This window comes from Ovis aries, chromosome 6 (genome assembly GCF_016772045.2).
Source record: "Ovis aries strain OAR_USU_Benz2616 breed Rambouillet chromosome 6, ARS-UI_Ramb_v3.0, whole genome shotgun sequence".
NCBI lineage: Eukaryota > Metazoa > Chordata > Mammalia > Artiodactyla > Bovidae > Ovis > Ovis aries.
In genome coordinates, this window is record NC_056059.1 from 22,787,452 (window position 1) to 22,931,630 (window position 144,179).

Below are 144,179 nucleotides of genomic sequence, written 5' to 3' on the forward strand. Positions count from 1 at the left end.
CATTTCAGGAAGCTGGTTTCAACAAGGTAACAAAGAGATCACCAAGGTCAGAAAGGAGGCGAGAGAGATCGACCAGGAGGTGGCATTCAGGTAACTCCCCGAGGGTGAGGGTGGGGAGCCGGCGCCGCCGCGGGTAGGAGTGCGCCCCGCCCGCCAAGAGGCGAGGGCAGCGGCTGTGCGCCCCGGCGTGGACGCGCGCGGGAGTCCAGGCCGGAGAGCGTGTCACCACGTGCTGCGGGGAGGCGGGGACAGGGCCCTCCTCCTCCGGTTATTTGTAAAGAGCGCGGGGCCGGAGCTCAGAGTTTTTACATCGGACTCGCCAGGGATAGTCTTGAGAGAGGGGGAGGGAGGGTGTGGGGGAAAGAAAGAAGGTGAGAGACAGGGACTGACTTACGTGGACAAAAACAGACGCCGAAATACGCAGGCGAGGTGAGAGGTTAGCAGGTCAGCTCACCTACTTCTCTGCTTGCCAAAGAAGATCTGGGCGATCTGGGAGAAGGAGGGTCCCGTTTAGACGGTCAAACCCCGGGACTCCGAAGGGGCCATTTCCTGCAGCTGCCCGGGGACTGCACGCCTCACCCCTTCTAAGTTTGCAGATGGAATTAATCAGAAAGAAAGGAAGGGGAGGTGGGGTTCTGTAGCCACTGTAGTTTTCTTCCTAAAAAGTGACGGGCTTTAGATCCGGAAGGAGCATGTGGCATCACACTGCAAGCTAATCCTGGAATGTTTGCAAACTCCGCTCCGGAGCAGTTGGCCCCAAGCCCGGCGGGGCGTCCGAGGGCTCCGGCCTCGCAGTGCCCCCGAGGCCGACCGGCGGGTAGCCAGGTGGCCTTTATCTCTGTCCCCCTTTGTCCTTTTTATCTCAGGCTCTCCAGGAGGCCCGGGGGCCCGCTCTGTCTATCGCTCCCACCCCCCGGGCTGCACCGCCACTTCAATGCCCGGCAGGTCGCGGGCTGCTGCTATTTCGAAGGCGCCGGAGGACCAGGTGCGCCCCGCGCCACCGCTGACCCGGACCGGCGCCGACGCCTGACCGGCGTCCTTGGGCACCGACGCGGCTGCGCCCGGCACGTCCCTGTGCGCTCCAGTCCGTTTTGGGCCCGTGAGGGGCAACCGCGGCCAGGATGGCTCCGGGTCGAGCGGTGGCTGGGCTCCTGCTGTTGGCGGCCGCTGGCCTCGGAGGGGAGGCCGAGGTGCCCGGGCTCGCCTTCAGCGAGGATGTGCTGAGCGTGTTCGGCGCCAACCGGAGCCTGTCGGCGGCGCAGCTCGGGCGCCTGTTGGAGCGGCTGGGAACCGCCCCCGTCGAGGGCGCCCCCGAGCCGGGACAGCTGCACTTCAACCAGGTAGGGCCGGGCCGCCCTTCCCCAAACGCCGGGGTGTCCGGAGACGTCCATTTGTACTTGAACGTTGATTAAACGGGACGAGCGCAGGAGAAAGAACTTGGTTTTGTCTCTCAAGTGTGAGGCGGGTCCTGTTTTTTTTTTACTGGATCTGACTTTCTAGCCGAGGTTAAAGGGCTGGTGGTGACAAGGCAACCAGAAACTGCAGTTTTATGCCTGATGAGTTGAGCCGTCGGACGCTTGTGGTTATAAGATTTTATGCAAAAGTTTATGAAGTAGTTGAGTGCGGGAAGCACCTTGAGAGATGCGTTTGAGATAGGAATGGAGTACTGAAGTCTTCCTGGCAGAGATAGTGGCTTACAGGCACCCCCGTTAACAGCTGCTTGGTGGGTAACAGCTGCTAGCAAGGTATAATGTAGTTCTGTCTTTCCCCTGTAAGTTACATGAGGCACTTAGGGCTGAAGGGCTTATTGTATAGAGACCAGGAGGCCGAGGGGGCCCTGAGACCAAGATCACACATCAACTGGTGATGGAACTGGGTTTAAAGCCATAGTTTTTATTCATCTATCAGGTCAAAGGTTTGGTTCTAATATTCATTCATTCATTCAAATAAAAAGAAAAAAACCCAAAACCTATTTTAGTACAGATACACAGCATTATTTAGGCGTTTGGTAATTCCTAAGATTTAAGGATCACCCTAAGTTACCTAGGCACAGTTAAGACCATACCTGTCAGTTAACTTCAAAAAAGGTATTAGAGAGTCTTCCATATTTCCATTATACATAGCTTATGATTATTTCTTAAAATTGTGAAATAAGCAAAGTGTGCTTTTAGCATCCTTCCCAAAAATCCCCTCTCCTTTTTAAAACCCTGTTAACTCAGTGCTTTGATTGTTTTTTTTCCCCCTTCTGCTGTGGTTCCAGTGATAACTGATGATGAATGGCAGTATTCAGTACTTTCCGTATTGTTTATCACTTCTGGGTGATGTTAGTTTGTGTTACAAAAAGTTTTGTGGTCCAAAATGTTTGGGAATGTTAAAAAATGTTTGGGAATGTTATACTGTTACTCTACTCTTGATAATCTAGAGTTTCCCAATGTATCTGGCCTTCGATTACAATTAGGGAAATTTTAATCTGATAGTGAAATGAAAGTCGCTCAGTCGTGTCTTTGTGACCCCATGGACTATACAGTTCATGGAATTCTCCAGGCCAGAATACTGGAGTGGGGGGTGGTGGTGGTTTAGTTGCTAAGTCGTGTCCTACTCTTGTGACCCTATGGACCCGCCAGGCTTCTCTGTCCATGGGATTCTCCAGGCAAGAATAAATACAGGAGTGGGTATCCCTTCCCTTCTCCAGGGGATCGTCCCAGGCAGGGATCGAACCTAGGTCTCTCACACTGCAGGCAGATTCTTTACCACCAGGGAGGCCCCTTTAACCAGATAAATTTTTTGTTGATAACCTTATAGTTTGGCATTCATTTTGTTAGAAATATCTTACCTCAATTAAAACATGCAGTACATAAGAAGTGTAAGATTCTGATGCCATGAGGTATCAGAGTGCATGTCCTTTGATCTAGAAGGGTTTTATGGTCCTCTTATGCAAGTTCTTTAGTAAACTCTCTATCCGATTCTTGCATGGCATTACATGCCAGAATGTAATGGCTAAGAAATGATACATTGGAAGAGCTGAAATGACTTCATATTATATTGATGTTTTAGAAAATAAGGCAAACAACTAACTTCATAAGTATTTTCCATCTAGTTGCAGCCTCTTCAATCAAGGGAAACAGCTGAGCTGACTGAAGTATTTCTAGATAGGAGCAGGAGTGGTCAGTCATCTGCTTGGAAAGATGCCTGGGGACTTGACTTGCAGCTGCATATCTGTAGCCTACATATTGTTTTGACTTAAATTATCTCCTTATCTTGCAGTGTTTGGAGGTGCTGATGAATTATAAAGGGACAAAAGACCCCTGAGCCACACCTTGGCAAAGACAGTGGAAAATATACCTAAATAATTTAGGAAGTTGCTTAAGTTTGTTAGCAATATGATTCCCAGTTTATGAGTAAGTAGGTACCTCAATAGGTAAATTATAATATGGGTAAATTATACAACAACATGATGTATGTTGACACCTTGTTTTTCTTTCTTCTGTTTGCATATTTAACTACCCTCATTATGGCCTCTGTGGACATCAAAAAGAGATGAGAAAAAGCCCCTAATTACTTTGGAAACAAAGGGAAGCCAAGGAAAATTTATCACTTGATCAGACCTAGCAAACATCTGTTTGATGTTCTAAAAAAGTTCTACTGATAACAACCATCATCAGTTAATGGTCAGTTAAATGAAATGCCATTCCAGAAGAATCTGTTAATTTGCTGTCATTTACGTCTGCTCCAGCAGGAGACTATCCAGTTTGGAGCGAAATTTAGGGCTGTTAATATCTCCATACCGTAAAGAAGGTAACTTCAGTTTCCTCACCTGCAGCAAAGTAGAATAATAATATATGTGAAAAACAGGATTTTCTGACTTTGAAGACAGTTGAAAAGATAGAGTTTATTTCTTTGGACCAGGGATTTATTGAATCTTGTATGAGATCTATTTACAAATGACATTGTTCCTTTGGATGAGAGCTTAAGCCAGTTTTTCCGCAGACTGCTAAAAATTTAAACAGTTCCGGAAGGTTTTCTAATGTTTTTTCAGTATCCCTAAATACTATTAGGAGAAGAAAATGGCACCCCACTCCAGTACTCTTGCCTGGAAAATCCCATGGACGGAGGAGCGTGGTAGGCTACAGTCTACGGGGTCTCGAAGTCAGACACGACTGAGCGACTTCACTTTCATGTTTCACTTTCATGCATTGGAGAAGGAAATGGTAACCCTACTCCAGTGTTTTTGCCTGGAGAATCCCAGGGACATCGGAGCCTGGCGGGCTGCCGTCTATGGGGTTGCACAGAGTCGGACACAACTAAAGCGACTTAGCAGCAGCAGCAGCAAGTACTGTTAAATTAGCTTGTTGCTCTGGGAGATCAAAGTGACCTGAGTTCAAACTGGAGACAATAGAATGATTGAGTTTACTGTTTTGCTTCTCCTGGTTTTTGAGGGTACAAAGAGCAGGTAGAAGAAGTAGGCCAAACTATTGAGAGGAAGGAGCTCTTTTATCTAAATGGGTCTCTGGGGCCTAAGACAAAGTGTAGGTCTGCTCTATCTGAGGGAGTTTCTAGAATACAAAGGGATCGCTTCTTGGCCTTTTGGCTAAGAAGTGTAGAATACAAAGGGAAGCCCCAGCTGAGTGAATACCCTGGGTGATTAATTGAGGGGATTTAAGAATGGGCTCAGTGCCACCTTTTGTTTGTTCTGATAGTCCTTTCTCATTCTCCAAGTGGCCTTTCTCTTCATTTCTCCTTCAAAACCCCTCATTTCTAAATTATCACACTCAGCTGCAGGAAATGTTATATTGAAATCAGTCTCCTGGGGAGGGTTAGTGGGGGTGATGGGGTTGTGGCTGTGGCTGTGGCAGGTTGGCCTTTGAGGCAGCCTTTGTTTCCCACCATCTCTCTGCCTTTGACTTTTGCTTCTCTCTCCTAACCAGTTTTTCATTTGATACAAATCTTGCAGCATAGCTCCTGCATCTTTTTTTTTTTCATTCACAGGCTGTTTTAAAACATCTTTCAATTCATAGTCAATCTTCATAAAGCAATACTTGGAGTATGCCTCTCTTCTTTCAGTTCTCCTCCATGATTTCTCTTGGCTGGTGAAGTCTAAATCTGGAGTCTGGCATTTGAGGCTCTGCACAGCAAGGTTAACCCTGAGATACCAGCCTAACCTGCCCAGACCTAGCACTTCCTACATTAAACTAGTTACTCTTGTACAACTTCACCGTATATTTTTATTCAAGCACTTTTTACCTCGTTATCTTCCTTGCACCCTTTCCTGTTCCCAGCTGGGTTGTCCTTCATTTCGTTGAATTACCCTCTCAAAATCTTACACTTTTAAAAACCCAGCTACACTCTTCCATAAAATATTTCTAGGACTGCACAACCACTGCTGATTTGCCGATTTCTCTTTTTTTGAATTATTGAAATTTTTTCATGAAGCTGATGAGACAGCTATTCATGTGTTCTAGAAATACTTTGAATAACTACTATACTCTAATTAGAGCGGTCTTTAAAAGTACAAACCTAACCATACTGCCCAGTTAAATACCTTCAAGACAAACTTTGAACACTTAAAAGTGGCTTAAGTCTTTTTATGATCTGGTTCTTGTATATTTCCCAAGTCTTATCCTTTGCTACTACTCCAGTCTTCATAGACTGCTAGTAGTTCCTGGTTCTGCATACACATTTGCTTATGTTTTAGGTATCAGTTTAGATATTACTTCTTCCAAGAAGCCTTTCGTAGCCTGTTCGGGGGTTTAGTAGAAGCCCCTATATTAATTGGTACCTCTGCAATCATAACATATATTGAAATGGTAGTATAATATGTAAATAATTTATATATATTTTAATTTTCTGTTCACATGGTTGAATGTCCTCCCCTCCTCTGATATGATTTTGAATAAATTGAGGGAATGATCTGACTCATCTCTTCAGGGGCTAGTGTAATGCCTGGTACACAACACATATTCATTATATGTGTATGTATATATATATATTATATATATGTATATTATATATATATATATACATTCTTTTTTAGCTGAGCCAGGTGGGGTCTTAGTTCCCTGACCAGTTCAGTTCCCTGAACCTGGGCCCTCAGCAGTGAAAGCTCCATGTCCTAAACACTGGACCGCCATGGAATTTCCCGTTATATGTATTTTTGAATGAATGAGTGAAGATTGCTTAATATGAGTAAGGCAGTTTGAGCCCACCGGAGAAGGCAATGGCACCCCAGTCCAGCACTCTTGCCTGGAAAATCTCATGGATGAAGGAGCCTGGTGGGCTGCAGTGCATGGGGTCGCTAAGAGTCTGGCACGACTGAACGACTTCACTTTGACTTTTCACTTTCACGCATTGGAGAAGGAAATGGCAACCCACTCCAATGTTCTTGCCTGGAGAAGCCCAGGGATGGGGGAGCCTGGTGAGCTGCCGTCTATGGGGTCGCACAGAGTCAGACACGACTGAAGCGACTTAGCAGCAGCAGCAGCAGCAGCTGTTTGAGCCCGCACATGACTTTAGTTTCTAGGTAGATGTATGACATAGTGCACGTATGACTATAATGTATAATAGAATGATATATTTGATTAAAGAATTTTAGACAAAAGTGGAATGGGATCGGACTTGTGTTTTTAGAAAATTCTTCTGCATGAATGTGTGGAATGTGTCAGAGTGGGTCGAGACAGGAGCTAAGGAGGAAACTGCAGTGGTTTGTAGGAGCTGTAATGATTGCTTGAACCTGGAGAGGCTGTCAGGAGGTAGCATAAAGGCTCTGCCTTCTCTTAGGAGAGCAGCCATGACTGAGGAGTAGGAAAAAAGTCCCAAAGACAGGTATTTTCTACTGCAGCCTTTTGTCTGTACTGGTCATGCAACTATTATTAGACCTTTCCTTTCATTAATTTATGGCCCAAGGATGCCAGAGGAAGAGACAGGGAGGTAACTGTTGGCTTATTTCAGTGGGGTCAGGCTGGTGGTTTGTAGCAAACACAGGGGTGTGTGTGTGGTTATTACATGCATGCTGTATGCATAACTTGTTGTCATTTATTGTACTTTTTCCTGGTCTGTGAGCGGGTAACGGTGCATTAGATGAAGGACATGCTGGGAAGCACCGATTGTAGATGAATGAGAGAAAGCATCTGTTGTTGCCCTCTTTTTTTTTTTCCTTTCTTTTATGTTCTGAAAAATGATGGGTTCAATGTCCTAGGAATGACTTTCAGGTGAAAAACTGGAATGGCATGATGGAAGGGTGTGGTTGTACTTACGTCTTTGGTGTCTTTTCCTGTAAGACAATGGATTTACTCTGATTTATTATATCATTCTATTTAACTTGACTGTGTACAGTGTGATCATTGTTTCCAAAAGGTTTTGAGAAAGTGAGAGACATTCATAGCTCACTTGACCGTGATGTCAAGAGCTTTAGTTTGCTCCCTTGCCATATAAGGAAATATCCTTCATTCTTTCCATATCTAACTCCCAAATTTGCATGTTCACCCACTACCCTAGGAGTCACACAGACCCTTGTGTACATAACATAAATAATTATATCTAAGGATTTATTTTTTTTCTTTTTCTGTATGACATACTCCTAACCAATTTATTTGTATTAACACATTTCAAGATCACAACAATCCTATGATAACGATACCATTATTAACTTTACACAGGAGAAATATGTGGTTCCGAGAGTTATGTAACTCAACGAAAATCAAACAGGAAGTGATAGAACCGCAGACAATCCTAAATCCTGTCCACTAAAAAAGATGTACAACTTGAGAGCTGCGAGTTAAGTTTTATTTGGAGCAAAATGAGGACTGCAACCGAGGAGACAGCACCTCAGTTAGTTCTGGGAGACTGCTCCAAAGAGGCAGTGTGGGAAGGCAAATAGATAATATTTTGGTGAAGGAGGAGTTCAATGCAATTATGCGCTCGTTTTACAAAAGGTTTTCTGCTAGTTATTAGGAGCTGATGTCATCAGGAAGGGATTTAGTACTTTTTTAAATAGGAGGAAATGCAAAGATTGGCTTATGAAATCAGTTTCTGAAAATATTTGACTATATTCCAGCAGAGTGCCTGGAGCGCAGAGTGCCCCACTCCAGCCTGAGCTTCCTCAGGGGGTGCTGAAGGTCAGCAGCTGCAGCAGCCCAGGGCTCAACCTCTGCAGATGCAGGTGGCAAAAGTCCTTGTTGTTCAGCCGCTGGCAATGCCCTTGGCAAGTGTCAGTTTGTAGTTGACGACACATAAAATAGTGGATTTTTTGAATTTTACTTTAGAAAATCATACTGTCTCTAGCCAGGGCAACTGGTACCTCAGATTTTGGTCTAACCATCAATTACTTATCTAGCTACATTACTTAGTCACTTTAAGGGCAAAAAAATTATAATGATGATGATGGGTCCTTGTCCTCGGAGAGCTTTTAATCTAAGAAATAGGTGGGAAGTTGTGGGAAATATGTAAGGCAAAACTGCAGTAGTTAAATAATCACTGAAAGAAATATTACCAGACATATCACAAGACTGTGTGTGATTAATTGCCAAATGAACACTTTTGGTAGCATGCTCTAATTGCTGAAAAGAGTGAGGGAGCCTTTTGGGAAACACCTCATGAAGGAGTTACTACTCAGTCAGTTCTCTTTTTTTTTTTTTTGGGGAATTTTGCTTGTTTGGTTTGGCTTTTAAAATACTTATTTGATGAATATCCACTAGTACAAAATGTCTGTGCTATTAATCACAAGATGGATTTTCCAGTGGGTTCCTAATAGAAGGAAAATTCTCTAATAGAAGGAAAATTTATTTTATTTCTTTCTTATATGTTGAATTTTTCTTGGAGAAAATATTTTGGCAATAATAGTTCTCCTAATTCTGAGTTTCAAAGTTTTCCTGGGGAACAGCATATTAATCAACTTCTTTCTTCTGTGGATAGACTGTGGGTATGGGAGGAATACCCATGTCTAGTGTTAATTTTTTCAGTCTTGTTCTCACTTTTACTCCAGAAGAATTCTACCAATGAATTTACTCTCTCTTCTGGCAGTTTAGAGTATACGTTCTTCTTTTTTTAAAAAAATTGTGCCATATTCTCTCTGGCAGATAGTTCTTTTTTATGCTTATTAATTAATCATCTTTTTTTTTAAACTGATGTACAGTGCTATATGTTACTGGTGTACAATATAGTGATTCACAGCTTTTAAAAATTATGCTTCATTTATAGTTACAAAATATTGGTTATGTTCCATACATTGTACAATACATCCTTATAACATATTATACATTGTAGTTTGCTCCTCTTAATCCTGCAAGTCCCCCTTTTTCATGCCTGTGAAGCAGCTGCGTTGCTGACTGCATAATACTGGAGAAAGAGGATGGTGCGTCAGTGCTAGGGAATGAGTTGAAGCAATGAGGGAAGAGCAGAGTATTTTAACAGAATTCCTAACTCTTGGACTCTCGTGCCGCTAAGGTGAGAGTTTGAACTCTAACACAGTTATGAAGAGGGGGCTAGTAAACTTTCCCCCTTAATGAGGTAGATCTTCATCTCCCTTTAGAGATGTTCAAAGTGGAGTAGCTGAGTGGGAGATTTTGAGTTTTTGTGCTTTCCATGGTTCACACCATATTTCTGTTTCTTGAGGATGCCCACCTTGGGAAATGTTGAGGGGCAAAGTCTTCATTTTCCCATCATAAAAACCCATGGCTTTTCAACTATGACTGCAGCTTAAGAATTTTTTCTTTACATTCAGTATATATTTGAATCCTCGAGATTCTATTTCTTTTGCTGGTAGTAGGGGCTTGAGGAAGAAGACTCTTGAAAGAGTCCCTTGGACAGCAAGGATATCAAACCAGTCAATACGAAAGGAAATCAACCTTGAATATTCATTGGAAGGACTGATGCTGAAGCTGAAACTCCAATGCTTTGGCCACCTGATGCAAAAAGCAGACTCACTGGAAAAGACCCTGCTGCCGGAAAAGACTGAAGGCAGGAGAAGGGGACAACAGAGGATGAGATGGTTGGATGGCATCACTGACTCAATGGATATGAATTTGAGCAACCTCCAGGAGATTGTGAAGAACAGGAAAGGCTGGCATGCTGCAATCCATGGGGTCGCAAAGAGTCAGACACGAGTAAGCAACTGAACAACAACAACCAATGGGGTTGGGGGAGAAAATAGGAATATAAATAGGCATGGGAAATAGGCCTGAAGTTAAGAAGGATTGACGTTTCTTAGGGAAAAGCAAAGCAACTTGCAGTGAGGGTTAGTCTAATGCGGTTGGTAATAAGAGTTTGCCAGTTACTTGGATTCAGAGTGGCATTTCCTCAAGGGACTGTCCATATTATTAAGTGTGCACAGTTAATATTAGGATCATTTACAATGCAATTTGTTTAAAAAAAAAAGATTGCTACTAAACTCTATAAAACCTAAGAAACTTGTAGGTTTCAGAGAGTGTTCCCATTTCCAGTTCCAGGTGATGGTAGATTCTTGTTTGTAATTGAGTATTGAAACTAATTTATTCTCCAACTGTTCCCAGTGTCTGTCTCAGGAGCCAAATGGATTTGCCGAGTCTTGAGATTTATTTTATAAAGAAATGAAACTATCACTGAATTACCTTTGTGATGATGGAATTTCGGAACATAGAAAATCTTCAGAATGGAGCCTTGTTTAATTTGGTTTTCATATCCTTCCAAAGATCCTCTGTTGTTTTTCTTGGCCTGAGGTTTAAGGAGAACAAAAACAAAAATCTGTGAATTCTAGATCAAAGGTGTTAACCTGAAAAGTAGTATTATGCCTTCCAAGTCCAAATATTTAGTACCTTACTTTATTTATACTTAACTGAATAGAGAAAAAAACTCAGGCAAGCCTTGATAAGGCCTCTAAGGCTTTATTTCTGTGAACCTAGTTCAAAAATAATACACTTGTCATCGATACATTCAGTGGGTTTCTTAGGTCTCTAACTATAGAATAGAGTACCACAAAATGGTTAACAATTTAGTCATGGTAGTTAAACCAGGCCTGGGCTGAAATTCTAATTCTGTCACTTATTAGCTGGGGAATCACAGCCAAGTGACTTAACCTCGTTAATCTTCAGTTTTCACATCTTTGACCTGAAAGAATGAAAACTTATAATAGGGTGGTTGTGAACTAATATATACGAACAATAATAATAATTACTGAGCATTCATTCTATTTTAGGCACTTCTGTATTTAGTGTATTATGTGTAGCAAATCGAATAAAGAAGCTGTATTTTCCTGTATTACTTCAAATAGCAAGTAAAAAGACAATGCATGTAAAATACTTAGCCTGGCTCAAATTATGTGCTCAATGTATAGTTATTTTCATTATAATACTATGTTGGTTGATATACTATGTTACTATGTTAGGCTTTTTAATAGCTTAAAGATGATGCTGTGAAAGTGCTACACTCAATATGCCAGCAAATTTGGAAAACTCAGCCGTGGCCACAGGACTGGAAAAGGTCAGTTTTCATTCCAACCCCAAAGAAAGGCAACGCCAAAGAATGCTCAAACGAGCGCACAGTTGCACTCATCTCACACGCTAGTAAAGTAATGCTCAAACTTCTCCAAGCCAGGCTTCAGCAATACGTGAACCGTGAACTTCCAGATGTTCAAGCTGGTTTTAGAAAAGGCAGAGGAACCAGAGATCTAATTGCCAGCATCCGCTGGATCATGGAAAAGGCAAGACAGTTCGAGAAAAACGTCTATTTCTGCTTTATTGACTATGCCAAAGCCTTTGACTATGTGGATCACAATAAACTGTGGAAAATTCTGAAAGAGGTGGGAGTACCAGACCACCTGACGTGCCTCTTTCGAAACCTATATGCAGGTCAGGAAGCAACAGTTAGAACTGGACATGGAACAAGACTGGTTGCAAGTAGGAGAAAGAGTACGTCAAGGCTGTATATTGTCACCCTGCTTATTTAACATATATGCAGAGTACATCATGAGAAACACTGGGCTGGAAGAAGCACAAGCTGGAATCAAGATTGCCGGGAGAAATATCAATAACCTCAGATATGCAGATGACACCACTCTTATGGCAAAAAGTGAAGAGGAACTAAAAAGCCTCTTGATGAAAGTGAAAGAGGAGAGTGAAAAAGTTGGCTTAAAGCTCAACATTCAGAAAACGAAGATCATGGCATCTGGTCCCAACACTTCATTAGAAATAGATGGGGAAACAGTAGAAACAGTGTCAGACTTTATGTTTGGGGGCTTCAAAATCACTGCAGATGGTGATTACAGCCATGAAATTAAAAGATGCTTACTCCTTGGAAGGAAAGTTATGACCAACCTATTCAAACAGCATATTCAAAAGCAGAGACATTACTTTGCCAACAAAGATCCGTCTAGTCAAGGCTGTGGTTTTTCTAGTGATCATGTATGGATGTGAGAGTTGGACTGTGAAGAAAGCTGAGCACTGAAGAATTGATGCTTTTGAACTGTGGTGTTGGAGAAGACTCTTGGGAGTCCCTTGGACTGCAAGAAGATCCAACCAATCCATCCTAAAGGAGATCAGTCCTGGGTGTTCTTTGGAAGGAATGATGATAAAGCTGAAACTCCAGTACTTTGGCCACCTCATGCGAAGAGTTGACTCATTGGAAAAGACTCTTTTGCTGGGAGGGATTGGGGGCAGGAGAAGAAGAGGAGGACAGAGGATGAGATGGCTGGATGGCATCACCAACTCCTTGGACGTGAGTTTGAGTGAACTCCGGGAGTTGGTGATGGACAGGGAGGCCTGGCGTGCTGCAATTCATGGGGTTGCAAAGAGTTGGACATGAGTGAGCGACTGAACTGAACTGAACTATCTTTAACAAAATTGTCTTTCACTGGAGGCCGAGGCACCTTAAGGTCAGTCAACTTAGAAGAAAGCACTGCTATAAAAAGAGGGCAGGGATTAATGAAATAAAAAGTTCAGTGAGAACTACATCAGTCCAGTGAATTTGGTGTTCGTTTCCATGGTGATTCTCCTCTTGAGAAAGACTTTACTATTTGCCTCGTCTTCCTTGTCATCAAACAGTGGTAATAAACTCCTGAAAATGTAAACATTAGAGACTAATGACATAATTTGAGTATTTCAATAGACATTGAAACTGTAAACATTCCCTCTTTTCCAGGGGGCTTCAGAGGCTTTATAATTTATTTTTGTAATTTTTGTTTTATAATTTTTGTCCAAGGTTTACATCAATACTGAAATGTGAATGATTGGAAATCCACGTTATACTTGTAGAAATGGATCTAATTGTGTTTTTAAGTTCAAGACCTCCATATGGGTTTTGCAAGCCAGAAGTATCCGGGGTTCTCCAGACTCAGTTGACCTTTTCAGTTGGAAAGTAGGTGAGAGAACAGGAGTCACTGTGGTCTCGCAGTGATAAGTGAGGGACATTTCTCTTCAGGGACAGGGAAAGAGAAGTTAGGCCAAACTTCAAAGGAGAGGTAAAATTAGGAGTGTGATTCTGATTTGGGTCACACACCCCTCTGTAAATGACTATTGAACATATATGCTAGAAAGCACATGGACCCTTCTAGTAAGGGAGACATCCTATTGATGGTATCAGGTGCTTGAGTTTCAGTAGCAAATCATGATGCTCTGCAGTTTTCTTTAGGAAAAAGGATCTCAGAATTCAGGTATATGCTTTGGTTACTTTTCTTACACATATTAGTGAAAAAGTCTAGACACTGGACTAGAAAGTCTCTAATCTTGGGATGAATGCCATTTAAGTAAATGTTTAGCTAGGGCCTTCACTCTAGCAGAGGAAGCAAGTCCTGGTGGTAGAGGTAGTTAACACTTACGGAGTACTTGTCACGTGCCGGGCATTATACCTTCTTATGTACTGTCCCAATAAGCCTCTTAATCTCACCAGGTAAGTACTCTAGGTATTCCGTAAAGAAACCCAGTCTCGATGAGACACCTCCCTCAGCCTCACAGTTCAGAAATTGCAGAGTGAGGATTCCACTCCAGAGTGACTCAACTTCAAAACCCATGCTCTCTCCACTGTTGCTTCTCATATGGAAGAATATAATCCTGGTTTGTTTTCCAAAATCCTTAGTGCCTCATATATTATCCAAGTACCTAGGTGTCAAGGTAGAACTGATGCCAGTTTTTTGAAGCCACTGGAAACGGTGCGATTTTTTTTTTTTTTTCAGTAAAGCAAGAAAAATATTATTATTATTGTTTTCCCCTGCTGAACTGCTTGCAGTAGTCAGGTCTAGTGCTAAAACATCACAAGCTATTTTTCAACCTGACCTTTCAATATTATTTCGTGATCATTGACATTTGATATTGCAAGCAGTATTGTGAAAGAATTAGAACATAGCAGTTTCCCCAGAAATTGAGGCACAAATAAGTCATCTGGTAGACATTGCCACGTGCCCAGATTTGTCTGGGAGAACAGAGGCGCCAATTTTGAATCCTCAGTTCTTCTCCACTGTTCTGGTTTTAGGCTGGTGTTGCTTTCGTGTGGCTCTTGTGCTATAAATCCCCTGAATATCCCATGGTCCTCGTGCCTTAGTTTCTATATATAACTTGGGCAGTGGTAATATAGGGAGCCTACTCCATTTTCTTACCTTCCAGACACTCCTCAGCACATTGTAGGCTGCTTCCCCAACACTTGCTTAAAACTGCACAAAAGGATGTCACCCAGAATGTCTTATTACTAAATACAATGGGAGGGTCTCAGGCTTTACCTCTATTAATTTTGATGATGTTGAGCACTTCCTCCTTGAAACCCACACTCTCCTTGCCCGCAGCTGTGCCTTCCTTGGTTTGGATTTTTTACCTCTTTGGCTGTTTCTTTTCGGTTTATGTCCTCTGCTCACCCTTTAAATACTGACATTCCTCAGGGCTCTGTCTCAAGGCCTCTTCCGTTTGCTTTTGCACACTCCTCTGGGCAACCTCAGTCGCTTCTCTGGCTACAGTTATCACCTCTCTGTGGCTGCTTTTTGCATAGGTTGGCTTGGTCCACATTTCTCTCGATGTTCAGCTTGCACATCCTGTTGCCAATTAATGTCTAACTCTCTCCCCTCCGCAACTCAGCAGGTCTAAACCTGTCCCAAATGGAACTCATCAACTCCATCCTTTCTCCACCCACACCTTCTGGTAATCCGTCTCAGTGATGATCAGCATCACCGTCCACTCCACTGACTAAGATGAAAAAACTGGATGTTATTCTTGATGCCTCTCTCTGCCTACTTCCCATGTCAAATGCACATAAGTCCTGTCACAGTAACTTAAACCTTGCCTATTTAATATCTCTAAATTCCAGTGTTCTCTTTTGTGTAAAGAGAAGAGTTTTACCTGCTGTATGGGATTGTTGTGAGATTAAATTAGATACTGTATCTTGCATTGTGTTTGTGCCCGGCAGGCTGCTGCCCACTGCATTCCGTGCTGCGCCATGTCCTATCTTTCACATTGCTACCAGATTTATATCTCAAGTATGCATATCGGATCATTTCACCATCCTCAGATGGCTTATAATTACTGTAAGAATAAATCTAAGCTCCTTGCCTGATATTTAAGGCCCTGTAGTACCTACACTTACCTCTTGTATGTCTCCAACCTTATTTCTTTTTCCTTCACATCTCATCTTAGATGTTGTTTTATCCAGGAAGACTTGGACAGTCCTATTACTTTAGGGGAGGTTAGTTATTCTGTTTCCTTCTCACAAATAGATCTACCTTAACACTTATCAGGCCTTACTGTAATAACTTATTATTATTTTTTAAAATCTGAACCTGTACTAGTTTTTGAGATCTATTGTGAGGCTGGGGACTGGGTTTATCTCAGTCATTTTCTTTTTTTAAAAGATTTTTTTGTTGTTGTTGATGTGGACCAATTTTAAAGTCTTTATTGAATTCGTTGCAACACTGCTTCTTCTTTATGTCATTTTTTTTTTTTTTTTTTTGGCTGCAAGGATGTGGGGTCTTAGCTCCTCCCATCGACTGGCCCTGCACCCCCTGCATTGGAAGGTGAAGTCTTAACCATTTGACTGCCAGGGAAATCCTTCAGTTACTTTCTGTATTCCTGTAATTAGCATCAGTTCAGTTCAGTTCAGTCACTCATTCATGTCCAACTCTTTGCAACCCCCTGGACTATAACACGCCAGGCTTCCCTGTCCATCATCGACTCCCAGAGCTTGCTCAAACTCATGTCCATAGAGTCGGTGATGCCATCCAACCATCTCATCCTCTGTCGTCCCCTTCTGGGACCCTTCAATCTTTCCTAGCATAGGGGTCTTTTCCAGGGAGTCAGTTCTTTGCATCAGGTGGTCAAAGCATTGGAGCTTCAGCTTCAGCATCAGTCCTTCCAATGAATATTCAGGACTGATTTCTTTGAGGATGGACTGGTTTGATCTTCTTGCAGCCCAAGGGACTCTCAAGAGTCTTCCCCAACACCACAGTTCAAAAGCATCAGTTCTTCAGCACTCAGCTTTCTTGATAGTCTAGCTCTCACATCCATACATGACTACTGGAAAAACCATATCCTTGACTAGACAGACTTTTGTTGGCAAGTAATGTCTCTGCTTAATATGCTGTCTAGGTTGGCCATAACTTTTCTTCCAAGGAGCAAGCATCTTTTAATTTCATGGCTGCAGTCACCATGTGCAGTGATTTTGAAGCCCAGGAAAATACAGTCCATCACTGTTTCCATTGTTTCCCCATCTATTTGCCAAGAAGTGATGGGACCGGATGCCATGATTTCAGTTTTTGAAGGTTGAGTTTTAAGCTAGCTTTTTCACTGTCTTTCACTTTCATCAAGAGCCTCTTCAGTTCCTCTTCACTTTCTGCCATATGGGTAGTGTCATCTGTGTATATGAGGTTATTGATATCTATCCTAGTTACTAGCATAACCTAGTAACTACCATAATGTCTAGCATATAGTTGGTATTCAGGTAATCTTTATTAAATGAATGAAAAACTTCAGCTTTTTACAATAATTTTCTGCCAGTATAGTTTTTAAAATTATTTCAGTCAATCTGGATGTCTCATTTAGTTAAACATAAACCAGCAAACCGTTTATTTGATGCAGACAAATTGATAAAAAATAGTAGAAAAGAAACTAGGTTAAAATTCACTCATGTGCCGTATCAGTAGAAGGAAATAATAAAGTCTTTATTCCTTCCAATTTTCAAAATTTCTAGAGTTTTTGGGTCATAATTTAGACCCAGATTTTCTCCATAGCCCATAGCTGTAATTTTTAGGACAACCTGTAAACTCTGGTGTCAATATTAGTTGACTTGTGGTTATCAAGTCCCTACTGAGATGATTCTGGGAAAGTTTCAAAGAATGAGCAAAGCTAAACTTATGTCTAGAAAAATCTAAGTCTTCAGAATTCCTGGTAAATGTCTCAGGTTATCACTTTGTATTTCTCAGAATTAATATTCAGACACTATGTATTAGTCTCTGATCTTTCATTCACTTCACTTTCTTAATCTATCATGTCAGTGATTGTTACAAGCTGAGTGTCTTCTGTGTCTGAAGCTTTGCTAGAAGTTGAGGAAGATAAGAAATAACACATCCTTCCTCTCTAGATGTTCATGATCTTATTAAAGAGATACTCATTTTCATGAACAGATGGTAATACAAGGAAGCACGCAATAAGCACTGAATGTGTAAATTCTATGAGTGGAGGAGTCTGGAGAGCATAGAGATATTAAGCAGAGGCAGTGGGGGGGTCGAATGTAGAACAGATAGAAGCTGGATCCTTTGAGAGGAGGTATCTCAGAATTCTAAGTAGGGATCTTAGGGCAGGCAAAGTCACAGTGAAAGTAAGACACATGACATTAGAACTGCTTAGTTAAAATAGAGAGTTTGAGAGTTTAAGTATACTTTTGGAGGAGGGCAAAGGGAGCAAGGAAGGTTGGAGACAGATAATTCTTCAGTCTTAGCTCTTTAGACTCTTGGCAGAAGGAAAAGTGTTTGTTTGGTTGGTTTTGGTGTGTATGAAGGGGCTTAGTTTGAGCAGAAGAGTGATAATGCCAACATTTCAGTAGAGATAGTCTTGTGTGTGGGAAAGGGATAAAGATAAACAGGATAAGAGATTGATGGAATAAGATTGGTTTAAAATTCCCGACTTGTCAGTTAAGTGGCATGTAAAAGTCTGTCTGTTGTTCTTATGCCCAAGACCAAAACGTTTGGTCTCAGGATCCTTTATGGTCTTAAAAATTCATGAAGACACCAATATACTAAAGTATGTGTAGTTTATAGGTATTGATATTTGCCATCATAGAAGTTAATGTTAAGAAAAATTAAATATTTAATGTATCAAGATTGATGCGAGAAATATCAATAACCTCACATATGCAGATGACACCACCCTTATGGCAAAAAGTGAAGGAGAACTAAAGAGCCTCTTGATGAAAGTCAAAGAAGAGAGTGAAAAAGTTGACTTAAAGCTCAGCATTCAGAAAACTAAGATGATAGCATCTGGTCCCATCACTTCATGGCAAATAGATGGGGAAACAGTGGAAACAGTGGCTGACTTTATTTTGGGGGGCTCCAAAATCACTGCAAATGGTGACTGCAGCCATGAAATTAAAAGATGCTTGCTCTTTGGAAGAAAAGTTATGACCAACCTAGACAGCATATTAAAAAGCAGAGACATTAATTACTTTGCCAACAAAGCTCCGTCTAGTCAAAGCTATGGTTTTTCCAGCGGTCATGTATGGATATGAGAGTTGAGTGCTGAAGAACTGATCCTTTTGAACTGTGGTGTTGGAGAAGACTCTTGAGAGTCCCTTGGGCTGCAAGAAGATCAAACCAGTTCATCCTAAAGGAAATCAGTCCTGAATATTCATTGGAAGGACTGATGCTGAAGCTGAAACTCTAATACTTTGGCCACTTAATGCGAAGAATTGAGTCACTGGAAAAGACCCTGATGTGGGGAAAGATTGAAGGTGGGAGGAGAAGGGGACGACAGAGGATGAGATGGCTGGATGGCATCACTGACTCAGTGGACATGAGTTTGAGTAAACTCTGGGAGTTGGTGATGGACAGGGAGGCCTGGCATGCAATAGTCCAGGGGGTCGCAAAGAGTTGGACATGACTGAGCAACTGAACTGAACTGAAAAGACCTTTTGTTCCCAACAACAAACAGGAGGAGGCCTAGGGAACCACCTCCTTACCCCTGGAGGCAGGTCAGGATCAGGAGGTCAAGAATCCAGGTTATTTGTGCTCTGACACTACACTGGGCTTTTAGGTGAGAGAACCTTGAGAAACTCCATGGAGAGTGGGGCATGGCTGAGAACCTTGTAGGTAGCCGTGGTCAAGTCAAAAAATTTTGTAAGCCTCTTTTAAAGAGAGTATCAAAGCTTTTAAAATTTCTTTTGCTTTAGTAAAAATTAAAAGAAAAAAAGGAAAAAATATCAGCATGTCTTAACTGTATATAGGAGGAATCTGGAAAAAGATTAAAAAACCCCAATGATTTGACTTTATTTTCCTTATTGAAATTGGAATATGTGCATGTTGTCTAAAACGTTGGCAAACATAGAGAAGCAGAAAGGAAAAACAAAAAAATCGCCCATAATTTCAGCACTCAGAGATAAAAAATGTTAACATTTTGAGGCATGTATCTCTGGATTTTATTTAACTTGGTTTATAGCAGTGGTATTACTATTATTATTATTTTTTTGCAGTGGTATCATTTTATACACATTGTTTTGTAGTAATCTGTTTTTTCCCCTTAAAGTGAAAAGTGACAGTGTTTGTTAGTCACTCAATCGTGTCTGACTCTTTGCTAATCCATGGACTGTAGCCCACCAGGCTGCTCTGTCCATGGGGTTCTCCAGGCAAGAGTACTGGGATGGATTACCATTTCCTTCTTCAGGGCATCTTCCCCAGGGATTGAACCTGCATTGAACCTTCCCCAGGGTATCCTGCATTGAAGGTGGATTCTTTACTGCCTCTTTCTTCTTTAAATAATATATCCAGGAAAGGGTCTTTTTGTCTTCTCTTAAGGAAGAGCTTTGGGAGTGCCGCTGGGCATGCACACACACGTGGACATCATGGGAGGGGAGTGCTCCAGTACCATCATGGCTCAGTAGGAAAACCAGCAGGGAAAATAGAAGAACAAATCTTGGGGCAACAGAGCTGGGATCACTTGATTAGCCACTTCTTAACACCTTAGAAGATCATCCTTCCAGAACGTTCTCTTCTCACACTGTAGACAACTCTTTTATCATGGTGAAATAATCGTGACTCAACTTTAAAGAGGAAATTAAGAGGGGGAAAAAGTTCAAGAGAAGATTGGTAGTGGGTGACTGAGCACATACACACGTTGGGCAATATCACGGCGGCTTGGAAGTGATAGGAGCTCCTTGTAACTGCGGTTGGGCAGATCCACTGTTGCGTCATAAGCAAACCTGGAAGTGATGCCTGCAGTTGCCCCCACTTTAGAGCCCCCACTACCAGCATGGAGCATTTGAATCACCAGTTCCCGGCTCTTGTGCGGTCACCCCCGAAGGGGAAAGTCAATTGAACTGTTCACTGTTTTCAAGGTCAGAAATGGCCTCCCAACTGTTCAACTCAAATCACCTTTTTAAACTTTACATATTCACATTGTCCTCTTGGGATCTTTGGCCAGTTGCCATAATATTCGAAACATTCTTGTGTGTACTTCATCTTCTATACTTCTTTTGCTTTTTGTATAATTTTGTTTAAGTAACTATGAAAAACCAGTTTGGCAATTGTTTTTAAAACCTGCTGTGAAGACAGGCGAGGGGTTAATTCATTCATTTACTACATTTATTCAACAAGTGTTTGCTGATCCTTGCTGTGTGTCAGTCACACAGTATTAATATTGTTAGTAATAGCAGTAGTTAATACAGTACTAAGATAGATATGTGCTCAAGGATTCCAGAGATTTCTTTCCCATTAAATATTTATTTTAGATCTTCATCTTTTCTTCTTCCTGATGCATTCCTAACAATCTGAGACCAGTGTTCCTGGTCTTCCCGTCTTATGTTCATACAATGGTAGCTTAGGTGGGTGAATCAATAAGCTGACTTCTCTGCTTGAACTGTAAGAATACTGGGTTTAAAGCAGTGACAGGGAAGCAAAGCAAAGAATATCCACTTCTGGATATTCTAGGTTTGACAATCGTGCCGCAGGGGTGTGTCATGGCTGCGTTAGCAGCCGTGGGCAGGTGGTGGAGGGTGCTGTGCCCGGTCAGGGCTGGCTGCCTCTTCAGTGTGGCTGCTGCACCTGCCCAGCCACACTGGGTGTTTGGGGTGATGAACTTCTTGGAGGCTGATGGACAATAAGGAAGGCTTATTGGAAGGGCAAAAGTCATGACCCGCTCCCATTTCCCTCTTAATTCTCATCATGGTAAGAAAACTTGACTGATGTTTGAATTTGGCTGATGTTTATTTTTGAGGTCTCTCTTTCCGACTCTGTGACCCCATGGACTGCAGCCCACCAGGCTCCTCCGTCCATGGGATTTTCCAGGCAAGAGTACTGGAGTGGGTTGCCATTTCCTTCTCCAGGGGATCTTCCCGACCCAGGGATCAAACCTGGGTCTCCCGCATTGTAGGCAGACGCTTTTACCGTCTGAGCCACCAGGGAAGTCCTTCTCTTTGGATAGGATGCTAAATATGGTCTAAGAGTAATTTAGCTTGATGATTCAAGTCACTATAAGTCACATTTATACACTATTGATAAGTGTGTAAATACATTCCTTGATGGGTCTAAATAGTTCTTTCTTTCATTGTTTGTGTTCGTTCAGCCCACCTAAACATAGGAGACACAGGAAAACGTTGGCTTGAATTTTAAGTTGTTTAATCTTGGACAATTTACCTTTCTAAGACATGATTTCTATATCCCAGATTTCTCTTAAAATCTACTTTACTATGATAGTTGATGTGGGGATTAAAATAGATTATACATTTATCTTAAGCATATAGCTTTTATGTACTGGCCAGAATTCCTATAATAACTGTTCTTTATAAAATTCACTTGTCAAGTAATCATCACATAGTTACTTATATTACTGAGTTCTGCTTTAGGTAGTTTTTTTTGACCCAGGTCTTATCTTCCAGCCATCAGAAGCATTGAACTAACATTTCAGATACAGCGCCTGTATCTGCTCCTCCAAGAAGCCTTCTCTGACCTCTTCCCTCACAAGACTTTGCATGTGTCTTTATTATTATATCAGTTTAGAGCAATTAATCGTTACAGTTATCTGTGAAAGTGAAAGTGTTAGTCAGTCAGTCATCTCTGACTTTTTGCGATCCCATGGACTGTAGCCTGTCAGGCTCCTCTGTCTATGGAATTCTCCAGGCAAGAATACTGGAGTGGGTTGCCATTCCCTTCTCCAGGGGATCTTCCCGACCTAGGGATCGAACACAGCTCTCCTACACTGCAGGCATTTTCTTTACTCTCTGAGCCACCAGGGAAGCCCATCGTTTTGTTTACTGAATGGTGAGCTTATTGAAGATGGAACCATGTCTTATTCTCAGCACCTACCAGAATGCTTGGCCCAGAGGAATTTGATCAACCTGTGACTGATGAATGAATAAATGAAAGTGAGGGAGAAGTGGAAGTGGCTTTTATGAGAGCAGAATAGATTCAGAGTTTGCATGGATTCTTATTCAGCCTCTTACCTGTGGCATCTCTTCAAACAAGAGACCTGTCATTCATCTGGGGAATGGGGAGAGATTACACGACTTTCCTCTCAGCTGTATATGTGGCAAATTCCAGAAGGCTAGCTGTAGTTCTTACTGAAAAACGACAGCTGTCACAGAGCAGGGCAGGGTGGAAAAGTTGCTAAGAAAAGAAGGTGGATAGGGCTCTTTCAGACTTGAATTCTAACCCCAGTTCTACCTCTGGGTCCCTTTGGGACTTTGTAATGAAATTTAAAGTTTGTGTGGCTCAGTTACTTGACAGCCTGGAATAAGAATGTGAGCTGCTCAGCTTCCATAGAATCACAGTCTGTGCAAAAACAGAATCTGAAACCACCTTTGGGGTGACTCCTGAATGGGATAATGTTTCATTTTTGGTGTAACGTGAAAGCCTAGGCTTAATGTGTGCAGGATCAGATGGTCCTATTGCTTTGTATTATTTAGTGGATGCCGTTTGACTAAACAGCCAAGTAGAGAAGAGAACCCATGTGTTGGGAAAAGGAAGAAGAATGGAGAAGCTTATTTTTTTAATTTTTTTTTGCTTTCAGCCAGGTTCTGATGTACCAGGAGTTTTCCTTTGCTAGCTTTAAAAGTATCTTATGTTTTTGATGTCTTTTGTTCATCATAGATTTTTTTTTTTGCATTGATTTTTTATCTATTTTTTTGGCCACATCCTTAAGTACATGGGGTCTTAGTTCCCCAACCAGGGATCACACCTGTGCCCTGTGCAGTGGAAGTTGAGAGTCTTAACAGCTGGACCACCAGGGAAGTCCCCAAAGTGTCTTTTAAATAATTACTTTGAGTATCAATTAGGAGTCTTTCATTTGTAAGTGAAAGAAACTTAAGTGAAATTAGCTTAAGTCAAAAAAGAAATTCTTTGACTTAGGTAACCAAGGAGTCAAGGGGGGCAGAACCAGCTTTAGGCGCAGATGTATCCAGGAGACTAGTGCTCATATTGGATACCTACCTTTCTCTGCCTATTAGTTCACCTTCACTCATGTGATGGGAAAGTGGCCAAAGGGACCCATAGGCAGTCTGTGGGTCCCTTTGGCCACTTTACCACCATAGCAATCCTAGTGAAAGAAAATTTCTTCAGTGGCTCCACCAGAGAGTGGACAAGTCTGGGTCCTATGTTTCCTGGTCAGTCACAGCTACATCACGTAGAGGGAGGCTCCCATCCCAGGCAGGTGAGCTGTTCCTTGATAATGGAGAAGGGATCTCAGACAGGCAAAAGCAATTCACTGGCCTTAATTATTTCTTGTGTTTTGGGCTTATCTTGCTCTGTCTTCCACTTCCATTGTTTCCACTGTGGGAACAGTGGAAAAACAGTGACAGACTTTACTGTTTTGGGCTCCAAAATCACTATAGATGGTGACTGCAGCCGTGAAATTAAAAGATGCTTGCTCCTTGGAAGAAAAGTTATGACCAACCTAGACAGCATATTAAAAAGCAGAGACATTACTTTGCCAACAAAGGTCCAGCTAGTCAAAGCTATGGTTTTTCCAGTAGTCATGTATGGATGTGAGAATTGGACTATAAAGAAAGATGAGCACCGAAGAATTGATGCTTTTGAACTGTGATGTTGGAGAAGACTCTTGAGAGTCCCTTGGACTGCAAGGAGATCCAACCAGTCCATCCTAAAGAAATCAGTCCTGAATAATCATTAGAAGGACTGATGCTGAAGCTGAAACTCCAATACTTTGGCCACCTGATGCGAAGAACAGACTCATTTGAAAAGACCCTGATGCTGGGAAAGATTGAAGGCAGGAGGAGAAGGGGACTACAGAGAATGGATGGTTGGATGGCATCACCGATTCAGTGGACAAGAGTTTGAGTAAACTCCAGGAGTGGGTGATGGACAGGGAGGCCTGGTATGCTGCAGTCCATGGGGTTGCAAAGAGTTGGACACGACTGAGTGACTGAACTGAACTGAACTGCTCTATCTTATTCACGGACTTCCTTTCCTGCTTTTGCACAAATCATATATGTATTCTCAAAGCTTTTCTCTCTTTTCTGTACTCTCTCTGTGACGATCTCCTCTAGTCCCACTTAGCTGTTACCTCTTTACAGAAGACAGTCACATCTTGATCTCTGGCCTCTACCTTTCCCAGAGAAAGCTCATTCATCATTTCCCTGTGGTGTCCCACAAACAGGCATTGCAACTTTAAATGTCTAAAATCAAACTTGCCACCACCCTTCCGATACCTTTCTGTTCCTAGGTTCTCTAATCCCACAAGTAGCAACATTCTATTTCTACTTCCTGGAGTTTTGACCTCAGAGTTGTTTTTGACTATTTCCTCTGCATATTATTTCTGCTTTGTATGAACTCTCATAGTTCTTTATCATTAATCATTTCTCTCTGGTTTTAGAGATACTGGTGTATCTGAATTATTGCTGCTGAAAGTATTTGTTTCCTGATGGAAAGTATGATGACTTATTTTTCTTTGTACCATTTCTTTCTTGTCACCCTCCAGTGTCCCTCCACCTTCAGCTTCTCCCATCACTGTAATACCCAGAATTTATGAAGCAATAAATGCTTGTTGATTGAAGGAAAGAATTTCTGTGATGTGTAGTATAGTTATTATACATAGTTTGGTATTGTTAAAAAGAAGTCTGATAGTTAGGTAATAAAAACAGATTTTATTCAAGAACTATTGCAATAGGGGAAAAGTACCTTGGTATAGAACAGTGTTCTTCTCAGTTCTGAATACATCATAGACAAGTGGGGATTTATAGCCAAGAGCAGCATGGGGATCAATGGATGGGAAACTACTGAGAGGAAACATCAGAGGCAGAGAGGGATTTTGACTAAACAGACCCAACAGGGTTTCTGCTAAAGCCAGGTTAATCAGATATTAGGGTGAGGAAGGAGGAGTTTCACCAGATATTGAGGATATTCGGATAATGTCACATGGTAAGGACAGGGGATTCTCTGTAAACATATTTAGCAGCATTCTTGCTAAAACTGAGCAGCGCCAGCCATACAAGGATGGATGGAAAGCTGCAGCCTAGAGGACTTAGACTGGGCAGGCTCTGTGAGTTGCTCAGTCATGTCCGACTCTCTGCCACCCCACAGATTGTAGCCCACCAGGCTTCTCTGTCCATGGAATTTTCTAGGCAAAAATACTGGAGTAGATTGCCATTCCCTTCTCCAGAGGAACTTCCCAGTGCTGGTCTCCTGCCTCACAGGCAGATTCTTTACCGTTTGAGCTACAGGGAAGTCCAGAGGACTTAGAAGAACCTGACTGAAGTTTAGTCAAGGTGGAGTCTGTTTATTTATCTGAGCTGTGTAATCTCAAGTCTTGCCTAACTCCTTGGCACCTTAGTATAAGCAGATTTCCACTGTGTGAAATGTTGAGAGAGGAACTTGCCCTAATCATTCAACCTTCCCCTGTCCTCTCTTTGGACCGGTCCCCAGAATCCCTACAAAGATAGGTCTAGAAGAGAAACAAAACAACTTCTCACTAGTCAGCACTGGTGGAAGGTGGAGTGGAGGAAGCAGAAGAAGGCATGTATGGAACTATCTGCTAAAATGATTTTGAATATAATTTGGGGTCTCATTAAGGAGATGCATCTAAGTCCCTTGACCTCTACCATGTATGTGGTACTTTGTGTGTATAAGACCTCTTTGAGATCGTCTTAACGCAGGTAGGAGTTTAACTCAACATGTAGAAAACGCCTTTAGGAAAAAGTCAGCCCAGCCCACTGTGCCTTAGCACGGCTGCTGGTTGCAGTCTGCAGCTTTTTTTGCACAAAGCTCAAAGGGCCACAGCAGACCTCAGAGTGGCAGTCTTGAGAACAGTAGTGTTGTAAGAGCAAATGGGTGGAAAGAACAGCCAGTACGGAAATGTGAAGGAGCCCGTGAAAGCACACGGAAGCAGATACTCTTCAGGTTAATCACCCTGAGCTGTTTTCTGAGCAGCCCCTGTTGATCACACCAGTTTTATAGTTCATTCATTGTTCATTTCGGAGGAGAAGGGGTGTGTTTGAGAGGATGTTTGAACTTCCTCAGTGGTTCTGCCAGTTCTGTTGTCACTCTGTTCTGCCCAGGCCCTGGGCGCTCATCCTGTTTATCTCTCCTCTGGAAAGCACTGCCCTTTCTTAGACAACTGCTTTCTTTGTGTCAGGTTCAACTTTGTTATTTCAAAGCACCATAAAAATCCGTATTGTTTAAAACCAAATAAGGTGCAGTATAAAGCGGTTTGCATTCCACTTGCTGGTAGCTATTAGATTGGTGCAAACGTAATTGTGGTTTTGGACTGTGAATTCTAAATCGCTATAACTAGTCTCAAACACATCTTTATTAATCAAAATAAGAATCATTCAACCAACACATTTTTGCCAACGAGAAATAAGTTTGTTTATTCCTGTAGCATAAAAATCCATGCTCTGGGATTTGACCGACTCTGGGAAAACATATTCTGCCTCTTGCTGTTTGGGAAGCATTTTCTCTGCAAAAAGTTGTAGAGATGCTGGAAGAAGTGGTAGTCGGTTGGCCAGAGGTCAGGTGAATACGGTAGATGAGGCAAAACTTTGTAGCCCAATTCGTTCAACTTTTGAAGTGTTGGTTGCACAATGTACGGTCAGATGTTGTCATGGAGAAGAATTGGGCCCTTTCTGTTGATCAGTGCTGAATGCATGCGTTACAGTTTTTGGTGCATCTCATTTATTTGCTGAGCATACTTCTCAGATGTAATGGTTTTTCACCAGCGTTCAGAAAGCTGTGGTGGATCAGATGGGTAGCAGACCACCACAGTGAGCGTGACCTTCTTTTGGTGCAAGTTTGGCTTTGGGAAGTGCTTTGGAGCTGCTTCTTGTCCAACCACTGAGCTGATGGTCACTGGTTATCACATACAATCCACTTTTCATTGCATGTCACACTCTGATTGAGAAATGGTTTGCTGTTGTTGCATAGAATATGAGAAATGACACTTCAAAAATGATGATTTTTTTGATTTTCAGACAGCTCGTGAGGCATCCACTTATCGAGCTTATTCACCTTACCAGTTTGCTTCAAATGTCAAACGACTATAGAATGGTCAACACTGAGTTCTTTGGCAGCTTCTTGTATAGTTGTGAGAGGATCAGCTTTAATGATTGCTTTCAGTTGGTGGTTGTCAACTTCTGACGGCCAGCTGCTGTGGTCCTCATCTTCCAGGCTCTCATCTTGTTTGCAAAACTTCTTGAACCACCACTGCGCTGTCTATTCATTAGCAGTCCTTGGGCCAAATGCTTTGGTAATGTTGCCAGTTGTCTCTGCTGCTTTATTACCCATTTCTGAACTCGAATAAGAAAATGACCTGAATTTGTTTTTTGTCTAACATCATTTCCATAGTCTAAAATAAACACAAAATAAACAGCAAGCCATTAGTCACTGGCAAAAAAACATAAAGTGAGAAATGTGCATTAAAATGTTATATAACATAACCATATTTATTTAAGAATGTATTCCAGTATCAAACGTCAAATTTCAACAGTGCAAAAATTGCAATTACTTTTGCACCAACCTAATATTTAATTAAACTAAATCAATTAATTTTCACTCATAACACCTTTATTTTTATTTTTTAAAGTTAAAATATAGTTGACATACAATATTATGTTAGTTTTAGGTGATTATATTATGTTAGATTATATCAGATTATGTTAGTTTTGGTGATTAGAAATTTGCAGGCATTATGAGTAACCATCTATCCCCACATAAAATTATGACAATATTATTGACCATGTTCCTTATGCTGTATATTACAACTCTATGGCTTATTTATTTTATAACTGGAGGTTTGTATCTCTTAATCCCCTACACCTACTCCCCCCCCCCCCCACCCCCCACCTTTTCTGGCAGTCGCTGTTTTCTGAAATAGATAGCCGCTTTAAATGAAGCATGCCTGCCATTAATTCAGTTTTGTCACACTGTTAGTAGTCCTCATTCTAAAATCATAAAGCAAAGCTTGAGTTTTGTTGTCTCACTACCTTTTTGTTCTTTCAGCGCAGATCAAGACTCTCAGCTGTCTTACAATATTGATTTATATTCTTGACTGCATTTTTTAAAAAAACTGTATGTAGGAGAGTGTCTTTAGTGATTTACAATGGACAGTCTGGCATCCATAAGGATAGTGACTTTAAAACTCTTGACTGCCATTTATAGTAAGAAATGAACTCTATATTGTGGTCCAATATCCATGTGTCTGGTATGTAGACAGTGTAGCTGAAGGGAAAGTTTGACTAAGCAATACTTATTCTTGTTTTATGTGATACACTCCACAGTTTCTATGATATTGTGTTTTCTTACTTACAAAATGCTGACTCTGATGTTGTAAGTGGATTTCCTGATCCATGAATGCGTCACAGTTGAGTCTAAAAGGAACTGTTTAGCAGTCATCAAGTTTTAGGAAGTCTTAGATTGTGAATTCTGAGAAGACTTTGCACATTATCTATGCACAACTTCCCCTTTTCCTCCTATTTTGGAGGCATTTCCTTGCAGGGAAACAGTGCAGCTTTGTGTTTCTACTTCTACACCTATTTATTTCTGGAATCATGCAGTGGGGCAACTGAGTCACATGGACTCTGTATGTTTTTTTGGGCCACACCTTGTAGCTTGCCAAATCTTAGTTCCCTAAAGAGGGATTGAAACCAGGCCCTAGACAATTGAAAGTGTGGAATCCTAACCACAGGCCTGCCAGGGAGTTCCCTGGACTCTGTAATGTTTGAGCCTTGCAATTATACTGCTGGATGTCTTCATGGTAATGAATAAACTATACCCGCTTTCTGTCCCCCTGTTGGCCATCAAGCTGTTTTTCTCCCTCCATTAGTTCATTATCCCCTATTCTTGACCTTAGGAAAGACTATTAACAGAGCATTGAGTGTATTATCACCTCTTCTAGGGATGGCACACCGTTCTCACTGTTATGAACCAAAGGAGAGTTTGGCTTGAATGAAGAACAACTTTAGGTACATATTTCAGCATTAAAAGTTGTCTGAATGTGCATTTTCTTTAAGGCAATTGGAGTCTTAGCGTTTGGCAACTTCATATTTTTGTAGAGGGTTAGGACTTTAGCAGGACTTCCCCAGCGGCTCAGTGGTAATGAATTCACCTGCAGTGCAGGAGACCCTGAGAGACTGGTTCGATCCTTGGGTCGGGAAGATCCCCACTCCAGTAATTTTGCCTGGAAAATCCCATGGACAGAGGAGCCTGGTGGGTTGCAGTCCATAGGGTTGCAAAGAGTCGGACACGACTGAGCGACTAAACGACAACGAAGGGCTTCAATGTATATATCTGGGGAGGGCACAATCCAGTCCAGAGAACGAAGCTAAAGTCTTAGTGGGGCTGAAATACTGGCTGAAGGATGTGAAGAAATGTCCTTTGCACTTATTAGAGATATAATTATTTTGTTTGAGTGAATGGGTATTTTTAATGCTCTGTAATTCTTACAACATTTATTAGCAGTAGTAGCACATTTAATTTCTTTTATATTCATCTTAATAATGCAAGTATATAGAAGAAAGTTTAGAGTTAAAATATACCTGAGTAAACTGATACTTTAAAAAGTTATTTCTGAAGAGAATTTTTTTCTAATGCAGGTTCTATTCCTTATTAATAGTTAAATGAATTTATCAATAGCCTCGCACCATTTTCAAAACTTTCTATGATATAGCAAAGCTACCCACCATCACTGAGAATAATATTTTAGCCAACAATGACTTGTTCTAAAGACATGTTTTAAAACAACTTTTACGTATTAAGATTCTTATTATTTTAGTCTAGGATGCATGAATTTCTTAATCATGAAATTATAAGGGAACCAGGTGTGTTTGTCTATAAGAAATGCTATACTGAGCCACTTCAGTAGCCTCCATGAAATACCTATTTGAACTAAAGAAAAACAGAGATGGAAGACTGAGGATATAAAGTTGTTTTAGAGCTCTTTGTGTGAATTGGTTCGCTGTTAATATTTTTTAAATCCTGGAAATCCCCAAACTTCTTATATTTTGGCTGCTATAGATAGACTGTTGATCACGAAAAATTTTTTTGGCCATTTTTCTAGTTTCTAGCATTAAAGAGGTGTGATTTGCTTCACAATTATAGAAGTCTATACATTTTTACAGTAGGCTTGTTTTGAACTGTGGTGTTGGAGAAGACTCTTGAGAGTCCCTTGGACTGCAAGGAGATCCAACCAGTCCATTCTGAAGGAGATCAGCCCTGGGATTTCTTTGGAAGGAATGATGCTAAAGCTGAAACTCCAGTACTTTGGCCACCTCAAGCGAAGAGTTGACTCATTGGAAAAGACTCTGATGCTGGGAGGGATTGGGGGCAGGAGGAGAAGGGGACAACAGAGGATGAGATGGCTGGATGGCACCACCGACTCGATGGACGTGAGTCTGAGTGAACTCCGGGAGATGGTGATGGACAGGGAGGCCTGGCGTGCTGCGATTCATGGGGTCTCAAAGAGTCGACAGGACTGAGCCGCTGAATTGAACTGAACTGAATATAGAAAGTAATGTTGAGTGTCTGGAGAAGATACTTTGTGTCTCTTTATGGTGTTTTTGTTTGCAGACTTGGCTGTGTTGATGCGTATATGTGTACTTTGTTTCTTCTGTTTCAGTGTTTATCAGCTGAAGAGATCTTTTCCCTTCATGGGTTTTCAAATGCTACACAGATCACCAGCTCAAACTTCTCTGTCATCTGTCCAGCAGTCTTACAGCAACTGAACTTTCACCCTTGCAAGGAAAGGCTCAAACACAAAACAAAACCAAGTCTTTCAGAGGGTATGTTGGAAGTTTTTTTTTCTCATTTGTTGGAAAAATCTGTGGGCTAGTCTGAAATGAAATCAAGATACATCTGCTTTATTGCTCTGAATCAATCTGCACAGAATCCCTTGGTTAAAACAAACAAACAAACAAAAACCAATTTATGTTCTGGAAATCTTTCAGAGTAAGCATAGCTAGAACTCATTTATGCCTCAAAAGTTATGCTGTTCTATTTATGGAGTCAACGTTTTACTTGGTACCAGTTGAAAATTTTATAAAATTTGGTCTAGTTTTAAACAATGTACGTTTTATGCTGTGTGCATTGGATGGCACATTACACTATTTGCATTCACTATTTGGGTCGTAACTGATCCTTTTCTATTACCTTGTGCTTATCGTATTATTTTAAAACTTGTCAATTTATCTATCACTGTCAGTAAAGGGGAAAGGGAGCTAGTATGATTCCAAATTAAATCTTAAGGTACTGAGTTATTGCTGCTTTGATTTTCAAAAATGAAAGAATATGCCACTGACTATTTTAAGTGCCTATAGTAGTGTTGCCATAGATTATTGCATTAAAAAACAATTGTAAAGAAAATTTAAAATATAAGTGAGTATAGTCTTACTATATAGTTCACATACTTAATTAAATGTGTGGAAGAATTCTTTCATGAGTGAGATAAACCAACTGTTGGGGCTGTTTGCCAACTCTGCGGTTTCATGGTATTCTCCGATTGTTACCTGGCCCACGTGAGTATTTTAATTCTCTTTTGTTTTGTTCCTTTATTTTCTGTTTATTAAGGATTACTGAGGGGAGGGAGAGGGCCATGGCTAGATCTTCTCTGGGGGGCAGAATTCTTGGTCCAGGAAATACCAGCATAAGCTTGGGGACGATCTTGGCATGTGCTTATACATCAGTGAGAAAGCATGCATGTCTGGGCACAGTGAGCAGGAGGCAGAGTAGAAGGAGATGGTAGCCAGGGGCCAGATAGGGAGGGCTTGTAGGGTGTGGTAAACGGAATTTTGTTCTGAATGTAGTCTGAAGACACTGTAGGGTTCTAAACAAGAGGGTGATATGATTTTATTTGGATTTGTAAAAGATTATTCTACTTGCACTTTGAAGAATAAGTTGTTATGGGGCAAGAGTAGAAGCAAGGAAATGGGTCAGGGGTGGGGGGCTTAGCCTGATGAGGGCTTGGTCTAAGGTGGGAGAGGAGAAGTGAGGAGATATGGTCAGATTCAGGATGGATTTCAGTGAGGCTTCCCCAATGCCTCGATGGCTCAGCAGCAATGCAGGGATGCAGGAGACGTGGGTTCCATCCCTAGGTCGTCAAGCTCCCCTGGAGGAGGAAATGGCAGCCCACTCCAGTATTCTCACCAGGAAAACATCCCAGTCCATGAGGTCAGAAAGAGTCAGATGACTGATCGTCAAAGCATGTGGGCACTCAGGGTGGACTTTGGAGATGGTACTAATGTGGTTTGCCCTCTGCACTGGATGTGTGAGAGGGAAAGATGAATGAAATTTGAGCCAGAGAAACTGAATAAATGGTTGCAGCTGTATCCTGGGGTGGACAAGCCTGGGGAGGAGCATTTTGTTGTGGAGGAAGCGAGTGGTGAGTGTATTTTTGATGTGATTAGTGTGAGCTGTGGATGTAGACCCACAAGGCATGATGTCCAGTAGACAGTGGATTCACGCATCCAGAGACTAGGTTGAGGCTGGAGATGTCATCCTAGTTAGTGGTCTTTGGAGCCACTGGTCTGAGTGAGCACATCTAATGTGGACATAGATAGAGGACACAAAGAGATAGGGAACATAGAGTAAAAATGGAGAAGAAAAGGGAAGCCTCAACAAAGGAAGTGCCTATTTTTACCAACTTTTGGATTCCTTTGTGTATATATGAGTAACAGGGATAACAAGGCAAAAATAATGATCATAGCCAACTTTTATGAAGTGCTTACTGTAACAGCTACTTTTCCAAATTATTTTATGTGTTAACTCAATTCATCTTTGGACAACTAAATGATGGAGGAACAGCTATTCCCATTCTACAGCCTAGGAAACTGAGACACAGTTCAAAATCATTTGCTCAAGATTACACAGCCTGTCTCTGTGCTTCATCTGTAAAATGGAGATAGTAATAGTACTTTCCTTTTAGAATTGTTAGAAATAGTAAGTGAGTTAACATATGCAAGTACCTAGAACAGTGCCTGGCAGAAAGTAGGAGGAATGTGCCTTCGCTCTTCTTATACACGTGCTCAGAGGTTGACTCCATTCCTTGGCCTCCATGGAAGACTATTCTTTTCTAACAGAGATATGATTTTTTAAATAATCAAATGCCCTGGATTCTTTATATAACAGTTTACTTAATGTAGAGACAATTTTGAGCTCATTCAAAGGAATGAAAAACCAAAATAAAAGCAAGCCAAAGAGTCATGACTCATTTGTAAAGACTCTGATGCTGGGAAAGATTGAAGGTGGGAGGAGAAGGGGATGGAAGAGGATGAGATGGCTGGATGGCATCACTGACTCTATGGACATGAGTTTGAGTGAACTCCAGGAGTTGGTGATGGACAGGGAGGCCTGATGTGCTGCAGTCCACGGGTTCTCAGAGAGTTGGACACGACTGAGCTACTGAACTGAACTGAACTGAACTGAACTGAAAGAGTCATGATACCAGGATTTTATGAGTACATTTACTCTGATATTTCAGTGAACAGATAAAAGAGTTTCATGTAATCTGAGACCTCATATTTTGTGATTTTGCAATTGCCTTTCATGTGCTTTATAAACTCATATTGATGAGTGCCATAAACTGATGGTGAATTAAATTCTCTAGGAGATTAATTGCATTTTAGCAGTAAGTTAATGGTCCAAAGTTGCCTCACTTTTTTTTTTTTTTAGTTACAGAATGCCATTCAATTCAAATAACAGATAAGAATAATAGTATCTTACCCTTAATAGTATCCCTGAAAATCACATTGTCCAACTCTGTAATACAACTGGTGACATAAGTGTGTGCTCCAGTGGGGTTAAATGGCTTCCTTCAGGTACAATACCTAAGGCGGGATGAGAGCCCAGGGCTCCTGACTCCTGTTTTGCTGTATAACAGTGAGCCAGGTGAACTAAAATTTATATCATGTCTACTTACTAAATTAAAAAAAAAAAACAACTACATTTATTTAAGATGTTAAGGACTGGGTTAAATGGTTTAATTTTATCCTTTTAAAAACTCTATGAAATAAAAGAGTTAAATGAGTTTGAAAAGGTGACATTCTTAGAACAGTCTTAACACATTGTGGGCATTCGTAAATGTTAGCTGTTGTTACTAATATTCCTTGAAAATGTATTAATAATCCTTCAGAGTTCACTGAGAAGCAGAGAGAAAGGATTTTCTCTGAAACAGATCATTAGAGGGAGTCCCATGTGTAGATGGAGAAGTTCAAGGAATATTTTGATATTAATTCATTCTTTGGTGCTTAAGTTGAGTGGATGAACAGATCTTTTTCCGCTTGAGTAATGCCCTAACAACATGAAGGGAAAGCTATGCTGTGTGCCTGGAGTGTAATGAATGGTTCACACTCCCACCATTCCCCAGGTGGTTCAATAAATGTGCACAGTGATAGTAAGGAAGGTTAGAAACATTGGACCAGCAAATGAACTGGTATTTTTTGACAGAGTTCTAGGCTGTGCCTTGAAAATATGGCATTCATTAATTCATCAAGGTATGTGTGCTATTTGCTGGGCAACATTCTAGGCTCTGAGGATGAATAAAACATAGCCCCTGTCCTTGAAAATCTTATAATTGGTAGACAAATATGCATACATGTGTACTAAGTTGCTTCAGTCGTGTCTGACTCTTTGTGACCCCATGGACTGTAGTCCTCCACGCTCCTCTGTCCATGGGATTCTCCAGGCAACGATACTGGAGTGGGTTGCCATGTCCTCCTCCAGGGGATCTTCCTGACCCAGGGATCGATCCTGTGTCTCTTAGGTCTCCTGCATTGGCAGGTGAGTTCTTTACCACTGGCGCCACCTGGGAAGCAGACAAATATATAAGTGATAAAATGATAGTGGCACGCAAGAAATGGCAAATGACCCAGATATCTTCAGAGAGCTCTGGGAAACTTGATGAGCAAGAGATTGCTGCCTGGAGGAGCCAGAAAGGCTTCATGGAGGAGAGGAGGTCTTGTCATTGGTTTGGAGAGCCGTGTGTGAGTTTGTCAGGCAATGAAGACAGAAAGGTGTTTCTAGGTAAAGAACCACAGTGCAAAGATATTCTGTATATGGAAAACATTGTGTCTGCATGAAAGCCACGTTGATAAAGGGGAAATAAACAAGACTGTCGAGGTTGTGTGGCAGTTTATATGAAGGGAAGTTGCAAATAGGAACACAAGGTGATTGGAATCTGTTTTCAGATCATGAGTTTCGTGGCTGTGTCAAGTAGGGAGAGGAAGACAAGACGGAAGGCTCTCATAAGGCAGCCCATGAAGACTGGGAGATGACAAGAGCCGGAACTCAAGGCACAGGCAATGCGATGGAGAAATGAGTGAAATATCTCAAGCAGAACTGATTGAGTTTGGCTGCTGATTGTGTTTGGAATTGACTGTAGGGAGTGAGAAATTGAAATCGATCCTGATGCTTCTGCTGTTTATAGAAACAGTGGACAAGGGTAGTGGAATAGGATATCTCAGGGGGAAGCTGATGAGTTTAATACGTGTAGTGGCTTTGCCTCTATTTGATACTCCAAAAATTCTTTGCATTTTGATTTTTTGAGTTTAGTTTCAATGTGTATATATCTTGTCTACCTGATTAGATTATAAATATTTATTGAAAGAATGAACACATGTAGGCGAGTGATGGGATAGAAGGATGTTTGTGTTAAGGGCTACCCACACAGATTATACTCTGGAGGAAGAGGTGGGGTTGAGAACTTTCTCTAAGTGGAAGTGCTGAGGGGCGTGGGTAGTATTGCATTAGGCGATAAGGTAACAAATGGGAACAAGGTGGATCTTTGGAGTCTGGTGAGATAACTCTGCAGGGATGGTCAGGAGTCTGGGACTGATAGGAAAGTATCTGTAGAAGATAAAGGCATGGTGGGTGCTGTGATGATCTTTGTGGTAACATTGTAGCATTTATTATCTGTCCTTTTCATATGGTGCTCAGCACAAGCTACCTTGTTTTGCTTTGTGTATATGTGTTCCTGCTAGCCTCTCCAAGCCAATGGTTCAAGCCCCTTGTTGGCAGAAACCACCTTTTGGTCTACATTCTAGGCTCTGTTTGCTAGGACTGTTTATTTGTAGTTAGAGTCATTAGAATAATGGTGAGCAATCCTGTATGCAGGAAGCACAATATAAAACATTCACTTTTTTGTTGAGTCTCTTGAGCTTTTTAAAAATTAGATCACCTCCAAGGAGTAATAAAGCATATTGCTAAGGAATGTGGGTCCTGGGACTGGGCTGGGTTTGAAATCTCATTCTATTCACATGACTCAGGCAATTTAAATAAATTCAAATAAACTCCATGTGCCTTGGTTTTTCCAACTGCATGAAGGAGGTAATAGGACTAACCTCACAGGGATTTGTGAGGATAAAATGATTTAATATAGGCTAGTCAGTTAGCACGGTACATGGCGCATGACAAGCACTCGCCAACATGTACCCCAACGATAGTGTCAACAAAAAAACACCCCAACATTTAAAAATGTTTTCTGGACATTTTAAAGAAGTGACAATTCAGAGGCAGCGTTCTAATCGTTCACACTGTCCTTTGCACGCCGGGAGTGAGGCCATGGGCAAAGCCAGTGTCAGACACTTCCAGGGGCCAACTTCTGTCTCAGCTTGTCCTACCCTGGCACCTGCACGGTTCACACAGGCTATTCCTCACATTCCCATTTTGTCTTCCATCTCCTCTAAGATAACCGAGGAGATATTGAGGCCCAAAGGTCATGCATACCATTGGCTAAAGACCTTAGGATGCCATCCAAATCATGTCATTCTAAGTAATATTTATTAAGCATCACTAGGGTGTCTTGCCCTGGGGATGGAGATATGAAGAATGCACCACCATCTGTGTGTATAGCATATTTTCACCTTTGTCTGAGCCCAGTGGGGTGAGTTGTGCAAGGTATCCACTCTCCCCCGCTGCCATATGCTCCCTTCCTGAGTGCTCACTACCCTGGGGCTCCCTGGAGGCCTGGGCGGGGGGCTGAGGTGCCACCCCCCCCCAAGGAGGTGCTGTCCACAGGCACCTGCAGATGAGTGATTATGACCAGCTCAGTGTCAGCAACTATGGTCATCCTGAAGCTAACCACTCCCACCCATCTCCACCCCTATCTTGCACTCATTCCCCCATATCTTCTCCTTGAAAAGCCTTTAAAGAAGAAACACTTTTCAGGCTTAATGTACAGTACGATGTCGTTTGCTCCTTTGCGCTGATTATTTTCCACTCTTTCCCTCTCACCCACAGTTTGGGGGTACGGATTCCTGTCAGTGACAATTATTAATCTGGCTTCTCTCCTCGGATTGGTTTTGACCCCACTGATAAAGAAATCTTATTTCCCTAAGATTCTGACCTACTTTGTGGGGCTGGCCATCGGCACTCTATTTTCAAATGCGATTTTCCAGCTTATACCCGAGGTAAGGAGGCTGGGCTGTTTGTTTCTGTGAATAATCGTTGCTTTTAAATGTTTTAGCACTTTGTACATTTTAAGCCTCCATAATTCTTGCAGCAGTTTATGGTCTGGTTTATAGTGTTCTGGATAAGAAAAAGCTGAATCACAGCAAATGGAAAAGCTTGTCCCAAACTCTGGGGAAGTCAGTGTCAGGGAGAAAATTGATCTGAGTGGCTAGCCACCAGGGCGTGCTCAGACAGGCCTGGGACACCTTGGAGGGCCTTAACAACTCCATTCTGTCGCACATTCAGCAAATTTGATTTTCTGTGCTTATTATTTATTTGTTTCTGGAGAGCACACAGTATCTGATTTACTAAACATATACACCAAAATTCCTTCGTATGTTTACGACCGCTGTAGATCAGAGGACATATTAGAAAAAGGTTGACAAACCTTTTCATTTCTTTTTTTTTTTTTTTTGACTGTGGAAAAAAATCAATTGAGGGCCGACAAATAAATAGCAGCTTATTTTTTCCTTTAATGAAAATATGTTACAGATGCCGTTGCCCAGAGTTGACCAGCACATGATATATGCATTTTACTTCAAATCTATAATGTGGTCATATAGGGAAGAGAGGCAGAGGGAGGAGAATGAGTCGAGGAAGGGAGATGGGAAGGAGAGAAAGACATGAATAGGAAGGAGCCACAGAGGAGAACTAGAGAATCCATACCCAGGTGGATGATATTACTCCAGCCCATGTACACACAAAGGTGGAGCTCCAAACAGAGAGAAAATGGCACCGCCTTCAGCTCATAACTTGTAGAAAATTACAACTCTATGAAAGTGGGGATGTAACTTCATAAAGTCATAGTATTATTATTATATCTAGAAGGGACTTAGGAGAACATGTACTTCAAACCCTCAATTGCAAAAATTAAAATCCAAAATTGCAAAAATTAAAAAAGTCCAGGGAGATTAAATCACTTACAATCAGTAACAAAGCAAGGATTAAAGTTCAGACTTTCTGAATAAAAACTTTACATGTAATATTATTCATGGGCCATATTTAATATAGCATATATATTAACTCATCTGATTTGTGGGTCAAATTAAATTAAACTGATATTGTCTGTGAACTGAGGATTGTACCTTTATGATTTTGAAGTTTTCTCTTTTATTGAAAATGCAATAATACATAAAAATGTCTACTAGAAAAATAAGACACTTCTTCAGTAGCACTTAAAGATATTTTTTTTGCCTTTCTGTGATAATTAGGGAATTATGGATGGATGTGCTCAGAGAATTATGTAAACACTAAAGAATCTATCTGTTTAATAATAACCCCAATTTACATAATTATTCCTTTTGTGGCAAAATTACTTCCCCTTTGTTATTTTAGTTTCATACCCTCTGTGTTAGGTATATGGAGCAGGTATTTTATGTCTTTTTTGCACTGTATAACTAGGTCCAGAGAAGCTACTGAAATGAAAATGTGACATGAGGTCTCCCCTGCAGAGACAAATGTAGAAGAACCCAGGTGTCTTCGGAGCTTGTAATTCTTATCTGCTTAGAACTTCTTGGCTCTATAATTTCAAACTCTAGCTCTTGCCCTATGTTCTTTAAATGATGCATTATTTCATTATCATTGTGTGTGTCTGTGTGTGTCTGTGTGTGTGTCTGTGTGCCTGGTATCTTAAATTTTTTCTTCTTTATTCTGGAGCTCTGTTGTTAATTTAACTCTGTAGGACTTACTAGGATCCTCTACATTCAAGAAGATCTCTTGTGAAAACAATAATCCAAATGAGCTGCCATATTTGCTTTAAAAATCTGACTCTGGATATGAGGGAAAAATATATTACTTTTAGGAAAAGTGGATAATCAATGTCTCATTTGTCATTATGACATATCTAATGTTATCTTATAAACGTAGGAATCAGTACTGCTTTTTCACTATGAAAAGTTTACTTTTGGGGGGCAAATATTGCTGAAGATTTTATAGCTAGGAAACTATAAGGTACTCTGGGGGCTTTATAGAGATTCCTCTGGTTATAAGACTTCGATGCCATCTTTTATAGCTTGATTATCCAAATTTCAGATTTTTGGCAGGTAAATTTTCCAGTATTACTTGGATGTGAAGGATGGACTTAGAACTGTGGTGAAAATTATACACTGAATTACATTAAATTATTTGATCTTAACCGTAAGCCTTTTTTTCTCCCTTAGGCATTTGGATTCAATCCTAAAGTTAACAACTATGTTGAGAAGGCAGTTGCTGTGTTTGGCGGATTTTACATACTTTTCTTTTTTGAAAGAACACTAAAGATGTTATTGAAGACGTATGGTCAGGTAAATTGACTTTATTTTAAATGTTTGATGTTTTACCCTCTAAAGTTACTTTATATAGGCATGTAAAGGCAGGAATTTTATCCTTACAATTATGTGAACAGTTCAGTTATTAGACTTGTGAATATGAGTAGAAAGAAAAGAATCAATATATGGATAAGTATAAGAGGAACACTTGATTCTTGTTGTAGAATTTGGAGTAAATACTAACCATTTAATGTCCAATGACAGCTGCACATAATTTGTTTCCTCTCATATTCATGAATATGAGAAGGTATATGTACTCTAAAACATGAAAAAAAAAAAAAACACAACAACCCACAACAGAATCTAATAAATGAGGATACATTTAAAGGGACAGAAATTTTTTTTAATCTGAAAAGATTATACTACATTAAATTCCCTTGCCTGCATGAACGATCTTTGTTTCTTCTTATAACATTTTCCTCTCTTGTTTTTCCGTGTAGAATGATCACACGCACTTCGGAAATAACGACTTTGGCCCTCCTCAAGAAAAAACTCATCAACCTAAAACATTACCTGCCATCAATGGTGTGACATGTTATGCAAATCCAGCTGTCACAGAGCCCAATGGACACATCCATTTCGATAATGTCAGTGTGGTATCTCTGCAGGTATTGCCATTCTCTCTACGGCATCACTTACACTCTGAGAAGCCTGCAGTGCATTAGTATTTTGCCCATTTAAACGTGTCAGGCTTTTTCCTGTATGTGTGGGAAATGTAGAGTGCAAGTCTGTTACTTTTCCTACTTTCCCTCCATGTATTTACTACAAACACATGAATTAAGCATGAACTTGTGAGTTTCTGGGTCAGAGGCTTTCCTATTCTCTAAGACTGTTTAACTGTGTAAGAACTACTTAGATGTATACAATAATGGGTAGCAAAATTAATTCAGAGCATTTCTCTTATTTTGCAATTCTTTCAAGATCCCAAACCAAAGAATCCTTTGGAGTAATTTTGAAATTGAAAGAAGACTTGCAAGCTAAGAAAATTGTGTTTAGGGACTTCCTTTGTGGCCCAGTGGCTAAGACTTTGCCCTTCCAATGCAGGGGCCATGGGTTCAATCCCTGATCAGAGATCTCAGGTCTCACGTGCCGCATGGTGTGGCCAAAAAATTAAAAAAAATTTTTTTCTGTGTTTATTAATTGACTTAGAATTTATATTTCAATTTTCTAAATAATGTTAATAAGTTTCATTTCTTGAGCAAGAATTATATGCCAGGTAATAGGCCAGGTGGAGCTAGTAGTAAAGATTTCTCCTGCCAGTGCAGGAGACACAAGAGATGTAGGTTCGATCCCTGGGTTGGGAAGATCCCCTGGAGTAGGCAGTGGCAACCCTTTCCAGTATTCTTGCCTGGAAAATTGCATGGACAGAGGATCTTGGTAGGCTACGGTCCATAGGGTCTCAAAGAGTCATGCTCTACCGAGGACACACACATGCACAATAGACCAGGCACTTACTTTATCTCATTCATTTTCCTTAATAACTATTAAAAGTAGAATTATTTTCTATGTATTAGGACTGCATGTTGTAACTATTAGAACTAAAAGGAGAGTTTATTTTCTCTGTGTTAGAACTATTTGGACCTCATACCCAAATGATGTGTGCAAAAAAGAGAATTTATTGGGGAGATAGTGGGACAGCCAAGCTACATCCCTGGAACCATTAGATCATTAGGACTCCCTCTCCTTCTCCTCTCTCCTTAGAGTCATTCTTCTTTTTCATGGCGGACCAGCTCCTTCATAAATGGGAAACATAGCCACTAGCAACTCCTGAGATTTATGTTTTATAATTTCAACTACTGGATGGAATTGACCTGCCTCTTTCAGTCCTAAATACGAAATTTCTGGCAGGTATCTCCTTGGTCCATCTTGAATTAATGTTCGCTTTTAGACTCATCTCAGTGCTTAGAGGATTGGGCCCTTTGTATGACCCCAAGGAAGTATGAATGCAGCAGACGAGAGGTTATTATAAAAGGAGACTGGGATGCTGGTGTCGTCGGTGTCTATTTCATTTGACAAATTAAGAAAGTAGAGCATTAGATGCTAAATAACCTCTCCAGGGTCTCTCAGTTCATAAATGGCAGATTCACAAGCTACAGAGTTAAACACAATATTAAAAAAGACAATTAAAAACAAAATCAAAAGGAAGTCAGCTGAGAAAAATAAGCAGGAAAAAAGATATTTGGAAGAGGTTTTATTAGTGCAGATGACCTGAATTTCCTTCTGGAAAGAAAGCATAATTGGTCTTATACTTCTTCCCACCTGATTAAGGAAAATCTCAAGTGTGTTTCAAGAGGCAGTTTTGTGTGAACACTAAGCTAAGGGAGGAAATTATTTCATGCAACTTAATGAATGATGCTTTCAGGCAAGACTTTGCAAAGATATGTAAATGTTCAAATAGATAATTTCTTATAATAATTTAAGCTAACATTTATTAAATGTTCAAGGACTATGCCTAGAACTTTAGATAAATGATCTTATTTGATCCTCATAACAGCCCAGGAGACAAGCACTCTTATAATTAGGAGACTGTGGCTTACCAGTTTATTTAATAAACCCAAGGGCACATAGCTCCTAATGATGAAGCTTCTATCAGAACTGAGGCCATCTGATGCTGAGGCTTGCTCTCTTATATGCCTTGCTGGATTACCTTCATCTTGTCACTGCTCTGCTAGAATCAAGATGATAACATTAACTCTTAATAAATATTAATTTTTGTAGGGGGAAGAAGGTAATTTGGCCCAAGGTCACTGCTTTCTGAGGGCAGATAAAATTGAACTGCTCAAAGTTTTACTTTAGTTTTAAAGTCCTAGGGCTCCTAATTTATAATTCACAATGGTCAGAAGACACGTTTGCGGTCAGTACAAGCATTGTGACAGGTGTGGTCCTAGACATGATCCTGTTTTACATAACTTAGAAATACCAATCAAAAGTCCATACTTTCTCTACTTCTGGTGCCAGTGCTAATATATAGGCTTTCATTCATCTATCCAGTAAATACTGATTAAGTACCTGCTCACTATCCTAGGCACTGGGGATTTAGAAGCAGACAAATTCTTGTGAAACTTATATTCAGCAGAAATAGACAATACAGAAAACAACAAACAAGAAAATATGAGGGGGACTTCCCTGGTGGTTAAGAATCTGCCTGCCAATGCAGGAGACATGCGTTTGATCCCTGGTAGCGAAGATCCCACGTGCTGGGGAGCAACTAAGCCCCTGAGCCACAACTACTGAGCCCATGGTCTAAAAGCTCATGAGCCTTGATTACTGAAGCTCACGCACTCCAGAGCCAACGCTCTGCAACAAGAGAAGCCACCTCAGTGAACAGCCTGACCACAGCAACTGAGAGTAGCCGCTGCTTGCTGCAACTAGAGGAAGCCCACACCCAGCGACAAACATCCAGCACTGCCATAAATAAATAAAAGAGAGTATCAGGTGGCACTAACTATTTTGATGAAAATAAAATAGTTTTCATCAAATTTGCATAGATTTGATGAAAATCGTGGGTGATGTGGCAGTGGCATGTGGAGGCTTCTTTGATCAGGAACAGTCCCTTAAGAGGTCAGCAGAGAACTGGATGAGAAAGAAGAAATAGCCATGCAAATATCTGGGAAAAGAATGTTCCAAAAGCTTTGATAAGAACCAAATTGGTCCCATACAAGGGAGCTGGAAGCTGAATGGCGCCGAGTTTCCCAACATCAATTCTGGAGACCAGTGGCACAGTTCTTTGAATACTCTGAACAGAAACAACTGTGGACTTGTCAGCCTGGGTAAACTATGTCTTGTGAGAGAGCAGAATAAATTTGGGTGTCTGGAAATCTACTTCTAGAAACGGAAAGTGCATGTCAAGCAGAGAAGGAACACGCCAGATGACTGCCATGAACCAGGCCTCAACGTGAGCCCATAAAAAGTCCTGAAGCTCATTTCCTCTGGGGACTATTTTCTGGCCATTTTGGTTGTAGGTGTAAACTCTAGTGAAGAGAGATTCAAACAAATTGAGCTGCATACTGTTATTCTCAGTTTTCCCTTCACATTGCATTAAAAAAAATGGAAAGAAGCAAAATTTAAAAATACTATCAGGGTCCAGATATTGCTTTAAGAGACAACAGATAAAGATATATGAGTCATACTTATTTTGATAATAAAGTTAGGCTATTTTCTAATCTTTTATATGATAAGAATATATTTAACGTAGGTGACCCCACCTCAATGATTGAACATGGCGTGTAAAATTCATCGTTCATTTCGATGTCCAAGTATTGTCCCAAGAATTTTGTTGATGATTCCTGTTTTTACTATTTTGATGGAGTGAAGTTTTTCCAAATTGAAGATAATAAGCACGAGTTAAGAAAAGTAGTTTAATTTGACATTATTATCCAAAGCACACAGGTTATGTAACAATCTGGATTATAACGACATGATTCATGTTTTTTATGGAATATAGGAAGAGCAAACAAAATGTTAAAGAATACTTAAAATGCATGACTTAGGGATATCTTTATCAATACTCATCTGGACAATTTTGATTCATCACAGAATACTCAGAAATACTATCATGTATAAGTTTGGTTGCCTTTGCTATTTTTTCTATCTTCACTCATATGAAAACTATAGCTTTACATGTATTTTTAAAACATTTTGTTGCCATGGAGACTATTTATCACAGTTGGAGGGTAGAAGATATTTAACAGTTTGTTAGCTTGATAATAACTTTTAAATATTTAGACAAATGGTGTGAAACTTCCTTAGTACCCTTGCTTCAGTCTCAGTAAATGTTAGCTCTGTAGCGTGTGTGGTGTGTGTGTGTGCTGCTGTGGGTGTGTAGGAGCGTTTGTGTGCTGGGGGAACTATAGAGACATAATAAGGAGGCAGTTAGGAGGGAAGAAGAGGAGAGCAGGAGGCCATTTCTCGTTGTTCAGTGCCCCTAAGTACCATTTCCGATCTCATTCCCCGACACTTGCTCTGTTCCTCTCTCTGACTACTGCACAAAGGTGGGGAGAAGTCACTGCTGTATCTCTGCAGCCAGGGGGGTCTTTTCCCCCTGACTTTACAGCTTTGGAAGGACTGTGTTTACCAGATTGCTCAAGCATGTCAGGCACTTTGGGGAATGTTAGCTCTTCGAGCCACTAGGGGGCGCACCTAGTCCAGTCCTACAGTGGTCTGTCATCACTCTTTTCTAAATGAAACCTCCTGTGCTTTCATTTAAGAAGAGATGCTATTAAATAGGAGATGCTATTAAATATAAATGCTAGAAGCCATTTATTCTTCCCACAGAAGAAAAATTAATATCAGCCATTTAAAAAAGTTGACAATTGTGAGTTTTATGTTGAAAATTGAAGTGTAATGATGTAGAATTTAGCTGCAAAGTGTGGTGATGTTAGGGACTTTGTCAGTGATGGATAGGACATGATACTCTACAAATACAACATTTTTGAGGTGCTTGGGTCTCCATGAAAATCCAACAGATTTTAAATATAGTTCATTCATTCAAGTATTTATTAATGTATACTTGGCCTTATTCTGAGTACTGAGATAGATCAGTGGGACAGAACAGACACACTTTCTGCCCTTCCATCAGTTCAGTTCAGTTCAGTTCAGTCGCTCAGTCGTGTCTGACTCTTTGCGACCCCATGAATTGCAGCATGCCAGGCCCCCCTATCCATCACCAACTCCCGGAGTTCACTCAGACTCACGTCCATCGAGTCTGTGATGCCATCTGGCCATCTCATCCTCGGTCGTCCCCTTCTCCTCCTGCCCCCAATCCCTCCCACCATCAGAGTCTTTTCCAATGAGTCAACTCTTCGTGTGAGGTGGCCAAAGTACTGGAGCTTCAGCTTTAGCATCATTCCTTCCAAAGAAATCCCAGGGTTGATCTCCTTCAGAATGGACTGGTTGGATCTCCTTGCAGTCCAAGGGACTCTCAAGAGTCTTCTCCAACACCACAGTTCAAAAGTATCAATTCTTCGGCGCTCAGCCTTCTTCACAGTCCAACTCTAACATAACTGAAATATTCTGTAGTGTACAGAAATATTTTACACAAAAGTGGAACACATCCTTTTTTAAGTACAAAAATCAGAAGCTCTGTATGTATGTGTGGGGCTTGCTTCCTGCTCTTTTCCCTCTAGTATGGGGGGTGTTTCTTTGTTCTTACCTGGAGATAGAAGGATGGTGTCTATTCCTGGCTGACCAGGAATATTGGGAAGGAGGGTGGGTGAGGAAAGGGGGCTGAGACCCTGTGAATATCTGACCTGATACCCTTGATGCAGTCCCATACTTCACTCCAGCCTTCAGTTTGCTTTGTGTCCTAGAACTGAGGGCTTTTCTGGTTCAGTTTTCCCAGAGGGCAAATCTCTAGTCTTCATTTGAAGTGGTTTCCTTGCTGAATTGACTTGGGAGCAGTCGTCTGATGTTTTAAATGCTCCCTAAATAAACTAACAACAAATTCCTTTTTTTAAAATTGATTTTTATTGGAGTATAGTTGCCTTACAATGTTGTGTTTCTGCTGTGCAGCAAAGTGAATTTATACGTTTACTTATATACCCTCTTTTTTTTTTGGATTTCCTTCCCGTTTAGGTCACCACAGAGCTTTGAGTAGGGTTCCATGTGCTATAAAGTCAGTTCTTATTAGTTATCTGTTTTATGCATAGTAGCAATAGTGTATATATGCCAGTCCCAGTCTCTCAGTGCCCCCCATCTTTCCCCCTTGTTCTTACTTCCATCCTTCCTCTGCCGCCTTCAGAGGTGCTTGCTTGGTGCCTCAGATCCCCAATGCTTCCGAGGTTTGGGGCCCTGTCCTCAATTTGTTTCTTTCGACTTTTCTCCTCTGTAAAGTCAGAACTTGTCCTCCTCTTTTTCATCCTCCAAAATAAATATCTCTGTGCTCTCCATCTTCCATTCTTTCATTCCTTGTGACTTTATGTCTTTTTTTAGTCTTTAATTTTAGGAAATTTTAAGAGGGACTATTGGAGAAGGCAATAGCAACCCACTCCAGTACTCTTGCCTGGCAAATCCCGTGGACGGAGGAGCCTGGTAGGCTGCAGTCCATGAGGTTGCTAGGAGTCAGACACAACTGAGCGACTTCATTTTCACTTTTCACTTTCATGCATTGGAGAAGGAAATGGCAACCCACTCCAGTGTTCTTGCCTGGAGAATCCCAGGGGTGGTAGAGCCTGGTGGGCTGCCGTCTCTGGGGTCGCACAGAGTCGGACACGACTGAAGCAACTTAGCAGCAGCAGAGAAAAATATGTGTCTAGTTTGTCATACTGCACCAAAGACCTGTTTACTATATTATATCATATATTTTTGAGCATCATTAAAAACAGAAATCAGTTATTTTCTTTTATGGGGTTATACTAGCAGTTAGTTAAAATTGAAAATGATATGTGTATGAAATTATGTAAGAACTGGTTCTCGTTGGTCTTGATTGACAGATTCTTGCAAAAGAGTTGGTTGGATTAGACACAAATGATGTCCTTACACAATCATGAGGAGGAATTCTGAGCGCACCTTGGTTGTTCGTGGCTTTAGTTTCCTCATTGGATCCATCTCCATGCTTCCTTGCTCCTTGCAGACTTTTATCAGGCGCTAGCTAGCAGTGTCTTTTCAAAGTCATGAAAATTTGTACCTGAATCCACTCTGAGTGTAGCCCATGTTTGGCTAATACTAACTTGCTTTCATTCATCTTTGGGGAATGCTTTCTCACATTTTCAGAAATAACTGTTGCAAAAAAGTTTTCATTACTTCACAGAATTCTCAACCCAAACTTTTCTTCCTTTAATGATCAGACTGTGAAGATTATTTGGAAACTCTGTGAACTTTGCTATCTCACTCCATCTGTTGCTTCCTGGCTCTTTGTCCTCGTCTGTATCCTCATACACTCTCCACCTTCCTTTTTGTGTCAGAACTTGTATCCTTTCTCTTTTTTAAGGCTGTGTGCATGCTAAGTTGCTCAGTCATGTCTGACTCTTTGCAACTCCATGGACTGTAGCTGCCAGGCTCCTCTGTCCATGGAATTCTCCAGGCAAGAATACTGCAGTGGGTTTCCATTCCTTTCTCCAAGGGATCTTCCCAACCTGAGGATCGAACCCACATCTCCTGCTTGGCAGGTGGATTCTTTACCGCTGAGCCACCTGGGAAGCCCCCTCAAATATTTGTGTACAATTTAAAAATTTACTCCATAATCTCTGAAATTTCTCTCTGGAATGATACAAGTGATTTTTCTAGGCAGCAGACTATATTCTTCACATTCATTCATATCCTCTCTGAAGCATTCCTGTAGTTCAGCATGCATTTGAGTACCCTTTATTGGCTAAATGTTTAAGGCAGATTTTTCACAGGAACTTACTAATATTTCCTTCCTCTTGGAATTACTCATTAAATGGTTTCTGTGACATGATACTTTTCTTCTTGTCCCATTTTAGCTACTACTTTCTTGATGTTTTCTCAGAATCTCCTTTTCTCTGCAGGACAACTGGGGGGAGGAAGCAAGGGCTTTGGAGTTGCACGAGGCCAGTTTTGTGTGATTTGGGGAAAGTTAGTTAACATCTTGGAGAAGGCAATGGCAACCCACTCTAGTACTCTTGCCTGGAAAATCCCATGGGCAGAGGAGCCTGGTGGGCTGTAGTCTATGGGGTCACTAAGAGTCGGACACGACTGAGCGACTTCCCTTTCACTTTTCACTTTCATGCACTGGAGAAGGAAATGGCAACCCACTCCAGTGTTCTTGCCTGGAGAATCCCAGGGACAGGGGAGCCTGATGGGCTGCTGTCTATGGGGTCACACAGAGTTGGACACGACTGAAGCGACTTAGCAGCAACAGCAGCAGCAGCAGCAGCAGTTAACATCTCTGAGTCTGTGTTAACTTATCTGTTAAATGAGGAGCAAAATTCTTCATAAGTTTTTGTGAAAATTATTTATTATGGGCCAACTATGTAACAATGTGTCTGATGTTACACACACATAATCAGTATATATTTCTCTCTCTCTTTCATTCACCAAGTTTTTTTTCTTCTCTTTCCTTACTTTTTAATCATAATGATCTTATTAAATCTTTTCACTTCAATTTACATTCCTCTGGGATTAACTTTTGAATCTATGTGCATAATTATTAATATTTACAGATGATAGTTTAGAAGAGGGCTTCTTATATTAAGCTATGAAGGCTTTTGAATCTGTCTGTAGTTTTTTTAGTGGGACAGAGAAGGTAGAAACATATAAAACTCCATGCTTTGTCATCTTGATTATTTACTGTTTTAAAAATTTGAGTGACTTCCCTGGAAATTAAATTTTGACTTTTAAAACTTGAAGGCTTTTTGGTAAGAATGACAGCTTTCTGAATATATGCTGTTGGCTTCTGTGTGATAGACTAAGAAAACTTGAAACATTCAAGTTTATTTATTCATTCACTGGAATAAAACTTTAAAGTCCAACATACCATGCCCCTTGAATCATAGTATCAGTTTTTGCACCGCATATTCTTTCAGAGTGGTTCAGCTACACACTCATTTGTCCAGTTATATCTGTCGTACTCCGACACGTTCAGTTCATTTGAAAGGACATTAAAATGACACCTTGATTATGTAGGGAAGACATCTGGTTGTCACGTTATTGAAATAGTTGGGGTGCATAAGATCTTTAAAGATGGAATTGAGTTGGAGTTAAGTGCTGTTAACTTTTAAAATCTGATACAGACGTTTTATACAGATAAATTCTAGAGATGAAAAATTCAGTGATATAAAATGTAAAATTTGTCATTCAAAAGATAAGATAGAGTACCAGTGAATAAGGTCACAAGATTAGAGGTAGTACACAGAATCTAAGCTAAATCAGAGCTAAAATAGAGAGGTTTGAAATGTCAACTGATGCAACTTTCCAGAAAGGCAAACTATCCATGAAGGACCATTCTTGCTCTTCAGATAAAACAATGTCTCAGATACAAAAATTTGGCAGAAGCATTTTAGTTGATGTCCAGTGTGGGGAGGGCCGTAGGGTTATCTGTTGTTCCTTGAATTAGCCAGTCATTTGGCCAGCTAAGACACCCCTGTTCTTACACTGGGAGAGATAGCAGCACCACTGACACAGAAAATTCATAAAGAATGAGTTGGTCCTGCCAACTCCGAGGCCAGCTGGGGAAATCAAATAATAATGTATACGAAAGTGTCTTGTAATGTGCCCACAGTGAAAGTATTAGTCGCTCAGTTGTATCGGACTCTGCGACCCCATGAACTATAGCCTGCCAGGCTACTCTGTCCGTGGGATTCTCCAGGCAGGAATACTGGAGGGGGTGCTATTCCCTTCTCCATAGGATCTTCCTAACCCAGGGATAGAACCTGCGTCTCCCACATTGCAGGCAGATTCTTTACTATCTGAGCCACCAGGGAAACTCCAATGTACCCAAATTCACACTGTGTAATCTGTTTGAAGGACAAGCAGTTGCTCAAGGGTCTCAGTCAGGGACTGATATTATAGTCAAATAAAAAGGGAATGTTTTAGTTAATCATGTGATAAACATTTATATATTAATGGTTAATACTTTTGTAGTTTTTAATTTTAATCCATTTGTGTGTACTTTCAGGTCCATGCAAACATAATTAAAATGTTTTGATTTCTGGGTATAATTTACAGACCTTTAGGCTTTCTTTTGCCTTTGTAAATAGATACACACAATTTAATTTCTGTTGAATAATTCATATTATAAAATATTTAACATTTTTTTAATCTAAAAAAGGAAAAGAAAGAAAAGATATTAAAAAATAAGACATTCAGAGAAGACTTCTCAACTGCCCTAGAAATTGCCAGAGAAATCCGGACTAATTTCTATCCCATATACTTTTTGACAAAGAATCTTTAAAAATTTACTGAAATGAGTGAGTACTCCTCACAGTGGACAGAAACCTTCTGTGAGTTATCAGGATAAGATGCCAAAAATTGCTTGGTTTCCAGTTCGATTTATACAGTGCAGAGCAAAAGAGAAAACAGAAGATCTGTTTGATGTTGGTGGGAAGGAAGGAAAGACATTTGATAAGAGTTCTGGTTAGCGTTGGTCTGTCTTTGCAACAGTTGGTCTCCTGGGGCTGAAAGATCAAAAGTGAGTGCATAAGCCTGTGCTTCAGGGAAAAATTATAGTGTGATGAACAGAAATGAAACAGTCAGAAAGAACGATGGAGGAAGGAGGGGAGGAGGAAAGATGATTCAATTTTCTCTAAATGAAAACATTTTTACTGAGGCAAAACATCAGTTCAGTCGCTCAGTCGTGTCCGACTGTTTGCAACCCCATGAATCGCAGCACGCCAGGCCTCCCTGTCCATCACCAACTCCTGGAGTTCACTCAGACTCACGTCCATCGAGTCGGTGATGCCATCCAGCCATCTCATCCTCTGTCGTCCACTTCTTCTCCTGCCCTCAATCCCTCCCAGCATCAGAGTCTTTTCCAATGAATCAACCCTTCACATGAGGTGGCCAAAGTACTGGAGTTTCAGCTTTAGCATCATTCCTTCCAAAGAACACCCAGGGCTGATCTCCTTTAGAATGGACTGGTTGGATCTCCTTGCAGTCCAAGGGACTCTCAAGGGTCTTCTCCAACACCACAGTTCAAAAGCATCAATTCTTCGGTGCTCAGACTTCTTCACAGTCCAACTCTCACATCCATTCATGACCACAGGAAAAACCATAGCCTTGACTAGGCAGACCTTAGTCAGCAAAGTAATGCCTCTGCTTTTGAATATGCTGTCTAGGTTGGTCATAACTTTTCTTCCAAGGAGTAAGCGTCTTTTAATTTCATGGCTGCAGTCACCAACTGCAGTGATTTTGGAGCCCCCCCCCAAATAAAGTCTGACACTGTTTCCACTGTTTCCCCATCTATTTCCCATGAAGTGATGGGACCAGATGCCATGATCTTCATTTTCTGAATGTTGAGCTTTAAGCCAATGTTTTCACTCTCCTCTTTCACTTTCATCAAGAGGCAAAACATATATATATATATATATATATATATATATATATATGGAAAAGTGTACAGCAAACAAAATAATTTACTATATACTATGGATGCCTTAAGGTACTAGGGCTTGTCTCATAGAACTTCTGTGAGAAAGGTTGGGGTACATAGCTGGACTTGTAAGAAATGGGTCATCGGGTATGTCCATATGTAATTTTACTGAATAACAACAAATCACTCTCCAGACTGTTATACTTATTTACACTCTCATCAGCATCAGAGGAGAATTCACATTTTCTCCACAATTGGAGAATTGCTTTCTTTAGTGATTGTTGGACATTTCAGACTTTACAAAAATACCTATTGCTTATTTAATGACTTTGTAATGGTGTCTTTCTGTGATTAGCCTCTGTTTATTTCTGATTACTAGCGAAGTTGAGCATCTCTTTATATGCTTATTGGTCATAAGTTTCCTTTTGTGTTTCTTGTTCATCTGTCTCACACATTTTTAGTTGAGTTGCTTATCATCTTTTCTTATTAATTTGTATTGCAGAAATATTATTCTCAGACTTGTTAAAATGGCAAGGAATGCTTTAAGATTATAGAAGTAAGGGTCAACTCTTGCTATGGAGTAGAGAGGTGGGGCTCAACTTGGAATTTAACAGAGCCAGCTGAGAATTTATGTCTAACAAGCAGGGTGAGGCAGTCAGTGGATAGAGAATTACTAAGTGGAGACATTCAGAGTAGGAGGGATCCTTTTTTCTTTTTTTTGGCTGCACTGAGCTGCAGGAAGAACTTCCCTGACCAGAGATGGAACCCATGTGCCCTATAGTGGAAGCACAGAGTTTTAATCATTGGACCACTGGAGAGTTCCAGGAAGGATCCTTGTTAAACCAGTTTGACAGAATCTTGCTAAAGGCAGACCAAGATGATCAGATATCAAGAATACAGGGATTCTTACTAAACTGACTTAGCATGATCCCTGCTACAACTGGACTCTGTACACTGGGGCAAAGAAGCCCGAGAGTGAGGTCTAGTTGAGAACTGGGCTCAGAGGATCCTGGCTAAAGCTTAGTCAAGGATAGTCTTTGTCATTTGGAGGAGTTTTGTATATATTTTGGATGCTAATCTTCATTGATTAAATGGATTACAAATATATTCTCAAAGTCTATGACTTCTTTTTTCATGTCATTTAAATTGAATTTTTCCAAGTTTTAACTTAAATGTAGTAAAATATATCAAGACTTTCATTCAAGATTTTTACTTTCTGTATTTTGTTTAAAACAGGTTCCCTTTGCCAAAGTAAAGAAGATATTCTTCTGCATTTTTTTTCAAAAAGGTTAAAGTTTAATATTCCATGTGGAATTTATTTCTGTGTATAAGTAAAGGACCCAGTTTTTTCCTTTCTGTATAGATAAGCAGTTAATCTAGCTTCTGTTATTGAAGAGCGCATCTTATTGCTCTCATGTCAAGTTTCTGTATATCCATGTGCTTATATCTAGACTTTGATTTGTCTTTCATTTGTCTATTAACAAACTTCAACCTTATTATCTCAATGCATTATTATAATTTATAGTGAACATTGAATGTCCTAAGACAAGGCTCTTTACCTTCTTGTTTTCAGTGAAAATTATTTTTGTTCTTTCATGTCAATATCATTTTGGGTTTTTTTATTGACATTGCATTGGACTTAGAGATAAGTTGAGGGACAGCTAACATTTTTGTGAGATTTCAGATTTTCTTTGTGTTGTAATTTTCTGTAGAAATGTCTTTTAAAGTGTTCTGTTAGATTGATCCCTAATTACTTTGTAGCTCTGTAAGCATTATAAATGGTATCATTTCCTACTCTATTTTCTAATTATTATGTAGAAGTAAATTGAATTCAGTGTATTGATTTTAATCTTGCAGTATTGCTGAAGTCTTCTATAATTCTTTGTGTTTTATTTGTTTGCTCTTTTGGATTTCCTATGTAGATGTCAGTGAGTAAATAAGCAAGTTTTTTTCTTTGTAATTGTTATAACTCTTTTTCTTGTTACATTGGCAAGGATTCACAGTATACTATTGAGTAGAAGTAGTGATAACTGGTGTTTTGTCTTGTTTCTGACTTTGATGGGCACACTTTTAAGTTTGGAAGGTGGCTGGCTCTGGTTTTTTTAATAGATACCATTAATTCGATCAAGAAAGTTCTCTCATATTCAGAATTTACTAAGTATTTTTCTCAATGTTGAATTTTATTGGAATTTTTTTTCTTTTTCTGTACTATAAACAAGTATGGATAATCTATACTTAATTTTTTTTCTTTTAAAATTGAGGAGTCTTAAAGTGCAGTGAAAGACTAAATGAGTAGATAATATTTTCTGGCAAAAATGGTGTCATTTATGAACTCTACAGTATTATTCACTAGGTATCATTGATTAGTAACATGAAAATTAGAGCAACTTTGCTTTGTCAAAAGAACTTGAGCCAAAATAATGTCATGTGCAGCAGCATGGATGAACCTGGAGATTATCATTCTAAGGGAAGTAAGTCAGAGAGAGAAAGACAAATAGCGTTCAATATCACTTATATGTGAAATCTGAAAAAGTGATGTAAATGAACTTATTTACAAAGCAGAAATAGACTCAGAGACGTAGAAAACAAATTTATGGTTGCCAAAGGAGAGGGATCAATTGGGAATTTGGGGTTGACAGGTATACACTACTGTATATAAGATAGATAAACAGCAAGGACCTACTGTATATAGCATGGAGGACCATATTCAATATCTTGCAATAACCTATAGTGGAAAAGATTCTGGAAAAGAATATCTATATGTATATAATATATAGCTGAATTACTTTGCTATATACCTAAAGTGAACACATCACTGTAAATCAACTATATTTTCATAAAAACTTTTTTACAAAAAGAACTTGAGCCAGATAGATCGGAGTTGAAATTTTGACTCACAACTGGTTGGGTTACTGTACTTTCCTAAAACTAATTTTCTTTTCATCTTTAAATTGGCCGATGTCTCTCCCAATAAGGATTATGTTGAGAACTAAATCAAATATTTAAAAAGTAATGAAGAAGCGTAGTTGTGAAGTAACATTTTATTACTAGCACTACCATACTACCAAACATCACCATCTTGCTGAGAAGGTGTGGGGATGAAGTGAGAGCAACAGCAGCCAGCCTTGTGTGTGGCCTCAAAGCCACAAAGTTCTCTATTTCAATCGCAGAATAATTAGGCAACTTTTGATTTCGAGTAGGAGCGTTGGTATAAAGTTGTGGGCTCTGGTCAGGTTTATAAGCACAAATCAGCGGGAAGGAGGAAGGCATTTTACGCCGTGGGTTTTCTGTGAAGTTATGGTGGGGTACATTGTGAAGGTTCAGAATTGATGGATTGCTTTAGTATAGGAACAATTTACTGTCAAGAGTTACGTTTATGAAAAGTTTTCCAGAAGAGTTGAGAACAAGGTTTTCATGGATGTTTGCAGAAAACAAAACCAAATAGCAGGTCTGAATAAAGCATATGAAGGCAGTTGAACTCAGAGGTTATTTGTTTTCCCTTTAGACCAAACTTCTCAGTGTCCAGGTACATTAGAAGAGACTTTGGTGCACAAAGTCCCACTTAGTAGGCAATTCTGTCCTCAGCGACACTGCAGAGGAATACAGAAGGAAACAGCCAGGGGCTGGGGTGAGATGGAGCTAGGTTTCCAGGTGTAAATAGAAGACGTCTCATAGGTCTTCAGGATATCATACTCTCCTTGATAAAGTCTTTGTTTGCATTGCCCTAGCACAGAGTAATGATTGAGAATACTTGATAAAGAAAATAAATGCCCAGGGGTGAAAGTAGAGAGTGCTGTAGTAGGTACCTTAACAGCTATTATGTTTAATCCCTACAACAATCCTGTGAAATAGGTGTTAAGTCTGTTTACAGATTTAATTAAAACTCAGTTAAATAACTCACACAGACAATAAGTGGCAAAGTTATGATCAGATCCCCTCCTGGAGTCTTGATTTGTAACCTCCTGTTCCTTCTGTATATATGCATGACATGACCTTCCTAATGGGAACATTGCTCTAGTCAGTTCTGATTTCTAACAATGAACTTACAAGTGAACTTCTGCAGTACAACTTGAGGATTGCCGGCAGAGTGAAACCTCATTAATTTCGATTCTACTTATATATCATAACTAACAACGTATGATTTGTTGTATTTTCCTTTTAGACTGGGTTGGAGAGTACTTGAAGGTGAAAGTGAAAGTCGCTCAGTTGTGTCCGACTCTTTGCCACCCGATGGACTGAACATACAGTCCGTGGAATTCTCCAGGCCAGAATACTGGAGTGGGTAGTCATTCCCTTCCCCATAGAGTACTTTGGGTATCCTCTATCAAAATTGCTTTTGAAATAATTTGTTAGGAAGATGCACCTAAAGTTTTCAAGTTCTTTAAAGAAACACCAAGTTGTTATTCTGGAATTGAGATGCCCCATGAATCTTACCCATACAACATGGTGGGTTTTCTGAAGGCCTTCTGCCACACCTCATGCTGGCTGTGGATTTTGTTTGTTAGTGTGAATTCTTGGAAGCAATAGAAGTGTACTTATCTAAACATGTCCTATACTAAATTGCTTTCACTAATCAAGCAGGACTTGTCCTTATTGAGAAGAATTAGTGATGTTTTACTCAATTAGGCTTGATGTCAAGTTAATGTTTCCCCCATTAGTATAATGAAGAATTGCCGTGTTGCTTTGTCGTGCACGCTGATTGATTAAAAAATTGAGAATGAATGCCAATACATTTTTCTTTTGAAAAATGAGAAAAAAATAAGAGGTTCAAGTAAATTATTCTGGGCATCAGAAAGAGTTGCTTAGTTTTATTGTGTCCTTGCTTAATTTTATTATGCAAGGCAGCATAAGCAATGGAAAAAATGTAAATATATATTCTATTGCCGGTGTGTCTTTAATATCAGCTTTTCCAAATTTTTTTAAGGTTGAGTTATAAAAGATATCCATATCGTAAACACTGAACTTGCCAAAATAGGCCTCTTTATATCTCCTGTTTGCTCATTTAAAAATATTTATGTGGTGCTGTGTTCTTTACATGCTACATCTTGCAGTTTGGGAATACTGGATCAAGACCTGGTGAGTAAGTTTTACTCAGTGGATTGCATGATGGAAAATTTGCCAAAGTATGGGATGTTTTAGTGTAATGAGTAAAAGTCATGTCCTGAGTAGAAGCTCTTGGGGAGGTAAAATTTATTCTATATTCTATTATTCCGTGTTATATTTATTCTGTATATTTCAAAAACAAGAATTCTAAATTAGAAAGATCACAAGGCTGAAGTATCTTGCAAATCAACTGTGGTCTTGAGAAGATGTTTTTTGAGTTTGATACTGCTACAGTCCGCAGCAGAGCATCAGCAGATTGTTACACACGCGCGCACACACACATACACACACATACACACACACACATCCCTTTAGGTATTTATCTGCTTATCTTTTCCTATCCAGTTTTATGTCTGAGGCAAATGTCCTGATCACACATAGCACTTTTATAACTATCAATACTTCACTGGTTATCTTAGTGAATAAAAATAATTGAAGGTATTTAAGACCAAATTAAGTATTTGCTGTTAGTAAATGTACCATCAGGTTATAGTCAGATCGTTGATGGGAGGTTAGATTTGATTTTCTGGTGTACTTGCTTTTTAGATAGGGGATTTTAGTCCCTTTTTGAGCATTTCAGTGCAATTAGGTTAATAACTCATTTCTGTTAGTTAAGTTGTGACTTTCTCCTATCTAACTTTGCTTGCTATGTTGATCAGTGGCCCAATATATCCAGATCTGTTATAAGTTTGAGTTTTTATCAATCAAAAGGAGAGATCTTAATGTGTAAGCCTCCATTTCTTTCTTTTTTTAATATTAAAACTTGATTATTCAGTTGGTATGTTTTTTCAAACCTTAAAGTTTTTATTTTGTATTGGGGTATCGCTGATTAACAGTGTTGTGATCAGGGGAACAGTGAAGAGACTCAGCCATACATATACATGTATCCATTCTCCCCCAAACCTCACTCCCATCCAGACTGCCTCACAACACTGAGTAGAGTTTCATGTGCTGTACAGTAGGCCCTTGTTGATTCTCCATTTTAATATAGCAGAGTGTACATGACCCCATTTCTTTTTAAAATTATTCTGTTTGCTTTTTATTTCTGACATCAATTATCAGAGCATTAAAAGTAAAAAAAAAAGAACAAACTTTATTGAAACTTCTTCTACTTAAGATTATCAAATTGCTAATGAGCATGACTTTATTAAACCTTTACAGCAACTCAGTGAAGTCAGATTAAAAAAAAAATAATTCAATAGCTCAGAAGGCACCAATAAAGATTACTTTTGAAGTGTTAGTAAATCATGCGTCAGGCTTGATGCTTTCTAGTTCATCTTTTATTATTAGGTTGTAAAATACGTATCAGAGAAACTGAAGTGAGGGATCATCAATAGTTTTCTAGGTTGTGAAAAAAGTAAATCGAGAGATTGTTTTACATTTGGAAAGTAAAACTGCAAAAATTCTTTACTGGGAGGGTGTCATTTTTGCAGAAAATTTCTCTTGATTCTTTGTAGTTTTTGTGACTTTGACCAAACTTTCAGTCACTTAACTTATATCTTAGAATAATAAAGGCAGTCTTAAAATGAGCCTTCTTTTGGGGTAACGTTTCATGTTCTGAATGATATCCTGGTCTATAGGCCAAATCAGTGAGGCTGTGTTAATGGGCAGGAGGATGGGATTCAGTTTTTCATTCTGTCATTAGCTCGTGTATCCTGTGATCACACGCCCAGTGCCAATCTCTGTTCCATACCCTGGAGATATTGTAGCAAATTAGAAAATGTTTCTGATCTCTGGCACTCTGTGGGCACACAGCCTAACTTTATAGGATCATAGATGCTGTGCAGGGAACTGAAATGTGATGATGTGATGATGTCTGCATATGCAGTTTGAGTGGTCAGGGACATATTTAAGCTAAAATACAGACTATAGGAAGCAGCTATGCATGCAAAGATCAGGGAGAAGATCAGGGCTGCGGAAACAGAAAGTGCAAAAAAATCTCCAGGGTGGGAAAGAGTTTGGTTGGTTTTAGGAATTGAAAGAAGGTCAGAAGTGTTACTGTGTTCTATTTAAATAAGTATTGATCATCTCAAATAAGCACCTAGATCTAAAATCACATTTTACTAAATGTAACAAATTCAGGAAGGGGCAGTCAGAAAACTATATCTTTCTCCCCGTCTGTACTTCAGTCTGTAAACAAAAGATTATATGGAGTAGATTTGAAAGCTGGAGGATGGTGTTTTATCCCCTCAATGATTGGAGGTATTATTTTTAAGTGTGTCTGAAGTGTTAGCAAACCTTAGCACATCAGCTTAGTGTATTCTACTCAGAACCAGAGGTACTTGAATCTGGTACCTTTCAGGATGGAAACTGGCAATAGCAATAAAATAACCCGTTATTGTAGCAATAAATTACTGAACTCAAAATTTCTTATCTGGAAAAACTCAGTCCTTCTGAGCAGCCTTTTCTGCCTTCTGTTGCGTGGGCTTAAGAGTCAGATCATCTTGGTTCAGTGGCTTTTCCATCTCCAGTGAGGTGGATCTTGGTCCTGGCCTTACCTCTACCGCCCGCATGACTTCATCTGTGATTGGATGTTAGAGGGACTCTTCTCAAGGCATTTAGAAGAGTACATTTCAAATGGTAAGCACTCAGTGGTGTTGGTTGCTTTTGTTGCTACTATGATTCCCAGGCTCCTTTCCTCCAACACTCCGACCACTCTGGGTACTCAGGGGCCAGCTTGCCTGCCAATGGACCAGACCCAGCAGCCGCAGCTGGGACCCTTTTGTCCCTGGTCTCCTCCTGACGCAGACAACTGGCCAGAGTGCCCTAACTGGTAAGGAACAAAAGACTTTATTGACCTCTCTCCCCTTCCCTCTCTCTTTCCTCTCCTTAACCCTTCCTATCCTTCCCTGTTTTTCTAGTCCCCTGGTAGGAATCTGGTCGAAGGGCCCTCAGCCTGAGCTGAGGATTGGAGACTGATCACCTCCTCTTGGCAGAGAACTCAAATTCTGGTTCTGGTCTGGTCTGATTTCTGGTAGGGCTGAGTTCCAGTCCTCCCTTCTCTGGAGGCCCAGGGAAAAGTCCCATAACGCCTCGGTATCTGTAGGTGGCAGGAGACGTCTGTAAGGCCACCCCTTTTGCCCCCTTCTCCCGCCTCCTCCCCCTTCTTTCAACCTGGCTTCCTTTCCTCCCTTGAAATCTTTGATGTTAGTACTTGGATCTGAAGTTCTGTGTCTCTATAGGAGGTTTTCTGAGAGACTGTATTCTTGTATTTAAGGGCTTCCCTGGTGGTGCAGAGGTTAAAGTGTCTGCCTGCAATGTGGGAGACCTGGGTTTGATCCCTGGGTTGAGAAGATCCCCTGGAGAAGGAAATGGCAACTCACTCCAGTATTCTTGCCTGGAGAATCCCATGGACGGAGGAGCTTGGTGGGCTACAGTCCACGGGTCGCAAAGAGTCGGACACGACTGAGCGACTTCACTTTCACTTTCCTCCAACAATCTTCTTAAAACCGTGTAACTATCCTTGAATTAGATGCAAAATAGCTGCTAATTAAAGCCTTCAGTCCTCTGGTGGCCACTGGAATGGCTATAGAGGTGCTGACATCTGCTGACTAAAGTGTGATTTTGGCATTCGGTCAGTCCATTCAGTTGAACGAAACAAGTCCCCTCTCCCCCTGATTTATTTTTAAAAATTTATTGAACACCTCCATATATATATTCAATTAATTTTTGGATGCACAGTGCAACAGGCATGTGGGATCTTATCTTAGTTCCCTGACCAGGGATCAAATCCAGGCCCCCTACAGTGGAAGTGCAGATTCCTAACCGTTGGACCACCAGGGAAGTCTCAGCTGTGTTACATTTGGGGCTGAAATGCAGACAAAATCCTTGTCTGCCAGGAGCTTTTGATCTGGCTCCACGACATTAAAGAATTGGTAAGAAAACAAAGAACAACAAAAACACTTCTGCACTTTCAGAGTTTTTGTTTTTGTTTTTTTAATGTAGATGAACCAGTTCGGAATTGATTAAGGGGCATTTTTCTATGCAAACCTTTCCCACATTGTATAAATGCCCATTATGTTTGCTCTTTGGAGAGACTGGAATAGGTGCTGCATATGAAAATGGTCTGTGAATCTGTCATGAGAAAAAATGTACTTTTACTATTACTTCACCTTCATCTATTCAGACACTAAGTGTTCAGAATGCTTGTAGTGCTACCTACTGGATGAACAGGAGCGAATAAGAGGAAATAAAACCCCACCTTTCCTGGAGATCATAGGCATAGCTTGTTTGGCATAGAAGTTTAAATGCTGTCTCTACTCTTTTCTAGAGGTATGACTCTGAGCATTGCTTAATCTCTTTATACTTCACTTTCCTCATTTATAAAGTGGGACCAATAACCTTTTAAGGTTATTGTGATGATTAAATGACTCGTACTACTACTACTGGGCTTCCCTGATAGTTCAGTTGGTAAAGAATGTGCCTGCAATGCAGGAGACCCAGTTTGACACCAGGGTCAGGAAGATCCGCTGGAGAAGGGATAGGCTGCCCACTCCCGTGTTCTTGGGCTTCCCTGGTGGCTCAGCTGGTAAAGAGTCCACCTACAGTGCAGGAGGCCTGGGTTCGATCCCTGAGTTGGGAAGATGCCCTGGAGAAGGAAAAGGCTACCCACTCCAGCATTCTGGCCTGGAGAATCCCATGGACTGTTCAGTAAATGAGGTCACAGAGAGCTGGACATGACCGAGTGGCTTTCACTTCCACTACTACTATTATTGTTATTACTCTTCTGTGCTCCCTGAGTATACCCTATGTCTTTCATGCTCAGTTCCTCAGTAGGAAATTTCTTTTCTTGACTATAAAGAAATATTGTATATGGGACTTCCCTAGTGGTCCAGTGGTTAAGATTCTGAGCTTTTAATGGAGTGGGTGTGGGTTTGATCCCACATGCCAAGTGGCACAGCCAGAAAATAAAAAATGAAAACAATGAAACCCAACAACAGCAAGCAAACAAACAACGAGTGGAAACAAAGCCAATAAAATTACATCTTTGTTTTTAAAAAAAGAATATATATGTATGTATGACAGAGTCACTTTCCCATACAGCGGAAATTAACACAACATTGTAAATCAACTGTACGTCAATAAAATTCTTTTCTTTAACTGGTAAGCGAATCCTCAGAGAATCATATTTATATCTTTAAGAGGAAAGGAGGTCCTGGTACCCCATCCCCTGTGTACTGTGTAATTCTCACCCCTCACTCTCCACATACTAAGTGACGATGCTCCGTTTTACTAGAGCCCAGGGACTGGTTGCTGTCTCAGAGGACAGGGTTGACCCTTTGTTGCTCACTTTCTTCACTACTGGCGGGCTGCCTGTTTCTTAACACCTCCCCTGTGCTCATCATCGCTTCTTCTGTTGCAGTGACTGCAGCTGGCGCTTGCTCTTGTCCTTCTTGTCAGCTGTCATTCCTGGTCTCTTATCACTGTCCTGAGCTTCTTGCCCTAAGAAACTTGTGCTTCTAGTTCTCTGCAGATCAGACAGCCCACCCTCATCTTTTGCAGGCCTGGGTAGTCAGTCACTTGCAGTGCACTGGGTGGGATCTTCTGTATTTCAGTTCATTTCACATAATTCATGTCAGATGGTAATTACACCACAGGCAGCTGCTGCATGGGGGCGGTTCCCCTACCACATCCCACCCTTCCCATGTCTCCTCATCTGAACTATTCTGTAGGACTTCATACTGAGCAATGTAGGTATCCCTGCTTTGGGGGAACTTCATTTTTCAAGAGCGCAGCAACAAATTTCTCCAACTTACATGAAAACTTAACCAATTTCCTAGTGCCTTCTGAGTCCCTTTAAGACTTCTCAGTAATAATGAGGGTTGTGTGGGATGGGGAGTACATTATGCAGGCTTTTTATAAGAAATGGTGTTCTGCTTCCCGAATGTATCAGAGTATTAATGCCCTCCTGGTCTGTAGAAACAGTAGGCTTCCTTTCAGAGTGGCGTAAGTGGTCCATTAGGAAACCGTAAATACTTAATTACTATATACTTTAAGTTTCATTGGCAAAATAGGAGCATAATTTCTTGAAAACCCCTCAGATTTCTCTTAAATTATTTTTGTAGGATAGTAAAGTGATATGGTCCCCAGCTGAAAATGAGAAACTATTATTTCAACTCCTAAGGAGCTAAACAACTTCAGTCTAATTTCACAGAAGAGGCAGAGGGAAAGGAAACCATTTTCAAGGTTTCTGGAAATTGTTATTTTCTTGTTAATGGTTATTTTCATTGCAAGGAGAGTTTTGAAAATGGTTATGAAGTTTTTTCCTGAAACCAAATGACTAGAGACTAAGTATATTTGAATTATATTTGGTTATAGGCATTAAAGAATAAAAATAATTTCTCCTTTCTCCTGTGAAGTTTGATTTTGGTTTTTGTGAGCTGAGACTGACTTTTTAGGGCTAGAGGAAGGATAAAGGAACCATCAGCTATAAAGTCCATTGAAATCACTTGAAAATATAGTTATAAAAACAAAATCTATTGAAATTTTATATTGTATATTGCTTTTAGGGCTTCACTGGCGGCTCAGTGGTAAAGAATCTGCCTGCAATGCAGGGGACCCAGGTTCGATCCCTGGGTTGGGAAGATCCCCTGGAGGAGGGCATGATAACCCTCCCCAGTATTCTTGCCCGGAGAATTCCATGAACAGCGGAGCCTGGTGGGCTACAGTCCATAGGGCCACACGGAGTCTGACACGACTGAAGTGACGAAGCAGCAGCAGCAGAATAGTGCCTTTAACTCTTTATATCTTTGTGTCTATTTAATCCTTTTTGCAAGTTTTTCTGTTGAAATATATTTAATAGTATATACAGAGTCAGGGATTGCTGTATGGGGAATGAGCAGATGAGTTTGAATCAATCATCCTTTCCAGAAGAGATGGCATTTTCAAGGAAAGATACAAAATAGAAAATGGGCAATTTACAAAATTCGGGGCAAGGTGTGGGTTAACCACAGGGGAAAGTGCAATAAACTTGGAACTTGAAATGGTGGAACTGTTAGCAATCTTATGTCCAAAGGGAAGGGGGAGGAAGAAGTTTACTAGAACTTGGAGGGAACTAGTGTTGTACAGAAAGCCACTGTTCAGTGGAGCAGGGATCTCTCATTAGGGTCATGGCCAGCCTAAGTTACCCCACCAAGGAGGGAGCCCAGGGAATAAAATACCCTGGTCCCCCTCTCCTCTTTCTCTCCAAATTTGTGTTAGAGCACTTTGAAATCCCCCATGAATGGTCTCCATCCCCACTAATCTGACTTCTTTGTGTATAGGCCATTAAGCAGACACTGGGATGGCTGATGAAAGATGCCCAAAATGATATTTACAGTCTTCTTGGTGCTTATTATTGAGACCATCCTCGGTGGTAGCCTCTTATGAGATTCAACAGAATAGAATGGTCTTCACATTCTGCATCTTTTACAAGTGGTCCGTCTATATATTTTCCCCCAGATCTCTGCCACCAGTTTCCAATTTTGTCTTTTGAAAGTCTCTGTTCACCTGGCCCACTCTTTGAGCTCTCCCTCATGAGTTAGTGTAGACCTATATCTCAGCCATTACTTCTACATGAAGTTCAACATCACACTTAAAAGTTCTGCCCACTTGGAGGATTTATCTTTATCTATATTTTAAGTTCATTGTGAGTAAGATTCTATAGCTGGTTGGTGTTGGAACACTATTCACAGTTAACTGGCCATAGGAAACGCCCCATGTAGCCTTACTGTTGTTGAGGAAAAAGAGATGCAGTATTAGGCTTAGGTTATGAGGGTCTGAATCAACTGCCATTGTAATTTGCTTGTATCTTCAAGGCTGGTATGGGCTTGTTTTTGTTTATAAATTTGATAATGGAATGCTGGTGTGGGCAACTGAATTTATGGCTTGTTGGATCAGATAGCTTCCAGTTCATGTTGTGTATGACCTCTCACTCACTTGATGTCCCATGGGCACGAGGTAAGTCTCTCCAAGGACGCAGGAGCAAGCAAGTCCCAGCTTTTGTGATAAAAATTGTGTGTGTGCATGCTCAGTTGCTTCAGCTGTGTCTGACTCTTTGTGACTCTGTGAACTGTAGCCCACCAGGCTCCTCTGTCCATGAGGATTCTCCAGACAAGAATACTGAAATGGGTTGCCACGCCTCCTCCAGGGGCTCTTCCCAACCGAAGGATAGAACCTGCATCTCTTATGTCTCCTGCACTGACAGGTGGTTTCCTTACCACTAGTGCCACCTGGGAAGCCTTGAGATAAAGAATGAAAAGAAAGTGAAAGTGAAGTCGCTCAGTCATGTCCGACTCTTTGCGACCCCATCGACTGTAGCCTACCAGACTCCTCCGTCCATGGGATTTTCCAGGCAAGAGTACTGGAGTGGGTTGCCATTTCCTTCTCCAGGGGATCTTCCCAAACCAGGGATCGAACCCAGGGCTCCCGCATTGTAGGCAGACGCTTTACCATCTGAGCCACCAGGGATAGATAAAGAATAGTTAATGGCAAAAGAGGGCATGGCTTTACCCTAACATCTTAGGGACCTGTGCTGTGAATTCTCTGACCAGGGCTTGCCAGAAGGCTCCTTTCAGCATCTCTCTCTGCCACAGACTTTTCTAATAACACTTAGTCTGCTGGGTCGTAAGAACCAAATGGCAGGAAAACTTAGAGCACAGCCCAGATCTTGCAGAGCCCTTTCATGCCCTGGCTTTCGGCGAAAAATGCAGCCTACCCGTGGGTAACCACTGTTCCATTTCCCATACTTTGAATGTATGAAAAACCCAGTTATATTCCATTTTGAGGCCTGTTTTTTTATGGCCATTTCCAGCACCAGTGATTCTATCAGGATCCAATAGGAAACAGACCACTCAAAGTAGAATAATTTCAGGAAGATTGATTTATAAGGTACGAGTTGGGTAGAAGAGTAGTGCCTGAACCAGGGACCAGTAATGGCAAAATTATTACCACCCCTGGACCCAAAGGAGGGAGAGAAAGGAGCTTCTAGGAATAGAGTTGTCTTGAGACGAGCTGTGTTCTCCATTTGAGGGTCATTGACGGCTTGAGTCGACCGCACAAGAGGGTATCACAGGAATAAAGATCTTGATTTCTCCTTTCTTTCTCCCCCTGAATTCCCTGTAAGGCTTCCTAGTTGTCCATCTTAAATGGAAACCAGAGGACAGGGAGCCTGTAGCAATGGCCCATTCAGGAAAAACAGCTTCAGGACAGAGAGCAGGGTGAGAAGGTGGGAAGTCATTCTGAAAGGGCTAATGGGAATTAATCATCACAGCCCTGAAGTTTGAATCTTGGATGTTCCTTTGGGGACTATGAATTCCAACAACATGCAGGTTCTTTTTATTTATGTTTCAGTTCTCGGTTCTTTGCAGAGTTCCTGCCTGCTCTAAAATAGGTGTTTGGTAAATAATTAAGGAGCTTAATCCCAACACCTTCTGTGTGATGTTGAGCAAGTACTTTATATTCTTGGATTGTCATTCTCCTTGTCTCTAAAATTAGGATACTATATTTGTTCTGTTTTACTCATGAGAATGTTGTGAAGGTCAAAAGAAAACAAAGACACTAATATATGAAAGCTCTTTGTAAACTGAAACGCTAACTATGCAAGATACTACTTTACATCTTAGAGATGCCTTTCTTCCTATTGGCAGTCAGTTGTCTGATTCAGATAAACTTGTTAACTCAGACTACATACTTTTTACAGTGGATTTTACCTTCTGACTAATTAACCTCCTGACTCTTAGTAGTTGAAAGTTCAGTAGAGTATATTTATGTCCAAGCTCACACTTCCTAGTTAACAATTTTTCTTTTTTCCTTTTTTTTTTTTTTTAGCATTTATTTGTTTGTCTGTGTTGGGTCTTAGTTGCCATAAGCGGGATCTTTTGTGCACAGGCTCAGTAGCTCCGAGGCGTGTGAGATCTTGGTTCCCTGACCAGAGGTTAAACCTGAGTCCCCTGCATTGCAAGGCAGACTCAACCACTGGAGCACTGGGGGAGTTGCTCCTTGTTTCTTTTTAATATGTCGCTGCACCCGCTCACTTTTCCAAAGCTCCTTTTTGCATAGATTTACTTTTTCTCCCATTTTCTCCAATCATCTTGATCAGTATGCAGGAGAATTTATTTAAGGATCATATGTGAGCAGTTTTTTGTCATGCACACATTTCTCAGGCAGTTTTTGTTTCTCTTCCTTTTAGTAATGCTTAATTCCTCTGTACTTTGTTAGATAAAATAATCTATGTGGCAATAATACCCATTTGTGGCATACTTAGTTTATAGACATGTCATTTAATCATCATTTAATCCTATGGAGTGGGTAGTATTATTTTCTCTATTCTACAGATAAGGAATCTAAAATCAATTCCAAGTATTTTTTTTTTTTAAGAGCAGTTTTAAGTTCATAGCAAAGTTGAGAGGAAAGTACAGAGATTTCCCATATATTCCCTGTCTCCACACTTGTGTAACCTCCCCCATTATCAATGTCCCCCACCAGATCAGTACATTAACAACTGGTGAACATCCATGGACATATCATAATCACCAGAGTCCACTGTTTCCATTTCACTCTTGGTTTTCTATATTCCATGGGTTTGAACAAATGTGTAATGTATCCATCATTGTAGCATCGTATAGAGCATGTCCACTGCCCTAAAGTTCTCCGTGCTTCACATATCCATCTCTCTTTTCCACCAACTGGCAACCACTAATCTTTTTATTGTCTCCATATATAGTTTTGCCTTTTTCAGAATGTCATATAGTTACAATCATACACTATGTAGCCTTTTCAAATTTGGCTTCTTGTATTTAGTAATGTACATTTAAGAGTCATCCATGTCTTTTCATGGCTTGATGGCTCATTTGGAGGCTGGGGGACTTTAATAAGATTCTGTTGTCTTGATGTCTCATAGTTTATTTATCCACTCACTTAATTAAGGATATCTTAGTTGCTTCCAAGTTTTCGCAATCAGGAAAAAAATTACTGTAAACATCTGTGTACAGGTCTTTATGTGGACATAAGTTTCCAGCTTCTCTGGGTGAATATCAAGGAGCATCACTGCTGAATTGTATGGGAAGAATATGTTTAGTTTTGTAAGAAATTGCCAAACGGTCTTCCAAAGTGTCTGTACCATTTTACATTCCCACTGGCAATGAATGAGTGTTCTTGCTGCTCCAAATCCTTGCCTGTATTTGGTGGTGTCAGTGCTACTGAGTTTGGCCATTCTAATAGGTGTGTAGCGTTATCTTGTTTCAATTTGCTTTTCCCTGATGACATATGATATGGAGCATCTTTTCATACCCTTATTTGCCCCCTGTAAGTCTTCTTTGATGAAGTGTCTGTTAAGGTCTTTGGCTCATTTTTTAATTGATTGTTTTCTTATTGTATGTTTTGCTTAAGTCTTTATCAGATACCAGATATTTGTCTTTGGCAAATGTTTTCTCACATTCTGTTTCTTTGGCTTGTCTTTTCATTCTATTGGCATTGTCTTTTGCAAGAAGGTTTAAAGTTTAATAAAGTCCAGGCTATCAATTCTTTCTTTCATGGATTATGCTTTTGGTGTTGTATCTAAAAAGCCACAGCCGTACTCAGGGTCATCTAGGTTTTCTCCCATCTTATCGTCTAGGAGTTTTAGAGTTTGGCATTTATAGTTAGGTCTATGATCCATTTTGAGTTCATTTTTTTGTGAAGGGTGTCAAGTCTGTGTCTAGACTCTTGTTTTTCTTTTTTTTTTTAATATGGATATCCACTTATTTCAGTACCATTTAAACTTTCTTGCAAAACACAATGCCAACAGAATGAGAAGACAAGCCACAGAATATAAGAAAAGACTTCCTCCATTGTATTGCTTTTGCTTCTTGGTTCAAGATAAGTAGACCATGTTTATATGTGTCTATTTCTAGGCTTTCTATTCTGTTCCATTGATCTGTTTATCTATTATTCCATCAATACTGCACCATCTTGATTACTGTAGCTTCGTAGTAAGTCTTGAAGTCAGATAGTGTCAGTTAACTAACTTCTTTTTTTCCTTCAATGTTGTGTTAGCTATTCCAGGAATTTTTCGTTTTCATATAGATTTAGAATTTAAAAAAATGTCGACAAAATAACATTCTGAGATTTTGATTGGGATTGCACTGCGTCTGTTGTTCAACTTGGAAAGGACTAACATTTTGACAACTATTCATTGTCTTCTAATGCATGAATGGAATAATTCTTTGATTTCTTTCATCATAGTTTTGTGCCTTTCCTCATATAGGTCTTCCACCTATTTTGTTAGATTTATACCTGAGTAGTTAATTTTAGGGGGTACCAATATACATGCTATTATGATTTTAATTTCAAATTCTACGTGTTCATTGCTGGCATATTGGAAAGCAACTGAGTTTTATATGTTAACCTGCATCCTGTAACCTTGCCAGACTTGCTTATTATGTTTTAGGAGCTTTTTTGTTGAGCCTTTAGCATTTTCTACATAGACAGTCATGTCCGTTTGCCAACAGAGACAGTTTTATTTATTTCTTCCCAATATGTATATACCCTTTATTTACTTTTCTTGCCTTACTGCATTAGCTAAGATCCAAGTAACTTTCCAAAGGACATGGATCTATTAAGTAGCAGAGCCATTACTTAAACTCACACCCATTTGGTGCCAAAGCCCATTCCCTTGAATCATTAAGCTAGCTTGCATTCAGTGCCTCTTCTTTAACTCTCACCTCTCTTTATTTGTGGCCTCTTAAAATAATATTTTATAGTTTTTATGTTATATCAGTTTCTCTTTTATAGGTGTAGATTTTATGTTTAGCTTTGCATATAATTTTCAGCTTTTGTTTATTTGTACTTCCTTTTGCCATCTTAATTATGGTTTTTGGGGGATTTCTACTTTCCTTTTTGACTTGGTGCTTTTTTTTTTTTTTTTTTAATAACCAGAATTCTTGCTCTGTAAAATTCTTTCAGCATGGTATATGGAATTTGAAATTTAACTTTAACTGCAGTGGTTGCTTGCTTTTACCTTCTTATCAGTAAAATAGAAGATAACAAACCATAAAAAACATTTTTATTAATCATGGCTCACATTGCCTCCCCCAATGCAGAGTGAATTCTGATAGTGTTCATGCTGATCTTTGCAGCCATTAATTTAACAAGAAAGGATTTCACTCAGTGGGACCATACACCCTCTTAAATGCAGACTAAACCTGGAAGGCAGCCTGCTTCTCCAGCTTTACCTTGTTTGCTGGTGATAACTCCTGAGTTATTACAGGTTCACTTTTGCCTCTTGCTGGTTCTCATCCCACGGCTTTAATGTTTTGTTTTCTGAGTATTGTAATAACATAATGCAAAAAATCCAGAACACCCATAAAAGACAAAAGAAGAAACCCAAGGATTATCCATAGTACTGTCCTCAAGGGAGAACCATGATTAGCATTTTTATATGTATCTTTTCAAGTTGCACTCAAACCATCATGAGATTATAATACTAATTTTTTACAAAAGGTGCCTACTAGGCATGTTGTTATGTATAAATATAAATATACTTTACCTCAATGCTATGTTTTGGAAAAATACAGATATTCATCATCTCTGCTACTCTGCATAGTATTTCATTGCAGGTATAAGCCATATTTATAGGATCCATGTCCTATGCAGGATAACCAAGTTCTTTCTTTTTTTTCCTAATCTTCCTCCTCCTCTTTGCCCTCCTTCTTGTTCTTCTCCACCCTCTCCTTTTTCTTCTCCTTTTCCTCATCCTACTTATCTTCCTCTTTTGATAGCTCTTCCTGCTCCTTCCATGGAGAAGACGATGGCACCCCACTCCAGTACTGTTGCCTGGAAAATCCCATGGGCGGAGGAGCCTGGTGGGCTGCAGTCCATGGGGTCGCTAGGAGTCAGACACGACTGAGCGACTTCACTTTCACTTTTCACTTTCATGCATTGGAGAAGGAAATGGCAACCCACTCCAGTGTTCTTGCCTGGAGAATCCCAGGGATGGCGAAGGCTGGTGCGCTGCCCTCTGTGGGGTCGCACAGAGTCGGACACGACTGAAGCGACTGAGCGGCAGCAGCAGCAGCTCCTCCCAACATATGCCACTCCTCCTTCTTCCTGTCTTCCTCTTCCTCCTCCTCTCACACCCGCCTCTTTGTCTCTTTTTTTGGTCTTCTTTAACTTTCTTTAACTGCCTTATTTAACTTTAAACTGTTCTGCAATAAGCTCAGTTGCTTTCTTCATTATGACTTCTTCCTGCTTTTTTATTTTACTTTTTCTTCTTCCGCTCCATACTTAAGTTGGGATTGTACTCAGTCTCCCTTCCCCTCTCATAAGTTTGTTCATGCTATTATTCCTCCCCTCCTTCTGATTAGTCTGTGCTTTGCTTTGACTTCATTTTCATTAGCAATTTAGGTGAGCAATTTTATGCACCTTGCTGATGATTACACTGTAATTCTTGTCAGAGCCAAGCAAGACCTTAGTTCTCTTGGATTTCAGACCAGTGGTCCTTTCACTAGATTGCATTGCCTTATCATGACTGAGGTTAGAAATAGCCTCGTTTTTAGTGTACAAGTCAAACAAGGAAGAAAGCAAACAAGCAACAAGACCAAAGAAAGATAAAAAAAATAACGGGAAAGAGAATATTCCTAATTTAACAAAGACTTGACTCTAGTGTTCTCTCTGCTCAGTGACTTTGTTCAGGTGAATTAAAAAAGAACTGTTTGCGAATGTTTGCCTGCTTTCATTTCTTCTAAGACTTTTAAAAGCGTGTAACAGTTAATCTAGCCAACAGTGTTATTTGAGACCTAAGATTATAAGATTAAAGGAAGTATAATAAACATAGTAATATCTGTACTCAGAGGTAAAAGAACTATGCCTGATATATTAATTTGTTTTTCAGAATTAAAGGAATTTGTATACAGGCTCTGTACAAAATGTCAGGTAGTCAAGACTTGGTCTAGCAAGCTTTTCCCTAAGTCATCACAAGTAAATAAGGAAATTATAAATATGTGATTAGGTAAACCAAGTTGGAAAAGAAAAACAACTAATCTTTTGAAGTGTATCTTGGTAGTAAGTTTTTGCAAAGCCAAGGTCACTTTCTCTATGGCTTTTCTCATGATTGCCTTTGTTTCTCTTTGTCAGTAATTGTTTCCTAATCTGGGACTTTTCACTCAAGCCACCCATTTGACATGTACTAAGTCATTGTTAGAACTCTCCACAATGACCTGTCCGTCTTGGGTGGCCCTACATGGCATGGCTCATAGCTTCATTGAGTTAGACAAGGGTGTGGTCCATGTGATCAGATTGGTTAGTTTTCTGTGATTGTGGTTTTCATTCTGTCTGCCCTCTGATGGAGAAGGATAAGAGGCTTATGGAAACTTCCTGATGGGAGAGACTGACTGAGGGGGAAACTGGGTCTTGTTCTGATGGGTGGGGCCATGCTCAGTTCAGTTCAGTTCAGTCGCTCAGTCATGTCTGACTCTTTGCGATCCCATGGATTGCGGCATGCCAGCCCTCCCTGTCCATCACCAACTCTCGGAGTTACTCAAACTCATGTCCATCGAGTCAGTGATACCATCCAACCATCTCATCCTCTGTTGTCCCCTGCTCCTCCCTCCTTCAATCTTTCCCAGCATCAAGGTCTTTTCCAATGAATCAGTTCTTCACATCAGGTGGCCAAAGTATTGGAGTTTCAGCTTCAACATCAGTCCTTCCAATGAATATTCAGGACTGATTTCCTTTGGGATGGACTGGTTGGATCTCCTTGTAGTCCAAGGGACTCTCAAGATTCTTCTCAAACACCACAGTTCAAAAGCATCAATTCTTCTGCCCTCAGTTTTCTTTATAGTCCAACTCTCACATCCATACATGATTACTGGAAAAACCATAGCCTTGACTAGACAGACCTTTGTTGGAAAAGTAGTGTCTCTGCTTTTGAATATGCTGTCTAGGTTGGTCATAACTTTTCTTCCAAGGAGTAAGCGTCTTTTAATTTCATGGCTACAGTCACCATCTGCAGTGATTTTGAATCCCCCGAAAATAATTTGCTATGAAATGATGGGACCAGATGCGATGATCTTAGTTTTCTGAACATTGAATTTTAAGCCAACTTTTTCACTCTCTTCTTTCACTTTCATCAAGAGGCTCTTCAGGTTCTTCTTCACTTTCTGCCTTAAGTGTGGTGTCATCTGCATATCTGAGGTTATTGACATTTCTCCCTGCTATCTTGATTCCAGCTTGTGCTTCATCTAGCCCAGTGTTTCTCATGATATAAGTTAAATAAGCAGGGAGACAGTATACAGCCTTGACACATGCCTTTCTCTGTTGTAATCAATACAATACAATAGAATGGGGCCATGCTCAGTAAATCTTTAATCCAATTTTCTGTTGATGAGTAGAGCTGTGTTCCCTCCCTGCTATTTACCTGGGGTCAAACTATGTTGAAGGTAATGAAGATAATGGTGACCTCCTTCAAAAGATCCCATGCATGCACTGCTACAGTCAGTGCCTCCAACCCTGCAGCAAACCACCACTTATCCACGCCTCCACTGGAGACTCCTGGACATTCACGGGCAAGTCTGGGTCAGTCTCTTCTGGGGTCATTGCTCCTCTCTCCTGGGTCCTGGTGCACACAAGATTCTGTTTGTGCCCTCCAAGATTCTATTTCCCAGTCCTGTGTAAGTTCTGGCAGCTCTGTGGTGGGGTAATGACGACCTCCTCCAAGAGGGCTTATGCCATACCCAGGTCTGCTGCACCCAGAGCCCCTGCCCCTGAAGCACTCCACTGCTGACCCCTGTCTCCTCAGGAGACACTCAAACACAGTTCTGTCTCAGTCTCTGTGGGGTTCCTGGGTCCTGGCACGCACAAGATTTGTTTGTGCCCTCTGAGTGTCTCTGGTGGGAATGGGGTTTGATTCTAAACATGAATTCACCCCTCCTACCATCCTTCTGGAGCTTCTCCTTTGCCCTTGGACATGGGGTATCTCCTCGGCTGCTCCAGTGCCGTGCAGCCGCCAATCCCAAAGAAAGGCAAGGCCAAAGAATGCTCAAACTACTGCACGATTGCACTCATCTCACGCTAGTAAAGTAATGCTCAAAATTCTCCAAGCCAGGCTTCAACAGTACACGAACCATGAACTTCCAGATGTTCAAGCTGGATTTAGAAAAGGCAGAGGAACCAGAGATCAAATTGGTAACATCCATTGGATTATTGAAAAAGCGAGAGAGTTCAAGAAAAACATCTACTACTGCTTTATTGACTAAACCAAAGCCTGTGGCTGTGTGGATCATAATAAACTGTGGAAAATTCTTAAAGAGATGGGAATACCAGAGCACCTGACTTGCCTCCTGAGAAATCTGTATGCAGGTCAGGAAGCAACAGTTAGAACTGGACATGGGACAACAGACTGGTTCCAGATAGGGAAAGGAGTACGTCAAGGCTGTATATTGTCACCCTACTTATTTAACTATGCAGAGTACATCATGAGAAATGCTGGTCTGGATGGGGCACAAGCTGGAATGAAGACTACCAGAAGAAATATCAATAACCTCAGATATGCAGATGACACCACACTTATGGCAGAAAGTGAAGAAAAACTAAAGAGCTTCTTGATGAAAGAAGAGAGTGAAAAAGTTGGCTTAAAACTCAGCGTTCATAAAACTAAGATCATGGCATCTGGTCCCATCATTTCATGTCAAATAGATGGGGAAACAGTGGAAACAATGACAGGCTTTATTTGGGGGGATTCAAAATCACTGCAGATGGTGATTGCAGCCATGAAATTAAAAGACGCTTACTCCTTGGAAGAAAGTTATAACCAACCTGGACAGCATATTAAAGAGCAGAGACAGTACTTTGCCAACAAAGGTCTGTCTAGTCAAGGCTATGGTTTTTTCTGTGGTCATATATGGATGTGAGAGTTGGACTATAAAGAAAGCTGAGCACCGAAGAATTGATGCTTTTGAATTGTGATGTTTGAGAAAACTCTTGAGAGTCCCTTGGACTGCAAGGGAGATCCAACCAGTCCAACCTAAAGGAAATCAGTCCTGAATATTCATTGGAAGGACTGATGTTGAAGCTGAAACTCCAATACTTTGGCCACCTGATGTGAAGAACTGACTCACTGGAAAAGACCCTGAATCTGGGAAAGACTGAAGGAGGGAGGAGAAGGGGACGATAGAGGATGAGATGGTTGGATGGCATCACCAACTCAATGGACATGAGTTTGTGTAAACTCCGGGTGTTGATGATGGACAGGGAGGCCTGGTGTGCTGCAATCCATGGCATCGCAAAAAGTCAGACATGACTGAGCAAAGGGACTGAACTGAACTGAACTGAAGTCATTGTTGTTTATTACATGGTGCATTTAAGATATATCAACTATTGAATTAATTAAATAAGGACACAAGCTGAGGTGGCTCAAATGTCATATGTAAGCAATCCAAAAGCAAAGCCTGTAAATGCCTCAAAGTTATAAAATCAAAACTTAAGGACAGTCAGTTCCTAACATCCAACTAGGCATTGAGCTATAGTCAACCAATAATTTCCTTGCTTTGCTTCCATCTTTTCTCCATAAATGTGTCTCTCTGAGCTTCCCATCCCCAGAGTGCTCCTAACTACTCCCGGTTTGACACTGCTAGCTTGGAACCCATTCTTGCTTGAATGAACTCTTAAATTATTTAATTTGCTTCAGTTTATGTTTTAACACTGTACAGTGAAAAGACCACATTTTAAAACCAGAAGGAATTCTTTTTATGCTGATAAGAACTGCCTTTTAAAGTAAAAGGAGATTAATGTTGCTTCCTGTGTTTTTGAGAGAAGGGGATGTTCCCCTTGCAAATTGCTGGTAGCTCAGTGGTAAAGAATCCACCTGCAATGCAGGAGCCACAGGAAACATGGGTTAGATCCCTGGGCCTGGAAAACCCCCTGGAGGAGGGCATGGCAACCCAATCCAGTGTTCTTGCCTGGAGAATCCCATGGACAGAGGAGCCTGGCGGGCTACAGTCTGTGGGGTCACAAAGAGTCAGACATGACTGAAGCAGCTGAGCGTGCACACGTGCACAAACAAAACACCCCTCAAAGATGAAGATTTGCCGCTAATGAAACAGCGAAAATTGTGTGGCAAGACTGGAGGTCAGCTTTGAAAGAATAGTCCCCAAAGTGTTTTGAGCAGTTAAGTGACATCAGAGAAAAAGCACCACCTCTCAGATGATCGCTCTGAAGGAAGCCCTTTTCAGTCGATATATGTTGCCCAATTTTTAGAGTCAGTCATATACTTTACATCTTGTTTCTCCAAGGTAAATCGACTTCTTGGAGATAGAACCTGTGTTTTCCACTTCTGTGCCTTCCCATAGCATTCAATAGACTGTTGTATAAATTGCAGATGTTCAATAAATATGTTGATTAGCTGCGGAGGTAGAGTTGAGGGGAGGAGAATTAGGAATGAAATGTTCTCCAGTTAATTGCAAATTGCTTCCCTACTTAAAAATGAATTTGCATCCTATTATCTTTTCCCACAGTTGCTGGAATAGGCTTCAGTTGGCATCTGTCATTTGATTTTATACAATTTTGTAAATTTTATGGAAATTTAAATTTTGTTTGAAAAAATTCGTTACGGAAATTAAAATTCTTACAAAGACTCTGCTCTAGGATTTTCTGTTGTTTCATGGTGGAAAGAAGTGTTGTGTAAAGACAAGCCTGTTTTAATCATACTTCATGTAATTTGTTAAGAGAATCATTGAAATTTAGAGCTTGTAGGGACCACGTTATTATAGCCTGAACACCCAGAACTCTACCTGGAACACAGTGGAAACTTACTAAGTCATTGAAAAATAAATGAATAATTTAGTGCATTCTCTTCACTTCACGATCACAGACACTAAAGCTCAGATTACTTGCTCACAGTTAAAGGGTTGGCACAGGATAGATTAGAATACATACTCCTTGATGTTATCATGCTTTAAATGTGGATTTCGCATTCAAATTATAACATGGAAAAGAATTTAAATTCAGTCTTTGAAAAACTTCTTTTGCTTTAAAGTGTATGAATAAATCAAATTCTTAGGTTAATGTCTATTAATATTACATTTGAGGAAGGGAGTAGGAAGAATTTGTTCATACAAGTCAAAAGGATTGTTTGAAGGGAAACTAGAGTAAAATGTCTTTTAAGTGGTTTGTTCAAGGCCTGTCAGTCTCTTCCTTTCCTTTCTCCAAGTTTTTTGCCTCCATTGTTTATGATTAGTGGTTCCTATCCGCTATGAAAGACTTTCTGTTGGAAACATTTGTCTCTCTCAACACATAATACATCTACTTCTCTGTACGGCTTGGACTTTCAAGAAGTGTCGGTTATCCTGTGGATTGATTTTATGTTATTTTACAGGATGGAAAAAAAGAGTCAAGCTCGTGTACTTGTTTGAAGGGGCCGAAGCTCTCAGAAATAGGGACGATCGCCTGGATGATAACGCTCAGTGATGCCCTCCACAATTTCATCGATGGCCTGGCCATCGGGGCCTCCTGCACCTTGTCTCTTCTGCAGGGACTCAGCACCTCCATAGCCATCCTGTGCGAGGAGTTCCCTCATGAGTTAGGTAAGGAGTTCTACTCACGTCCTCCAAGTCTGTTAACTTCTTGGTTTAAGGGGAGGGAAATGTTTCAGATGACATACTCTTAAAACTCCTGCTGATGTCTTGAAGTGAAGGAGCCTTTTTAGACATTGGTTATTATCTTTTATTTCATTCAAAAAGAGAAAAAAGTATTTAAGTAGAAAACAAATCTACTCAAACTCTTTAAGTAGAGAATAAATGTGTGAACACCAGTGATGGGGGAAAGAGGTGGGGTGGAATGAATTGGGAGATTTATATATATATATATATAGATACATATATAGATACATATATATATATACATATATATATATTCTGTTGATTGTTGTTGTTCAATAGCTGTCATGACTGACTCTTTGCAACCCCATGGACTGCAGCACTCCAGGCTTCCCTCTCCTTCCCTTGGGCAAACTGTCTCCTGAAGTTTGCCCAAGTTCACGTCTGTTGAGTTCAGTTCAGTTCAGTCGCTCATTCGTGTCCGACTCTTTGTGACCCCATGGACTGCAGCACGCCAGGCCTCCCTGTCCATCACCAACTCCCGGAGTTTACCCAAACTCATGTCCATTGAGTCGGTGATGGCATCCAACCATCTCATCGTCCTCTGTCGTCCCCTTCTCCGCCCACCTTCAATCTTTCCCAGCATCAGGGTATTTTCCAATGAGTCAGTTCTGGTGATGCCATCCAACCATCTCATCTTCTGCCACCCTCTCCACCTTTTGCTTCCACTACTATTGACACTGTGTATAAAACAGATAACTAGTGAGAACCTGCTGTGTAGCTCAGGGAACTCTGCTTGGTGCTCTGTGGTGACCAAAATGGGAAGGAAATCTAAAAGAGAGAATGGCTGTTTGCTGCACAGTAGAAACTAACAGAACATTGTGAAGCAGCTATACTCCAGTAAAAAGTAATTTTAAAAAAAGAAAGACTATTGACTTGACGTGTTCTTCTTCTTCTAGGGGACTTTGTGATCCTTCTCAATGCAGGAATGAGCACTCGACAAGCCTTGTTATTCAATTTCCTTTCTGCGTGTTCCTGCTATGTTGGGCTAGCTTTTGGCATCTTGGTGGGCAATAATTTTGCTCCAAATATTATCTTTGCCCTTGCTGGAGGCATGTTCCTCTATATTTCTCTGGCAGACATGGTAAGAAATTTAAAGATTTTGTTGTATTTTAAACTTGGAAATAAACATCTGGGTTATGAATTGACTGCTGCTGCTGCTAAGTCACTTCAGTTGTGTCTGACTCTGTGTGACCCCATAGAGGGCAGCCCTCCAGGCTCCCCCGTCCCTGGGATTCTCCAGGCAAGAACACTGGAGTGGGTTGCCATTTCCTTCTCTAAGGGTGACCTTTTGCTTTCCTCAGTGTGGATGGCCTTTCTGTTGTCATTTAAAATATTCCAGGTCCACTCTTTTTGAGTGGTTTGTACTAATAGTGATTTGACAGTGATTCTCCTCAATTCTTTGATCTAGGTAGGATCTCATCGCTAGAGGACGAAATGACTTATTTTTGCTGTAGTAGAGATATCCTCCCAGTGTTTTTCCTTGTGGGTAAAGCTTGTATGCTGCTATGGTATGGCTCCGAAGGACTTTTCACCCCCTTTTCAAGAAGATGTCATATTTGAAAGGAAATGACTTGTTGAATAAAGTAAATAGCTTTCTGTTACTTCAAAGTTCTAAACAGTGAGAGCCTTTTGAGTTAAAGTAAATTTGATAAGTTAACGATGAACGATATTTACTTGCGTCAGTATATATTTATATCTGTGTTTATGTTTCTGCTGTTTCTGCATATGTCTCTGTGTGTGTGTAAGGGAGAGAATATCAGTGGTTCCGTGCATTTTCAAATAAATCATGGATGGCTTTCTAGAAAATGAAAATGTGCTAAATGAATGCAAATCAAGGAATGTTTCCTTTGCATTTGGAACTGAATGTGTTTTTACATATATAATTTACTAATTTAATGTCCTCCATCTGCATTCTTAACTCTGTTCATTGTTCTGTGCAGACCCTTCTAAGCACAAGGATTTCATCTCTTAGAACCATCACTGCATTTACGTTTTTCTTCACAGAATTTAGTGCCTCATAATGTATTTATGTTAGGTCATCACTTCTTTCCTTTTAAAATATAAGAGCAGAATCTATTAGAGTTATTCAGTTTAAAGAAATCATATGAATAAATGATGCTATATGTACTTATGGCAGCTTTGCTTTTTTCAGCATGGCTTTACAAATTTCATCCATTGTATCCTTGTAACAGTTTTCTCAAATCAGGCAAATGGAGTGACCGCAGACTCCGGAGGTCTCCTGAATGCTTTGGCACATTGCACCACTGTGTACATAGCAAATCACTTGGAAATGTGTTTTGAAAAGATGACATTTACAGATCTCTTCATGAGCCTTTTCAGTAGAAGTTTTGTGTTGAGAAAGAGTGGATTTTAAGTACAGAACTTGGGGTTTTAATTGCTTTCACCGCCGTGAGATTGTTATAGTCTTCAATTCAAAGACAGCACCATTTGTTTAAAAAACCTTATGATTTTGTGAGGGATAGAACAAGCAAGTGGAAACAAATGGAAGAGAACCAGAATTAACTATATAGTGGTTTCTAAAAGCATATTTAATCAGCTATTATCGATTGATATTTTTATATCAGGCTTGGAAATTGGGAAGGGATTGTAGATGGTGGAGGGAGCAGAAAGGCACGGTTTTTTGTCTGCAAAGAGGGGAACCTGTAATTCAGCAAACAAAACCACACACATGATTACATAAATACAAATAAAAACTGAAATGAATGGAAAAACAGTATATGTGATGCAAGATGATAATAGGGGTGTCTAAGTTAGGAAGGCCTAAGAGAAGCCTTCCTGTGAAAGTAAGAAAGCGGAAACCTCAAAGATTTAGCTCGTTGAAAGACGAGGGAAAAGAGGTTTTGGTAGGCGTGAAGATTTTGAGGATGGAAAGAGGCTGGATACATTTGAGGTCCGAATGATGTGGTTGGAGCAGGGAGAGCAAGGAAGAGAGGGAGAGGAGGCATAAAATGAGGTTAATCTCAAGCCACTGATTGACTAACCCGGGGAATACAGTTTTCCTACTCTTGTTGATGTCTGATTACGCTGCCTTTTGCTGTTATGCTGTCTGTACTAAAACATTTAAACCACGGACAGAAACGCTCACCCCCTCCCACCCCCGCAGGAATTTGTAATAACTGTTTTATGTTTGACCACAAGATGGCAACAGTTATCTAACAATATATCTTTCCTCTAGTTTCCAGAGATGAACGATATGCTGAGAGAAAAGGTAACTGGAAGAAAAACCGATTTCACCTTCTTCATGATTCAGAACGCTGGGATGTTAACTGGATTCACAGCCATCCTGCTCATTACTTTGTATGCGGGAGAAATCGAATTGGAGTAATAAGAAGTGAAAGATGGTGGTGTTAATGAAGGCATTTAATAAATAAAAACAGCTCCAGAGGGATTTTTAAGCTGATCCTATTTAGTTAAAAGATAATTTTGTTTTTAGCTGTATGTCAGGAAAACTGATTATTGGTGTCAGGATCTGTGAAACAGACCATCATTTGTTGTTAAAAATGCTTTAAAAAGCTTTTGGTTCCAGTCTGAAAAGCCTGATACATGAGATCTTTGGTAAATGCTGACTTTTTTTTAATGTTTCACGCATATTAAAAAACCATCACAAAGCAAGAAACATACATTCTATAATCATTTTGACACCAAAATCCAGAGGAAAATATAAACTAGGCTGTATAAGCCTTTAAATCTCTATGGTCAGATCAAATGTTCAAGTAGTTTCAGAGTGGTTTCTTTCAATTAATTTGTTCTGGTGCTTTCACAAGCAAGTACATAAAAACGTGGAAGAGAATCAAAGTGTACAAAACACAGATATGAATGATTCCAAGGCCTTAATGAATCCAGGAGAGAAAGATTGCTCATAGCTTTGGTTTTGTTTTTATGTTACAGATAGGGACTTGTAGGATGGCTTTGAAACCCATCTTGAAATAATATGAAATCAGTAAAATTTTGTTAACTCTACTAATTTCAGACTCAGATTTTTTTTTTTCCCTCTAAGTGTAATGTAAAGCTGATGACAGCTCATTGGTGGTATCCAATGTATTTCCTTTGTCAAGGTGAAGAAATGTTGGTTTACAGAAAGAAATTGAATGTAATTTTAAGCAATTTACTTTTAAAGATGAACATAACTATTTAGCAGAGGATGTTTTAAGTAAATGCAAAATAACAGCTGAATGGCTGTATGTCAGAGACTAAGATATATGTTTTTTATGGATGTCCAAGAGACAGAAAATATTTCTTTTGTATTCAGCCTATGTTTTTCCTAAATGGTATATTTTGCAAAAAAAAAAAAATCCCACACAGCATGATTATTTTTCTACCTTTTATAAAAGATAGAGCCTGTTTATTCATTTAGTAGATATAGAAGTTTGGTCTATAATTGAACATCCTAGCCCTAATCTTACTCCCAAATCACTTAAGGGAAGATGATTTAACTGAGAAAAATATTTGACAGAAGCCAACAATGACCTCAGGAGTTATCCTGTCCCACAGGCTGTAAAATTGTGTCGCATAGCAATAATGCAGGAGTGAGGAATGTTTAGCATGTATGTTAATGTACATTTTCCTCTGACAATTTAAAAATATTGTTTGACCAAATAGTAAACACCTTTGAAACCTTGTATTGTGTCATTCATTATTCATTTGAATGGATAGTTTTTGAGTGATTTTCATATACCTGGTATTACAAGGAAGAGACATAGGTATGTTTATTTCAAAGCTATTCAGCAAATAAATACTATAAAGATTAATCATTGTTCATTGAAATCAGTATACATAGAATCTATTTTTATCATTTCACCTGTTTACATTCAATCTTAGGAAATAATCTTTACCTTTTCAAAGCACAGATTGTATGTCTGGGTCGAGACGCTATTTAAGAAGCTACAACATGGTAGTATATATGTATCCTCTATGTCTTTGTCTCTATTCCTGCCCTACAAATAGATTTATCAGTATTATTTTTCTAGATTTCCATATGTACGTGTTAATATGCAATATCTGTTTTTCTCTTTCTGACTTACTTCACTCGGTATGACAGACTCTTAAGTTCATCCGCATCACCAAAATGACCCAGTGCCATTCCTTTTTCTGGCTGAGTAATATTCCATCGTGTGCACACACCACTTCTTCTTTACCCATTCATCTGTCAGGGGACATCTAGGTTGCTCCCATGTCTTGGCTATTGTAAATAATGCTGCAGTGGACCTTGGGGTCCATGTGTCTTTTTGAATCATGGTTTTCTCAGGGTGTATGCCCACGAGTGGGATTGCTGGGTCACTGGCTTCCCAGGTGTCTCAGTGGTAAACAGTCCACTTGCCAAGTGGGAGACATGGATCAGGAAGATCTCCTGGAGAAGGAAATGGCAATCTGCCCCCGTATTCTTGCTTTGGAAATCCTATGGACAGAGGAGCCTGGTGGGCTACAGTCCATGGGGTCACAAAGAACTGGACACAACTCTGCAACTAAACAACAAATAACAAAATGGTGCCTATACACTGCATGCGAACATGCTCAGTTGCTTTAGTTGTGTCCAGCCCTTTGTGACCCCATGGACTGTAGCCCGTCAGTTTCCTCTGTCCGTGGGACTCTCCAGGCAAGAATACTGGAGTGAGTTGCCATATCCTGTTCCAGGGGATCTTCCTGACCCAGGAATTGAACCTCTGTTCTTGCATGTCTGGCAGGTGGGTTCTTTACGGCTAGCACTACCTGGGAAGCCCATATGTACACTAGCAGGTGTGGAGTAGATAGCTAGCGGGAAGGTGCTGTATATATATAGCCCAGGGAGCTCATCTCAGTGCTGTGATAATGTAGAGAGGTGGGACGGTGAGTGGGCAGGGAGGTCTTAGAGGAGGGGTTTTATGTATACTTATGGCTGATTCACGGTATTGTAGAGCAGAAACTAACAACATTGTAAAGCAATTATACTCCAATTAAAAAAATTTTTTTAAGCTGCAACATGTTATTAAAACAAGATAGTTTAACAAACTCATCTGGTGTTGATCAAAATGTATGTGGACTGTTTTGGTGCTCTGTGTTAGTCTCTCTATGTATTGGTCTTTTGGCCATTTTTCTCAAATATTAGGAGAACAGAGGCGATAGGGTATGACAACCCCCAAAACAGAAATTGCTACTTATTAGAGGCTATGGTTCCAGGTAGAAGGGAGGATAGGGGAAACCATGATTAAATTTAAATTACCCTAGATAACAAAATATAAACCTGTCAGTCAACATACCTTATACTGAGACATTCATTATGCAAATTGAATGTTCTATAATTTCAGGCTTTAAAGATGCTATTATGACAAACCAAAAATGATTTCAATGCATTGTATGGGGGTGTATACTTTTATTTTTATATTATTGAACTTTATAACAATTGATTACTAATTTGGCATTTTTTGAGTCCTGAATCAGCCCCTGTCTTAGTCTGTTTAGACTTGCTATAGCAAATACCACACACTGAATAGGTTATAACCAGCCAAAATCTATTTCTTACAGTTCTGGAGGCTGGAAGTCCAAGATCAATGCTCAGGCACGTGTGGTGTCTGCTTTATAGATGGCACCTGCTTGCTGTGCCCACAGATGGCGGAGGGCCAAAGTATCTCTCTGGAGCCTCTTTTATGAGTGTGCTATTCCCATCCATGCTCCCCCGACCTTATGATCTAAGTATTTTCCCACACCCTTACTTTCCATAGCACCATCATTGGGGATTAGAATGTCAACATGTGGGTTTTGGGGGAAACATAAACATTCAGGCCATATTCAGACCTCTATTACTTATGCTGGTAAGGGAAGGAAAATAACATTCTCATGGAAAGTAGAGAGGAGCCTAACCCTGCCAGGTCCATAGCTACAGCATTGCTCAGCAGAGCCAACGGGAGGCTCCAGCCTAGGTAGCGTTTCATTAAGTCCTCCAGATGCTTAGTGTTTCCAGCCTACCAACCCAACATCTAAAGGGGTTTCTTTACCTAAGAGCTTAAGGTCTTAAAAAATGAATAAATTGGGAAGAATCAAAACCGCTCTATGAGTTTACCAGAAAATTAGTGTAGGTGTATTAACAGAACTAATTATTGATGGTCCGTGCCAGGGGAACATTAACTGCAAATCTGTCCTCCAGGCTCTGATTGGCATTGTCTTCCTTTGGGGCTTATGTTGTTTTTTAGCAATAGGTTGGTTTTTTACCATGATTTCCAGATTCCTTTGTATTTATTTAAGGTCCATCACCCAGAGGAACCTGGTGGGCTACGGTCCATGGGGTCACAAGAGTTGGACATGACTTAGCAACTAAACCACCACCACCACGAACAGTACAAGAGGTTCTAACTGTGATAAATTCCTTAACATCGATGTTGCTACAGCTGCTTTCTCACTGACACTCTGCCTTCCCGCAGTTGTGGGCTGCCATACTCATGTAAGATTGCATTGCCCTTAGCTTGCTTTCTGTGCCGACTGTGCCCAAAGCGTTCTCTCACGGTCAGTCTGTGTACCAAAGGCTCCCAACTTCTGTGTCTCATAATCAGCATCTTTACTAGTAAAATTTCAGGCGAGCTAACGCAGCTGGGCTTCTCAGGTGGTGCCAGAGGTGAAGAACCCACCTGTCAATGCAGGAGACATAAGAGACAGGGGTTTGATCCCTGGGTCAGGAAGATCCACTGGAGGAGGAAGTGGTAACCCACTCCAGCATTCTTGCCTGGAGAATCCCATGGACAGAGAAGCCTGGCAGGCTACAGTCCACGGGGTTGCAAAGAGTCAGACACGACAGAAGCAACTAAGCACGCAAGGCAGTTGGATAAACTGAAAATTCCTAACACCTATTTCATTAATCCTAAGACAGGCATTGCTTCCTCCCCTCACTACCCACCCCCCCCCCCCCCACCCTCGCCTTGTCTGAGCACTTCTGAAGGATGTGCTGAAATCACTACCACCAGGTGCATTGTTGAGGAACTTACAGTTGCGTGAAAAGGAACCATGGGAATCTGTATAGCACTGGGAACTCAGCTCGGTGCCCTGTGGTGACCTAGATGGGTGGGATGGCTGGAGGGAGGGAGACCCAAGAGGGAGGGGCTATATGTATGCATATAGCCGATTCACTTCCTAGTACAGCAGAGACTAACATCATTGTAAAGCAACTATATCCCAATAGATTAAAAAAATAATCATAAAACAAGGGACAAAAGAGGAAAACCATCAGTTGGAATCTGGGGTAAGGCCAAGAAAATGCCACCACTGTTGTGTTTAAGATTTGATGGTGTAGCATGATGGCAGTGCTAACATGTTAGCTTGACTTTTTTTTTTTTTTCCTATAAAAACAGTGGAAGAAGTGGTGCAGGGCTGGCATGGCTGGTCCATGGTCTTTGGGAACCTGGGCTCCTTCGATTTGTAATCTTTGGCTTCTGACTAAGATTACTTCATGTTTTAAAGTGTTTGCAAGAGAGATCCCACTTTAAAGTCTAAATCCCACATAGCAGAAAGGAGGGAAGGGTAGAAGGCAAAATACTCACACCAGCTCTTCATCTTCCTTGAAGGTGCTTTCTCGGAAGTAATATACAATCATCGCCACTTACAGTCATGTGCCGGATTTAGTTGCAGGCTGCGCCAACTTGCCCGGGCAGCTGGGAAAGGGTGCTTTTTTAGCTGGGTATACCAACACAGGCTTCTGTTTCTAAGAAGAAGCAAAGAATGAATGTTGGGTAGACCAGTGGTTGTGTCAGGTAAAGACAGGCTTGCATCTGGTTCACTGGGGGAACTTACTCAAGACGGTTCTGACACAACCAGTTCAGGGAACTGCTTCTTTTAAGAATTCTCGTGACTTCTTTCAGGTTAATTCCTTGACACTTTAACCATTTTAATTATACTAGGCCACCTGACCAATCTTATATATTCTTTTTTCATATGTTTTTCCGTTATGGTTTATTATCGGATATTGAATGTAGGCCCTTGTGCTATACAAACATTCTAATACAGCAGTTAAACATTGGTATATTTATTTTAAGCACGATTTCTACCTCTTAAATTTAGTATACTTGATAGGTACTTTTTGGACAGCCCTCCCACCTCTGCCACTTACCTTGTCAAGATTTGGAGACAACTTCCTATTTGGGATACACTCAGTCGTGTCCAGCTCTGAGACCCCACGGACTGTAGCCCACCAGGCTCCTCTATCTATGGAATTTTCCAGGCAAGAATAATGGAATGGGGTGTCATTTCCTGTTCCAGGGGATCTTACTGACCCAGCAAGGGGTCGGTAAGTCGCGGGTCAAACCTGTGACTCTTGCGTCTCTGCATTGGTAGGTGAATTCTTTTCCGCTGTATCACACGGGAAGCCCTCCTATTTGGGGTACAGTATAGCAAAATCTCCCTGTGTTCCACTAGTAGTGAACACAAGTCCCATAAAACTTACAGATAAACTCCAACTCATTGTTTCACTTTGGAATACAAAAACATTGTAGATGTTTAATTTTTGAAGTGATGGTTGGTCCTCAGCGGTGACTTGAGAGTCACATCTGATGCTACTGAAATGCTTTGGAGCTGAAGAGGGCCTCAGTCTGTAACCTAACAACCTGGGGTCCGGAACAGATCATGGTGCTGAAATAATATTCTATGTATAGAACCATGATTTTTAATAGCAGGAGAGCAGAAAGAATAACTTACATGCCTTGACAAGCCATGCAAAATCAGACTTTTGAGATAACTCCAAGGAAGATGTTTTATGTAGGATATGAATCTAGGCCATACTTCATACACCATGTGTTCACAGAACAATACAGTTTCTTAGCAACCATTACCTGGTTGTCAAGTTAGTACTTGATTTTTATAGACACCTGGCTTTTTTAGGCACATGCATCACTAATACTTAAGCATAATATCCAGGTTAGTGCTGGAATAATTACATTTCACTTTTTTCCAAATAAAACTTTAAAAATTAAGCATTCAAACTATAACTCCTTTAAAAGGCAGACCACTGCAGGGAACGAGAAAAATTCTGAGCTTGTTCTTCTGTGAATGAATGAACTCATTTATTTGTTTAGTACAACATACATGTGAAGCCCAGAAGTTACAAAAATGAGTCAACTCATGTCTGCTCTCAGAAGGATTGTGAGGGAATAGTCATGTAAAAACCAGTGATACCACACTTGTAGGTGTTATGATAGAGGACACAGACAAATATGCAGGCAAATAGTAACTGAGCACAAGTGGGAGGATTCTCTTTAGGTTGGAGTGGGAATCGGTCAGACAAATCTTCACAGAGGAGGTTGTGTTTGACTATTTGACTTTGGTTTTAGTGAATAAGTCTAATTCCTTTCTACTTTTAGTGAAAAAGTCTAATCCCTTTCTGACTTAACCTTTTCTCCCTTCTCATCACTTGAATCACGATCTTCTGTCTGTGACTTGAGATGGATCAGTGTTGCAATTAAATTTACTAAATGATGCTTTGGGGATCACCAGGATGATACTCTTGGTATCAATACACTGCTATCATTTACATTGTATCTAGTTAATGGATTTCCCTTAACCCAAGTAAATATGTTTTGGTATCATTTACACCACTGTGGGCTTCCCAGGTGGCTCAGCGGTAAAGAATCTGCCTGTCAATGCAGGAGACGTGGGAGATTCGGGTTCGAATCCTAGGTCAGACAATCTCCTGGAGAAGGAAATGGCCACCCACTCCAGTGTTCTTGCCTGGGAAATCCCTTGGAGAGGGGACTGTGGCAGGGTCCACGGGGTTTCAAAGTGTCAGACATGACTTAGCTACTGAGAAGGCCTACAGTATACCCCTGGATAGTGTGAGTATATTGGAGGTGGAAGGTTTTTAGATAACATGATAGTTACCAATATAGAGAAAGACCTGCAAACAAGTAAATTAATACTAACTGAAAAAAATCAGGCTACTCAGCAGTATTCCCTCTGTAGTCCCAATTTTTCTTTATGAATGTGTGTATAGCATACACACACATATAGTATATATATACATGTATACAGGCTTCCCAGCTGGCACTGATGGTAAAGAGCTTGCTTGCCAATGCAGGAGCTGCAAGAGATAAAACTTTGATCCCTGGGTAAAGAAGATCCCCTGGAGTAGGGACAAAGCAATCCACTCCAGTATTCTTGCCTGGAAAATTCCATGGACAGAGGAGCCTGGCGGGCTAGAGTCTGCAAAGAGTCGGACACGACTGAGTGACTGAACACATAGTAGATACAGATGGGAAATATATTTTCCAACGTATTAGTAGCGAGTAACTCTGTGGGATTATGAGCTGTTTTAAATTGGTTCTTGGTAAAATATTAACCTTTTCTCAATTTTCTTTGATAAACATGCATATATATATACTAGTGTTTTAGAAGAAGAAATCTCAGCTGGTGGGATATGAATTATTCAAGACTTATTTTTTTAAAACTTTCTCAGTTTTCTTCAGTGAACATTTATTTAAAAAAAAACAGCTAATAAATGCGAGTAGAAAAAAAGAAAAGCTCACAATTTAGAGGATAGAAAATTTTAGGAGAGCATAATAACTGAGATGCTTGAGACCTTGTGATGTTTCGTCCCTTGTCTATCAGTCAAGTTAGTGGTTGTATTCTTTGAAGCATTTCGCTTCCAAACCCCCATAATTCAAACCCCCTCACCAGTGATTGGTCGGGCAAATGACACTGTTTCTGATACCTGAGTTAGGATAGCATGTGCTGGGAAGTCATAGAAAGAAGAGATACCCTTAACTTCCCTGAGACATTACAGGTAGATGTGATGTCTGCAGCAGCCGTTTTGGCTAGTTACAAGTTGAGTTGTGTCCATCCTCTCCTCCAGCAAAAAAAGACCTATTGGAGTCCTAATCCCCAGTACCTCAGAATGTGATCTTATTTTGAAACAGGGTCATTGCAAATGAAATTAGTTAAAATGAGGTCATACTGGAGAAGAGTGGATTCCTAATTTAGTATGACTAGTATTCTTATGAAAAGGGGGAATATGGGCACAGATGTACACGCAGGAAGAATGCCATGAAAAGATGAATGCAGAGATTGTGGTGAAGCTTCCACAGGACAAGGAATGCTAAAGATTGTCATCAAACCACCAGAAGCTAGGAAAGAGACATGAAACAGATTTCCCCACAGCCCTTAGAAAGAACTAATGCTGCACACACCTAGATCTTGCGCTTGTAGCCTTGAGAACTGGGAAACCATACATTCTTATTGTTTCAGCCCCCTAGCGGGTGGTAGTTTGTTATGACAGCCCCAGCCAAGCGAAAACAGTTACCTTGAGAGGAAATAACATGAAGACCAAGGTGATGTGCTGAGGATACAAGGTAGAAAGTGCAACCATTATATAAGATAACATTCTCAGCAGCTGAACTAGCAAACCTCCTCCTTAGAGTCCCACTTCCTTGGACTTCCTGATATGCATAGTAATCACTTTTTCTAGTCATGCAAACTCTTCGAGTTGCTTTCGATACCAACCCTGCCCGTGTTCCCTTCTGTAATCCAAATACCAGTGTCCAACTCTGCATGAAGGCCACCCTCCTTCACAGTCTCCTGGATGTCTCTCTATATGCCTAAGCTCAAGAGAAATCATGTAGCATTTGTCATGTCTGACAGGATTATTTCACTTAGCAGTGTCCTCCAGAGGTTCATCTAAGATATCACAGATTGCAGAGTTTCCTTCATTTTTCAATGCTGAATAATATTTCATTGTAAAAATGCAGTGCATTTTCTTTATCCATTCACTCATTGATGGATATTTAGGTTGCTTTCATATCTTGGCTATTATGAACAATGTTACTAAGAACAAGATCCTGATTTCAGTTCTTTTAGATAAATATCTAGAAGTGGGATTGCTAGATCACAGTAGTTCTATTTTTAATTTTTTTGAAGAAATTTCTTGTTTTCCTTACCTTTCCTTCCTTACCGGCACCATTGCATTCCCAACAATAGTGTACAAAAGCCCAAATTTCTCCAAGTGCTTACTGTTTTCTATTTCTGCATGATTTCATTTATCTAAAAGCTTCCCTGTGCAGGAGATGCAAGAAATGCAGTTTCAGTCCCTGGGTCAGGAAGATCCCCTGGAGAAGGAAATGTTGCAAATGGGAACACTCCAGTATTCTTGCCTGGAAAATCCCATGGACAGAGGAGCCTGGTGGGCTGCAGTCCATAGTATTGCAGGGTCAGACATGACTGAGCAACTGAGTGTACACACACACACACACACACACACACACACACACACACACACACATGCATTTAATCTAGAAGCATGTAAACAGAGTCAAAATTGTAGAATCAGAGTGGAGTGGTGGTTGCCAGGGCCCAGGGGGAGAGAAGATATGTAGCTCCTCAGAGGGCATAAAGTTTCAGTTAAGCAAGAGGAATAAGCTTTAGAAATCTGCCATGCAACATTGTATCTGCTGTTAACAATATTGTGTTGTACTCTTGAACATTTGTTAAGAGGATGGAGCTCATGATATTCATGGCTCTCACCACACATAACACACACAAAAGGTTCAAGAGAAAAAGAAGGCTAAATCATTTTTTTTTTCTACCAAGATTTCCTGCTTCTGTGAAAACCAGAAGGAAGGGTGTCATCCAACTCTTGTCACCAGTGAGAGCCCAGCCAAGACATGACTCTTGTCATGGAATTTAAATAGCTAAATTTTATGAGAAAAGCCATATAGATTGGTTGGTTAGTTTTTCATTGTTTTATGATTTTGAGGTATGGTGCTTCAGAGGGTGCCTGATTGTTGCAGGGCAGAAGGAGAAGAAGGTGTTTCTGACTGATGCTCTGGACTTGACTCTTGGGGACTGGAACCTCTAAAACTGAGGAAATGTTGCCGTTTGCAGTCTCTGCTTTGGAGGGGGAGAAGCTTCCATGAGGTTGAGAAGACAGGAGTAGTTTCTAAGAGGAAGAGAGGAAAGGAAGATGCTTAATGCCAGTGGGCCTGGAAATGGAAGAGGGTGGGTTTTCCTGGACTTGGAGGTGGGCGGTGGGTGGGAAAGCTGGCCCTCCGGAACTGCTTGTCCTTGTCCAGCCCTGTTTCCCATGCCAGCTCTTTCTGCATTGGCACTGGGTCTCCCTGCCTTCTGCTGATTGGGTTAAGATTCCTGGAACCGCCCCTCCAACTCCACAATCCCTGTCCAACTCCACAACCCCTCATCCCCACCCACACTGCACCTTCATGGGGCTTCCCTATATCTTTAAGCTGCTCAACTGACACCTCTACTGGGGAATGGGATATGGACTTGGGGGAGGAGGATAATTCTTTACACTCACAGAAGCTATCCAGTCCTTGATTTCCAGGTGGAAATCCGAATTGGCTGCACTGCTTCCATTTGCACTGTGGGTCATGGGCTTGTATGAGCCCCTGACAACACTTTGGAGTTTCTACTCCAGGATGCTGGTATGGAATCTCATTTACTCATTCATCCAAGAAATGATGGTGGGTGGATATTCAGGAAAAGGTATTTTCGAAGGTGGTATTTCTCTGCTGATGAATAGAGAATGGGAAGTGTCTTCCCTGAATGGGTTATTTATTGAACTGAAATGATCTCTGAGTTATCCTCACAGAACTAGTGAAGGTAAAAAACTTTCTTAAAAGGACTCAGAGGGGGCAAAAAAACTAGATCATTCTTCAACCTGGTTTTAAAATATAGAACTTGCCATTGCTATTTCAAGATCAGTATAAAAATAGGTAATGTTGAGCAAGGGGTATTTTATTAAATATAACACGTATTTTTTCAGTGCTGGTCCATTGTCAGTCAATCAATAAATATTAGCCATTAAATGCTTCTGCTATTTTAAATTATAGGTTATATTATTTATTTTACTTACATCACCACTTACAAAGTGGTACTTCTGTTAAAATGATTTTTCCTTTTGAAGGAAATTTTCCTATGGGTATAGGTATAATTATAAAAAAAACTTTCTGGGATAACTATAGAAATATTTTGTGATGAAAAATTGCTATGAGCTTATTTCCTACTTAACATTTTAGATTTGATCTTATATCACTAAAAACATTTCTCTATAGTTGTTTTATAGTTTATCAATTTTTAATTATTTAGTTTTTTTAAATTGTAGAAATAGATGTGTTGAAGGGGAAAGGAGTTTGGAATCAGAGAGACCAGACTTTTACTTCTACCTCTAATATCTATTTGCTATGAGAGCTTGGTTATACCTCTCTGAACCTCAGTTTCCTTATCTATAAAACAGGTATAATAATTTGTAGCTCACAGGGTTAAAAGTAGCCTGCATGAAATATGTCAGGTAAGTAGTAGACATTCAACTTGTACCTTTTTACCTCTCTCATTCTCTGACTATCTCCTAGGGATAATGAATAGTTTCTATTTCATGGTAACAAGACCATAGAGCTATTATTAATAAATAACAATTATTATTAACAAATTTTTTTTTAAATTAATTGAGGGTATTTCTTAGGTTTCTCTATTACAATAGATTTGCTTATTTGGAAAATATATGTGTATAGCAGGAATACTACTAACATTATTTTGGAAGATAAATATTTAAGTAATATTTTAAATTAAAATGTTGGTGTTTTGTAATAGGTACTTAAGATCAGTGGAATTCCTGCCTGGATTCAGATGGATTCATGAAATGACTTAATTGTCATCTTGAGCTTGCCTGACAGAGGACTTTGCTTTGATTTTAATTCTTCTTTGATTATTTCCCATTTCTTTGTAATTTGTGCTGGTTTTCAGACACACACTAGTCAAAATGCTACAGATTGTTTCCTTTCCTATACTGTCTCTGATAGAGGAAGTATGACTCAATGTTGGAATAATAATAATATAGCACTTTTGCTCATCAAAGTTTGAAACAAAGTGTCTGCTCACTTTATTTAACTTTCTCCGTCTCCATGGAATTATGTGAAACAGTTACCCACCCCCGTCTTGAAGGTGCGTCCTTGAGTGGGAACATCCCTGTGCGGTCCGTGTGCTAGTGGCTGCGATGGGAGGGCTGAGTGTGAGGGGAGCACAGGCTGTGTCTTCCCGTGGGCGTGCGGCAGCTACTGCCTTGGTGGAAGGCACGGCTAGACCTGGAGGGGCTGAGGCCAGAGCCAGGTGCGAGCCAGAGCTTCTCCTCTGCTCAGCTATTGTCACAGCCCGAAGTGCGGCCTAAGGGAGGGAAGTACGAGCTCCGAGGGAGTGGGGTTTCCCCTGGGTGTGATGGCAATTTGTCTTGGTTTGGGGCATCCCCAGGGCCTGAGGTTTGGGGGCTGCACTTCTGTGCCGATTTCAGTTTTCCTCTCAGTTAGAGGCTGGGTTGGAGTCAGGAGGGTTGGCTTCACTCCCTCCCAAATGTGTGCCACGACGCACTCACTTGGGATGATAAGCTCCTCCCTGGAGCTGATTTTGCTTCTCTCGACTGTGCACAGGTAGGGGCCCGCCAGCAATGGATTCCTCTTCAGTGATGAGAGGCAGAGCTGGGTGTCCCGGCTAGTTCTGCTCTCTCCAAGCATGCAGTCTCATTGGCAGTGGCAGCCTCTGCCTCAGTGGAGCTGGAGGAGGCCTGTGTGGGCGGGGTGGGGGGTGGGAGCACAGGGGGAGCACTGTGGCAGTCCTGGCAAGCTGTCTAGAGCTCCAGATAGTTCTTACTCTTCTGCCTCTGTGTTGTGACTGGGAGTAAGCAAGTCTGTGTGTGCACACTCCAAGAGCAGAGTCTTGACTTCTTACAACTCTCCAGTGAGCTCCACTGGCTTTCAAGCCAGCTAAGTGGACTCATCTTCCCAGCATCAGACCCCAGGATTGGGGTGACTAATAAGTGGCTCGAATCCCCTGCTTTGGGAGGGTGCCCGAGCCTGTGGTCTCCCTTTTCTCTCCTGGATTCCTTGGTGGGATGTGGGTCTTGACCAGATCGCTTCTCCTCCATTCCTACCAGACTCCATGCAGATCTTTCTTTACAGACTTGGTTACAGAAGAGCTATTCTGCTGGTCCCTGGGTTGTTTTCAATGATAGTTGTGATATATGCAAATTGTAGTTTTCCCTGTGTTCGTGAGAGAAGGTGAGCCCAGTGTCTTCCTGTTGTGCTATCTTGATCTCCACCCTCCTGGGATTCACCTTTGTATTTGTAAAGATTCTTCTTATTGTGCAAGTTCAGTTGGTTCTTACATGTTTTTAGATCCTGGAATTCTTTGACTCTCTGATAAATGTGAGGGTACTTCTCTCCATAGACAGCAGAAATAATACACACACATTGTCTACAGTTAATCCCCCCTTCCCAACTCAGGTAGTTAAAGAAACTCCAGTTTTAATAGTCCTGCATGTGGAACACATTGTAGCACATCTGATAAGGCAGCCTGGTCTTGCTGACTTACTGTTTCACGTGTAAGTGTGTGTGGATGTACCTGGGACACAAAGCGCAAGTCCTCCCGCCAGCAATGCACTCTTGATAATTTCACCACAGAGAAAGAATAAAGGCTGATTAATTCATTCAAACTGTGTTCTACGGAAAAAAAAAGGTAATCTACAAAATGTTAACATCTTTTTCTAAGAAGAAAGAATGCTGTGTTCAAAAGGTTTAAGAAATGCTGCGTACGGTAGTCATCCCATGGAGATTCACTTGTGTATATCAAAGACTCTAGCAGTCCTGCAGTAGAGAAGCCAGCGTAACTCTTCTTCTCCCCTTTTCTCCTCATATTATCAAACCACATAGTATTTTTTCATATTTGATGATTCTTATTTGGATCACTTAGAAACACTTTTGGAAATGGTGACTACTTTCATTCAGTTTTTGTGATTCTTACATCTGTCCCTTATCCCAGTGCCTACTGACAATGCTGTGGCTGTGTTAGCATTTGGGAGGAACTCTTAGGTCCCCTGCTGTTGTCCTTTCTCATGGCCATCTCTTCCACCTAGGCCAGATCTGGGGATCGTTGCCCTCTTCGTCTACTGGTCCAATGTCCAGTATATGGAGCTCAGTTTTCTGGGTTTTTTTCTAAGGATGTTTGAAGATAATAGAGTTCAAATGCCCCCTTTGTAGTAGTAACCACCTATTTTTCTTTTCTTGTATTAGTTACCTCCATTTTCAGCAATTTCTATTTTTTAAAAGCTGTCTTGTTCAGTATGTCCATATAGTCAAAGCTATGGTTTTTCTAGTAGTTCTGTACAAATGTTGAGAGTTAAACCATTAAGAAGGCTGAGTGCTGAAGAATCGATGCTTTCAGACTGTGGTGCTGGAGAAGACTCTTTAGAGTCTCTTGGAGTGCAAGATCAACCAATCAATCTTAAAGGAAATCAACTCTGAATATTCATTGGAAGGACTGATGCTGAAGCTGAAGCTCTAATACTTTGGCCACCTAATGTGAAAAGCCGATTCATTGGAAAAGACCCTGATGCTGGGAAAGATCGAAGGCAGGAGGAGAAGGGGGTGGTAGAGGATAAGATGGTTAAACAGAATCATAGACTCAATGGACATGAATTTAAGCAAACTTCAGGAGATAGTAGAGGACAGAGGAACCTGGTGGGCTGCAGTCCATGGGGTGGCAATGGTAAAAAAATATTATGGATGAGCACCATCACGGATGGCTCTGGGATAAAGAAGCTCAGGTTCAAATCCAGGTCCACAGTGACTGGTTCCAAGAGCATGTCAATCTGCTAAACTGCACCTACAAAATGGTGAAAATAATGGCCTTACCTCATTGGTGCCATTACCTCGAAGTAGTTAATACAATGGAGTTACAACAAGGCATCTGTTTCTTGTGACTTGTTCATGGCCTGCTACACAGTAAGTACCAAACACTAGTTATCATTGCCATTATCATGGTTACTCTTTTGGTAATTTTACTGATTATATTCTCATTGTCTAGACTTACCTGATTCCAGAATGAAGATAACTTTGATATAAACTGATCATATACCTTTAAATTCTAGTGGCCAGAGTTCCTGTTATGGAATTGATAGCGTTATTTTGTTGCTGAATTTCAACAGCAAGAACCTAGTAAAGAACACGCTATTTTCTTTCTTGCTTATTTGAAAGCATTTCTCTGCCAAACTGAACCCAAGGGTAGAAGAGCTATGCGTGTGGGAATGTGTCAGGACGTATCTAACCAAGCTTCAGGAAGGGCGAAGAGGCAATTATGTTAAACCTTCTGGAAATGCCCAATCATCAAGAAAGTCACAGTTAATGGAAAAAGAACCCAGTTTTTATTCCTGTGTTTAGTTTTTCACTCCTAACCATTTCATTACATTTTGCCACAGACAGAAGAAACAGCTTCAATGTAAGCTTACTCTCACAACCCACTAATGGCTCAGAAAACTGAAAGACAGTCAGGATTATACTTTCTGTTCTATGTGTATTTGCTCCTTGTATATTCTTTCTTGCCTCCTTGCTGTGGGAATAGTTGCTTAACAGTTTGTTCCCTAGTATTATTTAACTATGTGTTTTAATTTTAGATATTACCAGATCCACAGATTAAAAACTGAAGCTCTCCTAGCTCTCACTTCCTTATTTTTGTAAACAAGACTTAAAATAAATATTTCTATCTCTTCTACAAAAAGCTTCACACTTTTTCTTATAGAAATTCTAGGCTTAAGTGGAATCACTGCTAATCACTACCAGAATCACTGCTAATCACTATTGGATCAAGTTTTCTGCCATTCCTAAGTTCTCTACAAGGATGCAGGACACAACTTGTTGTTATTTTATCAATTCTATTTCAATATACAGTTTACAATTACAATATGCCAGTGTTGTATTGTACAACTTCTTTCATACATGAGAAGGCCTGCCTGTCACTTCAATACATAAAGGAATACTTGATTAGATACTGGAATGGGAAAATCTGTGTGGCAGCTTAACACTGTTATCTCAACGAGGAATTCCCTCTTGAACACTTCTAATGTGTTTTTATTCCCATTTCACTAAAAGTTTAGCAAGGCTTGAACTATTCATAATTCAGTATGTAGGTCCTTAATCCCTGATTGCTTAACAGTTTTAAGTGCAAAATAGTTTCCATGATTCAAGATTAGTTTCCTCCTGAAAGGAGAAAAGTGAAAGTGAAGTCGTTCAGTCGTGTCCGACTCTTTGCGACCCACGGACTGTAGCCTACCAAGCTCCTCCATCCATGGGATTCTCCAGGCAAGAAAACTGAAGTGAGATGCCATTTCCTTCTCCAGGGGATCTTCCCAACCCAGGGATCGAACCCAGATCTCCCACATTGCAGGCAGACACTTTAACCTCTGCACCACCAGGGAAGCCCTTAAATAAAAGAATCCAAGTACTAACATCAAAGATTTCAAGGGAGGAAAGGAAGCCAGGTTGAAAGAAGAAGGGGGAGGAGGTGGGAGGGGAGGGGATGAAAGGGATGACCTAGAGATGCCCAGGCATTATGGGACTTTTCCCTGGGCCTCCAGAGAAGGGAGGACTGGAACTTGGCCCTACCAGAAATCAGACCAGACCAGAACCAGAAAGGAGAAAACGTTACTAATACTAATTTAGATTGATTTACATTGATCATCAGTTATTTTCATCAGTCAGAAATGCAACCTTTTATTTATTTATTAAAATTTATTTATTTATTTATTTATTTATTACTTACAATATTGTATTGGTTTTGCCATACATCAACATGAATCTGCCACAGGTGTACACGTGTTCCCAATCCTGCCCCCCCTCCCACCTCCCTCCCTGTACCATCTCTCTGGGTCATCCCAGTACACCAGCCCCAAGCATCCTGTATCCTGCATCGAGCCTAGACTGGCGATTCATTTCTTATATGATATTATACATGTTTCAGTGCCATTCTCCCAAATCATCTCACCCTCTCCCTCTCCCACAGAGTCCAAAAGACTGTTCTATACATCTGTGTCTCTTTTGCTGTCTCGCATACAGGGTTATCGTTACCGTCTTTCTAAATTCCATATATATGTGTTAGTATACTGTATTGGTGTTTTTCTTTCTGGCTTACTTCACTCTGTATAATCGGCTCCAGTTTCATCCACCTCATTAGAACTGATTCAAATGTATTCTTTTTAATGGCTGAGTAATATTCCATTATGTATATGTACCACAGCTTTCTTATCCGTTCATCTGCTGATGGACCTTTTTAAAAATGGAGCTTTTTGATTTGAAAGCAGGTGGGCTGGGGCCTATGGGGAACTGTCTCCTGTCAACAGGCCCCAGAAGAAAGTATGGAGAAGCTGCCTGTGGCTAAAGTGAAGCCCTGCTCCATCCTCAGAAGCAATTTTCAGACCCTTTTGTAAAACACTAAGGTTAATTTTTGCATGAAATATTATTTGGACCCAGATGTGGAAGCAAAGGCAATAGAAACCATTGACGTGTGGGGGCTTGTCCTCTCTTGCCTTCCCTTTCCTCCCAAAATCACCTCTGGAAAACCTGAGAACTGTAAGTTTGCAAAGCACTGACAGGGAGTAAATGGGGCTTTCCTGGTGGCTCAGTGGTTAATAAGCTGCCTGAAATGCAGGAGCCTCAGGAGACATAGGCTGCAGATGCGAGTTCAGTCCGTGGGTCGGGAAGATCCCCTGGAGGAGGGCATGGCAACCCACTCCAGTACTCTTGCCTGGAGAATTCCATGGACAGAAGAGCCTGGCGGGCTACAGTCCATAGGGTCACGAAGAGTCTGATGTGACTTAGCGTGCGTTTACTTGTACTTTTAGTGAACGCTTTGGATGTGTGTGTGTGCATAGTCAGTTGTGTCCGACTCTTTGTGGCTTCATGAACTGTTAGCCCGCCAGGCTCCTCTTGGGATCTCTGAAGTAAGAATACTGGAGTGGGTTGCCATTTCCTCCTCCAGGAGATCTTCCTGACCCAGGGATCAAACCCACACTTACTGTGTTGGCAGGCAGGTTTTTTACCACTGAGCCACCTCAGAAGACCCTGAACAAATGAGAGGTTGACAAATGTTTCTGTAAACAGCCAGATAATATTTTGCACTTTGTGCCTCAAGGTGCAACACTGAGAATATTACATGCTTAGATAACATGAGAAAAAACAAATATTCAAGAAATTATTTTTTTACAAAATTCAAAATACAATACTAAAGGTTATTGAGTACATATAACTTTTTGTAATACAAGTTGGCTAATGAGAAAAAGTGATTTTTTTTCAATAACATTTTGCTTAATTGGAGTCCAAGGTAGCATTCCTTATCACCAAATTAATTGCAAATATTCATCTGTGACAACCAGTCTTAACTTGTGGGATGTACAGAAATAGATGGTGGGTTAGATTAATTGTGTTGGTCATATTTGTTGATTCCTTCTCTAGAATAAGCTTAATTAAAATAGTAATTAAGAGATTTTAATTAACCTTCAAAGTGCTTTTATTTTATCGTCACAGCAATGAACCACTTTCTCACTCCTATCATATTGGCAATGCCTTTTCTCTTTGAAAATAAAATGACAATATCTAGTGTTGTAGATAGTTTCATAAAAAGTGAATCTTGTGTATCCTCTTGGTAAGAGGATTTTCTGGGAGAGACTGTCATACTGTGTCAGAATATCTAAAAAAGGGCATTTACATTTTCACCCAGTGATTTCACTTCTAGGAATTTAACCCAAGGAGGATTATATTGAAGTATTTATGTGCAACAATAACAGCATTGTTTATCATGGTAAAAATTTGTGCCCATCCTAAATGCTTAGCAATAAAGTGATCAGAGAAAGAAATGATTGTAGAGACACAGAAGAGAATATTGTGAAGTACTGGAAATAGTGTTGTGAAACTTTGTTGACGTGGAAAGATTGTCTTAAGAAAGTAAGCTGCAGGCATTATGTATAATATGATCTCATTATTGAATAAAAATATGGGAAGTACACACATAGAAAATTAAGCTAAAGATCACATGCTAAAGCATTGATAGTACTTATTTGTGAGATGGGAATATAGATGATTATTTGTAGCAGTTTAATAATAAGTACTAGTTCTTGAGTACTTAGCAACTGTGAGCACTCAGAATGGTTAATATATATAATCTCATGTAATCTTTAATACTGTGAAATGGGAATGCTTATCTCCTCTGATGCTTATCTCAGGGAGCACTGAGGGTTGGAGAAGCTAAGTATCTTCCCTGTTCAGTTCAGTCGCTCAGTCATGTCCGACTGTTTGCGACCCCATGAATTGCAGCATGCCAGGCCTCCCTGTCCATCACCAACTCCCGAGTTCATTCAGACTCACATCCATCGAGTCAGTGATGCCATCCAGCCATCTCGTCCTCTGTCGTCCCCTTCTCCTCCTGCCCACAATCCCTCCTAGCATCAGAGTCTTTTCCAATGAGACAACTCTATGCGTGAGGTGGCCAAAGTACTGGAGTTTCAGCTTTAGCATCATTCCTTCCAAAGAATACCAAGGACTGATTCTTGTAGACACAACAAAAATGGGGAACCTGGGTTTTGTACTCAGATGGATTTCATTACTGAATTTGCCCCGCTGTCTCACATGCCATACTGGTTCTCTTATTTTCTTCCTGCTAATTTAGATTGCTAAACTTGCTCTAAAGTATTAGCAGGTAGTTTTAAGAAAGTTGAAGATGAGATTATTAGGTATAATTACATTAAAAACACTGAATTGCCATGTAGAAGACTTAACTAATTCTTGTTCCATTACTGCTGATTCTGGGGACACCCCTTTGCCTGTCTTTTCTTCTGGTCCAGTGGGCTTCCAGGAAGATTTATATTTTTTATTTTTTAAACTGTTGTTTATTTAGTTTCACATGTGTTTTTATTGCAGTGAAAGTCATTTAATGTATAACATACTATTTTAATCATATTTAACTGCACAGTTCAGTAGCACTAAGAATAGTCACATTGCGCAACTCTCACCATCATTCATCTCCTGAATTTTTCACCTTCCTAAACTAAAACTCTGTCCCCATTAAACACTAACTCCTCTTCCCCCTCACCACACTCCCACCCCCCCAGCCCCTGACATCTACCAATGTACTCTCTAATTCTATGAATTTGACTATTCTAGACACTTTATATAAATGGAATCAAACAGTATTTGCCTGCATCTACTATATACTGGAATGCAATTTTAAGGTTAATATATGACCTATAAAGAGATTGTGCCTTCTTCCTCCCCCCCCATGATATACAGTAGGTTCTCATTAGTCATCTGTTTTATGCTTAGTAGCATAGATATGCTAATCCAAATCTCCCAATTTACCAAACCCTTACTCTCCACCCTTGGTGTTCATACAGTTTTGTTTTTTTTTTTCCCTCTATGTCTGTGTCTCTTTCTGCTTTACAAATAAGTTCATCTGTACTATTTTCTAGATTACGTATATATCCATGAAGATTTAGAAGGGCAGCAGTCATTAGACTACTGCAAAGAATGGGCATTCCAGTTGCCTCTAAGTCTATAACCAAGCCAAGAAATACATATTTCTCTCTAAGATGAAGAGTTGTTGTTCAGTTGCTAAGTCGTGCCCAACTCTGCAACCCCATGAACTGCAGCACGCTGGGCTCCTCTGTCCTGCACCATCACCTGGAGTTGGCTCGAGGTGAAAATGACAACCCACTCCTGTATTCTTTCCTGGACAAGACAAGAACACTATGATAAGTTGAAGAATAATCTTCCATACTTCAATGGTAAATTCCTTAACTCCAAGAGACAATAGGGCTCTAAAGGCTGTTTAAAATCAGTGCAGAAGGTGGGAGTAGTTATCAGTTGGTGACCGAGAGCCTCTCCCTCCCTTCTCCACTATTCCCTGCCCCCACTCCATACCACATTCCTTCAAAAGTGAACAGGGATAGTATTGGTCCAGGAGGGAAGTGTTAATTTATTCAAATTGAAATTAAGAGCTTATTTAATAATGTGTCCACCAGAAATAAATGATCACCTGGATTTAAGCTTCATATTTTTTTTCTCTGTATGCTAGGCTACAGACACGATAAAAATGATGGCTATTAAACTCCGACATTTTCCATCCACTGAATCTTTGCTAGATTACTCTTTAAGATAATCAGTCCTGTCACCAGAGGTCTGTGATCATCTTACCACCTGGGTTTGTGTGGTTACTGGGTTACAGAGCACGGTCAATACGATCAATTCTTTTTCTGACCTTTTTGTCACATCTTTTGTTCCCAGCTCCTTGAAAACAGAATGATGGGTAAATTCATCTTTCTTATGAGTTGTAAAGAACCATCATTTTATTTATTGAATGTAGTTAAAATGGCCTATGGTGAAATGATGCCAGATCACATATAGACAGGTCGGGTCATATAAAGTTGTTACAGGAGACTCAAGAAAATTCTTGAAACACTGGTAAATTTAACGTGATTATAAATCTAGGTACTGAATTGAGAATTTAACGATCATTATTGACAGAATCATTTTGGAGCGGGCGAAAAATCAAGTACAGAGAACGTTAATAAATAGTTAAGTACAGTAATTGGGTATGATGTGAGGCATAAAGGGAATCATATCTAATGGTAGCTCTGATTTCTTTTTAGTTCACATTCATTCATCCATTAACTCAGCAGAATATTTATTGAGCACTGCAGGCAATGAGGACACAGAGCTAAGGAGGACAGGAGCCTAGAATTTCCCAGATGGATGCCAAACATCTTGTAGTGCATGTGACTTGGGGTCGTCCACACATCATGAGGATGTATAACTGTCCCACCCCTCACTTACACAGACATAATCATGGTGAATTTGAAAATAAAAGATAGAGGACAGTAGAAAGAGTTGACTTTTCCAGCTGTATAAAATTTAGATTATCCTATTTAAAAAAGACTCCAATGTGACTGATTAAGACTAAAAGGGAATTTCTAGTCTATATTTTCACAATATTTTTAAACTGGAGTTTTAATTCTCAAGTGAAATGGCTCAAAATGATGGCGAGGCGTGGTTGTCAATAGTAAGGTTGTCCTGTCTCTGCTGGTTTTGCAAGACAGCATAGTGACTTATTATTTGAGTTAAGCATGTAATTTTTTCAGTTCAGTATGTTTATCTTGTTATAAAAATAACATTCAATAGAAGGATAATTTTCAAAGATAATGCTTTGAAAAGGAATTAAGAAAAATTTCTCACCTTTCTCACTAACATGAACATTTCCTTTAGCAATTCTTCAAGAATCCTGACCTGGAATTATAACATTTTCCCAAGTAATTGGATCTTGACCCTCTTGTAGCTGAGTGTCAAAGTGATCCAGGTTGTCTTTTATCAGTTCTATTCAATTAATTTCTGCATGAAGAACAATTAACCTCTGATTTCAGAAGCTTTGTCCTCTTATTTTTTGCACAGTTTCAGAGGACAAAAAATAAGGAACTTATTCTGGGTCTGGAGAGTTCAGATTCTTCTGTGGCTATGGCTTCTTGAAGAAGGATGGACCCAGTTTAGTTTTTACTGGAGCAAAGGAGAGTGAATGACTGTTGAATAGGCAAGCTATGGTATGTGCCAAAGTTGGTTTTGGCAAGTTGAAGTTATCAACTCTGGTAGAAATTTTTTTTCCTCTTACATCTGTTAAAAATTCTTCTCACTTCACGGTATTCTGATTCTTTGGTTAATTGGTGGATGGATCCTGAAGAGATTTTTTAAAGGCAAATATGGAATAATATTAATTATGAAGCTAGTATATGCTTAGAAATATTTACTTACCATTATAGCTCATAGACAAAGTCTTTTAATCAATTAGTCAGTCGATCAAAGGATCAACAAAAGAGACACAGGCAGTCCCTGAAATGGCATCATATTAACGGAGTGGCAAAATGTTTCCATGGAGACATGCTATAATTAGGGGAACTATAAATACCTATTATCAAATGACTTACACATGTGACTAAAATAGGCCATAAACAAGCCTATTCACTTGAATATAAGCTTGTAAGATATCTTCAAATGTAAAAACAATATGCTTAAGTCTTATAAAATGGGCATTGACATTAACTTTTCTTACCAATTTTACATTTCAAAAAAACTGTAAGAGATACCTGATGTATCACTATGGATAAGATGAGGAAGAATTGGTTGCGTCTGTGATGGCAGGTGGTGTACCCGAAATCAGTGTGGCTACAAGTCTTGACTTTTTCTAAATGCCAGCCTATACCTCTCTCAGCTTCCTTGAGCCACTGCCCAGAAACCAATGGGTGGATGGGAAATACAGCAAGAAGTGAAGCAGAGTGTTAACAGAAGCCATGAATGAAAACGCATGATTCCTGAAGAAGTAGGACTGACTACAGGCATTCCTATAGTTCATATAATTATATGATTCATATAAAATATCCTGACTGTCTGAGCTGTAAAATCCTTTCTTGCTTAATCTGGGTTTGATTTCTTTTGCCATTAGTACATTATATGAAATATGCCATATGGTTTTGAACTAAAATTAATTCAGCTTTGAGAAATTTTGTTATCATCCTTTCTTTGGTATAAATATCAAAGACTTCAAAAGCTCGAGACTGAGAATGACTTATTTTGATTTGCATTTAGCATAGTTTCGGTAGGAGTAAACTTAGAAAGAAAGGAAAGGAAAGGAAAGTGAAGTTGCCCAGTTGTGTCTGACTCTTTGCAACCTCATGGACTGTAGCATACCAGGATCCTCCGTCCATGGGATTTTCCAGGCAAGGGTACTGGAGTGGGTGGCTATTTCCTTCTCCAAAGGATCTTCCCAACCCAGGGATTGAACCCGGGTCTCCCACATTGCAGGCAGACGCTTTACCATCTGAGCCACCAAGATGTTAGCCTAAATCACACATCAAAAGATTTTTATACTGTAAAGTATGGAGGCTGGAATGAATGAGGTATTTAAAAAATATACCTCACTGTCTTATAAAGTGAAAGACCAATAGATTTAGCAACAAACCCTTCAAGATTCACATCTAGCAGGCAGGGGCGATAGTCATGACTCAGCACTGCCGAGAAAAAATGAGAAATACTCAAACTGACTTTTGTCAAGATTAAAAGAGAAATTGCTAAAGTGAGTTGGAAATCTTTTTATGATGGCTAGTTCAGATTTTTTTTTTTTATTGGACTCTTAAACTTATACTTTTTCTCAGTATTTAGGCCACAGTGGCTGACTAGCCCCCTTTGCTTTCATCAAGGTGACCCTTATGTCACTAGCAGCCATCATATTTCCCAAGTCCATTTCTTTCTAGGTTCCAGGACCACAGCAAGTTCTCGTCCTTCTCCTTCTCCTCAAACTTCCAAAGCTGTTCACCTCCCCCACTTCTTATAGATGACCTTATTTCCTGTTTCACTGAGAAAAAAAGCAGACAGCAAGGACTTCCATAAGCTGTCACAACCACGTCTACACAGCTATGTGCATCTGCTTTCTCTCCTAATGTTGTATATGAATAATTTTTTACGAAAGAAAAAAACTTCTAATACCTCCATTACTTTCCTACTAGACCTCACCCCATGTCCTCTATTCAAGGACACTGCTCAGCAACTCTTCCCTTCTGTCCTTTGTAATCAAACTGACCCTTTCTACGCAAATCTTTTTCTTAGATTGCAAATATTTCTTTAAAGTTTCATATTTTAAAAAAGGAAGGAAGAAAGAGTTGGAAAAAGTCACTTTTCAATATCTTCCATTAGATAAAGACTTGAATCTTTTATCTTGATCCTCTCCAGTTCCTCTTTTCCTGTTCTCTCCTGAATTCAATAAAATCAGGGTTTTACTATCACAAGTACATCTAACTGCTCTAGGGCATATCATCATTCATATCAACTCCCAGTCCTCATGGTACTGATCTCTGAGCATTTGACATTGTTGATTATTCCCACCTCTTTGAAATGTGTTCACCACTTGGCTTCAAGGATTCTCCTACTACCTCATCAGTCACTCCTTCTCAATCCCTTTGATGGTTCCTATTCAGTTCTGATCTTTAAATGTTAAAGCGCACTCGTATTTAGACACCAAACTTCCTTTTTCTATTTACATTCACTCCTTAGGGAACATCATCTAGCTTGGTGATTCACACATTTATACCTCCAGCTCAGATATCTCTTTTGCATTTCAGATTGTTTGATGCAACTGTCTACTTGGCATTGCCACCTGGATGTCTAGCAGATGATTTAATACTACCATGTCTCAACACCTGCTTCTCTCAGTCTTCCACACCTAGTAAGAGGCAGCTCTGTCTTTTCAGTTTCCCAGATAAAGAACCATGATTCTTCTCTTTCCTGAGTCCACATCTGATTCTTCCACAAATCTTTTTGGTTCTGCCTTGAAAAGTTTTCCAGAATCTTACTATTTCTTTTGCCATCACAACTGCCATTCTAGTCTTATTCAGTATCATTTCACTCCTGAAATCCTGGAATGCCTTCTACCTGGTTTCTTTTTTTCCATCATTGTCTCTTGTACAGTCTGTTTTCAATCAGATGCTAGAATGATCCTTTTAAATCTAAACCAGCTCATGTAATTTTTCTGTGCAAAATCTTCTGGTAGGATCTTCCCATTTTATTTGGAATGAAAGTCAAAGGTCATGATATGTGTCCCCTCTGCCCGAATGATTATGTCTCATCTCATCTCCCGCCACTCTCTCCATCTTCCACTCCCTTCCAGACACAAGGGACTTGGGGACATTCTTCTGACAGGTTAAGAATGCTTCTGCCTCAGGGTACTTGCACTTGAAATTTCTTCTGCCTTGACTATTTCCCACCAATATGTGTAAGATTTGCTCCCTCATTATGTTCAAATTTTACTCAATTGTCATCTTCTTTTTTAAGGTCTTCTTATAAATCCGTTATTAAAACCTGCAACCATGTCATTCCTTGGAAAAGGCAATGGCACCCCACTCCAATACTCTTGCCCGGAAAATCTCATGGACGGAGGAGCCTGGTAGGCTGTAGTCCATGGAGTCGCTCGCTAAGAGTTGAACACGACTTAAGTGACTTCACTTTCACTTTTCACTTTCATGCATTGGAGAAGGAAATGGCAACCCACTCCAGTGTTCTTGCCTGGAGACTCCCAGGCACGGGGGAGCCTGGTGGGCTGCCATCCATGGGGTCGCACAGAGTCGGACACGACTGAAGCGACTTAGCAGATGTCATTCCTGGCTTTATGTTTTTTGGTAGCACTCTTGTCACTCTCTGACATGGCAGCTATTTGACTTCACTTTTATTGTCTGTCTCTCTTTCTAGAACGTAAACTCTATGATGGCAGGGATTTTTGACTTCCTTGACTCCAGCACATTGAGCACCACCTTGTACTTAAAAGGTGCTTGGTAAACATTTGAATTTCTGAATGTATGATACAATTGGATGGGCATCCAAATGTAATTTGCATAGCTTTTCAGAAAGGCTGAATAAATCAATGATTTGAAGCATTAGGTTTCTGTCTTTTAACATAAGAATTCTATCTCATAAAAAGTGAAAGATATTCTTTATGCTAATTAGATGGGCATTACTATAAGGGGTGAGGTGATATAGGGAATGAAATAAATGAGTGAAACCAAAGGTTACACTTGTTGTGAATTTATAGCCATTTTTTTCCAAAATAGATATTTGTTTCCTTTCAATTCCCTATGTTTTTTTTTTTTTCGGTTTCAAAACTGGATTATCTCTGTAGGTCAGCTGTAGAAAAGTAGAATCTGTCACATTTATAAATGATCTTTTGAATGCCAACATAAACAGCAGAGTGAAGGAAAGTTAGCTCCTTAGATTTTTGAGTAAATCCCAAGATCTGCATGAGTGGTTTCCAAGTGTAGGGTGAGGAAATGTGCCCTGAGGCTGTTGTTCAAGACAGCTTCCTTGGCTCCACTCCAGTCTGGCTCTGCTAGAGGGAATCTGTGCTGTGGCGTTGTCCCCAGGGATCCTGAGGCAGGGTTCCATGGGCTTGGCTTTGAGATGCTACTCTGGTCACTCAAAAGATGTTCGGTATCTTTCCTAGAAATCAAGCAAAGCCTTATGGTAAGAAGAAAAGTATCACGAATTTCACTCCTAATAAGACCAATTAATTATCCTGCTATGAATTGTGGCTTGTCTGCCAACTGTCCCTTATCCCCAGAGTGCCATAAGGGCTATGGTGTCCTAGGTGGGGGGAATGAGTAATTTAAATTAACATGTGCTTGATCAATATTAACCTATCACTCTCACTAAAAAAATAATTCTAAGGAAATGTCACATAACTGTAGGTGGTTAGAATCACTTCCTGGCCATGTTTGCTGGCTTATCATCCACTGCACAAATGGTGACTTTTCTTTTTTTTGTCTTAGCACGTTTGTCTCCTTGCTCCTTTCTTTATCCTAAGGGAATTAGGTGATTACAAGGGTCAGAGTATGAAACACTGTTACCATGGAGACCAGAAGCTACTTAGCTCCTGTTCAGGTTGCTTTTCCTGGGTCTCTAACCAGCTGTTATCGCACCAAAGAATTTTTACCAAGTGGAGATACGAACCTTTGAAATCTTTCCCTTTAGCTTTAGTTTGTATGTGAGAGGAATGCCACCAAATGCTTTTCATTAGTTTGAGACAAAGTGCTAAGAAAACGTCGGGTTCGGAGTGGTGAAAATTCCTGTCACCATGGTGTTTGGTTTTTGGATTTGTAGTTATTTTGTGTTGAGCGTTTGGTTAGCATATTATAATCACGAATGGGATGACATGGAATGCTTTTAATGTGCTCACCTCCTCCTATGAGAGGAGATGGAAATGTTGGCAATTGAAAATTGTTTATAAAATTCTATCCACCCTTTTGAGTACCTGCTTTATCCAGGCCCTCTTCCAAATGCTTTACATATATTATTTTATGTAACATTATATTAAACAATGAGATGGATTTTGTTATGTCCATTTTACAGGTGAGAAAATTGAAGCACATGGAGCTTAAATGACTTCTACGTGCAGACTTTCTCGTGATGAAACTAGGAGTGGATCCTGGCTCTCAGAGCCCGTACTTGGACCATGATCACTGCTCCAGAGAAACTACGGCTGAATCAACTGTGCGTGTTGTGACAGTGCTGCTCTTTAACTATAATTAAGGTCTGTTCATGTCAGACATGAGGGTTTAAGTCACAAGGCTAACCCAATAGTTATTTGAGCAAGTTGTAAAATCTCCTAGATTAAGGGAGCAGCTGACACCTCTGGTGCTGCACCGCCATCTCTGGGTGCTCTGATTTCAGCAGCAGCTGTGGTGGGCAGGTTTCTGGAAGTTCAGCCTCTACTCAATGCAGCCAACCTCCACCTGGAGGCCAGTTTTGGATCTTCCTGTTGTTTCCTCCAGGGTATTCTCTGACACTCTAGGAGCTTCTTATGTTGTGTGCAAGAGCCGACAGAAATCGTGGGAGAGTTAAATGGCCAGAGGCAACTCTCAGCCAATGAGAGTTGGGGAGGGGGAGTAGAGCATAAATGCTCCAGTCTCACATTGTCAGTTGGATGATTCTAGAAGGCATTCTGTATGCTTCTCAGAGGCCCTGGTAGAATCAAGAATCCTTCTTGGAGGAATCCATGTCTTACTCTTTTCACTTCTGCTCCTGTTTCCTGGGCTCAGCTCCTAAATAAACTACCTTCTCCCAAATCTTTGTTTCAAGTTCTGATTTCTGGGGGAACTCAAACTAAGAAATGTTTATATGCCTTCAAAATTGTGATGATGCAATATTGAGAGCACAGCCACCAAGGATGTGATCAAATCTGTGTGGTCAAGACACATTTGCGTGTGTTTGGATCCAGGCTCTGTCACTTACATATCTTGCAACACTGTCAGTTAACTGAATATTCTGAGCCTCAGTGTCAAATGGAAAAATGGGGAAAACACTACTGCCTCACAGGATTGCTGTGAGCTTGCCCAGAACCCTGGCCTACCAGTCTCGGTGTGGCTCTGATTCTCCCCCCACCTTTAGGTTCCCTACCCTCCAAGACCAGATGTTGGCTGATGCAAAATTGTGTAGAGGGAAGACTGTGACATGGTTGTGAAGATGCGTGTGTGGCAAATGAGAACTTAGAGCATCCATTTCTCTTCTGAGAGAACAAGGTGAACTAAATGTTGACTAGAGATGTCTGTTCACGAAATATGGCAAAGGATGTATAGGGCAATGTTTTCTCAGAATTCTTAGAAGGACTTTTACAAAAAGCGTCTGCTTTCCTCCATTCACCTTTAGAGGAAAGAACTGTGAGTTTACTGTAACATATAAAAAACTCTGGAAACACACACAAAAAAGCCAGAAACTTCTATTTAAATTACGCCTTCGTTAATCAAAATGCTTCAACTTCATAAAACTTTCTGTCTCTTGCTGTTAATGAGATGTTACAGTGAATGGGAACAGGAGGTAGATGAGTGTGGAATGGCTCTAGATTTGTCACGGAAACAGGTGGTCCAGCCAATCAGGGAAGAGATTTGTGTTCAACCAGGAAGTCTTCAAATTGTCCCTAGGATTGTGTAAGTGAACTGCATAAGTATAGCTGGTAAGGTGGTGCTCTGTGTCCACGATGCAACCCCGAATCTACCTTGGTCAAAGAAAGCTTGTCTTGCACACACGATCTTTACAGCTTCAAAGCTAGGAGCAGGTATGTATTATCTATCAAAAGCTGCTCCCTCCTCTGCTTTTGCAAATAGCAAGAGAGACAGTGGGGATGGCAATCATGACTGACATGTGTATTACTCTTCCCAGATTTCTAAGGAGTTTTATGTTCACTGACCCATTTGATCCCGTTTGACAGGCATCCTTGGCTTTACTACATCAGTATCACAAAGGAGAACACTGAGGCACAGGAGGATTTGTTCAAGGTCATACAAATGACAAATACTTAAAATGAAACTAGATTTGGGAGCCGTCTGTGTAACTTTTTCCTATCTGCTAAGGCCTGGCCCAGAGATAGACTGGAAGAGGATAAAAGACCTCACTGACCTCACTGTCAGTTGCTCTGGAACTTGGAAGAAGTCCTGCTGGTCCTTTTGGAGGTCAGGTTGAAGTGCTATTTGTGGGTCCCACTCTTCTCCATCCTTACTTCCATTTCTGCCTTTATCAAAACTCTTCTTTTTTGCAGTGTAGATTTTTCTCCATTAAACCATTCTGAAGTTAATTTATACTCACATATTAACATGTGTGTGTGTGTACTATATCATCTTAGTCATGTCCAACTCTTTGTGACTCTGGACGGTAGCCCGCCAGACTCCTTTCCATGAGATTCTCCAGGCAAGAATACTGGAGTGGTTTGCTGTGCTCTCCTCCAGGGGATCTTCCTGACCCAGAGATTGAACCTGTGCCTCTTAACGTCTCCTGCATTGGCAGGTGGGTTCTCCACCTAGGAAGCTTATATTAATATTTAACTCTCTTCAATGCCCACATTACTGATTCTCAGAATTAATGAATAAGGTACCATGATGTGATCGCTAAGAAATAATGTAGTTGGTCATCGAGGTGACCAACATGTATTTATGATATATATTTGGCCATGGCATTCAGTTCAGTTCAGTTCAGTTCAGTTCAGTCGTGTCCGACTCTTTGCGACCCCATGAATCGCAGCATGCCAGGCCTCCCTGTTCATCACCAACTCCCGGAGTTCACTCAGACTCACATCCATCGAGTCAGTGATGCCATCCAGCCATCTCATCCTCTGTCTTCCCCTTCTCCTCCTGCCTCCAACCCCTCCCAGCATCAGAGTCTTTAAGCAATAAACTGAAAGTAAATAGAAGATACAATCAGGATATGAACACAAACAGATAACTCAGTAAACATTGTAATAAAACATGTGTTTGGGGAGTGGAACAAATTTTAATTATAAAGTAGGGATGAGAAGATTGCATGTATTATTGCTTTTATATTTACAACAAGACTACAAAGCAGTCTTTTTTTAATAGACTGGAAAATTGGAACATAAAATGTCTTTAGTCATCTTTCCGAAATCAAATAGCTCATGTTATAGAAAGGATTTGAACTCAGTTTTAATTCTAAATCCTATTGGCTTAAACAATGCACCAAATTACTTCATCCTTAGAAGTTATAATATAAAATACTTTCCATTTGCTCTTATCTACTGCTTTAAAGTATAAAGTAGGAAGTGGGGTTATTTGATCAAAATGAACAAAATGATTATTATCTAAGTAATTTTTTTCAGTTCATATCTGTCTACTGTATGGGCCTAGGTATTAGGAAAAACTTACCTCCTCTAGAATCTTCTGCTGGAAAACACCAACATGTTCTAATCTTAATATTTTCTGTGACCCACGTGTGCCAGATTTGTGTTTTAATTGAATGTCAGGTTCACATTTGGTTGATGAAAATGGCTTATCTTTTAAGTTTCACTTTGCTACTACCACTTTTAAGAAACTTTTATTTCTCCCTTTTTATACCCATAATATTTTATCAACTTTTTATCTATGAAGTAGAATTTTTATACATGACTCTGTTCCCCTCAGACAAGAGTTTATAGAAGACAGTGTCATATTCAGTACATATTTTTACCCTTTATGATGCCTTGCCTGGAGTCTTAGGCATGATAAGTGTACTATAGACAGTTATTGAAATGAGAGCAAATACTTTCTCTTAGTTTAAAACCCTTTTTTTAGCTTTGCCTTAAATTGAGAAAATTCTATTCTGAATTTAAGTTTTGCTTTGGCCTTTCTCTAAGGAATTGCAGAAAAGAAACACTCTAAAAGAGAGGTGTAGGAGAAAAAAACAACAAACAAATCTAGATTGATTAGATGATTTAAGTCTCCCAGACTTTTCCAAAGTTTGTGTAATCATTTCTTTTTTGGCTTTAATAGTAATTTGGGCCAGATATTTATTAAAGTTTTAACTTCTGATGCTTAGGTTTTCTCCTGTAGGAGATGCACCCTGCTGGGCTGGCACCGTGTCCAGTGTTACTAAGGGCTGTTTGTTATCACCTTGTGAAAGTTGAATTGTATTTTATGAAAAATGGATAGAATATCAGGCCCAAAATAGACTGTGTTAACTCACTGGGTTCATTTATTTTCATCTTTAAAACCATTTTGGAGAGAAGATAATCTAATCTGAAGTGCTTGAGAATGACGGATTTTACATATTGTAAATAATGACAAAAATATCAATTTACATAATACTAGTGTGCTAAGAATTAGGAAAAAATTTATTTCCCTCTCACTAAAATTAGGCTGAATATTTCTTTGTTTACTTATTCATTAAAAATTTTTCTTTATTTATTCCCTGCCCTTTCTTTTCAAGGGAGCTTTGAATTTCTTGGGTCGCTTCCCTTTCATATTGGTTAGAATCAACTCAATGCTTTAAAAGCCAGTTGGCCTCAGACCTTTCGGCTGGTCATTTCGCTGAAGTCTTTCTTTTGAAGAGGGAGTTAAAATGGCACTCCTGCTCAGAGAAATACTCACTGGTGTGCTGTTACTCCGGTGAGTAACTGCAATCATTTCATAAGTTGAATGACTGTAAATTTGGACAATTATTATAATAATATAATACTGTTTTATTTTGTAGTTAAAATTGATAGTATTGTGGTATGTTTTCTTAAAAAAGGCTTGTGGGAGAAGGCAATGGCAACCCACTCCAGTACTCTTGCCTGGAAAGTCCCATGGATGGAGGAGCCTGGTGGGCTGCAGTCCATGGGGTGGCGAAGAGCTGGGCACGACTGAGTGACTTCAGTTTCACTTTTCACTTTCATGCATTGGAGAAGGAAATGGCAACCCACTCCAGTGTTCTTGCCTGGAGAATCCCAGGGACGGCGGAGCCTGGAGGGCTGCTGTCTATGCGGTGGCACAGAGTCGGACACGACTGAAGTGACTTAGCAGTGGCAGCAGCAGCGCATCTTATAGGATACCCGAGTCCTCTATGTTTCCGCCTCTCTTGGTGCTTCTCTTTTTTTTCAGCTTTATTTATTTACTTATGGCAGTGCTAGGTCTTTGTTGTGTGGGCATTTCTCTGGTTGCAGCAAGCAGGTACTGCTCTCCGGCTGCAGCGCACAGGCTTCTCACTGTGGCAGCTTCTCCTGCTGCAGAGCATAGGCTCGAGAGCACGGGCTCAATAGTTGTGGTGCTGGGGCTTAGTTGCTCCACAGCATGTGGGATCTTCCTGAATCAGGGATACAACTCATATCTCCTGTATTGGCAGGCAGACTCTCTACCACCGAGTCACCAGGGAAATCCTCCAGGTGCTTCTTGCATCTCAAATACAAGGCTCTGTTTTATTGACCCATCAATTGATGATCCTTATCACTGGGTGTGCTGTAGAGTCACAGGCATTCTGCTCTGTGAAAAACCATGCATTGTGTGGTGCTTTCTAGCAAGCTCCAAGGAAGGAGGAAGATAAAGTAGAGTTAAGCAAATTTGAGAGAAACCTCTAGCAGGGCCAATGGAGATGAGAGAGTAAAACAATTTGTAGGTAAGTATGCATGACTTCAGTGGTTCATTGCAAATTAAATACTTATACCTAAGTTCTTATGAGAGAGTGTGTAGACTGGTTTCTAACAGTAGGTCAAAGGGAGAAAGAAAAAAAATTGGGGGATTACTGAGAGCACTAAATAGACAGAAAGAAGAAATCAGTTAATTATCATTGAATCCATGCAAATGTTGAAACCTGAGAACAGCATTCTTTTTAAAACAAAATGTGTCCACATTTACCGTCTAGAATTTTGAAAATATGAATAATTGCATTTGTAGAGAATTCACTGATTGCCTTCCTGTCACTCCCCTCCATTCCCTTCCCTTCCCTTTGCTGAGGGTGATGGGAAAGGCTGGGAAGAGAGAACAAGTCCGACAGTGAACTTCATGATTGTTCCCTGTTCAGTCTGATGCTGGGCTTCCTGAGCATCTTGGAGTTCCTTCCAAGGAAACTGGATTAGACCAGATGTGATGTTGAGGATGAGGATTGACGTACTTATCAGCCACACTGATTCTGATGAGTCAGTGAGAGAAGCCAGAAGACCAAAAACTCCCTTCCTAGGTGACAGCTTGAGTTGTCACATGTAAGCAGAGTGACTGCATAAATGGCCCATAGAATTTATTGTCCAAACTGGGACATATATGAGAGTGATAAGAGGAGCTATTAATGATTAAGTCAAGACTACAATTTTAAACTATTCCCAGCAAACCAGGATACATGATCACCTTACATACAAATCACATTCTTTTTTGGTTGTTCTTTTGTCATTCTATGCCTGGGGCATAAATCTCTTCACTGCCTCTCCAGATTTTTCACTAAATAAGAGCTCACTAGGAAACTGGACATATGAAATGGAAAGCATTCATATATACAATTCAACTGGAAATACCTAGTATGAAGAATATGACAGTTTAAATAAAGCATTTAACCTAGGATTGAGTAGCTAAATGGATACAAAGGAAAAGAAATGAGAGAGCTGGAAGAGGAGGTTCAGGATCTTACTCAAAAGGCATCAGGAAAAATGGGAATTTGCTGTGTGACTCAGGGAACTCAACCAAGGGGTCTGCAACAACACAGAGGGGTGGGAGATGGAAGAGGGGATCAAGAGGGAGGGGATGTATGGATCAGTCAGTCAGTCAGTTTAGTTGCTCAGTCGTGTCTGACATTTGAGACCCCATGGACTGCAGCATGCCAGGCTTCCCTGTCTGTTACCAGCTCTTGGAGCCTATTCAAACTCATGTCCATCCCATCGGTGATGTAATCCAACCATCTCATCCTCTGTCATCCCTTTCTCCTCCCGCCTTCAATCTTTCCCAGCATTAGGGTCTTTTCCAATGAGTTGGTTTTTCCCATCAGGTGGCCAAAGTGTTGGAGTTTCAGTTTTAGCATCAGTCCTTCCAATGAATATTCAGGACTGATCTCCTTTAGGATGGACTGGTTGGATCTCCTTGCAGTCCAAGGGCCTCTCAAGAATCTTCTCCAACACCACAGTTCAAAAGCATCAATTCTTTGACACTCAGCTTTCTTTATAATCTAACTCTCACATCCATACGTGACTAATGGAAAAACCATAGCTTTGCCAAGATGGACCTTTGTTAGTAAAGTAATGTCTCTGCTTTTTAATATGCTGTCTAGGTTGGTTATAACTTTTCTTCCAAGGAGCAAGCGTCTTTTAATTTCATGGCTGCAGTCACCATCTGCAGTGATTTTGGAGCCCCCCAAAATAAAGTCTGTCATTGTTTCCACTGTTGCCCCATCTATTTGCCATGAAGTAATGGCACCAGATGTCATGATCTTAGTTTTCTGAATGTTGAGTTTTAAGTGAACATTTCACTCTCTTCTTTCACTTTCATCAAGAAGCTCTTTAGTTCTTCCTTGTTTTCTGCCATAAGGGTGGTTCAGTTCAGTTCAGTTCAGTTGCTCAGTCGTATCCGACTCTTTATGATCCTATGAACTGCGGCATGCCAGCCCTCCCTGTCCATCACCAACTCTGGGAGTTTACCCAAACTCATGTCCATTAGGTCGGTGATGCCATCCAACTATCTTATCCTCTGTCATCCCCTTTTCCTCCTGCCCTCAATATTTCCCAGGATCAAGGTGTTTTCAAAAGAGTCAACTCTTCGCATCAGGTGGCCAAAATATTGGAGCTGCAACTTCAACATCAGTCCTTCTAATGAATATTTCAGGGCTGATTTCCTTCAGAATGGACTGGATGGATCTCCTTGCAGTCCAAGGGACTCTCAAGAGTCTTCTCCAACACCACAGTTCAAAAGCATCAATTCTTTGGCACTCAGTTTTCTTTATAGTCCAACTCTCACATCTGTACATGACCACAGGAAAAACCATAGCCTCGACTAGACGGACCTTTGTTGGCAAGGTAACGTCTCTGTTTTTTAATAAGCTGTCTAGGTTGGTCATAACTTTCCTTCCAAGGAGTAAGCATCTTTTAATTTCATGGCTGCAATCACCATCTACAGTGATTTTGAAGCCCCCCAAAATAGTTTCCCCATCTATTTCTCATGAAGTGATGGGATCATATGCCATGATCTTAGTTTTCTGAATGTTGAGCTTTAAGCCAACTTTTTCACTCTCCTCTTTCACTTTCATCAAGAGGATTTTTAGTTCCTCTTCACTTTCTGCCATAAGGGGGGTATCTGCATATCTGAGGTTATTGATATTTCTCCTGGCAATCTTGATTCCAGTTTCTGCTTCTTCCAGCCTAGCGTTTCTCATGATGTACTCTGCATATAAATTAAATAAGCAGGGTGACAATATACAGCCTTGATGTACTCCTTTTCCTATTTGGAACCAGTCTGTTGTTCCATATCCAGTTCTAACTGTTGCTTCCTGACCTGCGTATAGGTTTCTCAAGAGGCAGGTCAGGTAGTCTGGTATTCCCATCTTTCAGAATATTCCACAGTTTATTGTGATCCACACAGTCAAAGGCTTTGGCATAGTCAATAAAACAGAAATAGATGTTTTTCTGGAACTCTCTTGCTTTTTCCATGATCCAGCGGATGTTGGCAATTTGAACTCTGGTTCCTTTGCCTTTTCTCAAACCAGCTTGAACATCTGGAAGTTCACGGTTCATGTATTGCTGAAGTCTGGCTTGGAGAATTTTGAGCATTACTTTACTAGAGTGTGAGATGAATGCAATTGTGCGGTCGTTTGAGCATTCTTTGGCATTGCCTTTCTTTGGGATTGGAGTGAAAACGGACACTTTTTAGTCCTGTGACCACTGATGAGTTTTCCAAATTTGCTGGCATATTGAGTAAGTACAGCACTTTCACAGCATCATCTTTTAGGATTTGAAATAGCTCAACTGGAATCCCATCATCTCCACTAGCTTTGTTTGTAGTGATGCTTCCTAAGGCCTACTTGACTTTGGACTCAGGATGTCTGGCTCTAGGTATGTGATCACACCATGGTGATTATCTTGGTCATGAAGATTTTTTTGGTACAGTTCTTCTGTGTATACTTGCCACCTCTTAATATCTTTTGTGCTTCTGTTAGTTCCATACCATTTCTGTCCTTTATTGAGCCCATCTTCCCATGAAATGTTCCCTTGGTATCTCTAATTTTCTTGAAGAGATCTCTAGTCTTTCCCATTCTATTGTATTTCTCTGTTTCTTTGCATTGATCACCGAGGAAGGCTTTCTTATCTCTTTTGCTATTCTTTGGAACTCTGCATTGAAATGGGTATATATTTCCTTTTCTCCTTTGCTTTTTACTTCTCTTCTTTTCACAGCTATCTGTAAGGCCTCCTCAGACAGCCATTTTGCCTTCTTGCATTTCTTTTTCTTGGGGATGGTCTTGATCCATGTTTCCTGTACAATGTCATGAACCTTTGTCCATAGTTCATCAGGCACACTGTCTATCAGTTAAGGGTGCCGTCATCTGCATATCTGAGGTTATTGATATTTCTCCTGGCAATCTTGATTCCAGCTTGTGCTTCATCCAGCTCAACATTTTTCATGATGTACTCTGTATAGAAGTTAAATAAGCAGGGTGACAATATACATCCTTGACATACTCCTTTCCCTATTTGGAACCAGTCTGTTGTACCATGTCCAGTTCTAACTGTTGCTTCCTGACCTGCATACAGATTTCTCAAGACGCAGGTCAAGTGGTCTGGTATTCCCACAAGAGGCAAGTCAGGTGGTCTGGTATTTTCCACAGTTTGTTGTGATCGATACAGTCAAAGGTTTTGGCGTAATCAATAAAGCAGAAGTAGATGTTTTTCTGGAACTCTCTTGCTTTCTTGATGATCCAATGGATGTTGGCATTTTGATTTTTGGTTCCTCTGCCTTTTCTCAAACCAGGTTGAACATCTGGAATTTCACAGTTCACGTACCATTGAAGCCTGGCTTGGAGAATATTGAGCATTACTTTACTAGCATGTGAGATGAGTGCAATTGTGTGGTAGTTTGAGCATTCTTTGGCGTTGCCTTTCTTTGTGATTGAAATGAAAACTGACCTTTTCCAGTAGTGTGGCCACTGCTGAGTTTTCCAAATTTGTTGGCATATTGAGTGCAGCACTTTCACAGCATCATCTTTTAGGATTTGAAATAGCTCAGCTGAAATTTTATCACCTCCACTAGCTTTGTTCGTAGTGATGCTTCCTAAGGCCCACTTGACTTCACATTCCAGGATGTCTGGCTCTAGGTGAGTGATCACACCATCGTGGATATCTGGGTTATGAAGATCTTTTTTGTATATTTGTCCTGTGTATTCTTACTGCCTCTTCTTAATATCTTCTGCTTCTGTTAGGTCCATACCATTTATGTCCTTTATTGGGCCCATCTTTGCATGAAATGTTTCCTTGGTATATCTAATTTTCTTGAAGAGATCTCTAGTCTTTCCCATTCTGTTGTTTGCCTCTATTTCTTTGCATTGATCGCTGAGGAAGGCTTTCTTATCTCTTCTTGCTATTCTTTGGAACTCTTCATTCAGTTGGATATATCTTTCCTTTTCTTCGTTTTTCCTTTTCTCCTTTGTTGGAGAGTTCTGACAAAAAATTGTCCACTGGAGAAGGGAATGGCAAACCACTTCATTATTCTTGCCTTGAGAACCCCATGAACAGTATGAAAAGACAAAAAGGTATGACACTGAAAGATCAATGGCCCAGGTTGATAGGTGCCCAATATGCTACTGGATAAGAATGGAGAAATAACTCCAGAAAGAATGAAGAGACGGACCCAAAGCAAAAACAACACCCAGTTGTGGATGTGGCAGGTGACAGAAGTAAAGTCCAATGCTGTAAAGAGCAATATTGCCTAGGAACCTGGAATGTGAAGTCCATGAATCAAGGAAAATTGGAAGTGGTCAAACAAAAGATGGCAAGAGTGAATATCTACATTTTAGGAAATAGTGACTGGAATGGGTGAATTTAACTCAGATGACCATTATATTTACTACTGTGGGCACAGATCCCTTAGAAGAAATGGAGTTGCCATCATAGTCAACAAAAGTCTGAAATGCAGTACTTGGATGCAATCTCCAAAACAACAGAATGATCTCTGTTCATTTCCAAGGCAAATCATTCAGTATCACAGTAATCCAAGTCTATGCCCCGACCATTAATGCTGAAGAAGCTGAAGTTAAAAGGTTCTATGAAGACCTACAAGACCTTCTAGAACAAACACCCCAAAAGATGTCCTTTTCATTAGAGTGGACTGGAATGCAAAAGTAGGTAATCAAGAACTACATGGAGTAACAGGCAAATTTGGCCTTGGAGTACAAAATGAAGCAGGTCAAAGACTAACAGAGTTTTGCCAAGAGAATGCACTGGTCATAGCAAACACCCTCTTTAAACAACACAAGAGAAGACTCTATTCATGGACATCGCCAGATGGTCAATACTGAAATCAGATTGATTATATTCTTTGCAGCCAAAGATGGAGAAGCTCTATGCAGCCAGCAAAAACAAGACTGGGAGCTGACTGTGGCTCAGATCATGAACTCCTTATTGCCAAAATCAGGCTTAAGTTGAAGAAAGTAGGGAAAACCACTGGGCCATTCAGATATGACCTAAATCAAATCTCTTATGATTATACAGTGGAAGTGAGAAATAGGTCCAAGGGATTAGATCTGATAGACAGAGTGCCTGATGAACTACGGATGGAGGTTTGTGACATTGTATAGGAGGCATTGATCAAGATCATGCCCAAGGAAAAGAAATGCAAAAAGGCAAAATGGTTGTCTGATGAAGGCTTACAAACAGCTGAGAAAAGAAGAGAAGCTAATGGCAAAGGAGAAAAGGAAAGATGTATGTATACCTATGGCTGATTCATGTTGATATTTGGCAGAAACCAGTAAAATTTTGTAAATCAACTATCTTTCCACTAAAAAAATAAATAACACTTTAAAAAAGGCATCAGAAAAAGATAAAGAGGAGGACCTTATAACAAACAATTAAGAATTAAGGAAAATAGAAGTGACATCAAAATTTGAATAAGAGGTGTTCAGATGGCAAGGCAATAGTAGAGAGAAGGAAATGATTAAAAAATAATGATTAAGATTTCCTTAAACTAAGGAAAGATATTCATGCTTGAATTGACAGATTTCATGCAGTTTGAAATGGAGTAGAAAACTGATAATTTATACCCATGCATATGATGGCAAAATGTAAGAAAAACTAAATCTAAGAAAATATTCTAATAGCTTCTAGAGATTAAAAGAAGATCCTCTCCATCTCACAAGGATTTTGTTGTTATCAAATTGTGCAATATCAATGTTGAATAATAGGAAACTACTTTTAGAGTATTGAATAAAGACATTTGAATATAGAATTTTTCCAGCCAGATTATTTAAATGCAAAAAAAATGACATATATAATGCTTCAGAAGATTTAACACACAATGAGCCTTTTTGAAAATACTCTAGGAAAAGAATCAGAAAACTCTGGGCCTTGGGTCAAAACTGATTGTAAACTGTATACCACATGTTTCTGTAAATAACGTTTCACTGAATTCAGTGCCATACATTGACTATGTATCATCTATGGCTTTTTTCCTGCTGTGATGGCAGAGCTGAGCAATTACAATAGATGGCATGGTGTACAAGCCTAAGACATTTGCTATCTGATCCTTTATAAAGAAGTTTGCTAACTCCTGCTCTAGGACAGAGAATTCAAGCAAGAAGAGAAATAAATCTGGAATAGTTTGAGATAAGGGAAGCTAACAGAGTAACTATCTTGGTAAGCTTCACTGTTTAAACAATGAAAGATGAAAACAAACTGAAATATATCCCAGACAATCCAGATCTAGAGCATCTTATATGATGACTGCATTGCTGTGGAGGGGCCAGAGGTGGTAAGTGTATGCCAAAGCTTTCACATTTTTCGTGCTGTGTGAGTGCTAAGTCGCTTCAGACACGTCCAGCTCTTTGCAACCCTATGGACTGTAGCCAGCCAGGCTCCTCTGTCCATGGGATTCTCTACGCGAGAATACTCGAGCGGGTTGCCATGCCCTCCTTCAGGGGACCTTCCTGACCCAGGGATAGAACCTGCGTCTCCTGTGTCTCCTGCATTGGCAGGTTGGTTCTTTACCACTAGCACCACCTGTTTTGTTCTGGCAACACTGTGGCATGGAGGGTCACGAGTCTGTGCTGCTTAATGGCATCACACAGGAGAGGCATCATTTACACTACAGAAACATCTCAGAGAGTTAATTAGAGCCTGAATTCTGGTCCTCACATCACTGTTTGACTAGCTAATGGCTGGGATGGAAGTGAGATCTAAGCTGAGTGGGTCCCCTGAGCTACCCAGAGGAGGAGAGGAGCACTAGTGTGTATCCAGGGAGATAGGGCTGCTGCCTGCCAGGGCTCCAGAAACACCCCCAGGCTAATTTAATTTCTTTTTCTCAGGGCAGGTTGCCTTTCTCTAATTCACACAAATTTGCACTGTGAGCTAGTTCCTAACATTATAAAAGGGAACAATCTAGCTATGGATAGGCTTAAAAATGATAGGAAAAAGTAAACAGATATGTGTCATCAATAAACTAGTGGCAACTACCACAAGCACAGAAATAAATCAGCGAAAGAATAGTTTGTTCATCCAATGGCAGATAGGCAAGGAGAGGGTGGGAAGCAAGGAAACGTGGTAAGTAAGGGTGTAAAATAGTCTCTCAGTAATAAATCCAAATGTATCAGGAATTAAAATAAATGTAAATGCATAAAACTGGTTGATCCAAAGACACAGATGCTCAGATTAGATTTTAAAATGATGATTGTTAGGCAAGAGAATCAAATAACTGTATCTCCATGGAAACATAGACTCAACATGGTAGTTGTCAAGTGATAGTTATAACTGTGCTTTTTTTTGATATTGAATTAATTATTCAGAATCAAAGCAATTTCAAATATCCTGGAATCAGAGGTAGACATCTCAAGGTTTTACCTTCCAATTAATGATTTTTTTCCAGCAGTGACTCTGCTTAGCAGTCTTAATATGACTTGCTGATGGAAAAGAAAACTCACGAGATAATTTTCAAGAGAATGTTTCACATGGAAAAATTTCTGCAAAACTTAATGAAACAATACAAAATATCATAATCCAGGAAGTGGAATTTTGATTAACTTGCTCAGAACCAGATCTGTCAGAAAAGAGCTGTCAGCTGTGACACAGGATGATGAAAATGTATGTTGAATCACAGAGAAATTATCTCACCTGTTTTGCAGAAAAGTTGACTCATTCCTTATGAAGGACAGAGAAACTATAATTCAATGAGTCTTTTATTACGTGTCTGCTTGTTCAAAATACTGGTAGATTTTTCCTATAAATAGGTTGCAAACTACTGAATATAATGTACTTTTGTTCCAGACAGCAGGAACAGAAAACCTCCCCTGTTTTACGATTAAAAACCACATAAAAAAGAATGAGAGTACACAATGGGCAATATATGTTTGGAGAATAATTATGAATTTCCAGCAGCAATGAGCACTTATTTCAAAAATATACTTAGTGCTAAAATGTAAAGTCATAGATGGCACATTCTGTTTTTTGGAGCTGGCGAAACAAAAGCTATTCTAAACAGTACTTACTGAGATTGATCACCGCTTTGGTCCTTTACAATGTTGTCTAATATCTAAGAATGTTTACACAGCAAAATTGCAAATTTTCCACTGCTTTGCTGCGTCTGTACTGGTAATGGGAGAGAAAGATTACCGTCAGGGACTAGTCATTATTTCAGTATCCTGTTCATCTGAAAATGTTTTCTACTATAAAATGATTAAACTTCCAAATATCTCAATGCCTTGAACATTTATGGCTAGAGAAATGGAAAAAAAAAAATCTAGTTTTTTTACTTTACAAAGGATACTTAACGAGAAGCCAGATCAAGCTATTCCTATTGGTTAACACAATCAAGAGGGTAAAAGACAAGACATATTTGTGACAACAGAACAGTCTGGAAGCCAAATCTGTTAGACTCAAAGGTATAGTCAGCATCTTGTGTCCACTCATGAGTTAGATTAAGCCTAGAGACATGGTGGAAGCGGAAAGAAGAACTATTGAAAGACAGGCTCATGAGGACAGAGCATCTCATGAGTTAAACCTTCAGCAGAATTGGGAAGAGGGGAGAAATTCTGAAGTTCTCTTATTGATACGACTAGCACTTTAGCCCTATTTACTGAGGACAGCAAGAAATCTTATGATTATTGTTTCATATTGCTGAAGCCCATTTGAAAAATGTAAGTTCTGTGCACTGACATTCTGCTGGAGATAATTAACTACAAAATTTCTAACAGTGTTGGCTTGTTAGGCTAAATTTTGGTTGCTTCATTCTAGCAAACAATATCAACATTTAATCAGAGATCTTTCCAAATATATGCTATATATTTTTAATTTCTCATTTGAAAACTATTTATCAAAAATGAACTATATGTCAGGAATTTTTCTTGGTGCAATAATTAACTTTAATTAGAATGAAGTCCGTCTATTCAAGGAATTAACATTTTAGTGTGGAGATAGGAAAATGAAAAAGCAATTACAATATGATATATAGTTTTGGATATTTGCTGAGTCCATAGGAGGGTCATTCAACTTGATATCTAAGATCTGGGAAGGCTGCCTGGAAAAAATGCTATTGTTCACTGAGATATGAAGCATGCATGTGACTAGCCAGGTAAAGGCCATTGAGGGAAGTTGGAACGTAAAGAAGTGTATTCCAAGCAGAGAAAACGATGCGAGGATTAGTGGCTAGAAAAATTATGGTGGATCCCAGCAACCATATGGAATTCATTATAATTCAGGAAAAGGCAGTAGGTTGGAGGAAGAAGAGAAAAAAAGAGGATATTATTAGAACTACTTGATAACCCATGGTGAGAATTTGATGGTTATTTTGAGGCACTAACCTGCCATCTTCTTGGCCTGCCAACTCCCCAATTAAACTCTCTTCCTTGCCTCGACACCTCGTCTCTTGGATTCATTGACTTATCAGGCAGCGAGCAGAGAGAGCTTGGACTTGGTAACAGTCTGGCTTAGCCAGCCAGGAGCCTTGCTACTCGTGGCTAGCCGGCCTGTCAGGGAAAACTGGGGCAAGACACTAGTAGCTGCCGGGAACATTTGTTGTCCTGAGGTTCTTTCCTTCAAGATTCCCTGAAGTGGCACTACTGCCCCCAGTGCTTGGCAGTTGAGACAAAAGAACCGACAAACTTCTACAGTTGACAGACTCCGATTTTGTTTGTTGGAGAGGGTAAAGCTACTGGAGCGGCAAGCGGTGGCTGCGTGGTGCTGGAGAGGTGAGAGGCGGAGAAGAGATACCCCACATCCAAGGTAAGGAGCAGCAGCTGCACTTTGCTGGAGCAGCCGTGAAGAGATACCACACTTTCAAGGTAAGAAAACCCCAGTAAGATGGTAGGCGCTGAGAGAGGGCGTCAGACGAGGACAGACTGAAACCACAATCACAAAAAACTAACCAATCTAATCATATGGACCACAGCCTTGTCTAATTCAATGTCACTAAGCCATGATGTATAGGGCCACCCAAGATGGGCAGGTCATGTTGGAGAGGTCTGACAAAATGTGGTCCGCTGGAGAAGGGAATGGCAAACCACTTCAGTATTCTTGCCTTGAGAACCCCATGAACAGTATGAAAAGGCAAAAAAGAAAAAAAAAAAAAAGGACACTGAAAGATGAACTCCCCAAGTTGGTAGGTGCCCAATATGCTACTGGAGATCAGTGGAGAAATAACTCCAGAAAGATTGAAGAGACAGAGCCAAAACAACAACAAAAAACCACCCAGTTGTGGATGTGACTGGTGATGGAAGCAAAGGTCTGATGATCTAAAGAGCAATATTGCATAGGAACCTGTAATGTTAGGTCCATGAATCAAGGCAAATTGGAAGTGGTCAAGCAGGAGATGGCAAGAGTGAACATCGACATTCTAAGAATCGGTGAACTAAAATGGACTGGAATGGGTGAATTTAACTCAGATGACCATTATGTCTACTACTGCCGGCACAAATCACTTGGAAGAAATCGAGTAGCCATCATAGTCAATGAAAGAATCCAAAAAGCAGTACTTGTATGCAATCTCTAAAATGACAGAATTATCTCTGTTCGTTTCCAAGGCAAACCAATATCAGAGTAATCCAAGTCCATGCCCTGACCAGTAATGCTGAAGAAGCTGAAGTTGAATGGTTTTATGAAGACTTACAAGAACTTTTAGAACCAACACCCCCAAAAGATGTCCTTTTCATTACAAGGGACTGGAACGCAAAAGTAGGAAGTCAGGAAACACCTGGAGTAACAGGAAAATTTGGAGTACGGAATGAAGCAGGGCAAAGGCTAACAGAGTTTTGCCAAGAGAATGCACTGGTCATAGCAAACACCCTCTTCCAACAACTCAAGAGAAGACTCTACACATGGACATCACAAGATGGCCAATACTGAAATCAGATTGATTATATTCACTGCAGCCAAAGATGGAAAAGCTCTATACAGTCAGCAAAAACAAGACCAGGAGCTGACTGTGGCTCAGATCATGAACTCCTTAAGGCAAATTCAGACTTAATTGAGTAAAGAAGGGAAAACCACTAGACCATTCAGTTCAGTTCAGTTCAGTCGCTCAGTCGCGTCCAACTCTCCGTGACCCCATGAATCGCAGCACGCCAGGCCTCCCTGTCCATCATCACCTCCCGGAGTTCATCCAGACTCACGTCCATCGAGGCCGTGATGCCATCCAGCCATCTCATCCTGGGTCGTCCCCTTCTCCTCCTGCCCCAAATCCCTCCCAGCATCAGAGTCTTTTCCAATGAGTCAACTCTTCGCATGAGTTGTCCAAAGTACTGGAGCTTCAGCTTTAGCATCATTCCTTCCGAAGAAATCCCAGGGTTGATCTCCTTCAGAATGGACTGGTTGGATCTCCTTGTAGTCCAAGGGACCCTCAAGAGTCTTCTCCAACACCACAGTTCAAACGCATCAATTCTTCAGCACTCAGCCTTCTTCACAGTCCAACTCTCACATCCATACATGACTACTGGAAAAACCATAGCCTTGACTAGATGGACTTTAGTCGGCAAAATAATGTCTCTGCTTTTGAATATACTATCTAGGTTGGTCATAACTTTCCTTCCAAGGAGTAAGCATCTTTTAATTTCATGGCTGCAGTCACCATCTGCAGTGATTTTGGAGCCTCCCAAAATAAAGTCTGACACTGTTTCTACTGTTTCCCCATCTATTTCCCATGAAGTGATGGGACCAGATGCCATGATCTTTGTTTCTGAATGTTGAGCTTTAAGCCAACTTTTTCACTCTCCTCTTTCACTTTCATCAAGAGGCTTTTTAGTTCCTCTTCACTTTCTGCCATAAGGGTGGTGTCATCTGCATATCTGAGGTGATTGATATTTCTCCTGGCAATCTTGATTCCAGCTTGTGTTTCTTCCAGTCCAGCGTTTCTCATGATGTACTCTGCATATAAGTTGAACAAGCAAGGTGACAATATACAGCCTTGACGTACTCCTTTTCCTATTTGGAACCAGTCTGTTGTTCCATATCCAGTTCTAACTATTGCTTCCTGACCTGCATACAGATTTCTCAAGAGGCAGGTTAGGTGATCTGGTATTCCCATCTCTTTCAGATTTTTCCACAGTTTATTGTGATCCACACAGTCAAAGAATTTGGCATAGTCAATAAAGCAGAAATAGATGTTTTTCTGGAACTCTCTTGCTTTTTCCATGATCCAGCGGATGTTGGCAATTTGATCTCTGGTTCCTCTGCCTTTTCTAAAACCAGCTTGAACATCAGGGAGTTCACGGTTCACGTATTGCTGAAGTCTGGCTTGGAGAATTTTGAGCATTACTTTACTAGCATGTGAGATGAGTGCAGTTGTGCGGTCGTTTGAGCATTCTTTGGCATTGTCTTTCTTTGGGATTGGAATGAAAACTGACCTTTTCCAGTCCTGTGGCCACTGCTGAGTTTTCCAAATTTGCTGGCATGTTGAGTGCAGCACTTTCACAGCATCATCTGACCTAAATCAAATCCCTTATGATTATAGAGTAAAATGAGAATTAGATCTAAGGGATTAGATCTGATAGACAGAGTGCCTGATGGACTATGGATGGAGGTTCATGACATTGTATAGGAGACAAGGATCAAGACCATCCCTTAGAAAAAGAAATGCAAAAAAGCAAAATGGCTGTCTGGGAGGCCTTACAAAAGCAGAGAAGAGAAGCAAAAGCAAAGGGGAAAAGGAAAGATATACACATTTGAATGCAGAGTTCCAAAGAATAGCAAGGAGAGATAAGAAAGTCTTCCTCATTTATCAGTGAAAAGAAATAGAGAAAAACAATAGAATGGGAAAGACTAGAATTCTCTTCAAGAAAATAAGAGATACCAAGGGAACATTTCATGCAAAGATGGGCACAACAAAGGACAGAAATAGTATGGACCTACAGAAGTAGAAGATATTAAGAAGAGGCAGCAAGAATACACAGAACAAATATATAAAAAAGATCTTCATGACCCAGACATCCACGATGTTATGATCACTCACCTAGAGCCAGACATCCTAGAATGTGAAGTCAAGCAGGCCTTAGAAAGCATCACTACAATCAAAGCTACTGGAGGTGATAAAATTCCAGTTGAGCTATTTCAAATCCTGGAAGATGATGCTGTGAAAGTGCTGCACTCAATATGCCAGCAAATTTGGAAAACTCAGCAGTGGCCACACTACTGGAAAAGGTCAGTTTTCATTCCAATCCCCAAAAAAAGCAATGCCAAAGAATGCTCAAACTACTGCACAGTTGCACTCACGTGCTAGTAAAGTAATGCTCAAAAGTCTCCAAGCCAGGCTTCAGCAATATGTGAACCATGAACTTCCTGTTGTTCAAGCTGGTTTTAGAAAAGGCAGAGGAACCAGAGATCAAATTGCCAACATCCGCTGGATCGTGGAAAAGCAAGAGAGTTCCAGAAAAAATATCTATTTCTTCTTTATTGACTACGCCAAAGCCTTTGACTGTGTGGATCACAGTAAACTGTGGAAAATTCTAAAAGAGATGGGAATACCAGACTACCTGACCTGCGTCTTGAGAAATCTGTATGCAGGTCAGGAGGCAATGGATAGAACTGGGTATGAAACAAGACTGGTTCCAAATAGAAAAAGGAGTACGTCAAGGCTGTATATTGTCACCTTGCTTTTTCAACTTATATGCAGAGTACATCATGAGAAATGCTGGACTCGATGAAGCAGAAGCTGGAATCAAGATTGCTGGGAGAAATACCAATAACCTCAGATATGCAGATGACACCACTGTTATGGCAGAAAGTGAAGAGGAACTAAAAAGCCTCTTGATGAAAGTGAAAGTGGAGAGTGAAAAGTTTGGCTTAAGGCTCAACATTCAGAAAATGAAGATCATGGCATCTGGTCCCATCACTTCATGGGAAATAGGTGGGGAAACAGTGGAAATGGTGGCTGACTATTTTTTTGGGCTCCAGAATCACTGCAGATGGTGACTGTAGCCATGAAATTAAAAGATGCTTACTCCTTGGAAGGAAAGTTATGACCAACCTAGACAGCATATTAAAAAGCAGAGATATTACTTTGCCAGCAAGGGTACAGCTAGTCAAGACTGTTATTTTCCCACTAATCATGTATGGATGTGAGAGTTGGGGACTATAAAGAAAGCTGAGTGCTGAAGAATTGATGCTTTGTAACTGTGGTGTTGGAGAAGACTCTTGAGAGTCCCTTGGACTGCAAGGAGATCCAACCAGTCCATCCTAAAGGAGATCAGTCCTGGGTGTTCATTGGAAGGGCTGATGTTGAGGCTGAAACTCCAATACTTTGGCCACCTGATGCAAATGCTGACTCATCTGAAAAGCCCTGACGCTGGGAAAGATTGAGGGCAGGAGGAGAAGGGGACAACAGAGGACGAGATGTTTGGATGGCATCACTGACTCAATGGACATGAGTTTGAGTAAACTCCAGGAGTTGGTGATGGACAGGGAGGCCTGGTGTGCTGCGGTTCATGGAGTTGCAAAGAGTCGGACATGACTGAGTAACTGTACTGAACTGAACTGAACTACTGGAGTTTGAATTGCATGAAGAAGGCCTGGAAGCCCCTGGAGGACTTAACTAGGGGATATGTGGTTCTATCTGAGCTTTAAGAAAGTCATTTTGGGAGAAGTTTGAAGAGTGACCTGGAAAGGAGAAGACTAGGGGCCAGGACAGAAGTCAGGAAGCTTTGCAGTAAACCAGGTAAGAGATGGAGATGGTCCAATCCAGATGAATACCTGAGAGATTGGGGAGAGATTAGGGTGTTAGGGTGACAGGAGGTGATGCTTGATCAGATACTCTAAGAGGAGAAGGTGAAGCTGATGCCAGAGTTGATGATTTGGACAACTGGCAGGTGATAATCTGATTCTTTGATACAGGGGAAATTGTATTCTCTGTATTTTCTATATTGTCTGATACAGAAAAAGGAGACTGAACTCTCCTGAGAAGACTTACATAGAATTTGATGCTTGCCTTATGCCTGTATTGCCTTCTGTTTCAAGGATTCTCTGTTGCTCCTTCACCTTGTACAGTTTGGTTATTTCAAGGCTTCTGCCATTATTTGCACATTTTTCCTTTCTTGCATTGCGATGTTTCGCTTTTACTCCAGTGAGATACATCGCTGCGACAGCCATGTGACTCAGTGGCTTAACACAGCCCAAGTTTATTATTTTACAGTTCTGAGGGTCAGAAGTCTGACAGGAGCCTTGACTGGGCTGAAATCAAGCTGTTGGCAGGGCTGCGATCTTTTTTTAAGGGCTCTAAGAGAGAATCCATTTTTTTGCATTTTCCAGCTTCTGGAAGTCATTGACATTTCTTGACTTGTGGCCCTCTTCCTCAAAGCTATCAATGGTGGGTAGAGACCATTGCATCATTCTGACCTCCTCTTCTGCCTCTCTGCCCCACTTTTGAGAACCCTTGTTTCCACTGGGCCCATTGAATAGTCCATGATAGCCACCCTATTCTTTAAGTAAGCTTATTTGTAAATTTAATTCCATTTGCAACTTTAATCCCCATTTGCCATGGGAATTAAATATATTGATAGATTCCAGGGACTAGTGATTCCCTTACATGTTGGATTCCTGATCTCAGAAGAAGATTTAGGTTTGGCATCAGAACCAGGCTTAGCCATTCAGGGTTCTTACGTGGCAGAAGTTTTGTTACAGTGAAAAGGGGCAGAGAAAGCTTCTGATACAGACATCAGAAGGGGTCAGAGAGTGCCCTGCTTGCTGGTTTTAGCAAGGGAGCTATATATTTTTTAAATTAGTTACTACAATAAATCAAAAGAATGTCTCAAGGTTGTAAAGAACTTACCAGACCCACTCCCATAGTTTACATTTTAAGATAACAGGATTAGAACTTTACAATAGAAAGATCTTACCAGACCCACCCCCATAAGTCACATTTTAACATACCAGGGTTAGTCAGAAGGTTTTCAGGAAGGAGAAACTGTCCTCAAGCAGGGTATATTGTTATTATATAATCATTAGTACAGATTTTAAACTGAATTTTTGTGTAATTATCAGTGCCAGCCTTAAAGAAAAAAAATGTTTTATGTGACTAAGACTAAGGAATGTAGAGGAAAAAAAAAAAAGGCAATTGTCCTTTCCTTCTCCTTGAGAATTCTGGACCCCTATCTCCTCCTCAAGAGCCCCAGACCCCTTTCTCCTTCTTAGGGACCCTGGACTTCTTATCAGCCTACCTAGGAATTGAGTCTCTTATTAGGACAGGACATCTTTGGGGGCAGGGGGGTCATTATTCTGCCTATTGCTCTTATGAAATCCAATAGTATTTTAATTGTTAAGGTTTTTCTTCTGTTTTTCAAATTTATTTCATCAAGGTCATTGGTAATGTCCACATTGCAAAATATGATGGAGAGTTCCCAGTTCTTAACTTGACCTAAGAGCAACTTTGATTCATGGATGGTTTACTTCTCCTTTATGACCAAGTTTTCACCTGGCTTCTAGGACTTTACATCCTCATGATTTCCCTCTGTTTCATGGGCTACTTCTTCTCAATTTCCCTTGCTATATTCCCATTTATCCTGAACAAGCAATATTAGAATGCCCTTGAAATTTCTTTGACCTTTTCTCTTTGGCATCTATACTCACTTCTTGACAACGTCATTGACTCTTAAGGTTTTAAGTATCACTCATGCACTGACAATTTTCATACTTTTATCTCCAGGCCTAGACCTCTCAGATTTCAGACTTGTATATTCAGCTTCCTCCACTACATCTTTACTTGAAAGTCTAACAAGCATTTCAATGTCAACATATTAAAAACTGAATTCCTGCTCTTCCCACCCAAACCTGTTCCATTTGTGGTTTTTCTTATCTTCAGTTCAGTTCAGTTCAGTCACTCAGTCATGTCTGAGTCTTTGAGACCCCATGAATCACAGCACACCAGGCCTCCCTGTCTGTCACCAACTCCCGGAGTTTACATAAACCCATGTCCATCGAGTCAGTGATGCCATCCAGTCATCTCATCCTCTGTCGTCCCCTTCTCCTCCTGCCCCCAATCCTTCTCAGCATTAGGGTTTTTTCAATAAGTCAACTCTTTGCATGAGATGGCCAGAGTATTGGAGTTTCAGCTTCAGCATCAGTCCTTCCAATGAACACCCAGGGCTGATCTCCTTTAGGATGGACTGGTTGGATCTCCTTGCAGTCCAAGGGACTCTCAAGAGTCTTCTCCAACACCACAGTTCAAAAGCATCAATTCTTTGGCACTCGGTTTTCTTTATAGTCCAATTCTCACGTCCATACACGACCACAGGAGAAACCATAGCCTTGACTAGATGGACCTTAGTCGGCAAAGTAATATCTCTGCTTTTGAATATGCTGTCTAGGTTGGTCATAACTTTTATTCCAAGGAGTAAGCATCTTTTAATTTCATGGCTGCAGTCACCATCTGCAGTGATTTTGGAGCCCCTCCAAAATAAAGTCTGACACGGTTTCCACTGTTTCCTCATCTATTTCCCATGAAGTGATGGGACCAGATGCCATGATCTTCGTTTTCTGCATGTTGAGCTTTAAGCCAACTTTTTCACCCTCCTCCTTCACTTTCATCAAGAGGTTTTTAGTTCCTCTTCACTTTCTGCTATAAGGGTGGTATCATCTGCATATCTGAGGTGACTGATATTTCTCCTGGCAATCTTGATTCCAGCTTGTGCTTCTTCCAGCCCAGCGTTTCTCATGATGTACTCTGCATATAAGTTAAATAAGCAGGGTGACAATATATAGCCTTGATGTACTCCTTTTCCTATTTGGAACCAGTCTGTTGCTCCATGTTTCTTATCTTGGTTGATGTCAACTCCATAATATCAGGTTCTTATGACAAAAAGTCTTGGAGTTGCCCTTGAATTCTTCTTTCATCTTTACATCTCATGGTCCCTCTGTCACAGGAACTTCTGTGACTCTGCCTTTAAAATATATCCAGTATTCATCACGTCTCAATACCTTAACAGCTATCACCTTGGTTTAGAAACTGTTTTCAGGACCTCATGATCTAGATGGTACTGGTGAAAGTTGTTTCGCAACAAGTAGCACCATACTCAGAAGCATGATGTACAAAAATTGAGGAACTTGCTGTTCTTTGTTTTCAATTTTTATTGAAGTATAGTTGATTTATGGTGTTGTATTAATTTCTGCTGTAAACTGATTCAGTAATATATGTACATACATATATATTCTTTTCCATTATGATTTATTACAGGATATTGAATATTGTTCCTGTGCTATACAGTAGGATCTTGTGGTTTACCCATCCTATATATAATAGTCTGCATCTGCTAACCCCAAACTCCTATTCCATCCCGTCTCCAACCCTCCTCCTCCTTCTTGGCTACCACAAGTCTGAGGAACTTGCTGATCTTCATGTAGGCAAATCTCAATACATTTATCATACCCTTTATATACCTTATAGATTCCTGGATAAATGCACTTTAATGTAAAAATCTTTCTTCAGTTACATTTTCTAAGGTGTTTCATTTCTTAAGAAGAAAAGAAAGTCACCTGACTTTGAAATTTATAGCAGAATTTTATTACTTTCCATGGCTGGCTAAATCCAGAAAAAAGTCTTGGATGTATTTCTGGTCAAGGTAGATGCTGATCTGTGTGGATTTAGGTTGCATTTACTTCAGACTTTATCAGACTATATCCATACTTATCTCTAGTGGTTTGAATAAGAAGCTTAAGTGTTAGATCCTGATTCTATAAGCAGTCAAATGCCAACCTACAGTATTTATTCACTCCTTTATATACCTCCCAAATATCTAGATAATTCCAGACCACAATGATATCATTAGGTTAAATTTGATACTCTGAAATAATTTTTAATCATAGAGAAGACTGCTTTTGATTTCATTATCAACTTCATTTCCCATGAATATGGGGAAAGTGAAATGTGCAGCCCAGGTAGAGATTGTGGCAAAGTTCCTGCTTCCATTGATATGACGAACTGTATCTCCAGGGTTTCTTTTCTGCTACAAAGTTTTGTATTTTTAGCTGCTAGTTCTGATTAAGTTTTTCCTTCCTATGGCATCCTCCTGGGGATTTCTGTTTAAGATATTCTAAAAAAAAATTTCTTTGCTATTCTTTAGCCATCTTTCACAAAGCTTTCTTCAGGGTGTTTTTTTTTTTTTTAACAAAAGTATTTAAAATTAATCGCTAGGGCTTGCACACTGGACCTCCCATACCAACCCTAATGTTCTCAGAATATTGATGAGAAGGCATAGCTTGTCCTCAGTGATGGTGTTAACTATGTTTTGGCTCTTTTCCAGAAAGATCCGTCAAAAGAGACGAAGAAAATCCCTTGAGCTTTCTGAAACAAAACACCACTAAAAATTTCTTTTATGAATAGAAACAGCAACAAATAAAAAGTAAATAAAACTGAAGTACAGAAGGTCTTAATATTCAGAATGATACCTTTGAAAGAGCAATTAGAAGGGAGAGAGAAAAATGACTCTTTTAAGGCACTAGGCGCTGGTGGCTGCGACTGGCGCACTAGGCGCAGCCAAGAGAAGCTACCCCACGTCCGAGGTCAGGGGCAGAAGCCGGGAGGACCCCACGCCCGAGGGCGATGGCCAAGGGGAGTTACCCCACATCCGCAGTCAGGGGCAGCAGCCAAGAGGAGTTACCCCACGTCCGAGGTCAGGGGTGGCCGGGAGAAGCCACCCGGAGTCCGAGGCCAGGTGCAGTGGCCAGGAGGAGCCACCCCATGCCTGAGGCTGGGGCACCAACTGGGAGGAGCAACCCCACGCCTGAGGCCAGGGGTGGTGGCCAGGAGGAGCAACCCCACATCCAAGGAGCCGTGGCTGCTCAGGCACAGAAGGGCCTAGAGGAGCTATCAAACATTGGAGGTCAGGAAGCGTGGCAGTGAGGAGATACCCTTTGTCCAAGGTAAGGAGCAGCGGCTGTGCTTTGCTGGAGCAGAAGTGAAGAGATACCCCACGCTCAAGTAAGAGAAACCCAAGTAAGATGGTAGGTGTTGCAAGAGAGCATCAGAGGGCAGACACACTGAGGGCATACTCACAGAAAACTAGTCTACCTAATCACACTAAGACCACAGCCTTGTCTAACTCAATGAAACCAAGCCATGCCTGCGGGGCAACCCAAGACAGGTGGGTCATGGTGGAGAGGTCTGACAGAATGTGGTTCACTGGAGAAGGGAATGGCAAACCACTTCAGTATTCTTGCCTTGAGAACCCCATGAACAGTATGAAAAGGCAAAATGATAGGATACTGAAAGAGGAACTCCCCAGGTCATTAGGTGCCCAACACGCTACTGGAGAAGAGTGGAGAAATAACTCCAGAAAGAATGAAGGGATGAAGCCAAAGCAAAAACAATACCTAGCTGTGGATGTGACTGGTGATAGAAGCAAGGTCTGATGTTGTAAAGAGCAATATTGCATAGGAACCTGGACCATCAGGTCCATGTATCAAGGCAAATTGGAAGTGGTCAAACAAGAGACGGCAAGAGTGAACATTGACATTATAGGAATCAGCGAATGAAAATGGACTGGAATGGGTGAATTTAACTCAGATGACCATTATATCTACTACTGTGGGCAGGAATCCCTCAGAAGAAATGGAGTAGCCATCATGGTCAACAAAAGAATCCAAAATGCAGTACTTGGATGCAATCTCAAAAATGACAGAAGGACCTTTGTTCATTTCCAAGACAAGCCATTCGATATCACAGTAACCCAAGTCTATGCCCAAACCAGTAATACTGAAGAAGCTGAAGTTGAACGGTTCTATGAAGACCTACAAGACCTTTTAGAACTAACACCCAAAAGAGATGTCCTTTTCATTATAGGGGGCTGGAATGCAAAAGTAGGAAGTCAAGAAACACCTGGGGTAACAGGCAAATTTGGCCTTGGAATGCAGAATGAAGCAGGGCAAAGACAAATAGAGTTTTGCCAAGTAAATGCACTGGTCATAGCAAACATCCTCTTCCAACAACACAAGAGAAGACTCTACACATGGACATCACCAGATGGTCAACACCAAAATCAGATTGATTATATTCTTTGCAGCCAAAGATGGAGAAGCTCTATACAGTCAACAAAAACAAGACCAGGAGCTGACTGTGGCTAAGATCATGAACTCCTTATTACCAAATTCAGATTTAATTTGAAGAAAGTAGGGAAAACCACTAGACCATTCAGGTATGACCTAACTCAAATCCCTTATGATTATACAGTGGAAGTGAGAAATAGATTTAAGGGCCTAGATCTAATAGATATAGTGCCTGATGAACTATGGAATGAGGTTCATGACATTGTACAGGAGACAGAGATCAAGATCAACCCCATGGAAAAGAAATGCCAAAAAGCAAAATGGCTGTCTGGGGAGGCCTTACAAATTAGCTGTGAAAAGAAGACAGGTGAAAAGCAAAGGAGAAAAGGAAATATATAAGCATCTGAATGCAGAGTTCCAAAGAATAGCAAGAAGAGATAAGAAAGCCTTCTTTAGTAATCAATGCAAAGAAATAGAGGAAAAGAACAGAATGGGAAAGACTAAAGATCTCTTCAAGAAAATTAGAGATACCAAGGGAACATTTCATGCAAATATGGGCTCGATAAAGGACAGAAATGGTATGGACCTAACAGAAGCAGAAGATATTAAGAAGAGGTGGCAAGAATACACAGAAAAACTGTACAAAAAAGATCTTCACTACCCGGATAATCATGATGGTGTGATCATCACTCATCTAGAGCCAGACATCCTGGAATGTGAAGTCAAGTGGGCCTTAGAAAGCATCACTACGAGCAAAGCTAGAGGAGGTGATGGAGTTCCTATTGAGCTATTTCAAATCCTGAAAGATGATGCTGTGAAAGTGCTGCACTCAATATGCCAGCAAATTTGGAAAACTCAGCAGTGGCCGCAGGACTGGAAAAGGTCAGTTTTCATTCCATTCACAAAGAAAGGCAATGCCAAAGAATGCTCAAACTGCCGCACAATTGCAGTCATCTCACATGCTAGTAAAGTAATGCTCAAAATTCTCCAAGCCAGGCTTCTGCAATATGTGAACCGTGAACTTCCTGATGTTCAAGCTGGTTTTAGAAAAGGCAGAGGAACCAGAGATCAAATTGCCAACATCCGCTGGATCATGGGAAAAGCAAGAGAGTTCCAGAAAAACATCTATTTCTGCTTTACTGACTATGCCAAAGCCTTTGACTGTGTGGATCACAATAAACTGTGGAAAATTCTGAGAGAGATGGGAATGCCAGACCACTTGACCTGCCTCTTGCGAAACCTATATGCAGGTCAGGAAGCAACAGTTAGAACTGGACATGGAACAACAGACTGGTTCCAAATAGGAAAAGGTGTACGTCAAGGCTGTATATTGTCACCCTGCTTATTTAATTTATATGCAGAGTACATCATGAGAAACGCTAGGCTGGAAGAAACACAAGCTGGAATCAAGATTGCCGAGAGAAATATCAATAACCTCAGATATGCAGATGACACCACCCTTATGGCAGAAAGTGAAGAGGAACTAAAAATCCTCTTGATGAAAGTGAAGGAAGAGAGTGAAAAGTTTGGCTTAAAGCTCAACATTCAGAAAACGAAGATCATGGCATCTGGTCCCATCACTTCATGGGAAATAGATGGGAAAACAGTGGAAACAGTGCCAGACTTTATTTTTGGGGGGCTCCAAAATCACTGCAGATGGTGACTGCAGCCATGAAATTAAAAGACGCTTAGTCCTTGGAAGAAAAGCTATGACCAACCTAGATAGCATATTCAAAAGCAGAGACATTGCTTTGCCGACTTAGGTCCGTCTAGTCAAGGCTATGGTTTTTCCAGTAGTCATGTATGGATGTGAGAGTTGGACTGTGAGGAAGGCTGAGCGCCAAAGAAATTATGCTTTTGAACTGTGGTGTTGGAGAAGACTCTTGAGAGTCCCTTGGACTGCAAGGAGATCCAACCAGTCCATTCTGAAGGAGATCAACCCTGGGATTTCTTTGGAAGGAATGATGCTAAAGCTGAAACTCCAGTACTTTTGCCACCTCATGCGAAGTGTTGAGTCATAGGGAAAGACTCTGTTGCCGGGAGGGATTGGGGTAGGAGGAGAAGGGAACAACAGAGTATGAGATGGCTGGATAGCATCACTGACTCTATGGACGTGAGTCTGGGTGAACTCCAGAAGGAAGTTAATGCAGCCACAATAGGGAAAGCGGAGATGTGCCTGCAAACGGGACTCTCTGCTTGGGCTGAACGTGCTTACAAACAAGATGTTTTGCCAAGGAGACTGGACACAGCCTTGAGTTTAATGGTCCCTCGCAAATGAGGGAACATTCCCTTCCTGTGATAAGGAGGAAGAAAGGGCTCTGGACACTCTGCAGAAAGCAGGAATTTCACTCCCTTTTGCTGTATGATAACATTTATGCACATGTGCTATACTGAGAAGGCTTAGTCATACAGTCTGGAATGCTGCTCAGGGGGCTATATAAAAGTAAACCGCAAGCTTACTTGCGCAGTTCTTTTTCCTCCGGCCGGAGTTGTGTCTTTGTCCGTCTCTTGTGTGTGTGTCTTTGTGTCATTTCACTCGCAATCTCCAACAAACTCCGGGAGTTGGTGATGGACAGGGAGGTCTGGCGTGCTGCGATTCACGGGGTCTCAAAGAGTCGGACACAACTGAGCAACTGAACTGAACTGAACTGAAGGCACGTCTGTTGCTCTTCCTTCAGTTTAGGATTTTCTCCGCATTTTTAAACAAGGTATGTGTGATGAACCCACAGCAAAGGCAGGCATTATGATCTTGGCTCTTGTGTTTATGCATTCCCGTGGCTATCCTGTTTATTTAGCACAGGCTTCAATATCTACCCTTTTCATTTGGGATCTGACTCTCTAACCCAAAGTCATGTTTGGAGTCATACTTGGAATCAGAGAAAGCAACTGCTCAGCCAGATTTAGCATCTCCATAATAGAGATGACAATATTTTTCTAGATACTTGAGTAAAGTGGCAGGTAGCATTTCTAAAAGAGGCTTTCCACAGCTACTGTCATCCTATCTTTTAAAATATCAAAGGTGCATGCACCAATTGGCCTTTGGTACACATCCACAGTGGCTCAGATGGTAAAGAATCTGCTTTCAATGTGGGAGACCTGGGATTGATCCCTGGGTTGGAAAGATCTGGTGGAGAAGGGAATGGCAACCCTCTCCAGTATTCTTGCCTGGAATTCTATGGACAGAGGAGCCTGGTGGGCTACTGTCCATGGGTTTGCAAAGAGTCGGACACAACTGAACAACTAACACCTCACTGTCACTTCACATGTTACAGTGGTGCCCCCTTATTCATAGAGGATATGTTCCAAGACCTGCAGTGGATGCCTGACATCATGGATAGTACTGAACCCTATGTAAATTATGTTTTTTCCTAAACATTCATATTAACAACTTAATATGAATTGACAACTCTAGTCAATAATAAAATAAAACAATGATAATAATATACTGTAATAAAAGTTGTGTGAGTGGGATCTTTCTCTCACATATCTCATGGCACAAATGTAACGCCTTTTCCATCTTAACTAAGCACTCATCACATTGCTGCTTTGACCTTTGCAGTTTGAGGTGTGAAAGCAAGACTAGCATGAATTTCTTTTTGCTTTGTCACAATTTCACAGACTAAAGATTTATTCTTACTGTAGAGCTTAGCAATCTCAGCATACATTTTCCCCCCGTCCTTTCCTTATTAAGTTGAAAATGTTCGCCTTTTTAGGTTAAAAAAAAAGCACTTGTGGTTTCTTTGGCAAATTCGAATTGCCCATATCACTCCCCTGGGTCTCTGGAGCCATTATTAGGTAAAAGAAAGGTGATTTGACCAAAAGCACTGTGATACCACAACAGATAATCTGATAACCAAGATGGCTGCTAAGTGACTAACCTGCGGGATATTGGTCAGAGGGATGTTCCATGATCTATGCAGGACTGAGCCAGATGTTGCAAGATTTTATCGCACTACTTAGCTTGGCATGCAATTTAAAGCTTATGAATAGTTTATTTCTGGAATTTTCCATTTAACATTTTTGGACTGGGGTTGATAGCAGATAACTGAAACTGCAAAAGCAAAAAAAATGGATAAGGGATGACACAATTGTATTCTTACAGTTGATTCTGGGCTGGACATAGACATTAAATGTATCTTTGGAGCTATCTGGGTTCATCTGCAGGCTCACTATTTACTGGTTGTTTAAACTTGGACACATTAAGATAACTTCTCTTTAAATTTCCTTATATACAATATGGGGAGAATTATAGTAATAGTATCTACTTTATATGATTGTTAAGAGGATGAATTTAACTTCTCAAATAAATGTTGGATAATATCATTGAGATAAGTAGTTCAAATTTTCTCAATGAAAATTTTAAATAAAGGTTAAAGTCAGATTATTGTCTTTAAAATAAGAATGAGACATTTTGAGGGAAGTAGCCTATTTTAACTTCCAACGTTCTGAAGAATATTGGCTTGAATAATTTTACCAATATTGAAATAAATCAAATGGTCAGAAGGGATACTGATGATCAGAAATAGATGCTGAGACTTTCATAGAGAAATAAGTATTTTTACATGGAAGAGTAAGTTCTGAAGCTCCAAACTAACATCAAAGTTAGTTTTGCATAAATCTATTGTGTAATGATCTTTAAGAGCCTGAAAATTTTAATTGCCAGTAACAATTTAAAAAAAGAAGATAGTGTCTTAAACTTGAGTTCCTATTCAATTCAGTTCAGTTCAGTTGCTCAGTCATGTCTGACTCTTTGAGACTCCATGAATCGCAGCATGCCAGACCTCTCTGTCCATCACCAACTCCCAGAGTTCACTCAAATTCACGTCCATGGAGTCGGTGATGCCATCCAGCCATCTCATCCTCTGTCGTCCCCTTTTCCTCCTGCCCCCAATCCCTCCCAGCATCAGAGTCTTTTCCAATGAGTCAACTCTTCGCATGAGGTGGCCAAAGTACTAGAGTTTCAGCTTTAGCATCATTCCTTCCAAAGAACACCCAGGGCTGATCTCCTTCAGAATAGACTGCTAGGATCTGCTTGCAGTCCAAGGGACTCTCAAGAGTCTTCTCCAACACCACAGTTCAAAAGCATCAATTCTTCCGTGCTCAGCCTTCTTCACATTCCAACTCTCACATCCATACATGACCACTGGAAAAACCATACCCTTGACTAGGCACACTTTTGCTGGCAAAGTAATGTCTCTGCTTTTGAATATGCTATCTAGGTTGGTCATAACTTTCCTTCCAAGGAGTAAGCATCTTTTAATTTCATGGCTGCAGTCACCATCTGCAGTGATTCTGGAGCCTAAAAAAATTAAGTCTGACACGGTTTCCACTGTTTCCCCATCTATTTCCCATGAAGTGATGGGACCAGATGCCATGATCTTCGTTTTCTGAATGTTGAGTTTTAAGCCAACTTTTTCACTCTCCTCTTTCACTTTCATCAAGAGGATTTTTAGTTCCTTTTCACTTTCTGCCATAAGGGTGGTGTCATCTGCATATCTGAGGTTATTGATATTTCTCTCGGCAATCTTGATTCCAGCTTGTGTTTCTTCCAGTCCAGCGTTTCTCATGATGTACTCTGCATATAAATTAAATTAGCAGGGTGACAATATACAGCCTTGACGTACTCCTTTTCCTATTTGGAACCAGTCTGTTGTTCCATGTCCAGTTCTAACTGTTGCTTCCTGACCTGCATATTGGTTTTGCAAGAGGCAGGTCAGGTGGTCTGGTATTCCCATCTCTCTCAGAATTTTCCACAGTTTATTGTGATCCACACAGTCAAAGGCTTTGGCACAGTCAATAAAGCAGACATAGATGTTTTTCTGGAACTCTCTTGCTTTTTCCATGATCCAGCGGATGTTGGCAATTTGATCTCTGGTTCCTCTGCCTTTTCTAAAACCAGCTTGAACATCAAGAAGTTCACGGTTCACGTATTGCTGAAGCCTGGCTTGGAGAATTTTGAGCATTAATTTACTAGCATGTGAGATGAGTGCAATTGTGTTGTCGTTTGAGCATTCTTTGGCATTGCCTTTCTTTGTGATTGGAATGAAAACTGACCTTTTCCAGTCCTGTGGCCACTGCTGAGTTTTCCAAATTTGCTGGCATATTGAGTGCAGCACTTTCACAGCATCATCTTTCAGGATTTGAAATATCTCAATAGGAATTCCATCACCTCCTCTAGCTTTGCTCGTAGTGATGCTTTCTAAGGCCCACTTGACTTCACATTCCAGGGTGTCTGGCTCTGGGTGAGTGATCTCATCATCGGGATTATCCGGGTAGTAAAGATCATTTTTGTACAGTTCTTCTTTTTTGTGTTCCTATTAGTAATAGGTAAATAGGATAGGCTTGTGTGTTTGTTCTAGTATATAATGTTGACAGCCACAAAATCAACAAATACACAATTATCTACTTTTTTTTGATAGTTCATGACAGTTAAAAACTCTAAGCCTTTGGTTGGATTCCCACAAGTGTCCCTAGAAACTATTTCTAGATTGCTCTCACCTCACTGTCCAGGAGGTACATTCTCAAGGAAAAGAAACTGTAGTTCAGTTTATCCAAAAGATTATTAAACACCTACCCTGTGGACAGTTAGTGCCAAATACTAATTAGAAATACTGAGAAACAGAAATACAGAGCCAAATACATTCATTAACAAATACTCGTTTAGAGCTGGCTATACTCAGGAAACTTAGAATGAATCTGAGATATTCTATTAAGTTTTAATTTATTATTTTATATTTTAAAAAATCTTTTAAATTTTAATTATTTTAAAATTACTATTTACTGGAGTACGATTACTTTACAAAGTTGTGTAAGTTTCTGTTATACAGCAAAGTGAATCAGCCATTGATTACATATATCCCCTCTTTTCTGGATTTCCTTCACATTTAGCTCACCACAGAGTACTGAGTCCCCTG

The 144,179-nt window shown here is 40.5% G+C and overlaps 1 protein-coding gene across 5 annotated transcripts; it reads left to right on the plus strand.

Moving 5' to 3' along the window:
- Positions 1-298: 298 nt before the first annotated feature.
- Positions 299-82,670, plus strand: SLC39A8 (solute carrier family 39 member 8). Of its 5 annotated transcripts, XM_012179610.4 has the most exons (9): positions 299-429; positions 867-1,340; positions 31,206-31,368; positions 37,817-37,986; positions 40,186-40,308; positions 40,773-40,940; positions 77,748-77,955; positions 78,927-79,111; positions 81,227-82,670. In XM_012179610.4, exons 2-9 carry the CDS (start codon positions 1,122-1,124, stop codon positions 81,374-81,376), a joined length of 1,386 nt encoding a protein of 461 aa, XP_012035000.2. In that variant the 5' UTR covers positions 299-429; positions 867-1,121; the 3' UTR covers positions 81,377-82,670. The 5 variants fall into 5 exon arrangements, with proteins under 5 accessions (XP_012035000.2, XP_060272830.1, XP_060272831.1 ...); XM_060416847.1 differs by having other exon boundaries at positions 299-444; positions 78,927-82,670; XM_060416848.1 differs by having other exon boundaries at positions 299-436; positions 78,927-82,670.
- Positions 82,671-144,179: the final 61,509 nt, after the last annotated feature.

Excerpts from the sequence above, each read along its gene's own strand:
- SLC39A8 (XM_060416847.1), top strand. The coding sequence starts at position 1,122 with ATGGCTCCGGGTCGAGCGGTGGCTGGGCTCCTGCTGTTGGCGGCCGCT. Across the intron at positions 1,341-31,205 it reads GACAGCTGCACTTCAACCAG|TGTTTATCAGCTGAAGAGAT; the intron begins GTAGGGCCGGGC and ends CTTCTGTTTCAG. Across the intron at positions 37,987-40,185 it reads TTTTCCAGCTTATACCCGAG|GCATTTGGATTCAATCCTAA; the intron begins GTAAGGAGGCTG and ends TTTCTCCCTTAG.